At 42.9% G+C, this 144,179-nt stretch overlaps 3 protein-coding genes and 1 non-coding gene across 6 annotated transcripts; 2 read left to right on the top strand and 2 right to left on the bottom strand.

Annotated features, from left to right (window-relative positions):
- Nucleotides 1–22,610: 22,610 nt before the first annotated feature.
- Nucleotides 22,611–53,655, bottom strand: ZNF182 (zinc finger protein 182). 2 transcript variants are annotated; one of them, XM_007991555.3, is made up of 5 exons: nucleotides 53,617–53,655; nucleotides 52,680–52,742; nucleotides 31,031–31,157; nucleotides 30,693–30,782; nucleotides 22,611–25,564 (listed from the first exon to the last, which is right to left on the bottom strand). In XM_007991555.3, the coding sequence occupies exons 2-5, from the start codon at nucleotides 52,728–52,730 to the stop codon at nucleotides 23,934–23,936; spliced, it is 1,899 nt and encodes a 632-aa protein (XP_007989746.3). In that variant the 5' UTR covers nucleotides 52,731–52,742; nucleotides 53,617–53,655; the 3' UTR covers nucleotides 22,611–23,933. The 2 variants fall into 2 exon arrangements, with proteins under 2 accessions (XP_007989746.3, XP_037848875.2); XM_037992947.2 differs by lacking the exons at nucleotides 52,680–52,742; nucleotides 53,617–53,655 and adding an exon at nucleotides 36,337–36,475.
- A 636-nt stretch (nucleotides 53,656–54,291) lies between these two features.
- SPACA5 (sperm acrosome associated 5) lies at nucleotides 54,292–70,623 on the top strand. 2 transcript variants are annotated; one of them, XR_012092033.1, is made up of 5 exons: nucleotides 54,292–57,916; nucleotides 58,325–58,483; nucleotides 59,283–59,361; nucleotides 59,466–70,077; nucleotides 70,528–70,623. XR_012092033.1 is itself a non-coding variant. In XM_007991551.3 (4 exons), exons 1-4 carry the CDS (start codon nucleotides 57,772–57,774, stop codon nucleotides 59,560–59,562), a joined length of 480 nt encoding a protein of 159 aa, XP_007989742.1. In that variant the 5' UTR covers nucleotides 54,292–57,771; the 3' UTR covers nucleotides 59,563–70,623. The 2 variants fall into 2 exon arrangements, 1 of the variants encoding a protein (XP_007989742.1); XM_007991551.3 differs by having other exon boundaries at nucleotides 59,466–70,623.
- Nucleotides 70,624–103,000: 32,377 nt separating this feature from the next.
- Nucleotides 103,001–118,278, bottom strand: ZNF630 (zinc finger protein 630). Its single transcript, XM_007991565.3, has 5 exons — nucleotides 118,171–118,278; nucleotides 112,238–112,364; nucleotides 111,869–111,964; nucleotides 108,727–111,642; nucleotides 103,001–103,339 (listed from the first exon to the last, which is right to left on the bottom strand). Exons 1-4 carry the CDS (start codon nucleotides 118,183–118,185, stop codon nucleotides 109,919–109,921), a joined length of 1,962 nt encoding a protein of 653 aa, XP_007989756.3. The 5' UTR covers nucleotides 118,186–118,278; the 3' UTR covers nucleotides 103,001–103,339; nucleotides 108,727–109,918.
- Nucleotides 118,279–131,135: 12,857 nt separating this feature from the next.
- On the top strand, nucleotides 131,136–131,239 carry LOC119622055 (small nucleolar RNA U13). Its single transcript, XR_005238649.1, has one exon. It is a non-coding gene; the product is annotated as a small nucleolar RNA U13 (small nucleolar RNA).
- Nucleotides 131,240–144,179: the final 12,940 nt, after the last annotated feature.

The raw sequence follows: 144,179 nt of genomic DNA, 5'->3' as shown, positions 1-144,179 counted from the left end.
AGCAGGAATGGTGATACTTATATCAGAAAAAGTAGATTTTATGTCTAAAACTGTCTATAACACATGAAATGTCATTAAATAATGACAAAGGGGTGAGTTCAACAGGAAGATTTAGCAATTATAAATATATACACACCCACCTAAATATAATGCTATGGTTTGAATGCTTTTGTCTCCTCAAAAACCCATGTTGGGCAGGACACGGTGGCTCATGCCTGTAATTCCAGCATTTTGGGAGGCCAAGGCAGGTGGATCACTTGAAGTCAGGAGTTCAAGACCAGCCTGGGCAACATAGTGAAATCCTATCTCTACAGCAAATACAAAAATTAGCTGGGCATAGTGGCACACACCCATAGTCCCAGCTACTATGGAGGCTGAGATGGGAGGCTCACTTGAGCCTGGGAGGTTGAGCCATGATCATGCCACTGCACCCCAGCCTGGGTGACAGAGTGAGACCCTGTCTTAAAAAAAAAAGAAAAAGAAAAAGAAAAGAAAAATGTTGAAACTTAATCCCCAATGCAAATAGCATTGGGAGGTGGGGCCTACTGGGAGGTGTTTAGGTCATGAGGATTCCACCCTGATGAGCGAATTAATTCTGCTATAAAAAGGGCTTTTAGGAGTGAGTTTACCCTCTCTTCTGCTATTCTGCCATTTCTGTAATGTGAGGATGCAGCAAGAAGGCCCTCACCAGACACTAAATGCCAGTGCCTTGATCTTGGAATTTCCAGCCTTTAGAGCTGTGAGAAATAAATTTCTGCTATTTATAAATTACCCAGTCTCAGGTATTCTGTTGTAGCAGCACAAAATGGACTAAGACACATGTAAAGCAAATATTGACCGATCTGAAGACAGATATTGGCAACAATACAGTAAGAGTAGAGGGCTTCAATACCCCAATTACAATAATAGATAAAACATTCAGACAGAATATCAATAAAAAACAACGGACTTGAATGACACTACAGACCAAACATACCTAAGTGACATACATAAAACTTTCTGCCCAACAGCAGAAGAATACACATTCTTCTCAAATGCACACAGAACATTCTCAAGGATAGATCACATGTTAGGTCACAAAACAAGTCTTAACAAATTTACGATCAAAATAATTTCAAGTATCTTTTCTGACCACAATGGAATGAGACTAGAAATCAATAATAGCAAGAAAACCAGAAAATTAATTAGAAAAAAACAGACAATTCACAAATATGTAGAAACTAAACTACACGCTTTTGAACAACCATTTGGTCAAACAGAAAATCAAAAGAAATTTTTAAAGTATCTCGAGACAAAAATGAAAACAAACATACCAAAAACATATGGGATACAGCAAAAGCAGTACTAGCAGGGATAAATGTCTACATTAAGAAAGAAGAAAGATCTCAAATAAACAAACTAATTTTACATCTCAAAAAACTAGGAAAAGAACAACAAACTAGGCCCAAAGTTAGCAGAAGGAAGGAAATTATAAAGATTAGAGGAGAAATAGAGAATTAGAAAACAGAAAAAATTAACAAAACTAAGAGTTGATTTCTTGAAAAGATAAAATAAACCAACCTTTAGCTAGAATAACTAAGAAAAAAGAGAGAAGGTACAAATAAATAAAATCAGAAATGAAAAGGAGATATTACAGCAGAAATGTCAGACATTGCCTGAGAAACAAAAAGGATCACAAAGGACTATTATGAATAATTATATGGCAACAAAGTGGGTAGCTTAGAAGAAATGGATAACTTTCTAGAAACATATAGCCTAGCAAAACTGAACCAAAAAGAAATAGGAAGCCTGAACAGACCAATTACAAATAAGGACTTTGAATCGATAATCAAAAACCTCCCAACAAAGAAAAGCCCAGGACTAGGTGCCTTCATGGGTAAATTCTACCAAACATTCAAAAAAGAATTAATACTAATCCTTCTTAAATGAAGAAGAAGAAGAAGAAGAAGAAGAAGAAGAAGAAGAAGAAGAAGAAGAAGAAGAAGAAGAAGAAGAAGGAGGAGGAGGAGGAGGAGGAGGAGGAGGAGGAGGAGGAGGAGGGGAGGAGGAGGAGGAGGAGGAGGGGAGGAGGAGGAGGAGGAGGAGGAGGAGGAGGAAGGGGAAGGGGAAGGGAAAGGGGAAAGGGAAGAGGAAGGCAAAGGGGAAAGGGAAGGGAAAGGGGAAGGGGAAGGAGAAAAGGAGGAGAAGGACAATGAGAAGGAGAAGAGGAGGAGGAGAAGGAGAAGAAGGCACACCTCCAAATTCATTCTATGAGGCCAGCATCACATTGATACCAAAACCAGACAAAAACACTACAAGAAAATAAAACTATAGGCCAATATCCCTGATGAACACAGATGCAAAAATCATTAATAAAATACTAAAAAACTGAATTCAAATGATCATATACCATGACCATGTGGGATTTATCCTGGGATGGAAGGGTGATTCAACAACCTTCTAAATTAAATCAATGTGACACAATACATTAACAACATGAAAGAAAAAATAATCATCTCAATAGACACAAAAGCATTTGACAAAGTTCAATATCTATTCATAATTAATAGAACAAAATTCTCAACAAGAATTTTGAGAGGGAACTTACCTCAAACAATAAAGACCATATATAAAAACCACACAGTTAATGCCATAATCAATGGGGAAAACTGAAAACTTTCCCTCTAAGATCAGGTAGAAGTCAAAGATGCCAAAGCCACTTCTTTTCCACATTGTTTTGGAAGTCCTAGCCAGAGCAATTAGACAAGAAAAAGAAGTAAAAGACATCCAAATTGTAAAAGAAGTTAAATCATCTCTGTTTTTGGATACCATGATCTTATGAATAGGAGAAACCCTTAAAAAGCCACCCAAAATTGGTAGAACAAATACACGAATTCAGTACAGTTGCAAGATACAAAACCAACCCACACAAATCAGCTGTGTTTCTATCCACTAACAACAAACTAGCAGGAAAATAAATTAAGAAATAAACTCATTTACAATAGTGTCAAAAAGAATAAAATCGTAGGAATAAGTTTGACCAAGGAGGGAAAGGTCTGTATGCTGAAAACTATAAAATGCTGATGAAAAAAAAAATGAATAAGACACAAATAAATGGGAAGATATCCTGTGCTTATGGATTGGAAGAATTAATATTGTTAAAATGTCCATACTACCCCCAAGTGATCTACAGATTCACTGCAATCTCTATCAAAACTATAATAACATTTTCCACAGAGATTGAAAAAACAATCCTAAACTTTGTATGGAACCACAAAGGATGGTGAATAGCCAAAGTAATCTTGAGAAAGAAAGACAAAGCTGGAGCATCACACATCTTTTTCTTTCTTTCTTTCTTTTTTGGAGATGGAGATCTTGCCATGTTGCCCAGGCTGGTCTCAAACTCCTGGGCTCTAGCAATCCTCCCACCTTAGCCTCTGGAGTAGCTGGGATTACATGCAGAAGAATGAAATTACACCCATATCCTACACCATACACAAAATATAACTCAAAGTGAATTAAAGACTTAATGTAATGCCTGAAACCATAAAACTCCTGGAAGAAAATATAAGGGTTTGCTCCTTGACATGGTTTTGGCAATGATTTTTTTTTGCTATGACACCAAAAGCACATGTAACAAAGCAAAAATAAACAAGTGGTACTACATCAAACTGAAACCTTTCTGCATAAAATATATACAAACTATATATCTAATATATTTAAGGAACTCATACAACTCAATAGCAAAAATCAACCTGATTTTAAAATGGGCAAAAGGCCCAAATAGACTTTTTTTTCCCAAAGACATACAAATAGCCAACAGATATACGAAAAGGTGCTCAACATCACTAATCATTAGGAAAGTGCAAATCAAAACCACAATAAGGTGTTATCTCACACCTGTTAGAATAGCTATTATCAAGAGGACAAGAGATAGCAAGTGTTGGTGAGGATGTGGAGAAAAGGGAACCCTTGCATACTATTGGTGGGAATGTAAATTGGTATGGCCATTATAAAAAACAGTATGGGTGTTTGTCAAAAATTAAAAATGGAACAATCTTGTGATCCAGCAATCCCACTTCTGGGTATATATTCCAAAGGAAATGAAATCCATACCTCAAAGAAATATCTGCACCCCCATGTTTATTGCAGCATTATTCACAATAGGATAGCCAATACATGGAAACCCCTGTCGGGTTTTTCTCAACTTACTTTCAGTGACACCTTACTTCCATTTAAACCAATTCCTTGTAATAGATCTTTGTAATAAATCAACCACTCTTTGTAATAAATCAACCAACTTGTAAGGTAACTGGACTCAATCTCTGAGAGACTTTTTAGATGTCAAACACAATAGGCCAGAAGAACAAAAAGCTAAATTCCTTATCATATCATTCCTAAAGATGGAGATTGCTCTCTCCACTGAAACAATACTTGGGAATATTTTGTGAATTTTGAGTTTTAGAACTGAACTTTTACCAAAATGGAATTGAGAAAGTTTTGAGGAAGAGATGGTATATATTCAGAGGCTACCTCACTTTTGTACAACTTACCAAAAAGGCATATTATACAGACTCAACCCAAAGTTCTTTAGGTTTAGATCTACCTGAGGGTATCTATTACTAAAAATGTCAATGCTTGGCACCAGACCACTCTTGCTAAATGGTTCAACACATTATGATACTATTTGACACCCTATAGGGGTTATTTTATTTTGGTCAAAGATTGATCACTGGAAGACCCCTGATGACCAGTATTCAGGCTGGGTGCAGTGGCTCACACCTGTAATCCCAGCACTTTGGGAGGCTGAGAGAGGTGGATCACCTGAGGTCAGGAGTTCGAGACCAGCCTGGCCAACATGGTGAAACCCCATCTCTACTAAAAATACAAAAATTAACCGGGCGTGCTGGCAGGTGCCTGTAATCCCAGCTACTCGGGAGGCTGAGGCAGGAGAATTGCTTGAACCCAGGAGGCAGAGGTTGCAGTGACCCAAGATTATGCCATTGCACTCCAGCCTTGGTGACAAGAGCAAAACTCCGTCTCAAAAAAAAAAAAAAATACCTTAGTCAGCAGTAGGGTGTAGATATCAGGGTAGGGTGATCCATCAGTGGATGTGTACTTGATACTGGCGAGGGTACAAGCTTCTCAGGTAAGAAAAGGGCACAGCAACAGAGTAAGGGTTAAAGTCACAGGTCATCTGTGGCCAGGAATAGGGATCAGATTGTCCTTTGGGTATCGCTCAAGTGGTATTAGTGGTTCAGAGGTGATGAGTGCATGTCCTGCGTGTGGGGAACAGGTCCAGGTGTGTCCCACGGTACCTTTGGTGGAGGACGTGGGTGACAGATGAGGGCGTCTCTCTCTGCAGATGGTGGCAGGTGGTCTGCTGCTCCACAGGGTGAGGAGACACAGGCTGAGGATGGTCCTGGTGGGTGGTCCTCGCAGATCCTCATCAAGATTGAAGGGAAGTGGCTCGGCTCTGCACTCTCCAGGAGGCAGAAGGTAAAGATGAAAGTACAAGCTGAAAGTTCCTTTGCTGTGGGAACTACGTCAAGGCTCCTGAGTCTTGTGAAAGCTGGAAAGGGGACAGCCTTGTTTAAGGCTCCGTAGTCTGGAGTTAGCCTCACACCTTAGTAGTGGCTTTCAGCACAGCTCGTACTGAGGAGCTGGAAGGTGAGAAGGTGAGATGGTAGAGTTCGTTCTCCTTCCCTAACCAAGTGAGCACAACAGGACTTGCTTCCGCTACTATGGGGGCTACTATGGGGCGTGTGGACCCCCACACCGGCAGGGGAAGGGGCTTGGTTAACCGACTCCCACCTGGCAGTGGCAGCAATAGTGCAGGGCCCTTAGGCGGTTCTCCGAGGTCACCCGCTGACTGAGAGGGCCCATTCCAGAGATGGGAAAAGGGGCGGATTGGGGGCAACAACCAGGACAGAAACGTCTTTTAGGAACCCTGGGCCAACCTGAATAGGGAACAGGGTGATGATGCTTTCCTGGTTCCTCCTCCCAAGTGGGCCACCTCCTGGGGAGGGCCCTTTAAAGCTGGAAGGTTACCTGAGATGAGGGAGATTCCAGCACTCCTGTTGAGAGCCAGCCTATGGCATTGATTTGCTGGAATACTCCTGTAGGCGCTGACTTGCTGGAGGGCAAACCACAGTTGATGTGGTAAAGGCTGATTGTCTGCCAGAGGGACCTGCTTCCGTGACCACGGGATCCGTGTGGGGCGGGTCCCTGTCTCTGGCAGAGATCAAGGCAGGTGCTGAAGGTGAGGCTGCCTCGGAAGTGGAGGCCTGCCACGGATGTCCTCCCACCCTGGCTCGTATTGTGTTGTTCCACTGATTTATCAGAGCACGTCCGATTTGGGATCCTCTTGTCCCTTAGGGCTCCATACCACCCGTGATGGTGAACTGTACGTGTCAACTTGCCTAGGCCACAGGGGTGCCCAGACATTGGGTCAAACTGTTCTGGGTGTGGCTGTGAGTGTGTGTCTGGGTGAGATTAACCTTTCCCTGGAAAACTGAGTGAAGCTGACCTCCCTCCCCAATATGGGGGGCCCCACCCAGCCAGTTCAAAGCCTGAGGCGAACAAGACTGCTGACCCTCCGTGAGTCAGAGGGGACTCCTCCTGCCTGAGTGCTGGGGCTGGGACATCAGTTTTTTCCCACCTTGGAGCATGAACTAAAACGTCAGCTCTTCCTCGGCCTCAAGCCTGCTGGCTGTCACATTGGACCTGCACCACCCACTCTCCTGGGTCCCCAGCTTGCCAACTACAGGTCTTGGGACTTGTGGGCCTCTGGATCCATGTGGGCCAATTCCTTATAATAAATCCTGCATATCTCCACATAGACATAGACGTATCGCCTCCTATTGGTTCTGTTGCTCTGCAGAACCCTGACTGATAGATGACCTCTTCCGTGCATCTCAGGGCTCCCGCTCAGCTGGGGGCCTGGCTGGTGGTGGTTTATTTGCACTACGAGGGGGCGGCCTCGCCGGTGATGTTCCTTGTGATTTAGGCCAGGTGGGGCATTGTCTTCATAACTGCAGGCAACACTGGGCTGTGAGTTTGTCCTCCATGAATTTCTGTTCCATCCAGGGCAGCCATGGCCTGGTAGATTGTTTAGCCTTAGCCATCACTGACAGAAAGCAAGACTTGTACTTGTCAGGCGCCCCCTGAGAAACTACTGTGTGGACTCAGCATTCCATTCAGCCTCCTCAGACTACAGAGTCCTCATGCCGCACCATCTGTCACCAGATAATCCCACTGGAAGGTGCAGAGCTGATGGAGGACATCTTTGGCTTCAGCTAACGTTTTCCATCGCCAGTCTGCCCAGGGGGTTGTGAGGCCTCATGTAGTGTGGGCAGCTTTCCAAGCCACCACAATTCACAAAAATGCAAAATCCGTACTGACCAGGTGTACATGGACTGTGGTGCAAAACCTCCTGGGTGTCCCTCCCAGCTTTTGGGCTAACTGGGCAGAATCCTTTAGTAGGGAAGCCACTTTTCCATCCCGTCCTGGGGCAGCCAAGTGCTTCACTTCAGCCCCTGTCAGGTGGAGCTTACTTTCCAGGTTCCTCCTCCCAAGCGGGCCACCTACTAGGGAGGGCCCTTTAAAGCTTGAATGTTGCCTGGGATGAGGGAGATTCCAGCACCTGTGTTGGCCACTGGTGTTGATTTGCTGGAGGGCAAACCACAGTTATTGTGGTAATGGCTGATTGTCTGCCAGAGGGGCCTGTTTCCTCTTTGGAATACATTCTCTGTAGCCAGGCAGTCGCTTTTTCATTTGGTTCCTGGGCTAGGTTCTTAAGGACAGGCAGGGCCTCCGGGTGAGACAGAGGGTGTCTCCTCCTCCAGATAAGAAATGGCCTCTCCTTCTTGACCCTCCCCTGTTGTCTCTTCTGTTCTTTTGACTTTGCAGGTGATCACTGGCAAAGGAGAGGGTCAAGTTCCTCACTCTCTCATGGTGGTATCGTGCCGCCTTATCCTCTAGAGGGCGCAAATCCTCTTCTCCAGGGTCCTCTCCTCCTGGTGGTCCGTGGAGGTTGGGCTCCCACCTCCTCTCTGTGAGGTGTCCTGGTGAGCAGTTGTGAGCAAGCCCAACACGCGGCCCCTGGTTTGGATTCAATAGGACAGCCACCTTTTTTGGAGGGCCTGGAGGCTCTGGGACTTAAACTTCCTTGCCTTTGGTCACTTTAAGCAATGCTTTATCTGGCTTAGCCCAAGGGTTGGGTTATCGATATTCCTCTGCAAAGGGGCTACAAAGATGACATCCACAAGAGAATAACGGAACGTCACAACAGCTGTGGCATGCTAACTGCTTGTAAAGGCATCTCCCCCAGCTGTGCATATGGGAGTGGCCTCGGCCTGGCATCTCTGCCTGATTAGCTCATGTACCTGCCATAGTGGTCCTCAACAATAAGCATGTCCTCTTGTCTCAGAGTACCCCAAATCACTGGCCTGGCCACAGGGAACTCCTCCCACTCTAGCCTATCCTGGGGTGAGGGTAGGCCACCTTCAGTCCAGAGATGTGTACTCCTCCCCTTTATGTGTGCCGGTCTACAGGCCTTACAGTGTTCAGCGCCTGCCTAGTGGGGCCTCAGGTGGGCAAGCTGACCTTCTTCCCCAGGCAGTACCACACCTCTGACCCCAAAAATCAGTTCTAATGAGATGAATTCACTCAAATACTGGCATGACCAGGTTAATGAAGCACAGGAAGAGACCACAAAAAAATAGTGTAACACAGGCCGCGTGCAGTGGCTCATGCCTATAATCCCAACATTTTGGGAGGCCAAGGCAGGAGGATTGCTAGAGCCCAGGACTTTGAGACCAGCCAGGGCAACATAGTGAGACCCTGTCTCTACTAAAAATAAAAATAAATAGCCAGGCATAATGGCGCCCGCCTGTAGTCCCAGCTACTCAGGATGCTGAGGCAGGAGGATTACATGAGGCTAGGATTTTGAGGCTGCAGTGAGCTTTGAGTGCACTGCACTTCGAGTGCAGTGATCATGTTACTGCACTCCAGCCTGGGCAACAAAGCTAGACTCTGTCTCATAAATATAAAACTAAATAAATAAATAAATAGAGGCAGGAGAATAGACACAGTCAGTCCAAGACCCGCCTAGAGAGACTTAAGAGATTATCTCTAAAATTATCACAACATTCTTAGAGAATATAACACAGCACAGAGCAATGTCATGCCAAACTGATATGGAGGCATTCCAGAATTGAGCCCCAACTACTTGAAGCCATCCAGTATCGATCTGCCAAGTGATGATCCTACTGACCAATTCCTTGATCACTGCCAAAATCCCATCCTTATCACCCCATGTAGCAAGTTTGAAGATTTCAGGGCTGATCTAAGAAAAGACATAATCATGAGATGTTAGTATTACAAAACAAGCTGTCATTTGGGTGGCACCAGGACACATTGCACAAGAGGGGAAGTTCCCTACAGCAGGAGACCTCCTGAGACAGTGGCATGGGGCCACTGCTCAAAAAGGGAAGACGGCAATGGAACTCTCGGTGGAGAAGGGAATTGGAGAAAGGGTTATGTGTCCAGGTGATGTGGCTCAGCAGCAAGATGGGGAGTCTGTGTCAGAGAACTCTGAGGGTCAGCAGAAGCTTGGTGTCTTTTCTAGCCCCAGAATTTGTTTTATCTATGGCTGGCAGAGGCTAAGTACAGTTTGGCAGGGTATGCAAAGCAGGGAGGTTCTGAATGGCTTAAAAATATTACTTGGGCTATATTTAAAGCAACTGATGTGTAAGAATTTGAATTTGGCACCAGCCTGCTGTGAGGAAGTGAACAACAAAGAGTCAATATACAGGGACCATCTTTGGCTTGTTTATGTAACAATCTTTAATTCCCGCAGTATGAGGTAGAGATCAAGACTATTTTTTCCAAGGCTATTCAGTTGCTCCGGCACCAAAAGAGTATCTGTTCCCCATTGAATTTTACTGTGGCCTTTATTGTTGTTCAGCCAATAATCTATGTGTAGATCTATTTCTAGATTGTTTACTCTGATCCATTTATCTATTTGTCTATCCTCGTCCCAGTACTTGACTGTCTTATTTAGGTCTTTACATTCTTTCAATAATATTTTGTAATTTTCTCTACAGTGGGTTTTGTACATATTTTGTTAAATTTTTCCTAGTTTTTTTTGTACATTTCTTGATGTTCTAGTAAGTAGCCTTAAAGTTTCATTTTCTTATTATTGTTCCTGATACGTAGAAATATAGTTGTATGTATACAGTTTTATATGTTGACATTTTATTCAATGATCCTGATAAGTTCACTTATAAATTGTACTAGGTCATCTGAAGATACTTTTAGGCTTTTTTACATTCACAAAAATGTAATCTGCATATTATGGCAGTTTTATTTCCTCCTTCCTATCCTTTACATTTTTAGTTTCTTTTTCTTGATGATTGCATTGGCTAGGACCTTTAATACAATGCTGAGCAGAAATGGTGATGGTAATAACAGATATTCTTTCCTGGCTCTTAATCTGTGGAGAAACTGTCACTCATTCACCATTAACTATGATGTTTGCTGTAGGTTTTATGTAGATACTCTTTATCAGATTAGGGGAGTTCTTATCGATTTCTAGTTTACTAAGTTTTTTAAACATGAATGAAAATGCCTCTCCCAATCCCTTCATTCTGGTGGGTTTATAAATTTAAAAAAATACATATTATTTTAAGGGCAGTATATTTGTGTCTAGGGAGAGAGAAGACTAAATGTTTGTAGCCAATTCCCCTTTTTAATTGGAAGACTTAGATTGTTTCTTTTTTATTTTTAATCTCCTTGTATGTGTAATAATGTTCCCTTTCTCGTTCCTAATGTTTATCTTTTTTCTTAATCAGATGTCATTGACCTATTACTTTTAAAATCTACCCTAGTGATTTTGTTAATGAAACTTAATATTTTGTTCTGTGTGTTAATGTCTCATTTTATCCTTAATTCCTACTTTTTACATTATTTGGACTAATTTTGCTGTTTTTATATTAAATGTTTGGTTCATTTTTTTCTAGATTCCACTTATAACCTATGCAATGTGCACATTTTCAATTCAGTTTTTGCCACATTCTACATTTTTATATTTATATTATTTTATATTTAATGTGTACTCATTGTTCATTTCTAATGTTCATACTTTTATTTTTGATTTTTTCTTTAATAAAATAATAATTTTATTAAAGAAAGAGACTTTTTCCATTTCTAATTTTTTCACATTGTGCTTAAACAAAGTGTCCCTACGATTTGTTGGGATTCTCTTTGTGATCTTCTACTGAGTCATCTATGTTTGTAAATGTTTCCTGTGTATTCCTCATTGGATTTAAATATGTGTATGTATACCCATATCCATGTGTCATGCATAGATCAAACTTAATAATTGTGCTATTCAAATGAGTCATTAGTTTCTGTCTAAGACATGTGTGATAATTTCTGTCTCTGTAATTGAGGGTTCATCACTGACTTTAAATCTATGCTGTTAGGTACATAAACATGCATTACCACTATGTCTTTTGATGAATGTTACCTTTTATTATTATTAAAATATCCTTCTTTGTCCCACTTAATGTTTTTGCTATCAAATTTTATGTCCATTTTTCACTGTTAGCATTTTCCTAATTTTTTTTTGAGACAGGATCTTTTCTTTTGAGACAGCCCTGTCACCCAGGCTGGAGTGCAGTGACACAATCTCAGCTCACTGAAGCCTCAACTTCCTGGGCTCAAGCAATCCTCCCACCTCAGCCTTCTGAGTAGCTGGGACCACAGGCATGCAACATCCTGCCTGGCTGACTTTTACATTTTTTTGTAGAGATGGGGTTTCGCTATGTTGCCCAGGCTGCTCTCGAACATCTGAGCTCAAGTGATCTACCTGCCTCAGCCTCCTAAAGTGCTGAGATTATAGGTGTGCCTGGCCTTTTTATTTTTAAAGTTATTTTTTAAAAATTATGAAATATTTCAAACAACCCAAAAAGTATAGAGAAAAGTAGTTGGGTAATGTGCAGATCACATGTTTGTGTCCCCTTCCCCTGTCCAATTCATATGTCAAAACCCTTAACGTTAACCTTAATGGGATGGTATTAGGAAGTGGGGCCTTTGAGAAGTAATTAGGATTAGATGAGGTCACAAGAGTGGAATCCCCGTGATGAAGTTAGTGTCTGATATGGTTTAGGTGTCTATCCCCTTCAAATCTCATGTTGAAATGTGATCCTTGATGTTGGAGGTAGGGCCTGGTGGGAGGTGTTTGCGTCATGGGGGCACATCCCTCATGAATGGCTTGGTACCATCCTTGTGGTAATGACTGAGGTCTCACTCTATAAGTTCATGTGAGATCTGACTGTTTAAAAGAGCGTGGCATACAGAGTGATATAATAGACTTTAGAGACTCAGAAGGGGGAGAGGGAAGGGGGGCCAAGGATTAAAAAAAAAACTATACATTAGGTAAAATATTCGCTACTTGGGTGATGGGTGCACTAAAATCTCAGAATTCACCACTATAAAATTCATTCATGTAACCAAAAAAACACTTGTACCCCAAAAGCTATTGAAATAAAAAAATAAAAGAGCCTGGTACCTCTCCCCTCCCCCTCTCTTGCTCCCTCTCTCACCATGTGACATGCTGGCTCCCCTTTACCTTCCATTATGATTGTAAGCTTCCCCAGACCCTCACCAGGAGCAGATGCTGGCACTATTCTTCATGTACAGCCTGCAGAACCACAAACCAAATAAACCTCTTTTCTTTATAAATTACTTGAGTCTCAGGTATTCCTTTATAGCAATGCAAAAATCGACTAACAGAAAATTGGTACTGAGAAGTGGGGCATTGCTATAAAGATACTTGACAATGTGGAAGCAGCTTTGGAACTGGGTAATGCACAGAAGTTGGAAGAGTTTGGAGGGCTCAGAAGAAGACAGGAAGATGAGGGAAAATTTGGAACTTTAACATTAGAGACTGGTTAAATGATTGTGACCAAAATGCTGATAGATTGTGTTGAGTCTTGACAATGAAAAAAATGCTGATAGAAACATGGACAGTGAAGGCCAGGCTGATGAAGTCTCAGATGGAAATTAGGAATTTATTGGGAGCTGGAGCAAAGGTCACCCCTGTTATGCTGTATGTAGCAAAGAATTTGGCTGCATTGTGTCCATGCCCTAGGGATTTATGGAAGGTTGAACTTAAGACTGATGACCTAGAGTATATCCAGCAGAAGAAATTTTTTTTTTTTTTCTGAATGTGATTTTTTATTGTCAAGAGAGTAAAGAAGACATATTATGATTTGTGGATATGAACAAGTAATATGATCGAAGGAGATGACAAATATTTTCTCAGTCATATGTGATCTTTAGTTAATGTTTGTGTGTTTGAGACGGAGTCTCACTCTGTTGCCCAGGCTGGAGTGCAGTGGCACCATCTTGGCTCAGTGCAACCTCCGCCTCCTCCAGCAGAAGAAATTTCTAAGCAGCAAAGCATTCAAAAAGAGGCATATGGATAGATATGGGAGCAAAGAAATGACTTTAAAGTTGGAACTTATATCTAAAAAGGAAGCAGAGCATAAAAACTTGGAAAATGTGACCAGGCATGGTGGCTCATGCCTGTAATCCCAGCACTTTGGGAGGCGGAGGCGGGCAGATCACCTGAGGTCAGGAGTTCGAGACCAGCCTGGCCAACATGGCGAAACCCCGTCTCTACTAAAAATACAAAAATTAGCCGGGTGCCTGTAATCCCAGCTACTTGGGAGGCTGAGGCAGGAGAATCACTTGAACCTGGGAGGCAGAGGTTGCAGTGAGCCGAGATCACACCATTACACTCCAGCCTGGGTGACAAAGTGAGACTCCGTCTCAAAAACAAACAAACAAACAACAACAAAAATAAACTTGGAAAATTTGCATCCTGGCCATGTGGTAGAGAAGGAAAGTGCATTTTCAGGAGAGGAATACAAGTGGGCTTTGGAGCACCCGCTTGCTGGAGAGATTAGCATGACTGAAAAGGAGCCAAGTGCCAACAGCCAAGACAGTGGGGGAAAGGCCTCAAAAGCATTTCAGAAACCTTCGGGACAGTCCCTATCATCACAAGCCCAGAGGGCTAGGAGGAAAGAATTGTTTCATGGGCCAGGGCCGGGGCACCACTGCCCTGCACCACCCCAGGAGGCTGCTCCTCACATCCGCGCTGCTCCAGCTCTAGCCTTGGCTCAAAGGGCCCCAGACACTGCTCTTGCCACCATTCTAGAAGGCAAAAGCCATAGCCTTGGTGGCTTCTCTGTAGTGTTAAGCCTGTAGGTGCACAAAATCCAAGAATGAAGGAGGCTTGGCAGCTTCCAGTCAGATTTCAGAGGATATATTGGAAAGCCTGTAGGGCCAGGCAGAAGCCTTCCACAAAGGTAGAACTCCTGCAGAGACTCTACTAGGGCAGTGCCAAGGGGAAATATGGGGTTGGAGCCCCCATAAAGAGCCCCCACTGGGACACTACCTAGTGGAGCTGTATGAATGAGGCCACTGCCCCCCAGACCCAAGAGTGGTAGAGCTATCAGTGGCTTGCACCCTGAGCCTGAAGGCACTTAACTCCAACCTGTGAGAGCAGCCAAGCCACAGATGCAGAGTTGCCCAAGGCCTTGGGAGCCCACCCATTGTACAAATGTGCCCTGGATGCAGGACATGGAGTCAAAGAAGGTTATTTTGGAGCTTTAAGGTTTAATGTCTGTCTTGCTGGGTTTTGGACTTGTGTGGAGCCGGTTGCCCCCATTTTTTGGCTGCTTTCTCCCTTTTGAAATGGAAATGTTTACCCTGTGCCTGTACCACCACTGTATCTTAGAAGTAAATAACTTGTTTTTTATTTTTACAGGCTCATAGGTGGAAGGACTTACCTCACATCTCAAATGAAACTTTGGACTTCTGAGTTAATGCTGGAATGAGTTAAGACTTTGGGGGCTATTGGGAAGAAGAGTTGCAATGTGAGAACTCATTGCACATTTTGCAATGTGAAAAAGACATGAGATCTGGGAGGCCAGGTGGGCAGAATGATATGGTTAGGATGTTTGTCCCCTCCAAATCTCATATTTAAGTGTAATCCCCAGTGTTGGATATGAGGTCTGGTGGGAGGTGTTTGGATCATGGAAGTGGATCCCTCATGGATGGCTTGGTGCCATTCTTGCAATAATGAGTGAGTTCTTGCTCTATGAGTTCATGCAAGATCTGATTGTTGAAAAGGGCCTGATACCTCCTCCTGTCTCCCTTGTGGCATGCTGGCTTCCCTTTACCTTCCACCATGAGGCCCTCACCAGAAACAGGTGTGAGCACCATGCTTCATGTACAGACTACAGAACCATGAGCCAAACGTCTTTTCTTTATAAACTACCCGAGTTGCAGGTATTCCTTTATAACAATGCAAAAACAGACTAATACAGTGTGCTTATAAGAGAAAGAGATTAGAGCTGTTTCTCTTAGCCATGTGAGAACACACGAGATGATGCCATCTGCAAACCAGGAAGGTGGCCCTCAACAGATTTCAGATCAGCTGGTGCCTTGATCTTGGAATTCCCAGTCCCCAGAACTATGAGCAATGTCTGTTGTTTAAGCCACCCAATCTACAGTATTCTGTTATGGCAGCATAAGCTAAGACAGGTTCTCTCTGCCCAGTGTTGATAGATCTTTATATATTTTTTGCCACATTTGCTTCAGATATATACACACACATATATATGTACATACATACATATACAGATATACACACACCACTATAGATAAATGCAGTTGAAGCTCCCTGTATACACCTTCCTTCTTTCACCTCATTCTCTCCATAGAGTTCATGGCTATCCTGAATTTGGAGGTTCATTTCTCCATGTCTGATATTGGTATAAACATACCTACTTTCTTAGGTTAGTCTTTGCATAGCATATCTTTCTCCATCTTTGCTCTCTACTTTTTTGTGTACTCATAATAAAGGCACCCTGCTGTCCTCAGATGCTGGAGACCAAGGCAGCACTACAGTCATAACATTAACAGATGAGCCAATACATGAGCCCACACATGTATCTCAAGCCCAAGGATTGGTGGCAGATCCTTTATAAGCCCAGAACATATCCTGTGCTCAATGTGAGCCTCACCCCAACTTGGCATGAGCACCATTCTAGTGGCTTCATCTCACAAAATCCTATGAAAGAAATATGGGACATGCAGCAAAAGCAATCTTCTTGCAGTACTAGAACCAGGTCCAGTGACCTATCCAGATGCAAGGGCCCAAGCTTGTCTTAGGCATTGGAGAGAGACTTAGAAAACTTAGAGGCAGGCCCTTGCACAGGGACTGGAGTCCCGACTTGTGGGTAGCACTGAAGAAAGCTATGACTCTTAAGGGTAGCACATGCTGTAGTCGGGCTTAGTCTTCATTTGCTCTGACAACCTTGGTCTTTAAAAAATTCTCTGGCTTCTTGGCCCCTCAAATCTCAGGTGCCTCAGCAGCTTTCTGATGACTCCAAATAGTTTTTGTCTTTTATCCAGTTGCTCTCAATAGGAACATTGGTATGCCAAGAGCTTGACTGTCATCACCAAAAGAAGTTTCTCTAATAAGATTTTTGTTTCTCCTCCAACGTGTAACAAAACCCAGATTGAGTGCAAGCATCCTTTGTGTAAACAGAGAAGAATAAAGATCCCATATATCTTTTTCTTATCACCCAGGGATACAGCTATCATGTGTTGTTGCAGGATTAGTGGCATTGGAGGATGAGGAATGAAGGTAGCTTTTAAAACCTCAGTCTGCAGTGGGCCGTCACGTGTTGATGCAGGGACCAGTGACATTGGAGGATGAGACTGAGGACTTCACCTGGCAGCAGTGGCACCTGGACCCTGCTCAGAAGACTCTGTGTGGAGACCTGATACTACAGAATTAGTCAGCTGGTGTCTGGGGAGGGAAGACTTTCCAGGGTAATTTGGTATTTATGATTATTGTGTCTAGGTTGATCCCTTTGGCATACCATTGACATACCGTGTCTTTCCTAAAGGAGGTGGGTCTCTGGTGGTTACAGGACATGGATACAAGCTCCTCAGATGAAAGGACACCTCCACGTCTTCCCCCATTCTTTGCCTAGCTTTGAGAAAGAACCCTGCTTCTCTTCCTTGTCCTCAGGATCTGATCCCTGCCTCCTTCAGCTGGAGCAAGTCTTTCTAGGTCATCCTTCCTTTCCCTAACCCTTTTCACTTTCCCTCCAGCCACTTGTCATCAACTCCATTCCTTATGCACTCAGACATTTATAGATCTGTTGTTTTTCAAATTTGTGACTTGTACTTCTACTTCCTTTTCTCATTCTTGTGAAAGGCTCAGGTGTTTTCTACTTGTGTTATACAACCAGATTCCACCACACCCCTTAACTCCTCCTTTCAAGGATCTCCATTAGGTGGCCCTATCAGTTGTTTCTGTTCTCCCAAACTGAAGTTATGTTATTGTATTAGTCTACTCTCTCACTGCTATAAAGAACTAACTAAGACTGGGTAATTTATAAAGAAAAGAGGTTTAGGCTGGGCGCGGTGGCTCACGCCTGTAATCTCAGCACTTTGGGAGGCCGAGACGGGTGGATCACGAGGTCAAGAGATCGAGACCATCCTGACTAACACGGTGAAACCCCGTCTCTACTAAAAAATACAAAAAACTAGCTGGGCGAGGTGGCGGGTGTCTGCAGTCCCAGCTACTTGGGAGGCTGAGGCAGGAGAATGGCGTGAACCCGGGAGGCAGAGCTTGCGGTGAGCCGAGATCGTGCCACTGCACCCCAGCCCGGGCGACAGAGCGAGACTCCGTCTCAAAAAAAAAAAAAAAAAAAAAAAGAAAAGAGGTTTAATTGACTCACAGTTCCACAGGCTGTACAAGAAGCATGGCTGGGGAAGCCTCAGGAAACTTACAATCATGGCAGAGGGTGAAGAGGAAAGAGGCACATCTGATATGGCTGGAGCAAGAGGAATAGAGAACAGGCAGAGGTGCTACACACTTTTAAACAACCAGATCTCACGAGACTTCACTCACTATCACAAGAACAGCAAGGGGGAAATCCACTCCCATGATCCAATCAGCTCCCACCAGGTCCCTCCTCCAACACTGGGGATCACAATTCGACATGAGATTTGGGTGGGGACATAAATCCAAACCATATCGGGTGTCTTTGTTTTCTAGTTGTTTGTTGCTGATGCAAAGAAAAACAATTTCTATAGTTTGAGCTTATATTTAGCAACTTTGCTAAATTCACTTATTAATTCTAACAATTTATCTATAGATACTTTGGATTTTTCTATGTACACATCATCTGCAGAAATTGAAAGTCTTATTTATTCACTTCCAGTCATTACTCCTTTTCTTTTTCTTGCGTTAATGCACTGCCTCCGACCTCCAGTACAATGTTGATTAGAAGTGAGCATACCAGGTGTCCTTGTCTCATTCCCAATCTCAGGAGGAAATATTTTCCATGTTACCATTAAGTTTTGCCATGCTTCTTTTAAACACACCCTTCTCATCAGGCTAAGGAAGTTCTCTTCTATTTCTAGTTTGCTAAGAATTTATACTGTGTTGAATTTTCTCAAATCCCTTTCTCTTTAGAGAAATTAGTAATAGATCATATAATTTATTATGAATATATGAATTCATATATTCATATACATTCAACACAGTATCATCAAAATAATAGGTTATATGATCTCTAAGAAAGATCATATAACCTATTATTAATTACATTGACTTTTTAAATTTATTGGCATATTTTCCATAATTCCCTGTCCTTTTAATGTTTGTAGAATCTGTAGTGATGGATATTTATCATGGACATTTGAAAATTTGTATTTTATTTGTTGATCAGTCTAGTTTCTTGCATATATTAATCTTTTCAGAGAACTAGCTTTGATTTTTGCTATTGTTTATCCTCTAGAGGTCATGAAAACAAATGTGAAGGAGGAAATTCACAAGAAGTGCCAAGCATATATAGTAAGCTAGACACTCATGAGACATGAAGAAAATGCATAGGATGTGTAAAGTATAGGTAAGTAAACAAGTAGCTTTTAGACAGGCAAAATTCATAAGATGTGTTATAGTTACCAAGCAAGCAACTTGTAAGACGTACTAAAGATAAATGGAATACATAGAATATGATAGAACAAATGAGTATATTATTTATAGATAGAAAGGGACAGGAACACCAACTCATAAGGTATCCTACCACCTTGGTTATATTATACTTAAATTAACCACCAACTGGTGACACTCAGTACTGTTCCATTGAACACAGATAAAACCCATCACTGTTCAGGCTAATTGGTAAGCTATAAGCTGAGGTAAGCAAGGTATGTCATTGACCTTGAGCACCTTCAGTCTGATTGGGGCCCTTTTTCAAACCTCAACTCTGGTCCTCGTAACCAATAAGGCTGATGGAACAGAGACAGACAGAGACAGAGGCAGGGTCTATGAACATTCCATAACACAGGACTCAGGAGATGTAATCCTTCACCCTGTTTGTACCCTAAGTCTGTTAACTTACTCCACCTCTTCGCTTCTTCATGTGTATATATATACACATATCTGTCCTATACGTATATATACACATATATATGTATACATGTCCACATATATGTATACATATATGTGGATATGTATATATATATGGATATTTATATATGTATACATATTTGCATTTTTCAAAAAATTGATTTAATAAGCCATGTGACTCAACAATTTTATTTTTTTTTTTAGGCAGTCTGTGTCACCCAGGCTGGGGGCAATCTCGGCTCACTGCAACCTCCACCTCCTGGGTTCAAGCAATTCTCCTGCCTCAGCCTCCCAAGTAGCTGGGACTACAGGCGTGTGCCACCACGCCTAGCTAACTTTCGTATTTTTAGTAGAGACAGGGTTTCACCATGTTGGCCAGGCTGGTCTTGAACTCCTGACTTCAAGCAATCCACCTGCCTTGGCCTCCCAAAGTGCCAGGATTACAGGCGTGAGCCACCATGCCCGGCCTGACTCAAGCATTTTAATTTGGTCTGTGAGCCTTTCTATTCTGAGACTTCTAGGGTAGCTTGCCTGGTCACATATTGAACACTATCACTGTATCAAGGGAATTTCTCACATTAACAGAGCCCAAAGGATAAAGTGGGAAGGGATCATAATTCACAGTTTGGAGTTTACCTAAAGAAATAGGACAATAATATGAAATAATTGGCTAAAATATTGGGGGCCCAGTATTGATCTGGATGGTTATAGGGCCAATCAAGGGTCACAGGGCTGATCTTAGGAAACCAGGATAGTTTCAGGAGCCCTAAGAATAAGGTGAAGAAGGACCATAATTAATTTTATTTTAGACATTTTATCTAAAGCAGTAAGACAAATTAAGTAACCGGCATAAATAACGTGGGGGTGGGGCTTAGGGCTGGCCAAGGGGGTACAACAGAGCTGGTATGGGGGAGGTATCAGGCACACCTCTTGCAGTGGGTCCTCTCCCCCTCTGAGTATATATAAGTAACAATGGCAAGGAAATTGTATTAGTCTGTTCTCACACTGCTAAAATACCTGAGACTGGGTAATTTATAAAGAAAAAAGGTTAAGTTGGCTTACTGTTCTGCAGGCTGTACAGGAAGCATGGAAGCATCTGCCTCCAGGGAGGCCCGAGGGAGCTTTTACTCATGGCAGAAGGCAAAGAGGGAGCAGGCATCTTACATGGCAGGAGCAGGAGGAAGAAAGGAAGAAGGTGCTATACACGTTTACACAATCAGATCTCATCAGAAGTCACTAACTATATGGTACTAAGGTGGGATGGTGCTAAGCCATACATGAGAACTCTACCCCCAACATCCAATCACCTTCCATCAGACCCCTCCTCCAACATGGGATTACAATTCGACATGAGATTTGGATGGGGACACAGATCCAAACGACATCAGGGATGAAACAGAAGTGACATTCATTGAGCACTGTGTCCAGAACACAGGCTGATCCCATCCCATACACCTGTGGTCACTGCAGGGTCTTCAGCACAGCTCCTCGTTGTGCAGAAACCCCAGGGATCACCTCCCACCTCCACCCAACTCCCCATCGCCAACAATACAAGGTCATGCATCACTAAGACCCCAAGACCCTATAACCTTTGACACCATAGATCCCCATCACTCACCCCAGAGTGCCTCCCATTCCAGCACAGTCTTCCCACCTTGACTGCCCGGGGTTCTTCCCCTCTTCACTCATTAGTGTCATGCCATGCTTTGCCACTTTCCTGCACTGCTCTTCACCCAACACCATTAACCACTGTCATTTACACTATGCCTCATATCACTCCCAATTTCCTCCACTCTCCACTCACTCACTGCCACTCTACTCCCTCCTTCTCTCCTCAACACTACTCATGTTTACTTACACTCAACTGTTTCTTCTCCAGTAACTCACACCACTGGATATTTCCCCCATTTCACCCTACTCTTCCCTGTTCACCACCCTTCTGCCCCTCTTTACTCCATTCACTTCCCACTTTGCCCTTCGTTACCCTCCTCTCTCTTCCTCCAATCCCAATCCTTTTATTCACATGCTGATGTTCATCTCCATCCATCCCCCTGTCTTTGCTTCACTCACCTCCATTCACCCACATGTGGCCCATCAGCTTGCCATTTGTGTTCCAGGAAGCAGGAGTCCAAGATCTACCTGAAATGGTGAGATCTGACCCTCACTCCCACCCCACTACAGGATGACCTTCAATGGACCTGAAACCCTAGGAAGATTCTCTATAAGTAGAAAGGCAAAATAGCTTTATTTCCAGTGCCTTTGGGCATCTTTCAAGGAGACTGTACCAGGAGCAAGCCAGTCTGCCCCACAATTCCTCTCCCTGGAAAGGCACTGAATGTGACATGTTTACCTTACATAGTTCATAAAGTGAGCCCACGGCTTGTTTCCTTGCAGTATTACTTAGGGAAAAAAGAAGGCCTGGAAGGGCACAGGCAGGGTCTCAGGTCTAACTCACCCACCCGTTTTGATAAATCCAAACATTGCCCATCCCTAGTTTTTCATAGCTTAAGTTGTCCAGTTCCAGCAAAGAGATGGCCCCAGTGAAAAGCCACAGAACCATGAGGGCCACAAATACAGTAATTCACAAGCAGGACCGCTTGTTCTGAAGCAAACGTCCTGTTATGTGGTCTTTGGCTATGTCCATTCAGACCATCACTCTCAATCTGTCTCTCACCTTAGAAAATATGTATCACCAGCACTAGTGCGACCTTAGAGGAGCAAGTTATTCAACCTCTCTATGGATTAGTGTTTTGCAGCACTTGTAAAAACCGTTTGTATGAATGATGTAATAAAAATCATTTCGTTAAGATATGGAAAGTCCTCGGTGGGCTTTAGTACAGGATCTTTTCACAGATGTCACTGTGCATACTAAATATGTTCCAGTCTCAATTATTTTAGTTACCTAATGTGGTCCCAGCTGACCTGAGAATCACTTGGTTTGGCAATCTCATGAAAATAATGCCTATGTGCCTCTGGAATTGATTGAATAACTGTTGTTCTATCTGCTTGGTTATTCAATTGATTCACTAAAAAATAAACTCTACATTGAGCATATCTATATTAAATATTATAAAATCCTGTACCTAGACTGTGACTTTACTATGACAGTAGAACAAAATAGCTTTTAAAATGTTTTATTTTTGAAAAGGTAGTACATCCACATAGTACATAGTACATCCACATTTTCAAAAGCTATGAAAGGATACAGTTGTCTCCCTCTCATTTCCATCCCCACAGCCACCACTGCTCCTTCCCCTTCCAACGTAATCAGGGTTACCAGGTTCTCGTGTCTCTTTCCAGAGATAACTTATGAATTCACAATTATGTACTTACCATTTTTCTCCTTTTTATATACAAATGGCAGCATATTATACTCACTGTCCTTAACCTTGTTTTTCCTACCTAATAACATAAACTGAAGGTTATCCCACATCACTACATAAATGGTATCCTAGTTCTCCTTATTTATTCATTGTTGTCTACCCAGGAGTAGGCTGTATGAATATACCACAATTTAGGGAACCAGAACCCTGATACGGTATCATTTAGACAGCTTCCAATCTTTTGTTTTCACAAACAGTGCATTAATGAATACTTCTGTATATTCATCATTTTGTACATGTGTGAGTATGTACATTCCTAGAAGTGGAATTGCTGGCCCCAAAACCAAATGCATTTGTAGTTTTGATTACTTTTGAATCATTCCTCTTTGAATGAGAAGAGTTTTTCCTGGACTTGCTATTTGCTGGAGGTTCATGTGGGAAAAGAAACCAGGGCCACATTCTAAGCAGATCAGTTTTTTTTTGACAACTGAGATTTTTTTCCTCCCACATGTTAGTTCTTTCTGACTTTACTTCTCCCAAGTCAGTAAACAGGGGCAGTTGTGGGGCTCTTCACAAGGAAAAGTCCCTTCTCTTTCCCCAGCACTCCCATAACTGTTTCTCCCATCAGTAGACTACTTTCTACAAATATGGCTTGTCTGAGTGACTCCTTCTCGAGGCCCCAGCCTGTTTCTCCTCGGACCCCAAATGGTCTAGGAAACATCCTACCTCCTACCTGCCCACGCACTGTTACCACTGTTATATTTATGGTTCCACGCCTCGGTGTATATCCCGAACCTCAGCTAAGAGTCCTTACCAGTGCTGTCTCGCATCTGCAGCCTTGAGCACGCTCGCTCTGAAATCTCCTGCACCAGTGCTTCATTTTCTCTGCCTGTGGCAGCCCTCTTATCAGGGTTGCAGCTGTCTTCTAATTTTGTCAGATACAGAGATTACACTTCCGCTTTTTCTCCCGTAGCTTTTGGGTTATGACCGAGATGAAAAGAAGAAAGGCTGAGTTTACTCCCATATTTAAACCAGAAGTCAGAATATACTTTTCAAATGTGAATTAAATTGACACAAGTTTCCTTCAGTGTCCATAATATATACTGTTGATTAGCTCTCTAATGTGCCATGAACTTTGACTTCCGAGTGTGGCCTCTTCCATGGGCTTTCTTTCCTGTATGGGTTCGTTGATGTACAATAAGGTTTGATTTTTGGGTAAAGGCTTTCCCACATTCCGTACATTTATAGGGTTTCTCTCCAGTATGAGTTCTTTGATGTACAGTGAATGTTGACTTTTCTCGGAAGGCTTTGCCACACTCAGCGCATGCATAGGGTTTCTCTCCTGTGTGCGTTCTCTGATGTATTATGAGCTGTGACTTCTGGCTAAAAGCTTTCCAACACACAGGACATTCATAGGGTTTCTCTCCTGTATGGATTCTCTGATGTATAATGAGCTTTGACTTTTCTCTGAAGGCTTTGCCACATTCATTACATTTATAGGGTTTTTCTTCTGTATGAGTTCTTTGATGTATAATGAGATATGATTTCTGTGAAAATGCTTTTTCACATTCATTGCACTCATAAGGTTTCTCTCCTGTATGACCTCTCTGATGTAGCATGAGGTAGGACTTCTGAGAGAAGGCTTTCTCACATTCATTACATTCAAAGGGTTTCTCTCCTGAATGAGTTCTCTGATGTACACCAAGGTTTGACTTTTGCGTGAAGGTTTTCCCACACACATCACATTCATAGGGTTTCTCTCCTGTATGAGTTCTTTGATGCACAATGAGGGTTGACTTCTCATTGAAAGACTTCCCACATTCAGTACATTTATGAGGTTTCTCTCCCGTATGAGTTCTCTGGTGTATAATGAGAGTTGACTTATCACTGAAAGTTTTCTTACACTCATTACATTCATGGGGTTTCTTTCCTGTATGGGTACTATGATGTATAATTAGATCAAGCTTCTGTATGAAAGATTCTCCACATTTAGTGCATTCATAGGTTTTCTCTCCAGTGTGGGTTTTCTGATGGACAATGAGATTGGACTTCTGAGTGAAGGCTTTTCCACATTCATTACATTCATAAGGTTTCTCTCCTGTGTGAGTCCTGTAATGTATGATGACAGTTGACTTTTCTCTGAAGGCTTTTCCACATTCAGGACACTCAAAGGGTCTCTCTCCTGTATGAGTTCGCAAGTGTATAATGAGCTGAGATTTTTGGCTAAAGGCTTTTCCACATTCGGTACATCCAAAAGGTTTCTCTCCTGTATGAGTTCTCCAATGTACAATGAGGTGTGACTTCTTGCTGAAGGTTTTCCTACATGCAGTACATTCAAAGGGTTTCTCTCCATTTTTAATTCTCTGATGTAGACTAAGGCCTTTCTTTCGCCTAAGACCTTTCCCACACTCTTTATAGCCATAGGGCTTCACTCCAGGATTTGTTTTCTCATACTCAGTATGGAAGAATAATTTCACACATCCATTATCATATTTATTTTCTGCAGAACGTCTACTAAATAAGTCTAAATTATCTACCATATTATTTCCAAATGATTCGTGTTTATCGGGTCTTTGTATTGAAGCAACAAGGTTTGTACTCAAATGAAGTATGTTTCCAAACTCATGACAGTCACGATCACTCTTGGTAGTAATTGTTTTCTTGTCAGAAAATCCAACTTGCATCAGCAGACATTTATCTTGGTCATCCTGATGTTGCCTCTCAATCTGTTCATCAACTTGACAGACTTCTAGAAAGAAGTACAATAAACCACCTTTATGCTTTGACATTATGGAATGGACCTTCTTTAGAATTATTCTGCCATGAGAAAGCTGATACTATCATCTCATTTTATCAGAGTTCCTGGAGAGAGAGTTTTTACTAAACTCCCACCTGCTGGTCTTTTTGTTACCAAGAACAATCTTACCCTGACACCTCAGTCTTTCTTACCTGTATTTATACATCACACCTGACTTCCATTAACTCTGGGAAACTTATACCCTTAATCTTCAGTTATCATATAAACTTTTTTTTTTTTTTAAAGACAGGATCTCAGGTCTGTTGCCAGGCTGGAGTTTAGGGGCAAAATCACAGCTCACTGCAGCCTTGACCACCTGAGCTCAAGCAGTCCTCCCACCTCAGCCTCCTGAGTAGCTGGGACTGCAAGCACGAGCCACCACATCTGGCTAACTTTTGTATTTTTTGTAGAGACAAGGTCTCACTATGTTGCCCAGGCTGGTCTCAAACTCCTGGTCTCAAGCAATCCTCCCGCCTCAGCCTCCCAAAGTGCTGGGATTACAGGCACGAGCCACCACACCTGGCCAGTATTATATGAAGTCTTAACTGTACCTGACTTACAGAATTTCTGTCTAGGTGGAAATGCAACAGCATGATTCTCAGACTCATGTCTTACAATAGTAACACCAAATCCACATTCTCAATGAATGAAAGAAAAATATAGAATGATTAGCTTGACAAAAACAAAAAGGTAAAAATATTTGCACAATCTGGGTTCACCTGTGTATCCATCAAAGCTTCCATTCACAGTTCTTCAACACCACCTTCTCTGCTCCTATCTATACTATTTCCACTAAAACCTCTGCCTATTCTGTACTCCAAACCCTTCTTTATGTTCCATCACCCACATAGCCCTGTGTTCTGTATTTTGCTATATTCAGAATCTAGATAACTTTCAAGAGGCAGGTCAGTCTTTTCTAAAAAGCTTACTCTGATCTTCCTATATAACTTAAATTTTTATTAACTTCTAAAGTAGTCAGTCATCTGTATCACTCATTTAAACAGTTAAAATTGCAAAGCCTTGCCCTTAATTTCATTTCATCAATTGCAAGCAGCACATTATTTCACATTTTAACATCTCTGAATTCAGATGCACCTTACAATCAACGTCATAGGTTAATTGGTGGCAATTTTTCTTTCTTAGTGGTATGTCTTTAAATCTATGGCAAGTACTTTTTGTACATATGGTGAGTTTTTAATCTTTTTTTACCGTTTACTTTTCTTCTTACTTTTCCCCAAATTTTTATATGAAAATTTTCAAGCATAGAAAAAGTTGAAAGAGTACAATAACTACTCATATTACCACTTAGATTCAATAGTGTTAACGTTTTGCTACAGTGATACTGAATTTTAACATGGATTGTGCAGCTGTGATTTTTCTTCCTGTGACTTCCTTTCTTTGGCTAGCTAAGCATTAGTTCTTAGCCAGAGATGAACACAAAATCATATGAAGAACTTTTTACAAAATGCTCTCCATGGGACCCAAGCTCCACCAAAGATCTGCTGAATCTGAACCTTCTTAGGTGGTAAGAAGCAGTATGGCCCATGTGGTTAGGGTCCTGGGCTCTCTAGCCCAGGAGAAAATCCTGGCTCAACCTTTCACTTGGTCTGTGACCTCAGGCAAGTGATCTAAACTATTTGTATCTTACTTCCCCACCCATAAAGGAATTATAACAGTGCCCACCCAAATGGATGTTGAGAGAATTAAATTACTTACAACAGGGCTTGCAGGGTACACAGGAAGTGCTTTAAATTGTTTACCACCACTGTTACTATTACAACTACTACTATTATGATTTTTAAGAATCACTACATTACTGTAAAGAGTATCTTTATATATTTAACATGTTATAGAATATTAAGTGAAAAATGGTGAATAAAACTGTGCATACACTGTTACCTGAGGCAGGAAACAAAGGGAAAAACTGGGTGATGCTGGAGGTTATTTTGAGCCATAGGAGAGGGAAGCTGAAGGGTTTTTAAAGTGTGGTGTGTGGTGTATGTGTGTGTGTGTGTTTGTGTGTTATGATATAGTATTAGTTTCATCATTTTGCTTCTTTTACAGCAAGGAATGAGATGAGATCATTTGCTAAAAGAGGGAAAAACAACTTGGAGTGGAGGTTTGAAGGAAGCAAGAAAGGTGTTAGAAGACATGGAATCAAACCTAAGTGTCCATCAAGGAATATCAACGGATAAAGAAAATGTCATCTGTTTACACAATGGAATACTGTTCAGCCATAAGAAGGAATTAAATATTGTTATTTGCAGCTACATGGATAAGCCTGGAGGACATTATGTTAAGTGAAATAAGCGAGGCACAGAAAGACAAACACTGCATGATCTCACTCATATATGGGAGCTAAAGGAGTTGATCTTATAGAAGTAGAGAGCAGAATAGTGACCAGACACTGGGAGGTGAAGAGGGGAAGAGAGGATAGGGAAAGGTTGGTAAATGGGTGCAAAGATATAGTTAGATAGGAGGAATAAGTTTCAATGTTACATTGCACAGCAGGGTGTCTATAGTTAACAATAATATAGTGTATCTTTCAAAATAGCTAAAAGAAAAGATTTTGAATGTTCTCACCACAAAGAAACAAATGTTTGATGTCATGAATATACTAACTACCCAAATTTGATCATGACACACTGTATATATGTATCAAAACATCACACCATACTCCATAAATATGTACAATTATGTGTCAACTAAAAGTAAAACTTTTAAAAATGTTTAAAACACTGTGCATAGTAGGAAATGAATAAATATATATTCCTACAGGTTTATGTTGTAAAAAATGATGGAAGAATAAACCTTTAAATTTTAATAAAGATTACCTATGAGGAAGGAAGGAAGGGAATAGAATGGAAAGGGAAAGAAGCTGGACTTTTCTGAATATACCTTGTTTTCTGTATTGATTTTGGAACCAAGTAAATCTTTTGTAACTATTTTATATAATCATAAAGCAAAACTGAACATAAAAGATTCCTTAATAATAGTAAATATTCTTTCTGCTGCATTTGCTAATGACCATGCTGAAAAGTCTTGATTCTCAATGGCACCGAAATGATTACCTCAATTCATTCAACTCGCTATACACAAGCAACAGTCTCAAGAAGAATACTAACAATACTACTGTCAGATGTAAGATTAATAAATTAAAAACATTTAAGCCCAAAATTTGATTTGGAAATATTAATTTGAACACATGAGATATTTTTTCTGTAAAACATTTATACATAATAGTTCCTAGCTCTGTCAATGAAAAGGCCTCGAAACAATTCTCTAACCTCTAAATCATGGGCTTAAAACATTATTTTCCACTAAAAAGAGCCAGGGTCCCTTGGAGAAATCACCAATTCTAGGTCAGAGGCAGGAAATATACAAATGGAGCCTGGGACATGTTGTAACACCAGAAAGCAAGGAAGCTATCAAAGACTCAGGAGCCAACTTGAAGGAGATTCCACCGGCCAAAGATGGGACAGTGTAATGTGTAATACGGAAAATAAGACAATGGATTAAAACATAGAAATGTATACACCCATAAGTCCATAAATGATTCACAAAAAAGATATAACTTATTGGTCACCTTTGGATGATGCTACAAAATCAATTCATTATTTTGAAAACTAGTAAATAAATGGAAAAGCTCAATCACTGAGCCTGTCTTTTCTGTATGATATGTAACTCATGGTAGCCAAATAATAGATGAGAAGCAATTTCTCTTTATAGAATTATTCCAGTGGGGCCAGGTGCAGTGGCTCACGCCTGTAATCCCAGCACTTTGGGAGGCCAAGGCAGGCGGATCACAACATCAGGAGATCGAGACCATCCTGGCTAACACAGTGAAACCCCATCTCTACTAAAAATACAAAAATTTAGCTTGGCGTGGTGACACACACCTGTAGTCCCAGCTACTCGGGAGGCTGATGCAGGAGAATTGCTTGAACCTGGGAGGCGGAGGCTGCAGTGAGCCAAGATTGCACCACTACACTGCAGCCTGGGTGACAGAGCAAGACTCCGTCTCTAAAAAAAAAAAAAAAAGTTAAACATACAGTTCCTTTTATACCACCATATGGTATAATTCCAATCCTATGTATCTACCCAAAAGAAAGAAAAACATGTATCACCACAAAAATGTGTACATCAACGTACACAGCACCATCATCCATAATAACCAAAAAGTAGAAACAAGCAAAATGTCCATCAACTGATGAATGGACAAACAAAATGTGTTCTATCCTAACAATGGAATTTTATTCCTCCATAAAAAGGAATGAAGTACTGATACATGGTACAATGTGGATGAACCTTGAAAACACGCCAAGTGAAAGAAACCAGACATAAAAGGCCACATTTTGTCTGACTCCATTTAAATAAAATGTCCAGAATAGGCAAAACCATAGAGACAAAATAGATCAGTGGTTGCCAGGGAGTGAGGGGAAGAGGGAAGAGAGAGTGACTGCTAGGGAGTAGGGGCTTCTTTTCAGTGTGATGAACATGTTCTAGAATTAGGTAGTGGTGATGGTTGCACAACTCTGTGAATACACTAAAAACTACTGAATTGTATACTTTAAAAGGGTGAATTTTATGGTATGTGAATTTTATCTCAATAAAGCTACTTTTAAAAAATAGATAACCAAGATGTTTTAGCAGAGCAAATCTGACAAATATCTAAACTGAACGAGAAGACTGGACTCAGGTTGTTCAATCTGAAATTAGCACATTAGAGTCCAGGCCTGTGACTAATGTGGGCCTGGCTTCAGATAAGTCAGTGACAGGTGACAGTCATGGAAGTGGCAGGGCCAGGAGGTTGTGGCATTTAAAAGACACTTCCATATGGGACAAAAGGAACTGTGCAGAAACTTGCAGGTAAGCACCAACTTAGGGAGAGTGGCCTGATGTATGGGGACAGCGGGAGTGTCAGTTTTGTGTCTGAGGTGTTCATGTTCCTGTCCTCCAACAGTGCCAAGGGCCAGAATCTTTTCCTAAGATATTCCTGAAAGCCCTGTCAGAGGGCCTCACCTCTGACTAACAGGGTGGAACTTCATGTCCCCAGAGCCTGGGTCAAAATTCCACTTACCTGGAAAGTTCCAAAATGGGATTTTTCCTTCTGCCGGGCATTCTTCTACCTCCAACTTGAGGATGAGGTTTGGTTTGGTAACCTGCTGCCCTGTTGATGAGAAATGACAGTGATACCTCCTTGGCTTTAAGAGCCTCTGAGACAGAAGAAGTTACATATTAGGGGCAGCACAAGGAATCTATTGCTTGACATAATGGTAAAGTCAAACCATTTAACCTGCATTTTGAGCTTACAAACACTTTTTCAGGAGAGAAAAGGGGGAAAACTGAGAAAGGAAATGCCTTCCATTGGATGCAATAATCATAAATAGCAAAATTACCTAAGGAAGCCATTCTTACCCACAAAGACCAAGTTGCTGTAGGTCTCCAGCATCACGTCTCTGTACAGGGTCCTCTGTGGCAGGTTCAGGTACTGCCACTCCTCCTGGGTGAAATCCACAGCCACATCTTCAAATGTCACTAGCCCCTGTAATGGTACATTCCTTTTATTTTAAAATGCTGACCACTAGGTGATGAGGATAAAATGCAGGGGAACTTCTGATTGGGTTCCTGGTTCATCATGACGACCCAATACTGGATGTCTATTTCATATCAAGTTAGTGATCTACTTTGTGGGAGAATCACAAATCATGGTTAAAAAAAAAAAAAAAAAGTAAGTAAGAGAATATTTGAGACAATGCCATATCAGCACAAGGATAGACAAACAGTCCAGTGGAACTAAAAAGGGAATCCAAACATGTATAGACACCTGATTTATGACAAAGTTGGCACAGTAAAGCAGTAGGGAGAAGATGACCTTTTCAATAGATGTGAATGGGTTATTAGATATCTATATGGAGAAAACGAAATTTAACCCCTCTAGCCATACATAAAAATCAGCTACAGGTAAATTGTAAATCTAATGTGAGAGGAAAGTGTCTATAAAATAATATGGGAAAATGTTTTCATAAGCTTTGGAGTAGGGAAATAATTCTATAACAAAACATGAAAAGCACCCCTCATAAAGGAAAAGACAAGTGTTACAGATCAAAAGTACTACAATGAAAAGGCAAGCCACAGATAGGGAAATTACTGGCAATCTTCATGAGGGAGAAAGGTATCGTATCTAGAATATATAAAATAGCCCCTTCAAATCAATAAGAAAATCACACACAAAAGAATGGATGAGAAGTGAATAGGTACTTCAAATCACACACAAAAGAATGGATAAGAGAAGTGAACAGGTACTTCACTAAAAAGCAAAACCAAATGATCTATGAACATAAGATAATGTACTCAACCCCATTAGCAATCAGGTAAGTGAAAAATTAAGCCACATTGAGACAGCACTATACACCCACAAGAAAGGTTATAATTAAACAGACTAAAATCACATAATATTGTGTTGAAATGAGAACTCTTACACACTATTAGCAGGAATATAAACTGGTATAATCGCGTTGGTAACAGTTTGGCATTATTTACAAAGGTTAATGGTTTGCATACACCATGACCCAGCAATTCTACTCCTAGGTACACATCTTAGAGAAAATCAGGCACATGTGCTCTAGAAAATAAATATAGGGATGTTCATAGCAGCACTATTTCTAATACTAGATCACAGATAAAGTCCAAATGTCCATCAACAGTAGAATGGGTAAATTGTGGCACAATCATTCAATGGAATGCTGTGTAGTAATGAAAATGAATGAACTGCATGCTGTGAAGCAGGTTCACTGTGCACTCAAAAAAGAAGAAATTCTTTTTAACCTTGGGTTGGACAAGTATTTCTTAGATGTGACACCAAAATTCAAAAGACACTTGTTAAGAGATTAAAAAGACACAGAATGGAAGAAAATATCTGCAAATCAAATATCTGGCAAATAACTTGTATTGACAATATATATTGAAAAAAACTTTCAAAATTAAAACAACTGGGCAAAAGAGATACTTCACCATGGAAGATAAACAGATGGCAAATAAGCACATAAAAAGATGCTCAACATCATTAGGCATGAGGGAACTGTAAATTAAAACCACAATGAGATACTATTACACACCTATTAGAATGGGGAAAAAACTGACAATACTAAGTGTTGGTGAGGATGTAGAGCAACTGCACCTCTCCTATCATAGGCAGGAATGCAAAATGGCACACGGCTACTATGGAAAATGATTTTCCAGTTGTTTATGAAGTTAAGCATATATTACCATACAACCCTGTAATCCCACTCCCATGTTTATTTACCTCAGTGAAATGCAAACTTAGGTAAACCCAAAACCCTGTACATGAACATTTATATAGTAGCTACATTATTAATTATCAAAACCTAGAAACATATCAAAGGCTTTCCAACCAGTGAATGGATAAACAACCTGGAATCCTCCATACAATATAATACCACATGGCAATAAAAATGAGAGAACTAATGATTTATGCAACAACATGGATGAACCTCAAATGTATTATGCTAAGTGAAAGAAGCCAGACTCAAAAGGCTGCATACTGCATGATTACATTTATATATTACATTTATGGGAAATAAAAACTACAAAGACTGAAAATACATCTATATTTTCCTTGTCAACAATACTACTTCCCTGGTCAGCAATACTGTGCATACTGTCACATCTCAATGTGTTGGGAGGGTGACATGAAGGTGAACAACAGAAGCTTCATGGCTGGGACCCTCTGAGACCTCACCCTATGCATCTCTCCCTTTGTTCTACTTGTATCCTTTTGCTATAATAAAACTGTAATCATAAGTATTTACTTTCCTGAGTTCTATGAGTCATTCTACCAAATTATTAAACCTGAGTGTATACTGAGAACCCTTAAGTTGAATCAAGGTGTGGAAGTGGAAGTGGCACCATTCACCATCACCCCTAGTGACCCACTAGCAAAAGTTTTGCTTCCTGTTCCTGCAACATTATGTTCTGCCGGCCTAGAGATCTTAGTCCCAGAGGGAGGAATGCTGCCACCAGGAGACACAACAATGATTCCATTAAACTGGAAGTTAAGATTGCCACCTGGCCACTTTGGGCTCCTCCTACCTGTAAGTCAACAGGCTACAAAGGGTGTTGGTTGGGGTGACTGACCCACACCATCAAGATGAAATCAGTCTAATACTCCACAATGGAGGTAAAGAAGAGTATGTGTGGAATACAGGAGATCCCTTAGGGCATCTCTTAGTATTACCATGCCCTGTGATTAAGGTCAATGGGAAACTACACCAACCCATTCCAGGCAGGACTACAAATGGCCCAGACTCTTCAGGAAAGAAGGTTTGGGTCATTCTACTGGGTAAAACACCACAACCCACTGAGGTGTTTGCTGAAGGCAAGGGGAATACAGAATGGATAGAAGAAGGCAGTTATCAATATCAGCTATGACCATATGAGCAGCTGCAGAAAGGAGGACTGTAATTGTCACGAGGATTTCCTCCTTATTTTGTTAAAAATATGTCTGTGTATGTTTACACCTGTATTAAGAAAATATCTTCATTTTATTTCCTTTTTTCTTTATCATGTGACATAAGATTTATTGACTTCATATCAGCACTTAATTGTTGTTAACTTTATGTAACAGCATTTAGGCTAAGAATTAGTGTGCTTCCAGTTGTGACAGGGATAGCTGTATCGTGTTAGAAGTAATTATGACCTTATTATTGTCTTTACTTGAAGATTTATGTGTGATTTCAGGAGATGTGTACAGTTTTAAGTTGCCAAGGGGTAGACTTATAATGGTTAATATTGAATGTCAACTTGATCAGATTGAAGGATGCAAAGTATTGTTCCTGGGTGTGTCTGTGAGGGTGTTGCCAGAGGAGATTAACATTTGAATCAATGGAATGGGAAAGGCAGACCCACCCTCAGTCTGGGTCGGCACCAGGGCAGCTAGAATAAAGGGCAAAAGAAGGTGGGAGGAGCTGGCTTGCTGAGTCTTTCGGCCTTCATCTTTCTCCCATGCTAGATGCTTCCTGCCCTCAAACATCAGACTCCAAGTTCTTCAGCTTTTGGACTCTTAGACTTACACCAGTAGTTTGCCAGGGTCTTTGGCCACAGACTGAAGGCTGCACTGTCGGCTTCCCTATTTTTGAGGTTTTGGGACTCAGACTGGCTCCTTGCTCCTCAGCTTGCAGAAAACCTACTGTGGGACTTCATCTTGTGATCGTGTGAGTCAATACTCCTTAATAAACCCCCCCTCATATATTCATCTATCCTATTAGTTCTGTCCCTCGAGAGAACCTTGACTAATACAGAAGTCATTGCAACATAATATACATAATGATTATAAAATAAAACAAGATGTCAGTTTAGACCAAACATACCAGCCAAATCAATCAATGTGATTAGGCCTTAAGAAGGCTTATTAAAAAAAGATCTCCAGATTGACTCACAAGCAAGATCCAGCTGTATGTTGTATACAAGAAATACAACTAAAACAAAGTGATTCAAGAAGGCTAAAAGTAAAGGGATAGGCAATGGTCAACCAGACAAATAAATGGAAACAATAAGAAAGCAGAGGTTGAGATCCTGACATTATCCTTAGTCTAAAGATAAAAGGCATACAAACAAATTGTGTATTATATTCAGCAGGTTGGTTTTCCACAGTGATGTGGGTGCAGCAATTCTGACTCTACTTTATGTATACTGTAGACTGAACAAATGAGTGAATTATTGATGCTAGGAACCAGTGCTCTCACTGTTAAAGAAGGGAGATGCAAATATACAATGAGGGATGACTAAGATTCCCAGGATGCTATATGAACTCAAAATATGTATGTGTGTGTGTGTGGTGTATGTGTGTACACATACAGATGTAGACATATAGCTGTAGATATATATGTCCATACACACATCTCTGTTCACTGAAAGGGCCTAGAAGTAACGATGCCCCAGCAGTAATGAGCACAGCTAGCACCCAGATTTTGGTTTCTAAATATAATTATCCATTAACAGGAACCAGAGCTCCTTGGAGAAATGGCTGATTCCAGGGCTAGGGCAAGTAAAGTTAAAGATGAAGGCTGGAACATCTTGTGCCAGAAAATAAGAAAACGCTCAGAGCTCAGAAATGGACCAAACCTACCAAAGTCTTAAAATTCCACTTTTAGGACTGATATAGTTTGGCTATCTATCCCTCCAAATCTTATGTTAAAATGTGATCTTGGTTGGATGTGGTGACTCATGCCTGTAATCTCAGCACTTTGGGAGGCCAAGGTGGGTGGATGATTTGAGGTCAGGAGTTTGAGACCAGCCTGGCCAACATGGTGAAACCTCATCTCTACTAAAAATACAAAAATTAGCTGGCAGTGGTGGTGTATACCTGTAATCCCAGCTACTCGGGAGGCTGAGGCATGAGAATTGCTTGAACTCAGGAAGTGGAGGTTGCAGTGAGAGCTGAGATCACGCCACTGCACTCCAGCCTGGGCAACAGAGTGAGAGACTATCTCAAAAAAAAAAGAAAAAATGTGATCCCCAGTGTTAAAGGGAGGGCACGGTGGGAGGTGCTTGGATAATGGGGATGGATCCCTCATGCATGGCTTGGTGCCATTCCTTTGGTGATGAGTGACTTTTCACTCTATTTGTTCAGACAAGATCCGGTTGTTAAAGAGTCTGGTGCCTCCCTCCCTGACTCGTGCTCCCACTCTTGCCATGTGACATACCTGTTCCCTCTTTGCCTTCTGCCATGAGTAGAAGCTTCCTGAGGCCTCACCAGATGCAGATGCTGGTATCATGCTTCTTGTACAGCTTGCAGGACTGTGACCCAAATAAACCTCTTTTCTTTATAATTTTTTTTTCTAAAGAAAATGTTCAGAAAATTATAGGGATGTGTCAAAAGGACACAAAAGCCAGCTTAAAGGGACTCTCAAGGCCAACTCAGGGACTACTGACCATAGAAATAATGACAGTAATATTCATTGAATAAAATAAAAACCCATAAAAATAAAAGTTTTCTATTCCTGATTATAAATAAAGGAGATAAAGAAGGTTTGCCTCATAGTAAAATAACAATAAATACAGAAGAAATAATAAGAGTTAGAAAATTGTCATTTGGTACCCATCACAATAACTGATTCAGGCAAGATTCATCAATGGATATTAATACTAATAGGTGAAAAGTTTGATGAAAAATGGGACAATTATGTAGCCTCAAAGTATCATCCACACATTAGTTATTAATTACAAAGGAAAAATAGTAATGTTACAGCACAGAAACGTGGCTAGTGACAGAAACAAGTGATCAAAGTTAATATCATCAAAAATGAGACAAATTGGGCTGGGTGTGGTGGCCTCACACCTGTAATCCCAGCACTTTGGGAGACCGAGATGGGCAGATCACTTGAGGCCAGGAGTTCAAGACCAGCCTGGCCAACATAGTGAAACCCCACCTCTACTAAAATTACAAAAATTAGCCAGGCGCAGTGGCGCACACCTGTAATCCCAGTTACTTGAGAGGCTAAGGCGCAAGAATCTCTTGAACCCGGGAGGCGGAGGTCACAGTGAGCCGAGATAGCGCCACTGCACTGTAGCCTAGGCAACAGAGTGAGACTCCGTCTCAAAAAAAAAAAAAAAAGAAGACAAATTGACATCATTTGCCCCTGATGTGATACAACAAGGACACATCACTTACACTGTTTTCCTGCCAGAAATGCACGAACTCAATCAAACCATGAGGAAACATCAGACAAATCCAAAGTGAGGGACGTTCTGCAATATGGATGGCCTATGTGCTTTAAAAATGTCACAGACATAAAACACGAAGAAATGCTGAGGAAGTCTTCCAGATTAAAATATAAAGAATATATACTGCATAATAGTATTATATCAATGTTAACTTTCTGAGTGTGTTCAGTGTAATTTAATGATATAGGAGAATGTCCTTGCTCTTAGGAAATTGAGGAGTCCAGCTCCTGGCTAAAACTCTATGTGTGAAAAAGGCCTGACCAATGACAATTACAAAGACTTCAGCTGTCAGGCTTTGTAGGAGAAATCTGCCCCCACATCAGACTTGGAATATATAGCCAAGACATTATAGTCTCTAAAGAGACTTACAGTCCAGGACTCAGGCCCCTCTGGCCAGCCCCACTCTTACAAATATCTGTATTCCTAGGCCAGGCACCTTCATTGGAGAATGATGATCATTAATTCAAATTTCTAGGTTTGTTCATGCTACTCCTGCTGATTATTGAGCCAGAGTAGCGTTCATCAGGAGGTCAGGTCAATTAGTCCACAACAAAATCTGAATCATAGCTGACAAATTCTCAGGCATTAACAAAAAACAGCTACTGACAAAATAATAAAAATTAATCACCAACGTCTACAAATATATTTTTGTTGATATCTACAATATCCATAAAAATGCAAATCAGGTACCCTTCCCTAAATAATCTGGGCAACAGCCTTCCTCCAAAAATCTGGGTCTGGTTACTCAATAACAGGGTCTCAAAATAAGAGACTGATGGGCTTCTCACTAAAAAATTAATGGACAGGTACTAGGTTGTACAGGGCTCAACATACAGCCCCACTAGGGTCTGCACAGTGATGACTAACATAAAGACTATCTGAAGTGGCTAGCAGGAGTAAGCTGTCATTATGCTATTGCGTCTGCCATTAACTATCAAACTGTCACCCCCAAAATAAATGCATACATATGTGTGTATGCAGACACACACATACGCATATGTATACAGAAATAAAGTAAAAATAAATGTGGCAAAAGGTCAAAAACTGGTGAATCCAGATAAAAGCTATACAATTATTCATTGAACTATTCTCGCAACTTCTCTACAGGAAATGGCTAGCACATGTGGAAATTTGGTCAAGCTCATTAATAAATACATGAAAGTGAGCAATCATCCATCAATTATATGATTGGCAAGGTATAAAAACACTGATAATACATGCTTGTGGGGAAAATATTCAGAAACAAGCATTCTGTTGCACTCTTAGTGACAGCATGACCTTGTTAGGCCTTTTTAGAAGATAATTTGGCAAGTCCTCTTAAAAATTAAAACAATTTCTTTATTTCAGAAATTCCAGTTATAGGAATCTATCCTACAGAAATGTCTCCACAAGAATACAGACATACACATTCATTCCCTTCCTAACTCTCTTTGTTAAAACAAAAATGGAAGCAACCCAAAATTCTATCAATAAGGGAACAAAAGAAAAATGATGGTTTATGCTTGAATTATAATTGTTATGGGTTGAATTATGTCCCCCCAAAATCTGTATGTTGAAATCCTAACCCCCAATGTGACTATATGTAGAGGGAGAGCCTTTAAGGAGGTAATTAAGGTTAAATAAGGCCATAAGGGTAGGTTCCTCATCCAAGAGGACTGGTGTCCTTATAAGAAGAGAAAAAGACACCAGAGCTCCCTCTCTCTCTCCCTGCACCCAAAGAAGAAAGGCCATATGAGGCCACAGCGAGAAGACAGCCCTCAGCAAGTCAGGAAGAGCAGCCTCACCAGAAGCCAACCCTACTGGTGCCTTGATCCTGGACTTCCAGCCTCCACAGCTGTAAGAACACAGATTTCTGTTGTTTAAACCACCCAATCTCTGGTATTTCATAATTGCAGCCTGAAATGACTAATACAATAATCTTGTGCAACTGTTAAGAAGGAAAAGGTGACAACACTTTGGTTATTCATTTGATGAGTATTTGTTAAATTACCACACTGAGTGAAAACCACAAGGTGGCAAACTGTATACTTACAAGCCTTCCTTGTTTCAAAGAAATGGATATTAGATAGAAATGGTAGACTTCTAGTCCTGACATGATGGCAGAGACTCCTCTTTCCCTGCTCTTCCCCATGAAGTACAACTATAAACTCTGAAAGTAATGCAAGAGACAACCATAAGAGGACTCTGAAAGGAGGAAAGAGGAAAGCACACATGTTAGAGACCTAAGGACTTAAACAGTGGCAGGACATCTTATGATCCCCTCACCCCAACAACGGAAGGCAACCCAGGCCTGTGTCTCTAAACCCCCAACCTAGCAACAGAACGCAGCCTAGGTAGTCTCTGTCTTCTCCCAAATCAGCAGGAGTCCTTCCAACAACACCAGACAAGCCTGTGACACCAGCAAAGGAGATTAATCTGGAGCCTTGCTGACAATAAGCAGCCACCGGAAGTGCTCTTCTTCTCCACTGAGCCTGAGACTTCCTTCCCCTATCTAGACACTCCCTCTCCACTTCAAGTCACCTGGCGGTCAGGGAGGATGGCAGGGGGATCCCCACACAACAAGCACCCAGCCAGGAAATGCTCTTCATCCCTGCTGGCCAAAGAATTGGCTCTCTCACCCAGAGAACAGATACCATGCAGATGCAGCAGGAGAAAATCTGGACACAACAGGCACCCAACCAAGGAAGCACTGTTTGTCCCCTGTGTAGTGAGTTCCTGGAATTTTATGTTGCTTTAGCATCCACTATGAATATAAGTTGGACTTTCTTGTACAAGAAGCAGGACTCAGTCACCCTTGACACAGTCTCCAGTTCTCTACCTCCTCCCTGTTCCTCAATGTGGTTGACTCAGATATCAACCTTATACAACCATCTACTGGTGACCATCTCCCTAGGGGACAGCTAGACACAACCTACTTGACTCGCCCCTCTGATCCCCACACCCCGCGTGGACTGAGCAGATATGCCGCAGTGACCACCTCCCAGTCACAGCGTGACTCCATGGAACTTGCGCCTGCTTGCTCTAAACCCATCAGTTAAAACTCTCCATGAAAAGACTTCACCCCACAGCTCCGTCCCCCCATGCCTCTCTCTGTCCCCACTCACTGACTGAGCATGTATGTCGTGGACAGCTCTCTGCATCCCATTATCCCTGCGAGGTGTGCTGCCCTCTTCCATCTGGACCTGTAAGGAATGTGCTGCCTCTGTGACTTCCTGTGTTCTGTTGAGTTGCCTCCTCTGCATCTCACTTGCCCCACACACCCAAACCTAACTTCTCTCCCAGTCAGGGCTCTCCTAGAGAGTGGCTATCTTGGTAGGAACAAGCTGTACCCAGGTCAGACAAGAGCCACAAGGGTGTCTGCCAGAATAAACAGGTTTCCTGGGAGAGGAACACCTGGTCATGGGTCAGACACAGGCACTAAGCCGCTCACCAGGATAAAGAAGAATTCTCTGAAAGGCACATGTGTCAACACGCACAACCACATTCCCTGGAGCCCCACCAGGATGGGGTTAGAATTTAAAGCCAAGCATATTATTAGAAGGTTAGAACTTTCAGGCCAACCCCCAGATCTCTAGGGAGGGGACAGGGGCTACAGACTGAGTTAATCACCAATGCCCAATGATTTAATCAATCATGCCCATATTATGGAACTGCCATAGAAACCCCTCAATGGCAGGGTTAGGGAGCTTCTGGTTTAGCGAACACACTGTGTTGGGAGGGCGGCACACCCAGAGAGGGCATGGAAGGAAACTCTGTACTCTTCCATCCCTTGCTCTATAGAACTCTTCCATTTGATTGTTCCTGAGTTGTATCCATCATAATAAACTAATAATCATAAGTGCTTTCCTGAGTTCTGTGAGTTGTTCTAACAAATAACTGAACCTGAAGGGTACATGAGAATCTCTGAATTTGTAGTCAACCAGGCAGAAACGCAGGTAGCCTGGGCACCCCACTCATGGCTGGCATCTGAAGTGGAGGTAGTCTTGCGGGAATAAGCCCTTAACTTGGACGTTCTGCACTAATTCTGGTACTTATGTAGGAATTTGAGGAGGACACAATTCAGCCCAGTAACAATTTACAAAGATTTGTAGCAGCCAACACAAAAATGCTCCCATGATTACAAGTTCTTCTGACACAAAATCTCAGCAAAGAAACAGAAGTTATGAAACAGAGAACAAAATGGAGATTATAGAACCAAAAAATACAAGCAAATAAAAACTCACTGAATGAGATCAATAGTTTAGTGGTGATGACAAAGGACAGAATCAGTGAACCTGAGAAAAGATCAATAGAATTTACTCAATCTGAAAAACAAGTGAAAAAAAAACTGAAAAAAAAAAAAAGAAAAGAATCTCAGGGACACATGGGACTATAACAGAAGATCAAAATTCATATCATTGCCATTCCAGAAGGAGATGAGGAGAAACAGAAGGCGGTTACAAGAGTATTTGAAGAAATAATACCTGAAAACTTCCCAAATTTGGCAAAAGACATAAACCTGCAGATTCAAGAAGCTGACCAAATCCATAATTCATGCCAAGACATGACAAAATTAAGCTTCTGAAAACTACAGAAACAGAAAAAATTTTGAAAGCAACCAGAGAAAAACAATGCATTACTTATAGGTAAAAAATCAAAACAAAAAATAACAACCAAAAAAACATTTGAATGACAGCAGATTTCTCATCAGAAACCATGGAGGCTAGAAAAAAGTGGCATAATATTTTTCAAGTGCTAACAAAAAGGGACTGTCTACCACCAATTCTATATCTGGCAAAGTTATCCTTCAGGAATGAAGGGGAAATTAAGACATTCTCAGGTGAAGGAAAACTAAAAGAATTTGTCTCTGGCAGACCTACTCTTAAGAAAATGCCTAAAGGAAGTTCTTCTAACACAAGGGAAGTGATAAAAGAATGAATCTCAAAGCATCAAGAAAGAACCAGGAACAACAGAGCAGAAAAATGACCAACTCTATATAAAAACATAGGGAGGAGAAAGGGAATCAGAGGAAGGGGTGGAAAGAATGAGAGACAAACTTCCCTAGGGACTTTTAGCAAACTGTGAAGATGAGTCCCCTCCTCTCCAGAGGGTGATTTAACCAATCATACTTTTTTATGTGTGTAAGATGGAGTCTTGCTCTGTTGCCCAGGCTGGAATGCAGTGGTGCGATCTCTGCACACTGCAACCTCCGCCTCCCGGGTTCAAGCAATTCTCCTGCCTCAGCCTTCTGAGTAGCTGGGATTACAGGCACCCGCCATCACACCTAGCTAATTTTTGTATTCTTAGTAGAGACAAGGTTTCGCCATGTTGGCCAGGCTGGTCTTGAACTCCTGACCTCAGGTGATCCACCTGCCTCGGCCTCCCAAAGTGCTGGGATTATAGGCGTGAGCCACCGTGCCTGGCCAATTGTGCCTTTTTATATTCACATCTTTTTTAGATTCCTGAGTAGTTTTTGTGCAACCGTTCCATCTGCAATGAGAGAGTTCCATTTCTTTTGTAAGACCAGCAGAAGAGGCTGGGCGCAGTGGCTCACACCTGTAATCCTGGCACTTTGGGAGGCTGAGGCGGGCGGATCATGAGGTCAAGAGATCAAGACCATCCTGGCCAACATGGTGAAACCCCTTCTCTACTAAAAGTAAAAAAAAAATTAGCTGGGTGCGGTGGCACGCACCTGTAGTCCCAGCTACTCGGGAGGCTGAGGAAGAACTGCCTGAACCCGGGAGGTGGAGGTTGCAGTGAGCCAAGATCATGCCACTGCACTCCAGCCCGGCAACAGAGCAAGACTCCATCTCAAAAAAAAAAAAAAAAAAAAAAAAAAAAAAAGACCAGTAGAGGAGAAAAAAATCCCACAATGAAACAACAATAAAAAGATATGTGAGTGCACAGCCAACCTTCCCATTGCTTGCAGAATCTGCCTGGCAGTTCAGCAGTATGGCAACTATGGTTTGCCAAAGGCCCACAGTGATGGTGGTAAAATGCAGCTAAGATGGCAGACAGGTTTGGTGCAGTGCCTTCTGGCTGGTGCGAGGCAACAGGAGCACACAAGTACATACCCAAGATCTTGGTCCTGTGGGCAGTGTGGTATGGCACAAGCAAGATGGAAGAAGCACATTCTACCCTGTCTTTCCCAATGAATACAAGTATAGAACTTGGACAAAGGCCAGGCATGGTGGCTCATGCCTGTATTCCCAGCACTTTGGATGGCCGAGGTGGGCAGCTCACCTGAGGTCAGGAGTTGGAGACCAGCCTGCCCAACATGGTGAAACCCTGTCTCTACTGAAAATACAAAAATTAGCCAGGTGTGGTGGCGGGCGCCTGTAATCCCAGCTAACTGGGAGGCTGAGGTAGGAGAATCACTTGAACCTGGGAGGCTGAGGTTGCAGTGAGCCGAGACTGTGCCACTGCACTCCAGCCTGGGCGACAGAGCAAGACTCCGTCTCAAAACAAAACAAAACAGAACAAAAACTTGGACAGAACACATGAACTAGCAGTTTCATGACTCTGAAAATTTAAAAAAAAAAAAAAAAAAAAGGAGCAAGTAGATTATGGGAAAACATCAGAATTTAAAGTACCACTAAATGGACTGTGAGTTTGCCATTTATTCTCTGGTATCTCCCGGCCCAGGATCAAGGCATTATCAAACCAAGAAGAGAGCACTGAGATGCAGAGAGAGAGAGAACTCAAGAAGCAGCCCTCTGGATCTGGCTTGAAGAGTGGTAAAAAGAACCAGGCACAGTTGGGGGAAGTGTGTAGCATAGCACAGTAAGTAGAGTCTCAGTTTTCTGTCAGGAAGATGGACAAGGAGGGCCACAGGGAACCAAAAAGTACACAGGAAATCATGGAGAGGAGGAGTTCACCCCATACAATCATTTATCCACTCCCGGGCTCACCCTCAAGCTGTGCATGGATGGATCTAATCTTAAACAGAAAAGCGAACACTTTGAGAACTGAACTAAGGGACAAACCACTGCCCGCCTCTGTCCCAGAATGGCCACAGGGTCACACACAGACAGGACAGGTCTGAATGGCACTGCATAGGTTTGAAAACTGAACTGACACTGAAACCACAAACCACAGAAGGCTGATTAGAACTTGCAGCCTGAACTCAATCAGGCTGACTGACTATCACAAACAAAAACATCAACTTTCTCCTCAGGATTTAAACACAACCCCAACTTGTAACAGCATCTTCAAAATGTCCAGGACACGATACAAAATTACATGGTACACAAAGAACCAATCAAATCTCAACTTGTATGACAGAAAACAATCAACAGACACCATCACTGAGATTACACAGATGTTGGAATTATTTGAGAAAGTATTTAAAATAGCTATTATAAAAACACCCCAAGAAGTAAGGGCAAACACTCCAGGAACCAACAAAAAAAATAGAAAGTTTCACCAAAGAAACAGAAGATATAAAGAAGAACCAGTCGGGTGCGGTGGTTCACACCTGCAATCCCAGCACTTTGGGAGGCTGAAGTGGGAGGATCACGAGGTCAGGAGTTCAAGACCAGCCTGGGCAATATGGTGAAACCCCATCTCTACTAAAAATACAAAAATTAGCCAGGCACGGTGGCAGGCGCCTGTAGTCTCAGCTACTTGGGAGGCTGAGGCAGAAGAATCGCTTGGACCCAGGAGGCAGAGGTTGCAGTGAGCCGAGATCGTACCACTGCACTCCAGCCTGGGCAACAGAGCGAGACTCTGTCTCAAAAATAAAATAAAAAAAAGAACCAAATGAAAATTTTGAAACTGAAAAAGATAATAACTGAAATAAACTCTCAATTGATGGACTCAACACAACAGAGAACAGAGAAAAGAGCAAGTAAGCTTCAAGGTAAACCAACAAAGATTACCTAATCCCAAAAATAGAAAAAACACTGCAGAAACATGAACAGATTCTGAGACCTGTGGGACAATACCAAAAGGTCCAAAATTCACACCATCAGAGTTCCAAAAGGAGAGGAGAAAGAGGATAGTACAGAAAAATATCTTGAAGAAATAATTCCTGAACACTTTCCCAAATTTGGCAAAAGACAAAAATCTGTATGTTCAAGAGGCTCAGCAAGTTCAAAACAGGATAACCCCAAGAAATCCACACTCAGACACATCATCACCAAACTGCTGAAAACTAAGGACAAGTGAAAAACAACATATCATTTACAGGAGAACAACTATTTAAATGACTGTGGATTTCTCATGAGAAACCAGGGCATGCAGAAGAAGTGGAACAGCATTGTGAAAGTTCCAAAAGAAAACAACAGTCCACTGAAAAATCTACAGGCAGTAAACATTTCCTTCAGAAATGAAGGTGAAATGAAGACATTCTCAAGGAAGGAAAACCAAGACTATGTTACCAGCAGACTTGCTCTGAAAAAACTGCCAAAGGCAGTTCTTCATAACAGGCAATTGATATCAGAAGGAAACTTAGGTTATGAACAATGAAGGAAGAACATCAAAGTGGTAAAAATCTGGGTAAATACAATAGATTATCCTTGAGTTCTTTAAAATACATTTGACAGTTGGAAGAGAAATAACATTTTATGGTAGAATTTTCAGTATATATGAAAGTAATATTAATACATAAGACAACAAAAACATAAAGGGGAGAGGGAAAAGGGGTTTATAAGATGGTAAGGTTCACACACTCCACTTCAAGAGGTAAAATATTGATTCTAAGCATGTTGTGTAAACTTAAATATACACAGTAATTTGCAAGGCAACCACCAAAAAAAAAAAAAAATGTAACTCTGTAAACAGATATAGTAAAAAACACAATAGACAAATAAAAATGCAATCTAAGAAAATGTTCAAATAACCCAAAAGAAGGCAGAAAATGAGAAACAGAGGAACAAAAAAGGGAGAAAAACCAGAAAACAAGTAATAAAGTGGTAAATACCTAAATCCAAGAGTATCAATAATTACATTAAATGTCAATGGACTGAATGTACCAATTAAAAGGAAGAAATTTTCAAAATGGATTAAAAAAATATTACCCAACTGTTATGGACTGAATTGTACTTCCACCCACAAATTCATACATTGAAGCCCCAACCTGCAATGTAACTGTATTTAGAGACTGGGCCTTTATAAAGGCAATGAAGGTTAAATGAGGTCATAAGGGTGGGGCCCAAACCCAGCAGAACTGGTATACATATAAGAGAAATGGACATCAGAGCTTGCTGTGTGTGTGTGAGCAGAGGAAAGGCCATATGAGGACACAGCAACAAGGTGGCCAGCTGCAAGTCAGAAAGAGTGCCTGAGGCTAAAACCAAATCAGTTAGTACCTTAATCTGGGACTTCCCAGCTTCTGGAACTGTGAGAAAATTGACTTCTGTTGTTTAACCCACCCAATCTGTGGTACTCTGTTATGGCAGCCTGAGCAGACTAATATACCTAGCTACATGCTGTCTAAAAGAATATCCTGGTGGGGTGCAGTGGGTCACGCCTGTAATCCCAGCACTTTAGGAGGTCGAGGTAGGCAGATCACCTGAGCTCAGGAGTTCGAGACCAGCCTGGGAGACATGGCAAAACCTCATCTCTACAAAAAATTAGCCAATTGTGGTGGTGTGTGCCTGTGGTCCCAGCTATTTGGGAGGTTGAGGTGGGAGGATCACTTAAGCCCGGGAGGTCAAGGCTGCAGTGAGCCGAGATCATGCCACTGCATTCCAGCCTGGATGAGAGGGAGACCCTGCTAAAACACACACACACACACACACACACACACAACATACTTCAAATATAATAATACAGGTAGGATAAAAGAAAGAATGGAAAAAAGTATACCACTGAAATACTACCAAAGGAAAACTGGAGTGACCATATTTAATAACAGCCAAAGTAGACTTCAGAGCCAAAACTCATCCAGGATAATGAATGACATAAGGATAAAAAAACTCACCAGCCAAGCACAGTGGCTCACACCTGTAATCCCAGCACTTTGGGAGGCTGAGGCGGGTGGATCACCTGAGGTCAGGTGTTCAAGACCAGCCTGGCCAACATGGCAAAACCCCGTCTCTACTAAAATACAAAAATTAACTGGGCGTGGTGGCGGGCACATGTAATCCCAGCTACTTAGGAGGCTGAGGCAGGAGAATCACTTGAAACCAGGAAGGGGAAGTTGCCATGAGTCAAGATCGCACCACTGCACTCCAGCCTGGGTGACAGAGCAAGACTCCATCTCAAAAAAAAAAAAAAAAAAAAAAAAAAATTAATTAATTCACTAAAAAGACATAACACTCCTAAAAGTGTATGCATCTAACAACAGAGCTTCAAAATATATGAAGGGATACTGATACAACTGACAGGAGAAACAGGCAAATCTGCAATAATAACTGTATACTCAATACTTTTTTCTCAGTAACTGATAGAACCAGTAGACAGAAAATCAGCAAGAATATAGAACTAAACACCATCAACCAACTGTATGCAATTGAGATCTACAAAACACTCCTGTAAAACAACAGAATATACATTCTTTTCTTTTTCTTTTTTTTTTTTTTGAGACGGAGTCTCGCTCTGTCGCCCAGGCTGGAGTGCAGTCGCGTGATCTTGGCTCACTGCAACCTCTGCCTCCCGCGTTCAAGGGATTCTCCTGCCTCAGGCTCCCAAGTAGCTGGGACTACAGGCACGTGCCACCACGCCTGGCTAATTTTGTATATACATTCTTTTCAAGTGCACATGGAACATTCACCAAGAAAGACCATGAGTCAGAAAACCAAATTTAACAAGTGTAAAAGACCTGAAATCATACAAAGTATAATATGTTCTCAGACCATAATGAATTTTTTATAGTAATAGATAACAGGAAAATCTCTAGGTACTTGAAAATTAAACATCATTCTTCTAAATAATATATTGGTCAAAGAGGAAGTCTCAAAGAAAATTAGAAAATACTTCAAACTGAATAAAAATGAAAATACAACATATGAAAATTTGTGGGATGCAGCTAAAGAAGTGCTTAGAGGAGGCCGGGTGTGGTGGCTTACACCTGTGATCCCAGCACTTTGGGAAGCCGAGGCAGGTGGATCACCTGAGATCAGGAGTTTGGGACCAGCCTGCCCAACATGGCGAAATCCTGTCTCCACTAAAAATACAAAAAAATTAGCTGGGCGTGGTGGTGGGCGCCTGTAGTCCCAACTACTCAGGAGGCTGAGGCAGGAGAATCTCTTGAACCCCGGAGGCAGAGGTTGCAGTGAGCCGAGATCGCACCACTACACTCCTGCCTAAGTGACAGAGCAAGACTCCATCTCAAAAAAAAAAAAAAAAAAAAAATCACCATATGATCCAGTAATGTCACTCCTGGGTATATATCCAAAGGACCTGAAATTAGTATGTCAAGGAGATATCTACAATCCCATGTTTATTGCAGCATTATTCGCAACAGCCAAGTTATGGAATCAACCTCAGTTTCCATCAGTGGATGAATGGATAAAGAAAATGTGGCATATATACACAACGGAATATCATTCAGCCTTTAAAAAGAAGGAAATTCAGGCCGGGAGCAGTGGCTCACGCCTGTAGTCCCAGCACATAGGGAGGCCAAGGCAGGCAGATCACCTGAGGTCAGGAGTTCAAGACCAGTCTGGCCAACATGGTGAAACCCCATCTCTACTAAAAATAGAAAAATTAACCGGGCATGGTGGCAGGTGCCTGTAATCCCAGCTACTCAGGAGGCTGGGGCAGGAGAATCACTTGAACCTGGGAGGCGGAAGTTGCAGTGAGCCAAGCAGCCTGGGCGACAAAGCAAGACTCCATCTCAAAAAAAGAAAAAAAGAAAAAAGAAGGAAATTCTGCCATTTGCAACAATGGATGAACCTGGGGAACATTATCCTAAGTAAAATAAGCCAGGCACAGAAAGATAAATACTGCATGTGCTCACTCATATGTAGAAGCTTAAAAAGTTCTCACAGAAGTAGAGTTGTTCTCATAAAAGAACAGTGGTTACTAGAGGCAGGGAAGGGTTGGGGGGTGGGTAGCCAAAGGTTGGTTAACAGATACATAAGTAGAGCTGGATAGGAGGAATAAGTTCTAGCATTCTACAGCACTGTAGGGTGACCATAATTAACAACAATTTAGTGTATATTTTCAAATAGCCAGAAGAGAGGCTTTTCAATGTTCTCAATATTAAGAAATAAATGTTTGAGATGGATATGCTAATTATCTTGATTTGATCATTACACATTGTAGACATTTACCAAAACATCCCAGTATACCCCATAAATACGTATAATTATTATGTGTCAATTTAAAATAATAAGGCCGGGCACAGTGACTCACGCCTGTAATCCCAGCACTTTGGGAGGCCGAGGCAGGCGATCACCTGAGGTCAGCGGTTTGAGACCAGCCTGCCCAACATGGTGAAACCCCATCTCTACTAAAAATACAAAAATTAGCCAGACATGGTGGTGCATGCCTGTAGTCCCAGCTACTCAGGAGGAAGGCAGGGGAATTGCTTGAACCTGGGAGCCGGAGGTTGCAGTGAGCTGAGATCACACCACTGCACTCCAGCCTGGGCGACAGAGCGAGACTCCATCTCAAAAAAAAATTTAAGGCCGGGAGCAGTGGCTCATGCCTGTAATCCCAGCACTTTGGGAGGCCGAGGCGGGTGGATCACGAGGTCAGGAGATCGAGACCATCCGGGCTAACACGGTGAAACCCCGTCTCTACTAAAAATACAAAAAATGAGCCGGGCGTGGTGGTGGGCGCCTGTAGTCCCAGCTACTCGGGAGGCTGAGGCAGGAGAATGGTGTGAACCCAGGAGGCGGAGCTTGCAGCGAGCTGAGATCGCACCACTGCACTCCAGCCTGGGTAACAGAGCGAGACTCCGTCTCAAAAAAATAAAATAAAATAAAATAAAAATTAAATAATAAAATAATAAAAGCAAAAAAAAATTATTAACAATTGGGGTTAGAACAATTAGAAATCCATATGCAAAATGAACCCTGACCTAATCCTCACACCTTACACAAAAATTAATGCAAAAGGGCCAGGCGCAGTGGCTCATGCCTGTAATCCCACCACTTTGGGAGGCCAAGGCGGGTGGATCACCTGAGGTCAGGAGTTCGAGACCAGCCTGGCCAACATGGTGAAACCCCGACTCTACTAAGAATATAAAAATTAGCCAGGTGTGGTGGTGCATGCCTGTAGTCCCAGCTACTCGGGAGGCTGAGGCAAGTGATTCTTATCACTTGAACCCAGGAGGTGGAGGTTGCAGTGAGCCGAGATGGCGCTGCTGCACTCTAGCCTGGGCAATACAGTGAGACTCCATCTCAAAAAAAAAAAAAATTAATGCAAAAGGAATCATCTATCTGAATGTAAAATCTAAAACTATAAAATTATAGAATAGGAGAAAATCTTCATGACCTAGTGTTAGGCAAAGTTCTTAGACATGACACCAAGGGCATGATCCATAAATAAATGATTCATAAATTGGAAATTTTCCAAATTAAAAAGTTTTGCTCTGCAAACAACAACGTATGAGAAGAAAAGGACAAGCAATACACTTGGAGAAAGCATTTGCGAACCGTGTATCTGACAAAGGACCTGTATAAAGGATATATAAAGAACTCTCAAAACTCAACAGCAAGAAAACCCAGTTGAAAAATGGGCACAAACTTTTGAACAGACATTCATCAAGAGGATAGACCAAAAGTAAATAAGCATATATAAAGATGCTTAACATCTTTAACCATTAAGGAAATGCAAATTAAAATCATTATGAGATAAACGACTACATAAAAAATACTGACAATACCAAGTACTGACAAAAATATGAAACAATTGGAACTCATACATTGCTGGGAGAAATGAAAAATGGTTCAACCGCTCTAGAAAATAATTTGGCAGATTCCTAAAAAGTTAAACATACACTTACCATATGACCCAGTAATCCAATATTTACTTCGCAGAAATGAAAACCTATGTTCACACAAAGCCCTGTGCAAGATTGTTTAAAGTAGCTCTACTCATAATTGCCAAAAACTGGAAATAACCCAAATGTCTTTCAACAGGAGAATGGATAAATACACTGGGGAACATTTATACCATGGACTACTATTCAGCAGTAACAAAGAAACAACTACTGACACACACAACTTTGATGAATCTCCAGGGAATTGTGCTGAGTGGAAACAAACAAACAAACACAAAAAAATCCCAAAAGGTCACATACCATACGATCCATTTCTATTACATTCTTGAAATGACAAAATTCCCAAAACGGAAAACAGATTTGTAGCTGCCAAGAGTTTAGGAATGGGTATGGTGGAGGAAGGGTAGTGGCTATGGCCGTAAGGGACAACTTGAGGGATCCTTGTGATGATGGGGCTTGACCATATCAGTGTCAACATCCTGACTTTGATATTGTACTATGGTTTTTGCAGGATGTTATCATTGGGGGAATCTAGGAAAAAAGTACACAGGATTTCTCTGTATTATTCTTTCAATTGCATGTAAATCAATCATCTCAGAAAGAAAAGGTTACATAATACATGATACCCCACTTATATGACATTCTTGAAAAGACAAAACTATAGTGACACAGAACAGACCTGCCACTTCCTGAGGTTACAGGTTGGGGAAGATATGACTATTAACAGAGTAGCATGAAGGAGTTTTTTGGGGTGATGAAACTATTATCTGTCCTATAGATTAGTTACACCAATCTAACAGAAAAATCAATTTCACTGTATGTTAATTTAAAAAATAAAAATGTTTAAAGTGAAAGAAAAAATACGGTGGGTTGCAGGTATCTGAAAAATTTTTGTCTCTTGGACAAAAGATAATTCAAAGTCCAACTAAGAAAACTGCTTCAGGAAAATCATTGGAAAGACAAGCAGGTTCCCTAAGAGATTTCATTCCCAAGTTACATTTTGATGTGATATCTCCAGCTCACTGAGGAAAGCTATAGGACATTATCTGCAGGAAAGCATTTGTCACCAGGCTGTGGATGAGGGCAACTGCACTATCCACATGAAGACCCAGCAAAGAAATACCTTTAAACACAATTCCAGGCAACCTTGACTTCCCATGAAGGCTGTGTGCTCTCTCCTGATGAGTAAGGTGAGCCAAGGTACTGCTTATGTTTCCTTTGGCTACCAGAAGGCTCAAAGAGGAACTGACAGCCCAACATCAATATCTGTTAATACCCTGAGTCCTGCACACCTCTACATTCTAACTTGGCCTTGATCTGTTGTCTCTTATTTTGTCTAATCCTAATCCTTATTTACAAATACTTTCCTATTTTATGGCAGGGATCTCCACGTATTTCGCTACATCCACAGTAAAACAGGAATGAAGAAACAGACAACATACTTACCTGGGGTTTGGCCATTTCCTGCTCTTCTTGGGAAAAAGCAGATATGTGCATGTAACGGCTGAGCTGGAACAAATGGAGAAGAGTAGAGCAGATGAGGAGACCCCATCAGACTTTCAGTGCCCAGAATTAGCTGCCTAGCAATCCCCTCACATCAGCTGGCCATCAGACTGCTCTCTGGAAGAGTCTGGGCAACCATGTGATTTTAACAATCTATGTATTATTCACTCTTCATGCGAACATTGAACACAAAAGGTTTTATATACACATATCTTAAATTGTGTACTGACCTATAAAGTGTATTTCTAGGTATTTTCCTTAAGGAAATAATTTATCATAATGTATCATAATTTCTCTGTTCGTACCCACGTCTCAGCATTGCTTTTAATAATGCCAAACTTAAACGATCCTCTATGACACATAAGGGATTAATAATGACAAAATATAAAAGATAAAATGCTACACAGCTGTTAAAAGCGTTATATGGAATTGTACAGTATCTATGCACTTTGTGGTACATATATCTCAACTAAACGTTTCTTAAAGGTGTACAAAAAAATCTTAAGCTGAATTACATTAAACTTTTATATGAAAACAAAGTAGGTTTTAAAACTGTGGGAATCCATTTTAAAGCTATATGTTAAATGTTTAAAAGTCATACCCCTATACACACCAAAAAGGTCTAAAAACGGACATTTAAATGTGTGGGGGAAGAATTAGCTCCTTTTGATTTTCTTTTCCTCTATTTCTGAATTAATCTATACTTCAAATGTTATTTATTAAATGCCAAAAAAACCACACTCTAAAACTATTGTCCCAATTACATTTTACCCCCATCTCCCTCAGACCCCGCACCTACCCCTCCTCCCAGGTCCCCAACTCTGGGCGAGGCCCGGGGTCAGGTGAGACCTCGCAGGTGCCTCTCCTTCCTTCTGCTCACCTCACCGGGGCCGCCTTGCCCAGGAGCCGGAAAGAGGCCTTCGGGTGCGGGGGTGCAGGTTCACTTCGGCCGGAGCATTCACACCAGGTCCCCACCTCGGAGCTTGGGCAAGGGGATAGAGCAGAGAGAGGAGCGGGGCGCGTCTAAAGAGGGGCCTGAGGGATGGGCATGAACCCTTAGGGGCAGGTCACTGTGCTGGAAAATGTGTAAAAGTCAAAGTTTAATAAGCCCCATTCAATCCTGCTTAGCCCCCATAACTTTGTTCACCAGCGAGCCCCTAGAACCTCGTCCACTGACCTCTCGGTCCCCCATCACTCAACCCCCAACTCCCTCTTTACTCATCCCGCAGAACTCCCCATCACTCGGCCCACGACCCCTAGCACTTGCCCCCTCAACCTCACTCTCTGGATAACAGATTTTCTGCTCGCTGCTCAGGAGACCGTTACAAAGCCCGGCCCCAACAAGCACTTCCGCTTCGGGACCGACTCTTTGGCACCGCAGCCTAAAGGGCTGCAGTGGTCGGTTCTGCGCACGCTCAGTGGCGCCTTTGAGACCCCGTCCGCCAATAGTCAACATGGGGCCGCAGCGCAGGCGCAGAGGGAAGGTAGTCTTGCCGGTGACGTCACTCCTCCAGGCTAGAGGGCCGCACTCACCGTGTCTTTTTGCTTCTGGGGCTGCGTCGCAGAGCGGGTGTTTACTTAGTTCTGCAGAGGCCGGTACTCCTAAGACTTCAGACACCAATTTTCTTACGGCAAGGCGGGGAGGGGAAGTGCCCGACTAAGGAAAAGATTCTAGCAGGCGGCAATTTCGCACTTTGAACTTTGAGGGCAGCAACAGGGTTGCAGGTGTAAAAGAACGGGACGGCGGGGTCTGTGGCTAAATTGCTCTGCGTGCACAAAGAGTTTACGTTGTAGCATTTGAAGGACGGTAGGTCGGTATGCAGACAAGCTGAAAAGTAAACGGCGATATGGGACACACACACCAGGGGTGAAGGGGTGTATTAAGTGGTGGCTAACAGGTTGCTTTTTCTGGATGAGTAGACAGTGTCAGTGTGTTGGGAGTGTAGGAGGTGTAGGCTGGGGCCAGGTGCTGTAGGGCCTCCTTGGCCAGGGAGCTCATATTTCATTCTGGACATATAGGAAACCATAAAAAAGATCCGATTTGTAAAGACCAGTCTGAAGCAATCTAACATTATATAGTAACGTTAAAAATACACATATATTGGGCTGGGTGAGGTGGCACGTGCCTGTAATCTCAGCACTTTGGGAGGCCGAGGTAGGCGGATCACCTGAGGTCAGGAGTTCAAGACCAGCCTGGCCAACATGGTGAAACCCCGTCTCTACTAAAAATACCAAAAATTAGCCGGGCTTGGTAGCGCGCCTGTGATCCTATCTACTCAGGAGGCTGAGGCAGGAGAATCACTTGAACTCGGGAAGAAGAGGTTGCAGTGAGCCATGATCACACCACAGCACTCCAGCCTGGGCAACACAGTGAGACTCCATCTCAAAAACAAAAAAACAACAACAAAAAGGAATGGAGCTTCCCAGCAGACAAGACAAAGAAAGAAAGTAAAAAAGGAACTCACATCTCTTGCTCCCTGACACAGCAGCACCTCCTGGGTATACAAGTTATCCACTCTCTCAATGCATTAGGAGGTAGAAAATAGAAAGGACTGGTCCTTTAGGGCTCATCACAGTGTCACCCCTTCTAGCACCTAAACGTCATCTCCAACCACCTTGTACACACACACCTGCACAAAGGAGGAAATCCTTTAGGGTTGGTGGGAGTTGGGGGGCAGAGGAGCCAGTGATACAGCCCCTCAGAAACTATCCCAGGGCCCACGGTGTGCATGCACAAGCTATGTGAGGCTAACTTTGCTGCTGCAGAGTAAGGACCCCCACTGTCTGTCCTGGGTAACCTCTACCATCAGTCCCTACAGGTATGACCTCCTCATACAGTAACCTAAGCAGCAGGTAGCTAGGTGAAGGAGAGTGAGAAGCTGACAGGTGGCTGGTCCCACCACAGAGTCTGCATGATATGACATTCCCATTGAAAGACAATGAGAGAAGCCCCCACGTGGCTGGCGAGTTATCATTACAATTGCTCTTAAGATACATTTTATCAAGACCACAAAAGCCTTGCCAATTGTGAGCAGTCATTTTGGACCAGAGGCAGCAGGTGAGGTTGACAGAGCAACAGCACAAAAGGAGCCAGGTCTCTGGTGACCTTGGAGCCACCACACTAGCCCTGGATTACCTGCCTCCAAAAGAGGAGTCTGCTTCCCTCCTCTTGAAGCCACTGGTGTTTGTGGTGGGATTGGTGCGTGCAGCCAAATCAAATCCTGTGCAATCCATCAGACTTTTCTGTGTTGGCCAATGTGAGTGTCAGCGAACAGGAGACACATGGGACTGGTGGGTGAGGAGCATGAATAATGGTGACTGAAGGGCAAACTGGGAGTAAATGAGAGCAAGGAGAGGCAAAGGGCAATGGAATGGAGGTGAATGAACACCAGAGTGGAGTGGATGTGGGCCAAAGTGAGGGAATGACTATGCATGCATCAATTATGAATGAATATGAGATTATGATGAGATTAAGTAAATGCTGGGAAATAAGGCACAGTCTCAGCGGAAAAAAAGTGAAAGTGGGAACAGACTCTGAATGGGGCAACTGAAGGGGGTGAATGTGAGTGGAGTTTATATGAGTACTAAGGATTAGAGTGTGAATGAATGGTGGTTTTATGAGGCACAAGATGAATGAAGAGAGGGGAATTTAGGGAGACAGTAGGAGTGAATGTGGGTAATGTGGGATGGAAAGGGAAGAATGGGGTGCGGGAAGGACAGAATAAAAGAGTGGAGATGGAGACATGGTAGAATGTGAAGCAGGCCGAGTTTGAGTGCGGGTGCTATGAGGGAGAAGGGTGACTAGAGATGACTGGGATTAGATGGGCGTAATACAGGGTAGTAGCCCAGGAACGTGGGTGTACAGGGATCCCAGTGGGAATCGGCAAATATGAATGAGCTGAAGAGCGCGCATGAATGGAGGTGATGTTGGGCAGAGTGAGAGGGAATGAAAGTGAAGAGCAGAGGATGGGTGAAGGTGGGTATTGCGAGGCAGAGAGTGGAACTCACCTTTACTTGGGTGAGTAAAGCAAGGAAACATGGGGAGCCCGATGTGAGCAAAAGTAACGAATTTGAGGCACAGTGTGACAGAATGTGGGTACTGGGAGGCAGAATATGAGCAAGAAGAGGGTGATAGGGGTTACAATGGGAATAGATTTAAATGAATGAGGCAGTGAGAGGCAGAGTGAGAGTAAATGGAGGCAATGAAGAGAAAACTGAGAAAGAACAGTGACCAAGCGTAGGCTAAGTATATGTGGGTAACTTCACCTAGTGTTTGGGAGTAATAGGGACAGAGCTCCAGGAAATGGGGGTGTTCCTGGGACAGCATCTGAGAGAATAGAGGTGAAGGAGGGGCAGAAAGGGAATGAATGGGGGAAATAATGAGGCCCCGGGTCAATGAAAGAAGCTGAAGGCTGGGCCACGTGCGAGTAAGCCAGAGTCATTTGATGCAGGGGTGGGAAATAGAGATAAATATAGGAAAGGAAATGAGTCTGAGCGAGAGTGAGTGGGGTGAAGAAGGAATATGACATGAGAGAATTTGGGTAATGCTAAGTAGACTGTGGGGAATTGTGATAATATGAGGCCCAGTATGGGTGAATATAAGTGGCTGAAAGGCAGTGTAAGTGAATGGAGGAACAAAAGGCAGAATGAGAATGAAGTTGAAAAAGCAGGCATAAGAATGTATATGTAATATGCCATTTGTAATATGAAACGTGGGGCACATTCCAGTAAATTAGGATGGAACAGCACTTTAAGTGCAGAGAGGTGAACCAAGGATGAGTGCTATGGTTTGAATATGTCCCTTCCAAAATTCAGATGTCAGAAACTTAATCCCCAATGCAACAGTGTTGGGAGGTAGGGCCTTTAATCCCCAATGCAACAGTGTTGGGAGGTGTTTAGGCTTCTGTGCTCTGTGTTCCAGAATCTACCACTTAGACCTTTGCTCATAGAGCCCAGAGTTCCAGAATGCCCCTAATTCCGAACACCGCAGGGTGAGTCTGGAGCAAGTCACCTGGGAGGGCTTACAGGTGCCATAATGCAGGCCTGGGGCACTGTGGTAGTGACCTTGGCCACACTGATGGTTGTCACTGTGGATGCCAAGATCTATGAACGCTGTGAGCTGGCGGCAAGACTGGAGAGAGCAGGGCTGAACGGCTACAAGGGCTACGGCATTGGAGACTGTGAGAATCCCAGTTGCCCCTGAGCCACCCACCACATTCAGACCCAGACCCCCCTTGTCCTTTATCACCTCTCCAGGCCAGGGCATGAGCCCTTGAGTCACTCCCTGACTGACTATGCTGAGTAGTTTAACTAACTCTAACACCACCACCATTATGGCCTTCACAACCATCACCTCCATCTCTGCCATCAACACTATCACTACAATCAATATCACTGCTGTTACCATCATGAATACCATCGCTACCACCATCACTGACGTCTCACCAGAATCACCAACATCACCACCACTAAACCAAGATCACCACCCTCACAAATGAGATGACAACCATCCCTGTCCTCCCCCCATCCTATCCTTCCCTATTCCCAGGCTCTATACCTACTCCTTGCCTCCCTTCTCCCTGCCCCAGGGCTGTGCATGGCTCATTATGAGAGTGGCTTTGACACCGCCTTCGTGGACCACAATCCTGATGGCAGCAGTGAATATGGCATTTTCCAACTGAATTCTGCCTGGTGGTGTGACAATGGCATTACACCCACCAAGAACCTCTGCCACATGGATTGTCATGGTAAGTCAGCACTGGGGACACACTGAAGCCCTGCTGGGCCCTACTCTCCCACACTTGGAGGGCAAGGTTGTTTAAACCATAATCTCCTGAAACAAGAGAAAAGTGATGGGAAAAGGAGAAAAGTTGCCTGAGCAACTTTTGGTTGTTTAGGACAGAAGAGCTCAGAGCTCAGAGCTCCCAATCCTCACCCAGAAAGGACACTGCAGTTTTCTTAGACTCAGGAAACAGGAATCTTACCTCCATGTGGAATAGAGATAGAGACTGTCCTGATTTGGGGATGAAGTTACCCAGGCCCCGAGGAAAGAAGCAAATGTCTGATTCTAGAAACAGAAACAGATAACCTCCATGCAGAAATGACAGAACTTTCCAGATAAGACTGGTGTTGTTGAGGACAAAATAGAATAGCAGTTAAAGTTGTTCAGTGTTGGCCAAAATGGTGGTTGAGGTTGTCCAAGACAGGAAAAAATGGAGACTGAGGTTATTTGGGGCCAGCCCAAATGGAAATTGAGGTTGTCCAGGACCAGATAGTATGGGGGTTGGGATTATTCATAACTAGCCAACATGATCATCCAGATAATCCAGGATCAGTCAACATGAGTTAAGGTTGTACAGAACCAGCTAACATGGTGATTAAGATCATTTATAACCAACTGACAAGAGAATCAAGGTCATCCAGAATCAGCCAACATAGTGGTTGAGGTTCTTCAGGCCCCAAAGACCCCAAAACCCCTGGGCCCTCCATTCACTGTTACCCTATCCCCAATGCACTAGATCAGCATGTCCCTCTCTTCCCCCTCAGACCTGCTCAATCGCCATATTCTGGATGACATCATGTGTGCCAAGCAGATTGTGTCCTCACAGAATGGGCTGTCTGCCTGGTAAGTTCATGGGGATGACCCGGACTGTGGGCAGCCAGGGATAGTGTCACTGCCACCCCATCAACCTGTCCACTTCATGCTCTCTCTTTTCCTTCATTTCCCAGGACTTCTTGGAGGCGGCACTGTTCTGGCCATGATTTATCTGAATGGCTCAAGGGGTGTGATATGAACGTGAAAATTGATCCGAAAATTCATCCATGACTCAGATTCGAAGAGACAGATTTTATTTTCCTTTCATTTCTTTCTCTTGTGCATTTAATAAAGGATGGTATTGATAAACAATGCAAAAAATGCTGTGATGTCTGACTCTCTTCATTTATTCAATGCCCGGAAGTACCCTTCCGTCACAGTATTCTGTCACTTCCTCCATATATTCAAAGCTCTAATTAAGAAATACCAGACCACTCAGGGTGGGGAAGGAAGGGAGGATAGTGTTGTGAATCAAGAGCATGTGTTCTCCTGGGTTCAAAAACCATCTCTACCACCTACTAGCCTTGGAAGAGGTACTTAATTTCTCTGTGCCTCAGTTTCCTCATCTGTTAAATAAGGATGATAATAATAGTAACTACTTGATGGGGTTATTGGGAGGATTAAATGAATTAATATTTGTAAAACGCATAAAGTGCTTGGTACATAAGACAGTTATAGGTTTGGAGATGGAGTGGGATGGGAGAGATGAAAATTGGCTTCCCTTAAAAAGAATCAGTCTCAGCAGGGTGCGGTGGCTCACGCCTGTAATCCCAGTACTTTGGGAGGCCAAGCCAGGCAGATCATGAGGTCAGGAGTTCGAGACCAGCCTGGCAAATATGGTGAAACCCCATCTCTACTAAAAATACAAAAAAAATTTAGCCGGGTGTGGTGACACGGACCTGTAGTCCCAGCTACTCAGGAGGCTGAGGCAGAAGAATTGCTTGAACCCAGGAGGTGGAGGTTGCAGTGAGCCGAGATCGTGCCACTGCACTCCAACCAGGGTAACAGAGCGAGACTCTGTCTCAAAAAAAAAATAAATAAATAAAATAAAATAAAAAAAATTCACTCTCAGTTCAGGTCACTACAGGGTCTTTATTTAAGGCAGATACAATCTCTTCAGGGGAGAATGAATCCAAAAGGATTGTGCTTACACAGGAAGCTCAGTGGGAATTAGGAGTTAAAGGTATATTTTCCCGCATCCTCCCACACAACACCATTTTTCCAGCCCCCCAGGCCCTCTTTCATGATCAAAGCCTGAAGTTTCAAATGACAGAGCGGGAATGTAGGCAAAACATTCAATGGACATGCATGGTAATAATTTCTTCTTACAGAATGCCTGAGTTTCACTTTGTGTCTTGAGCAGAGAATTTAGGAATTTCAATTTGCCATTCTTTGCAACGGCCAGCACCTTTGGAAGCAGCCACTCCCATAAGGAAGCAGTCCCTCATGTTCTTTGTACTCTTTGGTTGGGGTGGATACTCAAGTACCTGAGGCTTTGAAGTGTTCACTTCAACCAAGATAATCACGGATGATCATGAAAACAGCTAGCTGTCACTGCATGCCAAGGAATGCCAGAGCCCCCTTCCTTAATGCCAACTGGATTTCCCCTGCTTTGTGCCCCAACGAGCTTAGGTAATCAAATCTCACATCTCCCTGTGGGTCCATAAAGGGTGCCAACGCTTTGGATACTGATTTCTTGTTTTTTTCTTCTTTTCTTTCTTTTTCTTTTCTTTCTTTTTTTCTTTTTCTTTTTTCTTTTTTTTTGAAATGGAATCTTGCTCTGTTACCCAGGCTGGAGTGCAGTGGCTCATTGCAATCTCCACCTCCCGGGTTTAAGCGATTCTCCTGCCTCAGCTTCCTGAGTAGCTGGGATTACAGGCACCCACTACCACACCCAGGTAATTTTTGTATTTTTAGTAGAGACAGGGTTTCACCATGTTGACCAGGCTGGTCTTGAACTTCTGACCTCAGGTGATCCACCCGCCTCAGCCTCTCAAAGTGCTGGGATTACAGGTGTGAGCCACCGCACACGGCCTAAAATATATTTTTAATTGCTGTTCTTTAGTGGCTATCTTTAAATCTGTAGCTACCTATCATTTGATAAACCCTTTTGTTCTTGTATCGCACTTATTCTCCATTATGACAAAACAGCGATTCTTAATAATAGTAGATTTTATTAATTTTTCTGTGAGAGTTTGGTATTAAATCTGGAGACATTTTTCCTGAGTATCATTTCCAAGGACTATGCTTATGTAATTAATTAAATTGGGTTTCCCTTAATACCCGCGGCTAGATTTATGGTGAGGTTTGGCTTCCAACTGACAGCCCTCATATCTTCAAGGCCTCAAGATGTGCCTCTCTAGCTGGTCATCAGCTTGCCAGGCTTCTAGAAAGAATAATAATAAATCCATACTCTAGCCTATGAATACAACTTTGTCAGAAGCAGGTCTCTGGTGGGACTGACTTTTCTTTCAAGCCTATGTACCAGTCAGAAAGAAATTCCAAGTACATTTCTTTCCTACACTCTGAGCTTGAGAAAAAACAAACAAACAAACAAAACCCAAGTTGCTATAAAAGAAATTGGAATGGGAAAGCGATGATAAATATAAGCGAATTTTATTATTTAAGAAAAATACTTTAAAACTGGGGAGAGGCTAGGCACAGTGGCTCATGCCTCTAAGCACTTTGGGAGGCCAAGGCGGGTGAATCACTTGAAGTCAGGAGTTCGAGACCAGCCTGGCCAACATGACAAAAACCCGTCTCTACTAATAACACAAACACACACACACGTGCGCACGCGCGCACACACACACACACACAAATAGTCATGTGTGGTGGCATGCACCTGTAATTCCAGGTACACAGGAGGCTGAGGCATGAGAATCACTTTAACCCAAGAGGCGGAGGTTGCAGTGATCTGAGATTATGCCACTACACTCCAGCCTGGGTGACAGAGTGAAATTGTGCTTCAAAATTACATAAATAAATAAAACTAAAATAAAGGAGAGAAGGCAAAAATAGGTTTAGGGAGCCATGAGCAGGAGAAAGGGAGATTAGAAGTGTACCATATCCAGGATTTGTGGGGAGAAGGACTCAAACAGAACGCAAAGAGCCTTTTAGGAAAGCTGGAAGCAATTGAGGTGAACAAGAGAATAAGCAGAAGGACGAGGCCAGATTGTGGTGAGGCTAGCTCTTCACCATCTCACTCCAACATTACTGTGAGACAATAGCTCACAAAACTAACAATTTGCAGTTAGCAATATCCTTTAAGAAGATATTTCTGAGCTTTCAAAGATGTCCAGCCCTCACTGACCCACTGCAGTATCCTTCTCATCACTTCCCTTCTTTCTTTCTTTTCTCTCTTTCTTTCTTTCTCTCTCTCTCTCTCTCTCTCTTTCTTTCTTCTTTCTTTCTTTCTTTCTTTCTTTCTTTCTTTCTTTCTTTCTTTCTTTCTTTCTTTCTTTCTTTCTTTCTTTCTCTCTCTCTCTCTCTCTCTTTTTCTTTCTTTCTTTCTGACAAAGTTTCATTCTGTCACTTAGGCTGGAGTGCAGAGGTGCGATCTCAGCTCACTGCAACCTCCGCCTCCTGGGTTCAAGCGATTCTTGTGCCTCACCCTCCCAGGAAGCTGGGACTACAGGTGTGGCCACCACACCCAGCTAATTTTTGCATTTTTAGTAGAGAAGGGGTTTCACCATGTTGGCCTAGCTGGTCTCAAACTCCTGACCTCAAGTGATTCGCCTGCCTCAGCTTTCCGAAGTGCTAGGATTATAGGCGTGAGCCACTGTGCCTGGCCTGCTCATTTCTTTCTTATCTGTACAACTCAAACTTGGGACTTCTCTGTCTGTGATCCAAAGTCCTCCCTCCTCCAAAGAGGCAATCACATCTGGTTTGGTCACAGGATACCCTGTAACAGAAAATGATACAAGACTTGGGCACGTCTGTGTGGGCTTTGGGATCTCAAAAAGTTAGAAAGGTACATATTCACGAGGGTAAATTTCACATGGGAGATGAAAATAGAAACACATTGTTCAGTCTAGGTGGGATTAAGAATCTTTAATCCCTAGAACCTGAGGTCAAAATATTGAAGCACTTCAGAGATGGAAAGTTATTCTACTAGATATACCATGAATTACTCAGGGAAGCCATCCTCACCCACAGAGACCAGATGGCTAAAGTTCCATAGTATCACATCTCTATATCTCTCTATAGTTCTCTAGCATCACAGGGTCCTCTGAGGAGGACCAGTCAATTCCACTGCTCCTGGGTGAAATCCACAGCCACATCATCAAATGACATGATCCCTGTAATTGAATGCTTCTATTCAATAGGTTGGATAAAAATCAAAATGATAATACTTTCAAAAATAAAGAACATATTCTTCAGAGAGAATATTTCATTTCAAAAAGGACTTTTTCATTTGAAATGAAATATTTCATTTCAACAATGGCTTTGCTGAGATATTTGCAATACCTATCTATAGCAAAGGACTTTTATACTATAGAAACTATAAAGAACTCCTACAAACAATAAGATAAATATAGATAGATAATCCAATAGAAAAACCAGAAAAAAAGATTTAACAGGTAATTCACAAAAGAGAATATCCAAATGGCCAATACATATATAAAAAGGTGCTCACCATCACTAGTCATCAGAGAAAGGCAAACTTAAACCACAATGAGATACCACTATATGCCAACAGAAAGCTAAAATTAGGACCAACAATCTTCAGCTTTCCTGAAAGGCTTTTTGAATTCTTTTTCTTTCTTTCTTTCTTTCTCTCTCTCTCTTTCTTTCTTTTTTTTTTTTTTTTTTTTGACGGAGTTTTGCTCCCATCATGCAGGCTAGAGTACAGTGGCATGATCTCGGCTCACTGCAACCTCCGCCTTCTGGTTTCAAGCGATTCTCCTGCCTCAGCCTCCAAAGTAGCTGGGATTACAGGCACCTGACACCATGCCTGGCTAATTTTTGTATTTTTAGTAGAGACGGTGTTTCACCATGTTGGTCAGGCTGGTCTCAAACTCCTGACCTCGTGATCTGCCCGCTTCGGCCTCCCCAAGTACTGGGATTACAGGCATGAGCCACCCCACCAGGCCCGGCTATCTGCATTCTACTTGAGTCTTTCTCCCCCTAAATCCTGGATCTGTTCAACCCTTCCAATTTCCCTCCAAATGTTGGCTGGATGTAGAGCAACTGAAGCTCTCATACATTGTCGGTGGAAGTAAATAGGCACTTAACAGATTGGTAGAATCTAATAAAGCTGAACATCTAAATTAACATCTAAGTTAGTTTATCTAACTTATCTGCAAGAGGTAGATGATGCACCTAACCTAGGATTCAGCAACTCCACTCTTAGGTATATATCCAGTGGAAATGCACACGTATGTTCACCAAGGCATGCACAAGAATACTCACAGAAGCATTATTTGTAATAGCTAAAATGGAATATCCACCAGCAGGGGAATGGATTAACAATTGTGATATGTTTATACAAAAGGAATAGTGAATAGTATGGAAAAAGAACAAACTACTGACAGATAAAGTAACAAGGATGGATCTCAAAAACATTGTGGTAAGTAAAAGAAGCCAGATCCAAAAGAACAATAATGTATGATTCCATTTATATGACATTCAAGAACTGGGAAAAATAATCTATGGTGGTAGAAATCAGAAAGTCGTTAGTGAATCAAGAGATAGTGATTGGAAGTGGCATGATGAAGGCTTCTGGGTGGCTTGTCATTTCCTGCTTTTTGATCCAAGTATGGGTTACAAAGGTGTTTTCACTTGGCAGAAGTTCATTAAACTGTATACTTTATACGCTTTTTTCTGTATGTTCTGCTTCAATAAAAGGTCTGACCCAAAACATTTTCATTTAAGTTAGTTTTCCCTAAAAGGTTTTAAAAAACAGTAAGAGGGTCGGGCACAGTGACTCACACCTGTAATCCCAGCACTTTGGGAGGCTGAGGCAGGTGGATCACATGAGGCCAGGAGTTCGAAACCAGACTGGCCAACATGGTGAAAACCTGTCTCTACTAAAATTAGCAGGGCATGATGGCACGTGCCTATAATCCCAGCTACTCAGGAGTCTGAGGCAGGAGAATGGCTTGAACCCGGAGGCAAAGGTTGCAGTGAGCCAAGATTGCGCCACTGCACTCCAGCCTGGGCAACAGAATGAGACTCTGCCTGAAAAAAAAAAAAAGAAAAAAAAAAGAAAAGAAAAGAAAAGAAAAGAAAAGAAAAAGGCCGGGCATGGTGGCTCATGCTTATAATCTCAGCACTTCGGGAGGCCAAGGGAGGTGGATCACCCGAGGTCAGAAGTTCGAGACCAGCTTGGCCAATGTGGTGAAACCCCATCTCTACTAAAAATCCAAAAAATATTAGCTGGGTGTGGTGGCGCATGCCTGTAATCCCAGCTACTTCGTAGGCTGAGGCAGGAGAATCACTTGAACCTGGGAGGGGGAGGTTGTAGTGAGCTGAGATCGCGCCATTGCACTCCAGCCTGAGCAACAAGAGCTATCCGTCTCAAAAAAAAAAAAAAAAAAGTAAGAGAAAGATTTAAAACTCCCACAGAAAAAAAAGTAGCATTTGTGAATGATTCACAAAAGAAATATAAAAGGAAAAAAATATGAAAAGATACTCAACTTCATTGACAAACACACACAAAAGAAATGAGATATTTTCAACTATCAAATGGCAAGGATTAAAACCATGACAAAAAGATTAGAAAGGGTATTTTCATTCATTATTAGTGGGGGGTGTCAACTTGAACTAACTTTTCAAAAGGCAATTTGGCAATGTCTATGAAAGTTCAAAACGTGCCCACCTTTTGAACCAGACATTCTAGAAATGCTCACCACTGTGTACAAAGATAGATGACAAGATAAAAAAATAACAGATACTGCTGAGGTTGTAGAGAAAAGGGAATGCTTATACACTGTTGGTGGGAATGTAAATTAACTCAACCACTGTGAAAAGCAGCGTGGCAATTCTTCAAAGAGCTAAAGAGAGAATTACCATTCAACCCAGCAATCTCATTACTGGGTATATAGCCAAAGGAATATAAATTGTTCTACCACAAAGACGCATGCATGCATATGTTCATTGCAGCACTATTCACAATAGCAAAGACATGGAATCAGCCTAAATGCCCATCGATGGTAGACTGGACAAAGAAAACGTGGTGCTTATACACTGTGGAATACTATGCAGCCATCAAAAAGAATGAGATCAGGCCAGGCGCACTGGCTCATGCCTGTAATCCCAGCACTTTAAGAGGCCAAGGTGGGAGGATCATGTGAGCCCAGGAGTTCAAGATCAGCCTGGACGACATAGCAAGACCTCATCTCTAGACTTCGTCTCTACAAAAAATAATAATAACAATTTTGAAAAGAACAAGATCATGTCCTTTGCAGCAACATGAATAGAGCTGGAGGCCATTATCCTTGACAAACTAACACAGGAACAGAAAACTAAATAATGGCATGTTCTCACTTACAAGTGGGAGCTAAATGATGAGAACTGATGGACACAAAGAGGGGAACAACAGACACTGGGGCCTACTTGAAGGTGGAGGGTGGGAGGAGGGAGAGGATTAAAAAAATAACCATTGGGTTTAGTACCTTGGCAATGAAATAACCTGTACAACAAATCCCCGTGACATGAGTTTACCTATATAACAAACTCGCACATGTACTCCTGAAGCTAAAATAAAAGTTAAAGAAAAACACAAGAGAGATCACTGCCACACTGTAGCAGAAATTACATAGAAGTCCTTCAATATGGGGCTGATTAATAAATCATGATACATGCATACAAGAAAAAAAAAGCATCTCTTAAAAATATCACTATGTCCTGATACTGAAATACCTTCCATCAACAAGTGTTCGTTAAGTCAGGGCTATTCCAGCTCTAAGTTCCAGTGAGCAGCTGTGCAAGCCCATGCCATCTGCTTATCCACTCTGGTACTCAGCTTCCTTATCTGTAAGAGGTAGATAACAATGGTACCTACTTCCTAAGGTCATTATGAGAACTAAAAGTGATCATGCATATATAATGCTTAGTAAGGTGTCAGGTGCAGCGTGAGTTCACTACATGTCGGCTCCTGTTGTGTCACTTCTATTATCATTATCATTTGTATTATCATTATCATTACTACTGTGAACATCATTAATATTATTCTGGAAAGGGCAAATGCAATGACAAAACAGTTCTACCTAATGAGCAGATTTTAGCAAAAGGAAGACATTTATATCCATATATATTTATATGTGTATGTAAATACAAAGAGAAACAACAAGGGGGAGAGAGAGGTGTATAGGTGGAAATGAACCAAATTCATCAGAAATTGATTATTTGGAATGAGTGATGATACGGGATTATAAGTGAATTTCCCCTTTTAGATTGCATATTCCTCAAGAGTTTGGATTTTTGGTGTGCCACTTCTAAATCACTTCTGTAGCAAGAGAAAAAAATGACAAAATAATATAGACTTTCTTAAAAAGGGCAGAAGGGAAAGTACTGAACATGCTTAGGGACATCATGAATTCTGAGGCTAAAAAGGAAAAGGGCAGACCTTCGGGTTGCTCAGGCTGTACTGAAACCCCAGATGTGGAAAAACTACACATAGATTAGAAAAGAATTTGAAGGGCATAGGGTTTACTGATTCTTTCTGATGATCAAGGTTTTATCCATATATTGAGCCAGAACATAAGAGCTATTTATGCAGACATGACTTTGATTTCCTGAAGAGTCACATCTTTTTAGTTCTGCTTTAGCAGGACACCTTTGGTTGACATGAAGACATATTTTAAGTCACAGCAGAGCAATCCTATCCCTGTATTTATCACAAGATTGCTGATAAGGGACTTGGCTGATGTATCAGAGAACTGTCTTATCAAGGAAATCTTTGCTTCTGAGGAAGTGGCTTACTTTCTCTGTATGGGTGAGATAAAGAAAGCAAATGAGCTTTTTCTCCCTCTACGTTGTGGCTTCTATGAAGCTCAGAAAAATAACTGTAGCTCAACATAATTATGTAGAATCCTATGATATATATATATATAGACACTTCAGCCTGGCCCTGGTTTTGCTCTACTTCCGTATTCCTTTTTATGTGTTTATATGTATCCATTTTATGGTATTAATAATAATATAATAATATTAAACTCATGTATGTGCTAGGCATTGTTGTAAACACTTACATTGACTCAATTGATATACACAACAACCATACAAGGCAGGTATTACTATTATTATCATTAACATCATCATCCCCATTTTACAGTTAGGGAAACTAAGGCACAAAGAGGTTAAATGACGACTCTGCCCGCAGACCACCAGCCCTCTCACTTCCGTTCTATGTGAACTCTGCCCTGCCTCATACCCTGCTCTGATGTTAAGATCTGAATTCCTATTCGGGCAAGGTCCCCTTGTGTTTCCAAAATCAGTCACAACTTCCTCTGACAGCCACCTTTTTCCGACCTTTACCCTGCATTAGGTACTGCCAGTCACTATACTTGCTCATGTGCAGTACCGTTCCCAAAGCCATTGGCACTAGCAGCCAAAGTTGTTTTGTGGTTTTCTTTAAGGATTAAATTTATAAAAATTGTACATATTTGTGGGGTGCAGAGTGGTTATTTCAATACACGCATACAATGTGTAATGATCAAATCAGGGTAATTAGCATGTGCATCACCTCAAATATTTATCATTTCTTTGCGTTGGGAATATTCAAAATCTTCTCTTCTAGGTATTTTAAAATGTACAATAAATTATTGCTAACTATAGTTATCGAACAGTGCTATAGAACACCAAAACTTTTTTGTTCCTTAACTGCAATGATTGTACGTCTTTGGCTGGTAAGAAAAATGGCCGTGCCAGTAAACCAGCTTGTCAAGGGAGCAGGCATCTTTAGAGCCCTTACCTTTCCGTACAGGAGAGTAATATGCCTCTTAAGGTTTGGAAAAGACAGAACTCCGAGAGGACTTTGAAGACTTGGCGATAAAAGGGGGGCCCTTTGTGCAAAGTTAGTGACGGGCAAATTGTGGGCGTGTATGGGGAGGTTAAAAGAGAACGGGTGTGTAAAAATACAGAGTTCAGGACCACAGACCCCTCCGCTGGGAGATACCACTGAGGAGATGGGGGAGGCCTGAAATGGTACGGACCTCCCTGGTACCTATCGCCGGGGAGAAAGGATGCAGAGTCGGTGAAAATACATTCCTCCCTCCACAGGTCAGTATCACTGGGCAGACAGGGAGAACGTGTGGAGCTGGTAGTTCTTTCAAGAAAATAACAGTAGGGAGATAAATACCATTAACCTAGCGGTGGCGAAGGCTCAGGTTGGTACAGTCCGTTGTGGAAGATACCACTGGTGCAAATAGGGAGGTGTGGTACAATCTGTCCTCGGAGAAAGAAACGTGAAGAAAGTGACATTGGTAAACATAGGCGCAGGGAGAGTTGGAGACAGAAGCCTAGGGATAAAGGGGCCCGGGTGAGGTGGAATCTTAGTCGGAGACTAGGTGAGAAGACAGATCTGATTGTGACCCCGCCAGGCCTACATTCCATCCTCCTCCGGGTAACCTGTTGCAGAGAGATTTGAGAGGGCGGAGATTCCAGAGTCCCAGTCCTATGGGGCCTCCCTGAGGCCTAGGGGAATAACCGGGAGACAGACAGTGATCAGGTTCCGGACCTCAAACACTCTGCCCTATTAATCACATTCTACCAATTGATCACCTGAAAGAAAATGTACAGGTGAGCCCTTTCAGGCTATTGCAATAGGGAAAACTTTCCTTAATGAGGAACATCCCAAAGACAAGGAAGGAGACCTCGGGTTGTATAGAGGCAGGTAAGCAAAGGAGTCCATCCTTGAGTCATCAGGACAGATAGAAATAGGTCTTATCTCAGAATATGCAGATACGTTAGGGACTACTATAGACTGAATTGCGCCCCTCCCCCACCCCCCAAATTCGTATGTTGAAGCCCAAACTCTCAATGTGATGGTATTTGAGGATGGGGCCTTTGGGAGGTAATTAAGGCTATATGAGGTCATGAGGGTGGGGCCTTGGTGTAATGGGATTAGTGCTCTTTTAAAAACAGACGTCCAAGAATTTGCTCACTCTCTCTCCATTTGCACAAAAAAGAGGTGATGTGAGAACAGAGTAAGAAGGCAGTTGTCTGCAAGCCTTATGGCTTTCTTTTTAGAGAACCCTCACCAGGAACCAAATCAGCTGGCTTCTTCATCTTGGACTTCTCCCAGCCTCCAGCACTATGCCAAATAAACTTCTGGTTTAACCCATCCAGTCTGTGGCATTTTATTATGGTAGCCCGAGCAGGTAATCCAGAGACTTTTAAAGTTAGCCCTTTGCTGGAACCCCAAAGGGAGCTGGGAGCTGGGAGAATTTTGTAACCATGACTGCTTTCCAGGAGCACAGGACCCATTCAGATATAAAGTAACACCGTCACTCCCCTTCCAGCTCACTCTGCCCTCATGGCTCCTACTCCTTCCCACTCTACCAATCATTCACATCTATTCTCTCCCACGGTGCCCCCAATTTCCCCCCATTCAGTCACACTGCCATTTGCTTTCATTCATTCTGCTTCATGGCCACCGTTCACACATCTTGTACCTCATATAAACACCTTTTTTTTTTTTATTGTGGTAAAATACACATAACGTGAAACTTAGCTATTTTAACTATTTTACATTGTACAATTCAGTGCCATTTAAGACATTCACAGTATTGTGCAACCATTACCACTATTTAATTCCAGACCGTCTTCACCACCCCAAAAGGAAACCCCATCCCCATTAAACAATCATTCTCTATTCCCCTTTCCCTCCCAGTTCCTGGCTACAACTTAATCTGCTTTCTGGTGCTATAGATTTGCCTATTATGGCTATTTCATATAAGTAGAATCATACACTATGTGGTCTTTTGTGTCTGGCTTCTTTCACGTAGCATAACGTCTTCAAGGTTAATCAGTAACAGTACTTCATTCCTTTCTGTGGCTGAATAATATTCCATTGTATGGATATACTATACCCTATTTGGTTTACCCACTCATCAGTTGATAGATATTTGAGCTGTTCTACCTTTTGGCTATTATGAATAGTGCTGCTATGAACATTGGTGGATAAGTTTTTGTTTGAATACCTACCTGTTTCCCATTTTATTACATATATAACTAGGAGTGGAATTGCTGGATCATATAGTATTTCTATGTTTAACTTTTTGAGGAAACACCAAACTGTTTCCTACAGTGGCTGTACCATTTTACTTTCCAACCAACAGTGTATTAGGGTTCCAATTTCTCCACATCCTCTCTAACACTTGTTGTTTTGTTGGTTTTTATTGTAGCCATCCTAGCAGATGTAAAGTGGTATCTAATTGTGGTTTTGATTTGAATTTCCCTGATGACTAATAACAAATCTTTTCATGAGCTTATTGGCCATGTGTATATCATGTATATCTTATTTGGAAAAATATATATTCAAGTCCTTTGCCCAGTGTTAACTGGGGATTTTTTGGTTATTAGATTGTAAGAGTTCTTTATATATTCTGGATACCCTTATCAGATTATAATTTTCTCATTCTCTGGGTTGTCTTTTCATTCTCCTGATAATGTCATTTGATACACAAAAGTTTTCATTTTTATTAAGTCAAATTATTCATTTTTTAATTTTGTTCCTTATGCTTTTGGTATCATATCTAAGAAACAATTGCCAAGTCCAAAGTCATGAAGATTTATTCCTTCATTTTCTTCTAGTTATTTTACAGTTTTAGTTCTTATATTTAGGTCTTTGATCCATTTTGAGTTAACTTTTATATATGGTATGGGGTTATGGTACAACTTCATTCTTTTACATGTGGATATCTATTTTTTCCAGTGCCATCTGTTGAAGGGACTATTCTTTCCCCATTAAATGATCTTGGCACCCTAATCAAAAATCATTTGAGCTGCACGGGTTTTTTTCTGGACTTTCAATTCTATTCCGTTGATCTATATGTTTATCCTGGTGCCAGCACCACACTGTTTTGATTACTGTACCTTTGCAGTAAGTTTTGAAATAGGGAAGTGTGAGTCTTCCAACTTTGTTCTTCTTTTTCAAGATTGTTTTGGCTATCCAGGGACTCTTGCAGCTCCATATAAATTTTAGGATTAACTTTCCCCTTTATGCACAAAAGGGATTTGGGATTTTGCTAGCGATTACATTGAATATGTAGGTTGCTTTGGGGAGTATTGCCATCTTAACAATGTTAAGTTTTCCTTAACTATCCATGAACACTTTCCTTTTATTTAGTTTTATTTTTTATTTAGTTTTTCCTTTTATTTAGTTTTCCTTACTTTTTTTTTTTTTTTTTTTTGAAGTCTCGCTCTGTCACCCAGGCTGAGTACAATGGTGTGATCTTGGCTTACTGTAACCTCCACCTCCCAGGTTCAAGCAATTCCCCTGCCTTAGAACCTCCTGAGTAGCTGGGATTACAGGCGCCCACCACTACACCTGGATAATTTTTTTTTTGTATTTTTAGTAGAGACAGAGTTTCATCATGTTGGCCAGGATGGTCTTGAACTCCTGACCTCAGGTCTTGAACACCTGCCTCGGCCTTACAAAGTGCTGGGATTACAGGCGTGAGCCACTGCACCTGGCCTTCTTTACTTTCTTTCAGCAATGTTTTGTACAGGTCTTGCATCTGCTTGGATAACTTTATTTCTCAGTATTTTATTCTTTTTATCCTATCGTAAACAAAATTGTTATCTTAATTTCCGTTTTGGCTTTTTCATTGATAGTGTATAGAAAAGCAATTGATAGTTGTGTGTTGATCTTGTATTCTGCCATTTTGCAAGATTTGTTTATGAGTTCTAATAGTTTTTTTTGTGGATTCTTTAGGATTTTCTATATATATAAAAATCATATCATCTGGGAATATAAATAGTTTTACTTTCTTTCTAATTTGGGCACCTTTTCTTTCTTTCTTTTGCCTGAAAATTTATCTGGCTAGAACTTTGAGTACAATCTTTAATAGAAGTGACGAAAGCAGGCATCCTTATCTTGTTCCTATAACTCTCTACCCTTAAACTTTTATACCAGAATTTCTAAGGACCTTAGGATGAATTACACCTTCACTGTTATATAAATGAGCCAAACATGGTCTCTACGTATTGACCCCCAGGTTGTTTATTTCTTCACTGCAGGCTGAGACCCCTTAACTCAAAAGTTTGCTGGCACCAAACAAATTTTTACACACCCAATTATTTCATAATTAGCCCAAACAAATAGACTTTTATCCATTGAGAGCCTGTTGAGAGCCTTCCTGCTTTACATACCCCAGAAAACCTGGCACTACATCTTTCATCTTTGGGGAATAGATAAGTTAGGCCCTAGGCCATAAAATACCCAAAGCTGCTGCTGCCGCCCTTCAGAGTTCTCTGACCCAGAGACTTTTCCCTTTGCTGCTGAGTGACATCACCTAGACAAATAAAACCCCATCTTGATGCCCAAGCAGTTCCCTTGTTGTTCTGCCCTTCCGAATAGCTGACCAGTGGCCATAACCTCTGTACAGACTCCTGCTGTGAGGGACTTCATGCAAACCTGTCACAGAATCACCCCATAACCCTTATTATGCTATGCCACCTTGTGGTCATATATTTCCTTCATCAATGCCCTAAATCGTTCAAAATCCCTGTAAGTGACAAGGAGGAAAAGGGAAGGATTTCTGGTAATCATGAAATAGATAGGAGACAGTAGGGCAATTAATTAGTAAAACAATCCTGGATGGTCTCAAGCGGTGGAACTCAAAACTTGGAATGCCATTACATCAGTTTGGCATGGGATTGCTCTGTGCTGTGTCCCATACTCTACATTTGTGGGTTTTCTCTGTGCCTCACTAGCCTGGCTAAGCAGTAACACCAGTATTTGAATGAATCCACTTCATTAGAACTGACTTTTGGGATCAGGTGTGGAACTGCCTGGGGAAGGAGGTCACCCTACCAGCCTGGGGCCCCACTAGGCAGGGAACTGCTGGGGCACCCACAGGACACTATAAGGCCTGTGGGTCTGAACACAAAAGATGGGGGGAGTACACATCTCTGGACTGAGGGTGGGCTATCCTGACCCCATGACTGGCTAGAGTGGGAGGAGCCCCGTGAGTTGGCCCTGTGATTTGGGGTACTCTGAGACGCATATGACACGTGAACAAGGCTCTAAGGCAGCAACGTCGGGCTGACGTGGATTCCCTAAGCACAGCTGGGGGAGGCGCTTTTGTAAACAGCTAGCATGCCTCTGCTCTTGTCGCATTTGAATTTGCTATTACAGACGACGTCACTTCTGTTCCTTTCCGGAGCAATATCAAGACCCCAGATTTGTTGAGGTGGGGCAAAACTGTTACTTCAGGTGACTAAAGACAAGATGTTTATATTGTTGTCTCAACCAGGACTCCAAAGGAGGGGGCTGTCCTCTTGAATCCAAACCAGGGGACCCATGTTGGGCTTGCTCGCTTCTCGCCAGCACACGGCCCAGAGGGTAGGTCTCTCATTCATACTAGCCACATCAAGCCTGGCTGTCTATTCTGTGATTGGGGCATAGAATAATAATAACCCTTATTGTGCTACGCCACCTTGTGGTCATATATTCTTTCATCAAAGGCGACCAGAAGGCGGAGAAGACCCCGGAGAAGAGAACCGGCGCCCTCTAGAGGATGACGCAGCACAATACCACCATGAGAGAGTGAGGAACTTGACCCTTTCCCTTGCCAGCGACCACCAGCAAAGTCAAAAAGACTTTGAATCCACTTCAAAGCCCCCATCTTGATGCCACAACAGTTCCCTTGTCGTTCTGCCCTTCCGAATAGCTGACCAGTGGCCATGACCTCTGTACAGACTCCTGCTGTGAGGGACAACAGGGAAGGGTCAAGAAGGAGAGGCCATTTATCATTTGGAGGAGGAGACACCCTCTGTCTCACCCTGCCTGTCCTTAAGGACCTAGCCAGGGAACCAAATGAAAAAGCTACAGACAGCTGGGCGCGGTAGCTCACACCTGTAATCCCAGCACTTTGGGAGGCTGAGGCAGGCAGATCATGAGGTCAGGAGATAGAGACCATCCTGGCTAACACAGTGAAATCCTGTCTCTACTAAAAATACAAAAAAATTAGCCGGGCATGGTAGCGGGCTCCAGTAGTCCCAGCTACTCGAGAGGCTGAGGCAGGAGAATGGCGTGAACCCGGGAGGCGGAGCTTGCAGTGAGCCGAGATCGTGCCACTGCACTTCAGCCTGGGTGACAGAGTGAGACTCCATCTCAAAAAAAAATAAAATAAAAAATAAAAAATTAAAAAGCTACAGACACAGCAAGCTCCACCTGACAGGGGCTGAAGTGAAGCACTTGGCTGCCCCAGGACGGGATGGAAAAGTGGCTTCCCTACTAAAGGATTCTGCACAATTAATGCAGAAGCTGGGCATGACCCCCAGGAGGCTTTGCCCCACAGTCCACAGACACCTGGTTGATGTGGATTTTGCATTTTTGTGAATTGTGGTGGCTTGGAAAGCTGCCCACACTACATGAGGCCTCACAACCCCCTGGGCAGACTGGCGATGGAAAACGTTAGTTGAGGCCAAAGATGTCCTCCATCAGCTCTGCACCTTCCAGTGGGATTATCTGGTGACAGATGGTGCGGCATGAGGACTCTGTAGTCTGAGGAGGCTGAATGGAATGCTGAGTCCACACAGTAGTTTCTCAGGGGGCACCTGACAAGTACAAGTCCTGCTTTCTGTCAGTGACGGCTAAGGCTAAACAATCCACCAGGCCATGGCTGCCCTGGATGGAACAGAAATTCATGGAGGACAAACTGACAGCCCAGTGTTGCCCGCAGTTATGAAGACAATGCCCCACCTGGCCTAAATCACAAGGAACATCACCGGCGAGGCCGCCCCCTCGTAGTGCAAATAAACCACCACCAGCCAGGCCCCCAGCTGAGCGGGAGCCCTGAGATGCACGGAAGAGGTCATCTATCAGTCAGGGTTCTGCAGAGCAACAGAACCAATAGGAGGCGATACGTCTATGTCTATGTGGAGATATGCAGGATTTATTATAAGGAATTGGCCCACATGGATCCAGAGGCCCACAAGTCCCAAGACCTGTAGTTGGCAAGCTGGGGACCCAGGAGAGTGGGTGGTGCAGGTCCAATGTGACAGCCAGCAGGCTTGAGGCCGAGGAAGAGCTGACGTTTTAGTTCATGCTCCAAGGTGGGAAAAAACTGATGTCCCAGCCCCAGCACTCAGGCAGGAGGAGTCCCCTCTGACTCACGGAGGGTCAGCAGTCTTGTTCGCCTCAGGCTTTGAACTGGCTGGGTGGGGCCCCCCATATTGGGGAGGGAGGTCAGCTTCACTCAGTTTTCCAGGGAAAGGTTAATCTCACCCAGACACACACTCACAGCCACACCCAGAACAGTTTGACCCAATGTCTGGGCACCCCTGTGGCCTAGGCAAGTTGACACGTACAGTTCACCATCACGGGTGGTATGGAGCCCTAAGGGACAAGAGGATCCCAAATCGGACGTGCTCTGATAAATCAGTGGAACAACACAATACGAGCCAGGGTGGGAGGACATCCGTGGCAGGCCTCCACTTCCGAGGCAGCCTCACCTTCAGCACCTGCCTTGATCTCTGCCAGGGACAGGGACCCGCCCCACACGGATCCCGTGGTCACGGAAGCAGGTCCCTCTGGCAGACAATCAGCCTTTACCACATCAACTGTGGTTTGCCCTCCAGCAAATCAACGCCTACAGGAGTACTCCAGCAAATCAATGCCATAGGCTGGCTCTCAACAGGAGTGCTAGAATCTCCCTCATCTCAGGTAACCTTCCAGCTTTAAAGGGCCCTCCCCAGGAGGTGGCCCACTTGGGAGGAGGAACCAGGAAAGCATCATCACCCTGTTCCCTATTCAGGTTGGCCCAGGGTTCCTAAAAGATGTTTCTGTCCTGGTTGTTGTCCCCAATCCGCCCCTTTCCCCATCTCTGGAATGGGCCCTCTCAGTCAGCGGGTGACCTCGGAGAACCGCCTAAGGGTCTTGCACTATTGCTGCCACTGCCAGGTGGGAGTCGGTTAACCAAGCCCCTTCCCCTGCCGGTGTGGGGGTCCACACGTCCCATAGTAGCCCCCATAGTAACGGAGGCAAGTCCTGCCGTGCTCACTTGGTTAGGGAAGGAGAACGAACTCTACCATCTCACCTTCTCACCTTCCAGCTCCTCAGTACGAGCTGTGCTGAAAGCCACTACTAAGGTGTGAGGCTAACTCCAGACTACGGAGCCTTAAACAAGGCTGTCCCCTTGCTTAGAGCGCTTCTACTGGACATCTTTGCCTTAGGACAACATTCAAAACAACCTGGCTAAATAGTTTGGAGTTGAAGAGTCTGCTGATATGTTCTGTTCTGTGAAAATGTCCCAGGAGACTCACCACAATCGTCTTCCACTTTGGGGGCCAACAGGACACCTTATACTGGTCACCTCTGTGGTTGTTCAGTACCCCGGCCCCCAGTTGCACACAGGCTTTGCACACAGGACCTGAGTGCTGCCTGCACACCCAGCAGAGCTCGGCTTTGCCATCACATCCGCAACATCCTCCTCAGTGAAAGGAACCAAGATGCTGTCCCACAGGCAGTTGCAGTCCTGAGTGTGTACCTCACTGCAAGGGGATGGGCAACTGCCCCTCCAAAAGGTCCACGGCCCCTCCCGGTCTGTTGAATTCGGGAGCTATGTGTAGAACTCAGAAGGGCAAACTGTCCCCGATCCTGTAAAAGACAAGTTCTCAGAGCTGCAGCCTCCCACACTGGCAAGGACGCCCAACTGTGGCAGGCGTGTTTGGATTCTGGCACCACCACATCCCCCACTTCCAATATTTGCTGGGCGCTATCTGTGGAGTCTCCCTTACCTCTTCCACTCTGCAGCAGGGACCTGAGCAACAGACACCACATAAACGCATGGAGGCTGTTATGTCAGCTCCCCGACCTTCCCTGAGGGCAGGACTCACAAAGTGAGAAGGTCCAGCCGCCTCCAAATTTACTTCCCAGAGTGTCTGTCCCAAATGCACAGGCAAGCACCTACCCATGGGCTTCTGCTGTAGGCGGCTCCCAGCCTCAGCCCCAAGGTATTTTCCACAAGAGAGGCATCACCTGGCAGCACCCTGGGTACTTCTGGAAATGGAAGCCCTTCCTGGGACACAGTCCATCACCCTGTATGCTGAGATTCCTAGTATGCCCTGCACAGTGGGAGAAGCTCCCCCTAAAACCGAATCTGCAACAGAGGACCCCAGATCAAAATAGAAACGGGCTCCACGGGCTCCATGGGCTCCATGGGCTCCACAGGCTCTGGCTAAACTCAACCCTCCTGGAGTGCCACAAGCCCATGAGCAAATTGCCACATGCCCTGCTGGTGAGGTAAACTTGCCAAACCCTAGAAATGCTTCCACCCCTTGCTCGGGGAGGACCAGAGGCAGGAAAGCCACAGCACTCTCAAAACAAGAAAAGCGACACTCTTTCTTTACGGATGGAGCGAACACAGGAAATAGGAGAGTCAGGCAATGACACCCGCAGCCCCGCACCCCAGGCCACCAGTCCACTTTCCATGTGGGGGAGGGGCCCCAGTGCCAGCAGGCTGAGCTGCGCACAATACTCCTAGCAACAGACCGTGCTCTTGGCAAATATTTTCCCAAGATATTTCACTGGCACCAGGTCAGAGGCTAATGGGCTGACTACATAGTTGGGGCGTTAGCAGAATCAAGGCTGAAAATACAAGGCCCAGACATTTGGGATAAAGAGATGGGGCGGGGGGCGGGGTGGGAATTGCCAGATTCACCCTGCTGTGCCCATGGTTGTGTACCATACCTCTGCTCACATCAAACAAGACACGGAGGAGGCGCGACACCATGCCAAACATGAGCTAACCCAACCAGCCAAGCAGGCAGGGTTGCGAAGGAGGGCGAGTCCTCAGACCCTGGAGACAAGCCACCTGACCCCTTCTACCAATGGGCACATGAGGTCAAGGCACTTGGGCACCACAAGGTTGTGAAAATATGTTTTTAAGAGAAGAGTTGACCCAGCGGAGGGACATATAAACAAAGTCACTAGGGACCGTACCAGGTGCCAGCAATCCAGACATCGGGACCACCAGTGGGAGGAAACATTTAGAGAGAAGAAGGGCTACATCAAAACTGGCAAATCGATTCCATTGGGCATCTCCCTGCAGCAGCTGGAATCGTGAAATATGCCGGAAGAGCGGTGGATACCTACACAGGCATCTATCGGCTTACCCATGCAAGGTAGCAGCCTCTATTTATGTTATTTCGGGATTAGCACATCAGCTTTTACAGCATTTGGATTTGCCACAAGGTGTATGATTAGATCAAGGCTCCTATTTCACCACAAACAAATGCAGCAGTGGATGTTACAAAATCACATTGCTTGGGTTTTCCACCTACCCCATTACCCTACAGAGGCAGGTATCATAGAGAGACATGACGGGATTTTTCATTTTTTTCTTTTTAGGATTGGAGGCTGGGCACAGTGGCTCACGCCTGTAATCCCAGCCCTTTGGGAGGCCGATGCAGGTGGATCACCTGAGGTCAGGAGTTTACAACCAGCCTGGCCAACATGGTGAAACCCCATCTCTACTAAAAATCCAAAAATTAGCGGGGTGTGGTGGCGCATGCCTGTAGTCTCAGCTACTCGGGAGGCTGAGGCAGGAGAATTGCTTGATCCCGGGAGACAGAGGTTGCAGTGAGCCAAGATCACACCACTGTACTCTAGCCTGGGGGACAGGGCAAGACTCCGTCTCAAAAAAAAAAAAAAAAAAAAAAAAAAAAGAATTGGAGATGAGGTCTCGCTATGTTGCCCAGGCTGGTCTTGACCTCCTAGGCTCAAGTGATCCTCCCACTTCAGCCTTCCAAAGTTCTGGGATTACAAGCACGAGTCAACGTGCCCTGCCCACAGTGGGCTTTTAAAACAAGGACTATTGAGAGAACCTGTAGGAATATGGCCCCCCAAGTGGCAAAAAATAAAATACTGCCCATAGGCCTGATCATTATTTCACATGCTTATGCTGTAACTACACCATATGGAAATTCACAATAAATGAGGAGACCACCGACAGGACACTGCCACCCCTGCTGGTGTACACGCCCACATCAGAGAGAGTTACCGGCTTTCACAAGACTTGGGAGTGCTGACGTAGTTCCCACAGCAAAGAAACTTTCAGCTGGTACTTTCATCTTTACCTCCTCCCTCCTGGAGAGTGCAGGGCCGAGCCACTTCCCTTCAATCCCGATGAGGATCTGTGAGGACCACCCACCAAGACCATCCTCAGCCTGTGTCTCCTCACCCCATGGAGCAGCAAACCACCTGCCACCATCTGCAGAGAGAGACGCCCTCATCTGCCGCACACGTCCTCCACTGAAGGTACCGTGGGACACACCTGGACCTGTTCCCCACACCCAGGATGTGCACTCATCACCTCTGAACCACTAATACCACTTGAGCGATACCCAAAGGACAACCTGATCCTTATTCCTGGCCACAGATGACCTCTGACTTTAGCCCCTATTCTGTTGCTGTGCCCTTTTCTTACCTGAGAAGCTCGTACCCTCGCCAGTGTCAAGTACATATCCACTGAGGAATCACCCTACCCTGATATCTACACCCTACTGCGGACCAAAGTATGTCTGGAAATACTATTTCACATGCACCCCATGGGGTAACACATGACATGGGGCATCTGGGGATGATGGGAATCACACTGTTGGCTATTTGAGCTGATCATTCTTACTAACACAACCAGACATTAACCCTGAGGCTAGCATGCCGCCTCCTCTCTCTGCTACTGCAACCAGCACCCATTCCAACTAAGCCAGACTCAGATACCACTTGCAAAGTATGGGTGCCTTGTAAGTCTTACAGTGCAACTTTGCTTCAAATCCAATAAAACCATTATTAACAACTGCCATCAAACAGGGCAATAGGCCATACCTATGGAGTCTCATTGAAGGCGTGCCCGGAGATACTATGGATCTGACACTGCAACCGGGATGCTTATGACTGGTGCAATCGAAGTAAAAATGCTAAATCCAGCCAATACCAGCAAACCCTAAGGATTACAAAGATCAAATTCTAGCTCTTACAAATCACTGGGATGATGATAAGTGTAAACCCTGCCACCAGTGTACACCCTTACAACTCCTGGCCTCTTTTTCTACTTCTCATAATGATCTCTGTACCCTTCCAGTAAAAGCCCCACTTGCTGAGAAAGAAATTGCACTAACCAAGTGGCCAAGGACATCATTCCATGAAGCCTCTCCCTGGCCTCTTCAATATATACAAAAAAGTGATGCATGTTACACCATGTTATCTGCACCAAGGCATGTCTACAATACTAGGGATTACAACCAGTTTAGGAACTTTTTCTTAACCTAACCTCACAATCCCAACAGCAAGTTTTACATCACACTCAGTGGAAACGGGCTCTATGCTCTGCAACAATTGCAACACTGGCTGCCCACAGTGAGCCATCAATGTTCTTGGGTGTTACAGCAAAGACAGTTCTTACCAAAACATATTTGGGCTGGGCAAGGTGGCACATGCCTGTAATCCCAGCACTTTGAGAGGCCAGGCTGAGGATTGCTTGAGCCCAGAAGTTTGAGACCAGCCTGGGCAACAAAGTGAGACCCAACTTTTTTTTTTTTAATTAGTGGGTCATGGCGGCACCACCTATGCCTAGCTACTCAGGAGGCTGAGGTGGGAGGATTGCTTGAGTCCAGGAGTTCGAGGCTGCAATGAGCTGTAATCACATCACTGCGCTCCTGCCTGGGCAAGAGTGAGATCCTGTCTCTAAAAAAGAAAAGAAAAAAAAAGCCACATTTGATCCCATGGGGAAATCTAACTGCTTTCTACATGGGACTTTCTCCACTCAAATTGGCAACTAATTGTTTACACCACTTGCTCCCAAGGGGCCAACCCGGAGGCTATTAAAGCTATACAAATGGCCAGGCGCGCTGGCTCATGCTTGTAATCCCAGCACGTAGGGAGGCTGAAGCAGGCAGATCACTTGAGGTCAGGAGTTGGAGACCTGGCCAACATGGTGAAACCCCATGTCTACTAAAGATACAAAAATTAACTGGCTGTGGTGGTAGGTGCCTGTAATCCCAGCTACTCTGGAGGCTGAAGCAGGACAATCGCTTGAACACAAGAGGTGGAGATTGCAGAGAGCTGAGATGGCGCCACTGCACTCCAGCCTGGGCGATACAGTGAGACTCCATCTAAAAATAAATAAATAAATAAAAATAAAAAGCTGCACAAATGGCTGCCCTAGAACAGTTTATCCCCAAGGATGAAAGGGATGGAGCAACTGTCCCCCACAATTGGGAATTCCCAATCTCTTAAACACAGAACAGATATGGCTCAAACATAGAATACAATTGATGTCTGTGTTTGAAATAACTTGGATGCCCCTGTGAAGATCCCATATGTGAGTGCCCCATAGTATAGAATCTACTTTGGTATGGGGCTAAATTAACAACTTTTTAAAAAATGCTCAGAACACCTGCAAAGTTTATCCCATACACATGGAAGTACAAAGATGCTATTTAATATGGGCAATTGGCAAGAAACTTGAATACCAATGCACACCAATCAGAACAAAGAGGAACATAATAATTGCCCACCAAACCTAGCGTGCGTATATATAGCCTTAGCCACAGTCATCCACAAATGGCAAATGTAACTGCATGCTTGCTTCTGCCAACCTGATTTTAATCCACATAGTGTAATTCCTCTCTCCCAGCCAAGCTCCCCAACAAACCTCTTATCAAGATGAGCCTAATCCCCTGGCTATAGACATCCAACAGCAATACCCAGAGGTATCTCGTGCAAATATGTGGACAATGGTGGGCTGAGCCCATAACCAATTGAGTTGACCCAGGTACTGAATATGCGGTGGATAACATGCACATTTGTTTCCCTATAACATTACAAGCTCCTATTAACATCACCTGGATTTGCCCTAAGCCACACAAACTTCCCTTCATAGGAACATAGAGAATACAGGCAGCAGAAGGACCCTGGTGGGTCTGTAAGGGAATCAAAGGGCTTATCACAAGCTTCCCCTTATGTGACACTGTAAAATATTTCCCGCATTTGGATTTGGCTCAAAATTTCAGTAGATTTTTACTCAGCAATGGAATTCTCCGAGGACTTGCCTCTATAAACCATGCTGACTACAATTCTCTGATGCCACAAACGAGCTTTCCAAATACCTCCCCTGGAACTAACCACCTTAGAATCACTAATTTTAGGAGCAGTAGGAACAGCATATGTGCAGGACACCACAATTTAAAAAGAAATGCAGATAGCTATGTCCAAGGAGTTATCTACATGAATTAGACAATGGCCCAAGAACCAGAGCTCTTGGTCAAATCCTGTTGTACTGTCCAACTATGGGGGCCGTGGTGTTAGATAACTGCATATTCCTAGATTACCCACTGGCTGCTGAAGGGGAGGTCTGTGCACTTATTAATACATCTTGCTGTATGTGAGTTGTCAAAGAAAAACAAATCAGGGCTTATTAAGGAGAAACTTTTGTTCAAAAAGATTATTGTGGGGGAAGGAGAAGAGACTATTGCAACAGGGAGAGGGGGATGATTGCAATAGGGAGAATGCTGTGACCATAAGGTCTCCAAGGCAATAAAAACCAGGGAGAAAAAAAGGCTTTTCTTGTAGAGGGTAAGGAGGCAGGCAGAGATAAGCAGAATCTGTGGAGAGGAAGCTGCACAGACAAGGGGGAATGCCCAGTGGGGCCTGCCAGGAAAGTGTCCCACCGTGATTGGCCCATTCCCGGGAAAGGCAGAGAAGCAGGGACACACTCCTCCTTTTCGTGTGTTTGCACAAGTTTAGGGGCAGGCAGAGTTTGGGGGCCTGTAGGAGAGAGAGAAGCCTGGCTCAAGTTTGGTCGAGACTAAGTAGACGGTAAGCAATGCATGACTGTGAACCCTTGATCTGTTTCCCCTGTTGTTTTAAGTATTTTTCTTTGACAACTCACATACAGCAAGATGTATTAATAAGTGCAAAGTCTATCCTGAAATTCTATTAAGGATGGAATAAGAGGCATTGTGAGGTTGAATTTTCTCCAAATAGTGTCCATGAGTGTGTTAGCCTTCACATTCTTGTTACTGAAGGACGACTGTATTATCTGTTGAGTATGCTATCAGACTGACAGCTGTCAGAAGGACTTTGAAACTAGGCGCTCAGTGAGAGGTATACATAGGAATAAAATAAAAATAATAGTTTTTAAAAGTTGAATAAGGCTGAGCGTGGTGGTTCATGCCTGTAATCCCAACACTTTGGGAGGCCGAGGCAGGCAGATTGCTTGAACCTACGAGTTCGAGACCAGCCTGGGCAACATGGTGAGGCCTCACGTCTACAAAACAAAATACAAAAAAAAGGCCAGGCACGGTGACTCACACCTGTAATCCCAGCACTTTGGGAGGCCAAGGTGGGCAGATCGCTTGAGGCCAGGAGTTCAAGACCAACCTGGCTAACATGGCAAAACCCCGGTCTCTACTAAAAATACAAAAATTAGCTGGGCATGGTGGCGCATGCCTGTAATTCCAGCTACTTGGGAGGCTGAGGTACGAAAATCACTTGAACCCGGGAGGTGGAGGTTGCAGTGAGTTGAGATCGTGCCACTGCACTCCAGCCTAGGCAACAGTGAGAGACTCTGTCTCAAAAAAAAAAAAAAAAGGTAGAATAAAGGAGTAAAACCAAAATTTGAGATTTGAGGTTTGGAGGAAGCCAGTCAAGAAGATTCCTAGCCCTTGGTCTAAAGTGTATTCATAGAGTGGAATGAGGATGACAGTAGCAATCTGACGAATTTCCAAGTTTGCAGCCTGTTTTTGGTGATGGCAGAGACATCAAAGAGGCTTCTGGGAACACATGTACAGGAGTTGCTTCTGATCATTTCACAGGTGCCCCCTTGAGAAGCCAAGATCATATCCTATGCCAGTTGATTATGAAGGATCACTCTGCTTGCAGAAGTACTTATCATCCTCTGGCAATGATGGTGGTGGTTTTGGTAAGATTGTCCATAGTTATGGTTATTTCATCTAGCAGAACATGGAACATGCAGGAATTCCAGTGAACTGAGTGGCCCACACAGCAGCGGCTCTATGCATAAAAGTTGCCCATATATGATGTTGCAGCAATCAAGATTTTTTTGGTTTATTCCCAATCTCTTAGCCTCTTGTTCTAAGGCTTCTTGAAAACCTGATGAGAAAGGAAGGTCACAGCCTCCCTCTGGGGCTGGGATTCTTTCTGCCTAAACTTGTAACAGGTTTTCATGGACCCTTTGGCTCATCTAGTGTCTCGAAAACTTTAGATGTAACAGAGTAGTTGAGGTGAAAGAATAAGCCAGTCGGTCTGGTTAAGCATAGATTGTCCTTTTCGAAAAGTTTTGAAGTTGAAAAAAGCTTCCTTTCGAAGACTTGGAAACAACCAGATGCCCATCAGTGATAGACTGGATAAAGAAAATGTGGCACATATACACCATGGAATACTATGCAGCCATAACAAAGAATGAGTTCATGTCCTTTGCAGGGACATGGATGAAGCTGGAAACCATCATTCTCAGCAAACTAACACAGGAACAGAAAACCAAACACTGCATGTTCTCACTCATAAGTAGGAGTTGAACAATGAGAACACGTGGATGCAGGGAAGGGAACATCACACACCAGGGCCTATCCGGGGGTGAGAGGCAAGGGAAGGGAGAGCATTAGGCCAAATACCTAACGCATGCAGGCCTTAAAACCTAGATGACGGGTTGATAGGTGCAGCAAACCACCATGGCACACGTATACCTATGTAACAAACCTGCACGTTCTGCACATGTATCCCAGAACTTTAAGTAAAATAAAAAAAAATTTTTAAAAGGTGCTGTGGAGAAAAGCTAAAGGAACTTGACTGATAGCAAAAGGATGCCTTTAAATCTGAGACAGGTATAGGAACTTAGGGAAAACTGCAGGCTGCCAAAGGGAAGGAAACACACAGCAAGCAATGAAAAGCAGGGTTGTGAGACTGAGATTGAGATGAGTTGAATGAATGAATGTCTTAGATTCTGGGGTCTTTGCAGAGATGGTGGAATTGTTAAGAGGGAGAATAACTTGGGTGAAGGGGAAGAGGGTATAATACAAAGCAACCCTCATCACAGAAAACTGCAAGTCACAATGGAGGAAGTTATGCAGAGAGTGAAGGTGATGCTGGAGGGGACGGAGAAAAAAGAGGGCATAGCAAAGGACAGTAAAAAGGGTAAGAATAGGGCGTTGGCAAAGGAATCCTGCAGGGTAATGTTCCAGCATCTTGGGTGGAAACTGACCACCTCGTGATGTCACCTACTTGGTCTGAAGTTCTTGGGAGAGCTGTCTACTTCGAGATACTGTTTCTTGGGACTCTTGAGACAGTCTCAGTTTAAAGTCTCTGGTTGGGGCAGATTTCCACTTAGAGTAGCTTTTAATATATTTTCAGTTGAGAACCATCAATCCAGGGTTAGACCTCCCAGGTTTTGGCAGCAGTGTTAGTGATGTACAGAGGACAATGCAGACGCCCTTTTAACCGGATTTAAGATTAGTTTCCTGGTGATGTTGACTTTAGAGAATGAGATCTCCAATTTCTAGGTTGTGCAATGGTTTGGATAGGAAAATTGGAGGAAAATCAGCCTCAACGTATTGAAGGTAAGTTTGAGTATAATTGATAAATATTTTGAAGTGATTTAGAATGTCTGAATTGACCAGGTAAGGATATTTGAAAGCCTAAATAGAATAGGGAATTCTCAAGGGGCTTGCCAGTTATTATTGTATATGGGTATAGTTGGTGTGATCTGGCAGGAGAGGATCAGAAGGCAATCAGGGCTAAGGGTAAAACTTTAGGCCATTGCATATTGAGTCTTTCCATCAGTTTAGTAAGCTTTATTGTTTGTTTTGTTTTGGTTTGGTTTGGTTTTTTACAGATAGGATCTCACTATATTGCTCAGGCTGGTCTCAAATTCCTGGGCTCAAGCAATCCTCCCACCTCAGCCTCCCAAGTAGCTGGGACCATAGGCATGTGCCACCACACCCAGCTATTTTTAAATTTTTTTTTGTAGAGATGGGATCTTGCTTTGTTGCCCAGGCTGGTCTTGAACTCCTGGCCTCAAGTGATCCTCCTGCCTTGGCCTCCCAAAGTGCTGGGATTACAGGCGTGAGCCACCCTACCCACTTTAGCAAGTTTTAATTTTAATAGTCTATTAGGTCTGTCTATCATTACAGGAGAGATAGATGACAAAGGATGAGCTGGAGAGATAACAAGGACAACATATTTTTGTGATACAGGAAGAACGACTTGGATTTCTTAGATTACTTTACTGGTGAAATGGGTCCCTCAGTCACTTAAAAAGAGCTGATGGAATTGTCCATGTGCAAAACACTTGCCCTGTTAATCCAGGGAAGGCTAAGTGTTTGTTTTTTTTTTTTTTTACAACACTTCCTATATACTTTATATAATATTAACTAAATCTAATTATTTTAGTACCTCCTTTTAAAAAGTGAAAGAACAAATCCTTTTGTGATTTCCTTGGGACCCTCTGGAAAATCTCAAAGGCAGGTTTAGGTATAAAACATACCATTTAATATTAGATTTGGAGCTGGGTGCAGTGGCTCATGCCTATAACCCCAGCACTTTGGGAGGCCGAAGCTAGCGGACCACTTGAGGTCAGGAGTTTGAGACCAGACTGGCCAACATGGTGAAAACCCGTCTCTACTTAAAACATACAAAAATTAGCCAGGAGTGGTGACACACGCCTATAATCCCAGCTACTCGGGAGGCTGAGGCATGAGAATCACTTGAACCCGGGAGGCAGAGGTTGCAGTGACCCGAGATGGAACCACTGCACTCCAGCCTGGGTGACAGATCGAGACTCCGTCTCAAAAAAAAAAAAAAAAAGAGAAAATAAAAAAGATTAGATTTGGGGAAGGCAAACTGTCAAAAATCGTCAGGATACTTGAAAACGTGGTTAAATAGGATCATGGGTCACTGATAAACAATACTGGGCTACCATTTAACTAAAGTGATTTTAAAGTAAATATAGGACGTAACATGGCTGTCAAAAAAAATCTTAGCTCTTTAAAAAGTGGAAAAACTTGATTCTCTTAAATAACTAAGGATATGAAAAAGTCAACGTAAAGCACAGGTATGAAGAGTTGGGTGTCCTCTAATTCAATTCACTACTGACTACCTACGTGGAGATAGAGTGAACTCCCACAAGTTGAGGACTCAGTCTCACAAGACTGTCTCCCACTTGAGATGCCAGTCACAAGCACATATTGAGACCTATACTTCTGACTAACTGGCTATAAGTCGGGATTCCCACAATCCCTTGAGGTTCAATTAATTTGCTAGAGCAGCTCACAGAACCCAGGCAAGCACTTTACTTATGTTTACTGGCTTATTAATAAGGGATATAATGAAGGATGAAGATGAACAGCCAGATGGCAAAGATGCATAGAGCAAGGCATGAGGGAAGGGGCATGGAGTTCCCATGCCGCCTCCAGGGCACCACCCTCCAAGAACTGACACATTTTCAGCTATCTGGAAGCTCCCTAAACCCTGTCCTTTTGGGTTTTTATAGAGGTTTCATTACCTAGATGTGATTGATTACATCATTAGCCATTGATGATCAATTCAACCTTCAGCCCCAGAGTTGAGGGATGGGGCTGGAGGTCCCAACCTTCTAATCACATGGTTGATTCCCCTGGCAACCAGCTCCCATCCTGAGGCTATCCAGGAGGCCACTAAGAGGTCACCTCATTAGAGCAAAAGATGCTTCTTCACCCAGGAAATTCCAAGGGATTTAGAAGCTCTGTGTCAGCCACTCCTGTCACACAAGAAACTACAATGGTCTTAAGAGCCTTGTATCAGAAACTGGGGTCAAAGACCAAATATTAGAACAGAATATTCTTATCATCTATCTCCCCTGTAATGATAGACAGACCTAATGGACCATTAAAATTAAAGCTTGCTAAACTGGGCATAGTGGCTTATGTCTGTAATCCCAGCACTTTGGGAGGTCAAAGGGCCAGGAGTTCAAGACCAGCTTGAGCAACATAGTGAGACCCCATCTGTAAAAGACAAAACGAAACCTAAAACAAACAAACAATAAAGCTTAAACTGATGGAAAAACTCAATCTCCAATGACCTAAAGTTTTACCCTCTCTGGGACTCTCCTTCACTATCTGTAAAATGAGGCCAGGGCTCATTTACATGAGATTCCCATGAGGATCAAGTAAAACTGTGTTGGAAGACTTTAGCACAACACATTCCTGTCTGGCAGCAGAAGGGGATCAGCCTTGAAGTACAAAATCCTGGGTTGCAATCAGTGGTGTGCTGATAACAGCTGGCACCAGTGACTGGCACAAGCCAGCTCAGCATGGCTCAATTTATGTGAAGTTTCTAGAAGAGGCTAAACTAATCTATGGTGAGAAAAGTCAGGACAATGCTTGCCTCTGGAGGGGGTGGCAGCAGGGATTGATAAGGAAAGGGCATGAAGGAACTGTCTGGGGTGATGGTCATGTTTAATGTTTTGATAGGGGTTTACATTTGTCAAAATTCTTTGAATGATACACTTGAGATTTGTACATTTTACTGTATAAAATTTTACTTAAAACTGTAAATACTGAACTCCAGTTAATGATATATATGCTGAATTATCTAGAAGCAAAGTGCACTGAAATCTTCAACTTACTTTGAATTGCACCAAAAAATAACATGGACTGATGGACAGATAGAAACATGGATAGATGAAAAAAGATGAGATAAAGCGAGGTTAACAACATGTCACAGTCTAGGTGTAGGGTATATGGGTGCTTACTGAACAATTCTTTGTATCTTCTGTGTGCTTGAAGATTTAATTGTAAAAAATGTTGAGGACACATACTTAGCATATCTTACATACAAAGTTGTTTATCTTTGCCCCATTGCTTCTAGTAGTTTCACTTACATATATTGATTATAATTTTAACCACTAATGACTTTTGCTTTGCAGAGAAAACTAGGAAGTAGATAACTGTGAACAATCTATCATAGAGCAGGCTAGCAAAGCTTATGAATATATATCTCATAATCTAGTAGATACAATATTGGCTTATTTGACTAGTAAACCTGTATACATTTAGGAAGAACATACCAAGTAGAATAAAAGTGTATACTTCTGTTATACTTAATGGTAATAACTCATAAAACATAGCTATTTTTATTAAACCAACAATATTAAGCTAATTTTGTTTGCCAAAGATTTACCTAAATTATGTAACTTGAATTTTGTTGTTGTTGTTTTTTTTTCTTTGAGATGAACTTCATTCTTATTGCCCAGGCTGGAGTGCAATGGTGTGCTCTTGGCTCACCACCACTTCTGCCTCCTGGGTTCAAGCGATTCTCCTGCCTCAGCCTCCAGAGTAGCTGGGATTATAGGCATGCACCACCACGCCTGGCTAATTTTGTATTTTTAGTAAAGACAGAGTTTCACCATGTTGACCAGGCTGGTCTTGAACGCCTGACCTCAGGTGATCCGCCCGCCTCAGCCTCCCAAAGTGCTGGGATTGCAGGTGTGAGCCACCAAGCCCGGCCGTAACTTGAATTTTTAAAACATTTATGTTAGGTTTTAGAGAATACTTTTTCCCCCACACTGGAAGTATTAGACGTTCAGATTTTTTTTTTTTCTGAGAGTTTTAGGGTTTTTAAGGAATTCTATAAATTAATTAATTTGATAGTATCATCCAGAGGTAGAAAAATATCACATATGCATAAAATAAATACATAAACATACAGACAGATGCAAACAAAGATCTTACAGTTTTCATTCTAAAATTTTAGCCACGATTCAGGCATAAACACAGAAATACAAAACTCACTAGTCAATACAACACAGTTGGCTTTTGTCTTTGCCCCACTTTGTATTTTTATCAGAATTCTGTTTCTGGCAGATGGGACAAGTTGAGGTTTACCTATTCAATATGAGGGCTAAAGCTTCCCATCAATATTTGTGGAGGAGACTTTTTGATTTTTTGAGACGGAGTCTCGCTCTGTCACCCAGGCTGGAGTGCTGGAGTGCAGTGGCGCGATCTGGGCTCACTGCAAGCTCTGCCTCCCGGGTTCACGCCATTCTCTTGCCTCAGTCTCCGGAGTAGCTGGGGCTACAGGCACCCGCCACTACGCCTGGCTAATTTTTTGTATTTTTTGGTAGAGACGGGGTTTCACTGTGTTAGCCAGGATGGTCTCAATCTTCTGACCTCATGATCTGCCCGCCTCGGCCTCCCAGAGTGCTGGGATTACAGGTGTGAGACACCGCGCCCAGCCTGGAGGAGACTTTTAAGATTTTCTTTGCACTGGTGTGTAATCTGATGGATGTTGTGGAGCAAATGTTTGGTGAGGGACTGAACAGACACCCGGCAGCCATTGGGTATCTCCAAAGACCATCTGAGTAGCTAAAATATCCAGTATGTTTCCAGTTAGCTTTTTCAGTCTTTGATGCTTGCTTTTGGAGTCCCTGAGTCCCTCAAGAGTCCCCCAGTGGTGGCAGAAGGACTAAAGCTCTAATGACTATAGGGAGTTGAGGTACTGGTTTGAGAAGGGAAAGATCTGGCAGGGGTAGACAGAGAGATGGAGGAGGTAGGTGTATGAATGGGGACACATCAAAGGATCCAAGGAAACTGAAGGGAAGATCAAAGGTGTTAAGGGAAGGAAGGAGGAGTAGAGGCCATGGAAAGGGAAAGGTCTTAGATGGGTTAATTTGGGGAGATCTCAAGTTCCCTAAATAGGCTACTGAAGTTCCAAATTCCCTCTGGTAATTTTTTGGCCATTTATGAATACATTAGACTGAATCAGTGCCCCAGCGGCAAGGCATGTAGTAAACAGGAAAGAAGAGGAGGGAAGGCATCTGAGAGAATGAGTTCCCCATGGGATTAACAGATAGTTAAGCCAAGATTGAAGAGCCAAGGGAACACTTCATATAATTTCCATGGCAGAAAGCCCGGAGAACTCCCACGGACAATTTCTGGGGTGGAGTCAAGTGGACCCCCTGCCCCATGCAATCACCAGTGATTGAGGAGATGAGGAAATTCCCACACACAATCCCCATGTTTGAGATGCCAAGAAAATTCTTATACATAATCCCCCAGTTTAGAAAGCCAATAAAAAAAACAGAAGAGGCTTCACAGAAAGGGATAAAGAAGTCACTTTGCCAGGAAGAATAAACGTAACTCCTGACTACCACATTACAACAGATAAACGTCCAAAGCACTGGATTAGATTAGGAAGTATGACTCACCACCATGGATTCCTACTTTTCCAGGCAGAAAAAGACACAAAGGGTCTAGGAAGCCAGCATGAATACCTGGGTGAAGACACAGGTTCCGAGGGACAGCCAGCACTCCGTCTGAGTCACGGCACCATTAGTATTCAAAGAAACACAAATCAGGATTTAGTAAGGAGAGACTTTTATTTAAAAGGGTTATTACAAGGGAGGGAAAAAGACTATTGAAATAGGGAGAGGAGGATGATTGCAGTAGGGAGAATGCTGTACCTATAAGGTCTGCAAGATTCTCAAAGCCAAACAGAAAAAGGTTTTTCTTTTATAGAGGAAGGAGGAGGCAAGCAGAGATAAACAATCTTTGGAATGGAAGCTGGACAAGCAAGGGGGCATGCTCTGGTTCTTTGTGTTCGGGTTTAAGGACAAGCAGAGGGTAAGCAATAGACAACTGTGAACCCTTGATCAGGGTAGATGACACTCTCCAAGGCTTACAGCTAGCCACGTGCACCAAAGGGACAAACAAATCACAGTCTTCTCCCTTTCTGATCTTTTCTCCTGGCTTTCCCCAACTGAAAGGGCAGACTGGCTGCAAACGGGCTTTGAAATCTTAGTTTGTGGACTGTAAGACCAAGAATCTTATATGAGTCTCATAGGTTGCTTTATCACTGACATGAAAATCAGGTATTATGAAATAACATACCACTAAGATTATAATGCCATCTGGGTCCAGGGCATGGATTTTTATTTTTATGTATTTAGTTATTTATTGAGACATGGTCTCTCTGTCACCCAGGCTGGAGTGCAGTGGCACAATCGTAGTTCACTGCACCTATGTCACCGAAGCTGGTCTCAAATTCCTGGCCTCAAGCAATGCTCTCAAAGTGCTGGGATTACAGGTATGAGCCACCGGCCCGGCCCAGGATGGTTTTCTCATATATAAATGAGCCAAACATGGCCTCTATGTGTTGGACAAAGGGCTAAGGTGCCTGTACAAACAGATACACAATGGCCAGTTTATGCAGGCAACCCACAAGCCCTTTTCCCAACATCTATATATTAACGCCCAGGTTATTTCTTCCCTGCAGGCTGAGATCCATTAGTTCAAAGGCCCACCAGTGCCAAACTTAAATATTTGCACATCCAATTATTTTTATTTTATTGTTTTTTCTTTGAGACAGAGTCTTGCTCTGTCACCAGGCTGGAGTGCAGTAGCTTGATCTCGGCTTACTGCAACCTCTGCCTCCCGGGTTCAAGCGACTCTCCTGCTTCAGCCTCCCGAGTAGCTGGGACTGCAGGCACTCACCACCATGCCCAGCTAATTTTTATATTTTTAGTAGAGATGAGGTTTCACCATGTTGGCCGGGATGGTCTCGATCTCTTGACCTCGTGATCTGCTCTCCTCAGCCTCCCAAAGTGCTGGGATTACAGGTGTGAGCCGCTGCGCCCAGCCTCAATTATTTTTTAAACTAGACCAAAGAGGCAGATTTTTAAGCAATTTACATCCTGCCTGTTTTGCATACTCCACAAAATCTCACCCCACATCTGTTGACAATAGGTAAGCCCTGGGCCATAAAGACCCCAAGCCTCTGCTGCCCTTCTGAGCTCTCTGACCCAATAACTCCACATTGCGGGCTGAGCAACATCATCTAGACACGTAAATCCCCTCTCTGACCCCCATCTCCCCTAAGAATGCCTTGCCTTCCTTCCCTTCTGAGTAACCTCTGTACCTACTCCTGCTGTGAGGGACTTCTGCCACATACAAGCCTGTTGATGCACCACCCACTAAGGCTGTGTATGCTACCGCCACCTCATGATAATATCATTCCTCCATCGGCCCCCAAATCCCTCAAATCTCCTACATCTCTGGCAAAATTGGAGTTGACAGTGAATACGGCTGTATTACCTAGTGGCAAAATATTAATAGCTCAGTAGTTCTGTACCTATGTAACCCTACCCCCATATGAATGGGAATGGACTGAGGGGGAGGCACTTGCTAGACTGGCATTACTGACAGAAATCCGAGTCAGTACAGTGACTGAACCTAACATCCCTTCCAAAGGCAAAAAAGTTTGGATATAAATAATTGACAAATGGAGAGAAGAAGAAATGGTAGTTGAGAGGAAATGAATGAATAAATAGTTTATGCAATGGGGGAAATCCAGTATTACATTGGTGCCTCAAGAGAGGCTCAGATCAAGAGAATGATATTGTCTCCTAGCACGATTATGCCAGATCCCTGAAAGGTGAGGCCATATGTCTGCTGAAACTACCTCTCCTTTTGGAACCTGACAAGGTTGAATGGAAGCCTGCAAACCTGAGTAACATCATTCTGAGAGACATTTTGGGTACATCATTTGATGATGAACTGGACCAATTGTTGATGACTGAGTGAAACTCTACATGACATGATCTTTAGACTCTTGTCAAAAGTATATCATTTGGGGCCAGGCACGGTGGCTCACGCCTGTAGTCCCAGCACTTTGGGAGGCTGACAGGGGTGGATCACCTGAAGTCAGGAGTTCAAGACCAGCCTGGCTAACATGGAGAAACCCTGTCTCTACTAAAAATACAAAAATTAGCCTGGCATCTGGCAGGTGCCTGTAATCCCGGCTACTCAGGAGTGCTGAGGCAGGAGAATCACTTGAACCCGGGAGGTGGAGGTTGCAGTGAGCTGAGATTACCACCACTGCACTCCAGCCTGGGCAACAGAGCGAGATTCTGTCTCAAAAAAAAAAAAAAAAAAAAAAAAAAAGAGATATCATTTGGGAAGTAGTTTCTAAGAGCTACACCCTGCCAGGCCATCAGACTGTGTGGTGTAAAATTCCCAGTGGACTGATTACTGTGTAACTACAGACCTTAATGATAGAGTGCTTAGAAAGGTCCCTGGTTTTAAGAGGCAAAATATAGCAGCAGCATGTCTGACATGCTACAGTTAGCCATGCACAAATGTATATCACCCTTGTTTTGTGGACAGAAAGTTATCAGGTTGATGCAAAAGTAATTGCAGTTTTACATTACATTAAAAGTAATGGTAAAAACCGCAGTTACTTTTGCACCAACCTAATATTAACCAGAATAGAAAAAACAATGGGTTTCAGATGGGATTAAAGCAGTAAACATCAGGTGGTAGGCTCAGATTCCCTAGGGAAATGCCCCACCCTGAGATGAGGAAGGTTATGTGAGACTTTATGTCATACTCAGACTAAATTACCTCTAGATTTACCACTCATCTAACCCTGTTATGGGGGGTCCCAACATTTTGGGATACACAACATGTGTCCTAGCTGCACTCAGGTCAGCAGTGCACAATGGCAACAACATGCATAGTGGATTAAACAACATTGACCATGGAACAGAAAAGGGCTTTAGGGGAGATAGGTGCTGGTCTAGGCATCGTGGGACAAGTTGAATTTGCTTTTAAGGAAAAGCAGCATTCAGAGGAAAAGATGTATTAACTAGAATAAGTAGACTAGAGAGATTCTCTTCCAGGCGAAAGACAAAGGATGGGTGTCAGCCTGGAAAGATAACAAGGCCTTAGTGAAGTGGGGCAGGCAGACTCAACAAACAATGCTGGGTAATGCTAGGATCCAGTATTGGGAAAGGGTTTGTACCCAGACCCAGCAAGGCCTCTTGACTGTTTTAATACAGATGGAGGCTGAAATGGCCATAAGGACACCTGTGTCCTCCCCATAGAAGGGAGATGGGCCCTAATTTATAACAGCACATAATGGAAATCAGTCTCAGTACAAGCCTGTGGATTGAGATAGATGATAGGTTTTGTCCTCAATTGTCTTAGAACCCAGAAATAACCCATAATCGAGTTATAGTTAATTGTAATAATACTTGTCGGGAATAATATCTGGTATATGCACAAGTGCTGATTCTGTTAGGAGGGCAGCAAATACCTCTATAATTCTTACTGACTTGAAATGAACCATACTCTGACCATACTGTGATAAGGTGTAACACTGACATTGTTAGCAAGATTAAATTGCCTTATATAAATAACTCATGTGATAATACAGATATTAATAATCAAATTTATTGGAAGATTGAGTTAAAGCTTATTAAGAATGCGATACTGATGGGGGATCACTAGTCTGAGGAAGAATTAGATGTACCTAGCCATTAGCTAATGTTTATCCTAAATAGTTCTGTACTAATTTATCATAAGGTACAAATAGCAGTAGATCAAGAGGGTAAATGAATAATCAAATTTGGCCGGGCACAGTGGCTCACGCCTGTAACCCCAGCACTTTGGGAGGCTGAGGCGGGTGGATCACTTGAGCCCAGGACGCAGAGGTTGCAGTGAACCAAGATCGTGCCACTGCACTCCAGTTTGGGTAATAGAGCAAGACTGTGTCTCAAAATAAATAAATAAATAATCAAATTAGTATGAAATGTAATGGTTTTGTAAGGTGGATTGGTTGTTTCTTTAAATCTACCCCTACCCTACACTGATTTTTTCAAATATTAGGAATATGCAAACTGATATTACCGCTGTGCCTGGTATATGCTGTGTTAAATACTATACTAAATGTAGATGCTCAAACAAATTTTATAATTTTGCTGTAAGGAAGCCTAGGCCAAGGGCCAGAAGAGTGGACTATGCAGTAAAGTGTTAACTCAGCAGGCCTGGGCTGCCCAAACCCTACACATTCCAAATGTCCTTAGAATTGACCCTGGATCAACTTCTAAGAAATAATCTCTGAGCCCTTGGAATATCTTGCCTGATTAGAGTGTCTTTGTATACCTGAAGCCTTGGGGCAAGACAAATAGTTTATGCTAACAGTGTGATCTGTGTGAATGCCTATTTTTGTATGCTTGAACTTTGGGTCACACTGTATCAGTCTGACCTCTGGTGAGCTGGGGTTTAAATGGCTAAGGTCAAGTCATATGCATTCCATGCCTACAGAACTGGTTCTCAATAGAAAACCCTAGACATCAAGACTCAGGTGAGTTTCCCTGGTTGGCTATACTTTATATGTGTTGTCACATATCATTGCTGGGAAAATTAAGTGCTATTCACGTGACTCTACTCAGAAAGGATAACCTGAAGCTTCTACCTGGTTTCTCCTGAACTCTGCTCTATGCACATTTTTTCTTTACTGGTTTAACCTGTATCTTTATCTATAATAAACCATAACCATGAATAGAACCATTCTTCTGAGTTCTGTGAGTTCTTCTAGTGAAATATCAAGTCTGAGAGTGGTTTAGGGGACCCCCAATATAGTAGTCCCCACTAGGTTTTCCACACAACAGACAAAATAGAAAAAGAAAAATAATTGAATAACCGGCATCAGAGAAATTTAGAGAGAATAGAGATTAGTAAGTTCGAGACCAGCCCAGCCAACAAGTTCAAGACCAGCCTGGCCAACATGGTGAAACCCTGTGTCTACTAAAAATATAAAAATTAGCTGAGCATGGTAGTAGGCACCTATAAACCCAGCTACTCAGGAGGCTGAGACAGGACAATTGCTTGAACTTGGGAGGTGGAAGTTGCAGTGAGCTGAGATTACACCACTGCACTCCAGTCTGGGTGACAGAGTGAGACTTTGTCTCAAAAAAAAAAGAGAAGAAAAAAGAAAAAAGAAAAAAAAAACAGAGAAATTCATAGCTCATATGACCTTACTTCTGTATAAACTGCACATTTGTCTGTGAAAAGCACATCATCAGCTACATGATTTCATTCTCCATAAAGAAAAAATAGACCAACTTCCTAGGAAGTAAAAATTTCCAGGCCGAGTGTGGTGACTCACACCTGTAATCCCAGCACTTTGGGAGACCGAGGCAGGCAGATCACCTGAGGTCAGGTCACCAGCCTGGCCTACATGGTGAAACCCCATCTCTATTAAAAATACAAAATATTAGCCGGGTGTGGTGGCGTGCGCTTGTAATACCAGCTACTCAGGAGGCTGAGGTAGGAGAATCGCTTGAACCTGGAAGGTGAAGGTTGCAGTGAGCAAGGTTGAGTCACTGCACTCCAGCCTGGGCAACAGAGTGAGGCTCCATGTCAAAAAACAAACAAACAAAAAAAACAGGCACTTAGGCCTAAGAAATGTTATTGTTGGTTCTTTCTAAAGGTCAGTAGTGATTTTTGGCTCAGGATTCTCCCGATGAAACTGTTTTTAAATTTTTCTGGTAGATGCTTACAGAGCAGAGAGTGGGATTTCCTGGTTTTCTATGGCTTCTTTGCTGTTGTCTCTGTTTGTGAGTTTATGCCCAACTCAAGGCAAATTCCTTCTCCTATACTCTTCCACTAGAAAAGTCTTTATTGTTTTTTCTCCCTACAAATATGATCTACATGTGGAGCAAAATATGTAAACAGCATAAATATGTAAACATCAGGAAAGGAAAAGCCTCTATAAATGGACAAGGAAAATCTTCCATAATCTAACTTTTGACTCCCAACTCAACCTGACCACGATTATCTGGTTTGAAATAGACCCTAACAGGCTTTATTTACTAAACATATAATCCCGTCTATCTGTGAGTCATTTTGTGTAAAATGAGCGTGCTGTTCATTATATTCTGTATTTTCCTTGACAAAAAAAAAAAAAAATCTGCTATATATTGTGTCCTGCAATTTGCTTTGTTCATGGTAGATTTCAGCATAATTTGAAAAAAAAGTTTATAAAGCAAAACCTACCAATCTTCTCTCTTACGAAACCTAGATTTTCTGTAATGCTTTAAAAGGGCTTTCCCACAAAGAATTTATAAGCAAAAAATTATCTTGTTTATCTTGTGTTTCTCTTATTACTTTTACAATTTCAATATGTTAGGTTTAAATTTTTGTCATGTGGAACTTTGTATGTAAGGTTTCTTCTTTTACTAAGGAAAGAGACCATCACTTCTCCTACTGCCTTCCTCTCCCCTTGTCTTGCCTAGTTTATAAGACAAAAGGAAAGGGAGAAAACAAGAAGTTGGAAAGAAACAGAAGATAAATGGCCAGACAACCTTGGCACCACCACCTGGCCTTGCTGGTTAAAAAAAATAATAATCACGTTCTCCACGCTTGCCTGATCTATCACGACCCTTTCACATGGACCCTTTAGAGTTACAAGCCCTTAAAAGGGCCAATAATTTCTTTTTTGAGGAGCTTGGCTCTTAAGACGTAAGTCTGCTGAAGCTCCCAGCCAAATAAAATCTCCTTACTTCTTTAACCCGGTGTATGAGGAGTTTTGTCTGTGGTTCGTCCTGCTACATTTCTTGGTTCCCTGACCGGGAATCGAGGTGATTAATGGATGGTCGAGGCAACCAACTTAGGCCTGCCCTGTGGAGCATCCCTGTGGGGGACTCTGGCCAGCACGAGTGAGGCGGATCCTGAGAGCACTCCTGGGTAGGCATTTGCCCCAGTGGAACGCCTCATTACAGCAGTGCACGGCAGGCCCCCCGCGGAAGATCAACGCAGTGGTTGAACACCAGGAAAGAACTGGCGCTTGAAGTTCAGACATCTGGAATATGGTAAGACCGGTCCTAGGAACTTGCCCACTCCATAGAGTAGAAGCCTGGCCTGATCACCCACAGCGTGCCTTTATTGGCACTTTAGTTTTCGTTTTGATTTTGACTTGACTTGAATTGCTTGACGAACAGTCGTGCCTTTAACGACACTTTAGCTTTAGTTTTAATTTTAATTCAGTGTAAATTAGACAAGTAAGTGACCTTTTACCCTCTCCTTCTTGTAGTGTAAATGTTGTTTTGTCTCAAGGGAAAATGGGTCAGACACAAAGTAAGCCCACTCCGCTAAGGACTATGCTAAAAATTTTCAAGAAAAGATTTGACAAAGACTATAAAGTTACTATGACACCAAAAAAACTTAGAACTTTGTGTAAGATAAATTGGCCAGCATTAGGAGCAGGTTAGCAGTCAGAAAGAAGCCTAGATGTGTCTCTTGTTTCAAAGGCATGGCACAAAGTAACTAGAAAGCCAGGACACATAGACCAGTTCCGGTATATAGACACTTAGTTACAGTTAGTACTAGACCCCCCACAGTGGCTAAGAAGGCAGGCAGCAGCAGTGCTAGTAGTATAGAGACAGATAGCCAAGGAAAGATCCGACTCCACCTGACGAAAGAAATCAATTCCTAAAGTTCTGTCTGACCCAATACCAGAAGACCCATGGCAGGAGATGGCACCAGTGATCTCGGTGGTGCCTTCTCCTTGCCAGAGAGCGAGCCTCCCCACTCCTGAGACCACAGCATTTGCATCTCTGCAAGATGCACACACCTCTAGGCCACCCAAGGTAGACAAGAGAGGATGTGAAGCCTCAGAAGAAACCCCTCCCTCGGCAGCTCATTTATGACCCTAATAATGATAATAATAATAATAATAATAATAATAATAATAATAATATCAACCTCTAACCTAAACTACTTGTGTCATCTGCAAATTCCAGACATTGTATAAGAAAGCACTGGAAAACTTTCTGTTCTGTTAGCTGATGCATGTAGCCTCCAGTCATGTTCTCCATGCTTGCCTGATCTATCATGACCCTTTCACGTGGACCCTTTAGAGTTGTAAACCCTTAAAAGGGCCAGTAACTTCTTTTTTGAGGAGCTCGGCTCTTCAGACATAAGTCTGCCAAAGCTTCTGGCCAATAAAGCCTCCTTACTTCTTTAACCCGATGTCTGAAGAGTTTTGTCTGCGGTTCGTCCTGCTACATTACAACTTCTGTAGTTTCTGGATTTTTTAAATGTTTACATTTTTGTTACATCTGGAATTTATTTCATGTATGGTATGAAATAGGTAGAAGGTCCAGTGGATAAGGGTCCAACCATATATTTTTTTCTGATGACTACTCAGTATTGAATAATCTATCTTTCTTCCAGGTACATGAAATGTCACTGTATTAGTCCGTTCTCACACTGCTATGAAGGAATACCCAAGATTGGGTCATTTATAAAGGAAAGAGGTTCAATTGACTCTGCAGTGCTGGGAAGGCCTCAGGAAACTTACAATCATGGCAGAAGGGAAAGCAAACACATCCTTCTTCGCATGGCAGCAGCAAGGAGGAGTGCAGCGTGAAGCGGGGGAAAGCCCCTTATAAAACCATCAGATCTCATGAGAACTCACTATCATGAGAACAGCATGGAGGTAACTGGCCCCATGATTCAATTACCTCCCACCAGGTCCCTCCCACGACACATGGGGATTATGTGAACTACACTTAAAGATGAGATTTGGGTGGGAACACAGCCAAATCATATCGTCACTTATGTTAGTAAATTCTCACTTGTGTTTGGTTCTCTTTCTGGTCTCTATTCTCTTTCAATGACTACTCTGCTAGTGGCAGAGTGGTCATTCCCTAAAAGCCTCAGAAAAAGCTAACCCTTCCAACACCTTGATTTAGGACTTCTGGCTTCCAGAACTGTGAGATAATACATTTCTATCTTTTAAACAACTCAGTGTATGGTACTTTATTATGGCAGCCCTAGCAAACAAGCACACCTTCTTTTGTTACTTTAAATGTGTAATTTTTTTTTGAGACATGGTCTCACTCTGTCACCCAGGCTGGAGTGCAATGGTGCAACCATGACTCACTGCAGCCTTAACTTCCCAGGTTCAAGAAATCCTCCCACCTCAGCCTCCTGAGTAGCTAGGACTACAGGTGCATACCACCAGGCCTGGCTAACTTTTCTATTTTTCATAGAGATGGGGTCTCATTATGTTATCCAATCTGGTCTTGAACTCCTGGCCTCCCACCTTGGCTTCCCAAATTGCTGGGATTACAGGTGTGAGCCACCACACCCAGCCTATACTAAACAATCTATGTCTAATAACTTCAGTATCTGAAGTTGTATAGGTTTGACTGTTGTTTCTTATGAGTCTTGCTAATAGTGTTTTGTGTCTTGTTTTCTTGTGTGCGCTATGATTTTTTCCACTGTGGGTTCCTATATTTTGAAATTTTATCTGTGGGTTGAAAGGTGGCTTACACCAAAGTAGATTTATGTTTACTTCTCTCAGGCATCTTGGGTCACTACAACCTGGGACCATTTCAAGTAAATCCTTGAGGTGTTTTGCTGATACACTGGAGATGTGACTTCAGGCTGCGAAGAAGCATGACAGCGGCTATTCCTCTGGCTCAGGGCTTTTGTACTTGCTATTCCCTCTGCCTGGCATGCCCTACTTCAAATCCTCCCTCACTTCCTTCGGATCTCTGCTCAAATGGCACCCTATCATTGAGACCTTCCCTACCCACCCCATATCCACAAGTGATTCCTTGTTCTCCTATCTTGATTTACTTTCATCCATACCATCATCAGAGGATGAATACTTATACACACAGACACACACACGCACACAACAAAAACGTATAGCTATCTATATATCACCTTTTTATTACCCATGTCCCCACAAAGCAGGAGCTATTTTTTCTACTTTGTTCACTGTAGAATACTCAAAATAGGCTGGGCGCGGTGGCCCATGTCTGTTAATCCCAGCACTTTGGGAGGCAGAGGTGGGCGGATCATGAGGTCAGGAGATCGAGACCATCCTGGCCAACATGATGAAACCCCCGTCTCTACTAAAATACAAAAAAATTTACCAGGCATGGTGGCGTGCATCTGTAGTCCCAGCTACGCCAGAGGCTGAGGCAGGAGAATCGCTTGAACCCGGAAGGCAGAAGTTGTGATGAGCCGAGATCATTCCAGCCTGGGAACAAAACACAAACAAACTTCAAAATAGTGTCTGCCATGCAGTACATGCTCAACAAAGGTTTGGTGAACATGAAAAAACAACGTCTGGCTGGGTGCAGTGGCTCACGCCTGTAATCCCAACACTTTGGGAGGCTGAGGCGGGTGGATCACGAGGTCAGGAGATCGAGACCATTCTGACTAACATGGTGAAATCCCGTCTCTACTAAAAATACAAAAAGAAATTAGCCAGGTGTGGTGGCGGGCGCCTGTAGTCTCAGTTACTCAGGAGGCTGAGGCAGAAGTATGGCATGAACCCAAGACGCAGACCTTGCAGTGAGCCAAGATCGTGCCACTGCACTCCAGCCTGGGCGACAGAGCGAGACTCCATCTCAAAAACAAAAAAACAAACAAAAAAACAGTGCCCATCCACACCATGGGAGATTTTTAGGAAAATCTTCACTGTTCCTGTGGTTTGCTGCAAAGCACTTGACTTCACAGGAAATCAGACAGCAGAAGCTCAGCCACAGCAACCTCAACAAAACAGACACTCCACTGTCTGAGTCTACTCAGGCTGCTATAACAAAGATACCATAAACTGGGCAACTTATAAACAACAGAAATTTCTTTATTACAACTCTAGAGGCTGACAAGTCCAATATCAAAGTGCCAGCAGATTTGGTGTCTGGTGAGGGCCCATTTATCATTGATGGCATCTCCTTGCTGTATCCTCACATGGTGGAAGAGGCAAACGAGCTCCGTCAGGCTTCTATTATTAGGTCACTAATCTCATTCATGAGGGCAGAACCCATGAGATCAAATCACCTCCCAAAGGCCCCACCTTCTAATATCATCACTTTGGTAATTAGGTTTCAAAATATGAATTTGGGGAGTACATAAACGCATCCACTATTGCTACCCCTTCACTTGGAGAGTATCTGCCACACCAAGATTACTGAAGTTGCAATTCTCAAGAACATGGCCTGCTCAAAGTGAGTAAAGACTGTTGACATAAATCTGGAAACAAAAATGGCTTCAATTTCAGTGAAAGAATGAGCTTGAAATAAAACCACCTCTGCCCGACCTAATAGACATCTACAGAACTCTCCACCCCAAATCAACAGAATATACATTCTTTTCAGCGCCACATAGCACTTATTCCAAAATTGACCACATAGTTGGAAGTAAAGCACTCCTCAGCAAATGTAAAAGAACAGAAATTATAACAAACTGTCTCTCAGACCACAGTGCAATCAAACTAGAACTCAGGTCTAAGAAACTCACTCAAAACCACTCAACTACATGGAAACTGAACAACCTGCTCCTGAATGACTACTGGGTACATAACAAAATGAAGGCAGAAATAAAGATGTTCTTTGAATCCAATGAGAACAAAGATACAACATACCAGAATCTCTGGGACACATTTAAAGCAGTGTGTAGAGGGAAATTTATAGCACTAAATGCCCACAAGAGAAAGCAAGAAAGATCTAAAATTGACACCCTAACATCACAGTTAAAAGAACAAGAGAAGCAAGAGCAAACACATTCAAAAGCTAGCAGAAGGCAAGAAATAGTTAACTAAGATCAGAGCAGAACTGAAGGAGATAGGGACGCAAAAAAAAAACCTTCGAAAAATCAATGAATCCAGGACCTGGTTTTTTGAAAAGATCAATAAAATTGATAGACTGCAAGACTGACAAAGAAGAAAAGAGAGAAGAATCAAATAGACACAATAAAAAATGATAAAGGGGATATCACCACCAACTCCACAGAAATACAAACTACCATCAGAGAATACTATAAACACCTCCATGCAAATAAACCAGAAAATCTAGAAGAAATGGATAAATTCCTGGACACATACACTCTCCCAAGACTAAACCAGGAAGAAGTTGAATCCCTGAATAGACCAATAACAGGCTCTGAAATTGAGGCAATAATTAATAGCTTAGCAACCAAAAAAAGTCCAGGACCAGACGGATTCACAGCTGAATTCTACCAGAGGTATAAGGAGGAGCTGGTACCATTCCTTCTGAAACTATTCCAATCAATAGAAAAACAGGGAATCCTCCCTAACTCATTTTATGAGGCCAACATCATCCTGATACCAAAGCCCGGCAGAGATACAACAAAAAAAGAGAATTTTAGACCAATATCCCTGATGAACATTGATGCAAAAATCCTCAGTAAAATACTGGCAAACCGAATCCAGCAGCACATCAAAAAGCTTATCCACCATGGTCAAGTGAGCTTCATCCCTGGGATACAAGGCTGGTTCAACATATGCAAATCAATAAACGTAATCCATCATATAAACAGAACCAAAGACAAAAACCACGTGATTATCTCCACAGATGCAGAAAAGGCCTTTGACAAAATTCAACAGCCCTTCATGCTAAAAACTCTCAATAAATTCGGTACTGATGGAACTTATCTCAAAATAATAAGAGCTATTTATGACAAACCTACAGCCAATATCATACTGAATGGGCAAAACGTGGAAGCATTCCCTTTGAAAACTGGCACAAAACAGGGATGCTCTCTTTCGTCATTACTATTCAACATAGTGTTGGAAGTTCTGGCTAGGGCAATCAGGCAGGAGAAAGAAATAAAGGACATTCAATTAGGAAAAGAAGAAGTCAAATTGTCCCTGTTTGCAGATGACATGATTGTATATTTAGAAAACCCCATCATCTCAGCCCAAAATCTCCTTAAGCTGATAAGCAACTTCAGCAAAGTCTCAGGATACAAAATCAATGTGCAAAAATTACAAGCATGTTTATACACCAATAACTGACAAATGGCCAAATCATGAGTGAACTCCCACTCACAATTGCTTCAGAGAGAATAAAATACCTAGGAATCCAGCTTACAAGGGATGTGAAGGACCTCTTCAAGGAGAACTACAAACCACTGCTCAGTGAAATGAAAGAGGACACACAAATGGAAGAACATTCCATGCTCATGTTTAGGAAGAATCAATATCGTGAAAATGGCCATACTGCCTAAGGTAATTTATAGATTCAATGCCATCTCCATTAAGCTACCAATGACTTTCTTCACAGAATTGGAAAAAACTACTTTAAAGTTCATATGGAACCAAAAAAGAGCCCGCATTGCCATGACAATCCTAAGCCAAAAGAACAAAGCTGGAGGCATCACACTACCTGACTTCAAACTATACTACAAGGCTACTGTAACCAAAACAGCATGGTACTGGTACCAAAGCAGAGATGCAGACCAATGGAACAGAATAGAGCCCTCAGAAATAATACCACGCATGTACAACCATCTGATCTTTGACAAACCTGACAAAAACAAGAAATGGGGAAAGGATTCCCTATTTAATAAATGGTGCTGGGAAAATTGGCCATATGTAGAAAGCTGAAACTGGATCCCTTCCTTACACCTTATACGAAAATTAATTCAAGATGGATTAAAGACTTAAATGTTAGACCTAAAACCATAAAAACCCTAGAAAAAAACCTAGGCAATACCATTCAGGACATAGGCATGGGCAAGGACTTCTTGTCTAAAACACCAAAAGCAATGGCAACAAAAGCCAAAATTGACAAATGGGATCTAATTAAACTAATTAGATTAATTAATTAAATTAATTAAACTAATCTAATTAAACTAATTAGATTAGAGCTTCTGCACAGCAAAATAAACTACCATCAGAGTGAACAGGCAACCTACAGAATGGGAGAAAATTTTTGCAATCTACTCATCTGACAAAGGGCTAATATCCAGAATCTACAAAGAACTCAAACAAATTTACAAGAAAAAAACAACCCCATCAAAAAGTGGGTGAAGGATATGAACAGACACTTCTTAAAAGAAGACATTTATGCAGCCAACAGACACATGCAAAAATGCTCATCATCACTGGCCATCAGAGAAATGCCACAATGAGATACCATCTCACACCAGTTAGAATGGTGATCATTAAAAAGTCAGGAAACAACAGGTGCTGGAGAGGATGTGGAGAAATAGGAACACTTTTACACTGTTGGTGGGATTGTAAACTAGTTCAACTATTGTTGAAGACAGTGGGGCAATTCCTCAAGGATCTAGAACTAGAAATACCATTTGACTCAGCCATCCCATTACTGGGTGTATACCCAAAGGATTATAAATCATGCTGCTATAAAGACACATGCATACATATGTTTATTGCAGCACTATTCACAACAGCAAAGACTTGGAACCAACCCCAATGTCCATCAATGATAGACTGGATTAAGAAAATGTGGCACATACACACCATGGAATACTATGCAGCCATAAAAAAGGATGAGTTAGTTCATGTCCTTTGTAGGGACATGGATGCAGCTGGAAACCATCATTCTCAGCAAACTATTGCAAGAACAGAAAACCAAACACCACATGTTCTCATTCATAGGTGAGAATTGAACGATGAGAACACTTGGACACAGGAAGGGGCACACCACACACCGGGGCCTGTTGTGGGATGGGGGGAGGGGGGAGGGGGGAGGGATAGCATTAGGAGATATACCTAATGTAAATGACGAGTTAATGGGTGCAGCACACCAACATGGCACATGTATACATATGTAACAAACCTACACATTGTGCACATGTACCCTAGAACTTAAAGTATATATAAAAAAAAAACCCACCTCTGCCCAAGGGACTGTGCTATGGTTTGAATGTGTCCCTTCCAAAATTCAGATGTTGCCAATGTGCTAGTATTAAGATGTGGGGTCTTTAAGAGGTGATTGGGTCACAAGGGCTGCTTCCTCATTAATGGATTAATGCCCTTTTAAAAGAAGATTCAGGAAGTGTTCAGTTAGCTCATTAGCTTATTAGCTTGCCCTTCTGCCTTCTGCCATGTGAGGACATGGCAAGAAGGCCCTCACCATTCCAAATACTAGTGTCTTGATCTTGGACTTCCTAGCCTCCAGAATAGTAAGAAATAAACTTCTATGCTTCATAAGTTACCAGTCTCAGGTATTCTGTTGTAGAGGTACAAAGTGAACTGAGATAAACGATAAGGGAATCATCCATCTAAAATCTTGGCACTAAGTGGAAAGGTAAAAATGTCCTCTGAACATTTATAGCCAGTGGCCTGCCATCATGCTTCTTTGCAGCTTAAACTCTCACCTTCCAGGTATTATGGATTATCAAGATTAAGAATATCTGGATTATCCTTAGCTTCCTGAAAACCCTTTGGGAGACTCCCTCCCTTTGTTACACCCTGGAACAAAAGTAACACATCTAAAATGGTACAAATGAAATCAGGACCACATGATGAAGGGTCAAAAGACAATAAAGCAACGAAAACAGGATGCACAACAGGAAATATGCTGGGAGTCCTGAGACCAAATAGATTTGTTATACCAACAAACAAAATTGGGCTGAACAATAGGATTTACCTACTGAAAAACAGAGTGCTCTCAGATTGGACCACAATGTCTAAAGTAGTTCTCAGATTAAGATACATAATCCAAATATACCTATAATAAATCAGAAAGGGTGAGATTAATTGAATTACACATTAAAGAAGTTAGAAAAAGAAAAAAAATTTAAAAGCAGATGGAAGGATTTTAGTGAAATAAAAGCATAAATGAATAATTAGAAAATAGAAAAATGGCAAAATGCATGAACTGCAATACAGGTAAGGAAGAGTAAAATAAATAAAATATTAGCATTTATTTACCTAATTGAGGGAAAAATCACAAATACACTCTATGAGAACTATGTTGGAGAAATAACCCCAGATATAAAGGAAATTAATCATGAGACTACTTTACCCAAAATTATACAAATATATTAAGAACCTTGAGGAAATACATGATTTTTAAAAATTACAAAGAGTCCATATTTCTACATCTATATATTGATATATCAGTATCTCAATCTAAATGCATATATAGGCCGGGTGCTGTGGCTCATGCCTGTAATCCCAGCACTTTGGAAAGCCGAGGTGGGCAGATCACCTGAGGTCAGTAGTTGGAGACCAGCCTTGCCAACATGGTGAAACCCCATCTTTACTAAAAATACAAAAATTAGCCAGGCCTGGTGTTGCATGCCAATAATTCCAGCTACTCAAGAAGGTGAGGCAGGACAATCGCTCGAACCTAGGAGGTGGAGGTTGCAGTGAGCCAAGATCGCACCACTGCACTCCAACCTGGGTAAGAGTGAGACTCCATCTCAAAATAAATAAATACATAAATGCATAAATAATCTAAACAGAAAAATATGATGGAAGAAATAGAGAAAGATGACAAAGAGATATCCTTCAAATAATGCGCCATGCCCAAATAAATTCACAAGAGAATTCTATAAACCATTTTAGGACCAGACAACACTAAAGTAGTGCTAATTCTTCCAGATACATTTATCCTGTGAAGGGGGCCAAGATAGTTTTGAGGGTGAGCAAATCGATTCCATATTTGTGGTGTTGAAAATATTCTGAGGGCCTAACCAGATCATTCTGTGGAAGGGTAATCATATATACTGGGGAACATATGAGTCTATTCTACAGCTGAGATGTTGTCACTATTTCTGTTCAATGTGAGTTTTCCCATGCACAGTGAGGACTGACTTCTGGGAATAGACCTTCCCACAATCAGCACATATACAAGGTGTCTTTACTATATGGATTCTGATGCCCAGTGAAGTATACATGCTGGCAGAAGGCCTTCCCACAGTCACTGCATCTGGAGGGTTTCTCCCCAGTGTGTCTTCTCTGATATGTAATCATCTGTGATTTCCGGAAAAACGTCATCCTAGACTCAGCACATTCAGGGGGTTTCTCCCTAGGATGGGTTTTCTGATGTATAATGAGTGGAGACTTCCCACAGAAGGCCTTTCCACATTCACTACATTCATAGGGTTTCTCTCCAGTATGACCTCTCTGATGTAGAATGAGATGTGACTTCAGGGAAAAGGCCCTCCCACACTCGGTACACTCATAGGGTTTCTCCCCTGTGTGAACTCGCTGATGAATAATGAGGGGCGATTTCTGGGAGAAGGTTTTGCCACATTCACCACACTCATAAGGTTTCTCCCCTGTATGAATTCTCTGGTGTATGATAAGAGGTGATTTCTGAGAGAAGGATTTTCCACATTCAGTACACATGTAAGGTTTCTCTCCAGTATGAAGTCTTTGATGACCAGTGAGGTGTGACTTCTGGGAAAAGGCCTTCCCACAGTCAGTACACACATAAGGTTTTTCTCCTGTATGAATTCTTTGATGTCCTATGAGGTGGGACTGTTGGCAGAAAGTTTTCCCACATTCATTACACTTATAGGGCTTCTCTCCAGTATGCGTTCTCTGATGTATAATGAGCTGTGTTTTCCGAGGGAAGGTCTTCCCACATTCGGTACATTCATAGGGCTTCTCCCCAGTATGAGTTATCCGGTGTATATAAAGATGAGACATTGCACAGAAGGCTTTCCCACATTCACTGCATTCAAAGGACTTCTCTCTGGTATGAACTCTCTGATGTATAATTAGATGTGACTTCTGGGAGAAAGCTTTTGGACACTCAAAACATTCATAGGGTTTCTCTCCAGTATGGACTCTCTGATGAACAATGAAAGGTGACTTCTGGGAGAATGCTCTTCCACACTCAGTACATTCATAGGGTTTCTCCCCAGTGTGAATTCTCTGATGCACAATGAGGTGTGATTTCTCACTGAAGGCTTTCCTACAATCTCCACATATATATGGTTTCTCTCCCGTATGAATTCTTTGATGTATAATGAGCTGTGACTTCTTGATAAAACCTTTCCCACACATACTACAAACATTGGGTTTCTCTCTGGCTTGAACTTTCTTATACTGAACATGGGCTTGCTTATGACTGAGAACTTTTTCACTTTGACTGTCTCCATAGGGCTCCATTCCAGTATGAATGAAGCCTTCCTTCTCAGGCACAGAACAGGAAGCATTATACCTAGGTGGTCTCCCACATCCAAATCTCTCAATGGGATTCTTTCTTGCATAGCTCCTGTTATAATTTAGTAAGTCTGAATTGGACTTCAAGCTATTTTCACATGAATCAAGCTTATGGAATTTTTGACTTGAAGGAGCAAGGTCTGTGCACTGATTGAACATTTTCCCAAATGCACTATACTTGGAACCCGTCTCATCAGTCAATGTTTCATGACTGATGACTGTGACTTGCCTCAAAACTCTGTCTTGATTTCCTTGATATCTATCTATCTGCCAGATTTTTAAAACAGAGTACAATGAATTATCCTTTGGGGCTCTTTCTAGTATCTCCCTTTGAAATAAAAGTTCTCCAGAAGTGAACTGCTGGGAAGATTCAAGGCCTTTCACTCTGTCTGAAGAAAGAAGAAAGAGGCAAAATCAAATAGACACACACACACACACACACACACACACACACAACATTTGGCAATGAACAGAGGTACTAGGAAGGTGGCTGTTGTAGAATGAATGTTATAAAGGAGGCCTGATAAATTTTAAGGAAGAAAAAAGGTAACAGATGTCAGAGATGTCAAGGAAGAAGAAGATGCCCTCTTGACCATCTACCCACTTCTCACTTACCTGAGTAGATCCACCTTGACAACTCACTCTCTATGATCCATGGGTCCTTTCCATGTTCCAACTTAAATATTACGTCTGGTTTTATACCTGAACACCCTGTTAAGAGAAAATTGTAGTGGCTTTGGACTTGGCAGCTCAGAAATTCATGAAGAGAAGCACTTGCAGGGGCCTCCCAGCAAAGTTGAATCCTTAACTCACACCATAACATAAAAATAAATTCTAGATATAACAAAAGTATAAACATGAAAAATCAAAACTATAAAAGAACACACTCTATTAAAGGAATATCATAAAGGTCATGGTATTGACAGCTCTAAAAGAAGGATGAGGAGGATTTGATTCATTGGTACACAGGGAATCTGCCCTTACCCACGGAGACCAGGTGACTATAGGTCTCCAGCATCACATCCCTATGTAGGGTCTTCTGAGCAGGATTCAACTGCTGCCACTCTTCCTTGGTGAAGTCCACAGCCACATCCTCAAATGTCACTGGTTCCTATAACAGTACATTCTTGTACAATCTGCTCATTCTGGTCATTTTTACCATAGCAATACATGTAGGATGCCTACTTTGCACTTTGCCCAGCATACTTTATGAGAGAAACAATGTAAAACCCTGCCATTAGCAAGCATAGTTAATGGAACAGAACAGACAGTCTAGAAATAGATACAAATAAAAATGTGAAATTTAATATATAATAAAGGTAGCATTTTAAACAGGTATGGAAAAACAGATTATTCAAAACTGGAGAGCTATCAGAAAAAAAATGTAACTGAATCCCCTACCTCACACTACATACAAAAATAAATTCAGGACAAAAATTTAAATGAAAAAGAGAAACTATAAAATAAAGACAGGACAGGTTTTAAAAAATAATCTTTGAGTGGAGAAGACTCTTCTAAGCATGCCCCAAAGCCCAGATGCCACAAATGAAAACACTGATAAATGTGACTACTTTATGTATTACGTGGCAAAATATATCAAACAAACCCAAAGGATATGACTAACTAGGGAAAAAATATACACAAAACAGATAGGATGGACAAGGAGTTAATTTATTCCATGTATAGAGAGAACTCCTGCAAAGCAAGAAGAAAACGACCAACAACTTTTTAAAAAATGGTTGATATGGTTTGGCTCTGTGTCCCCACCCAAATCTCATCTTGAATTGCAATCCCCACTTGTCAAGTGAAGGAGGTGATTGAATCATGGAGGCACTTTCCCCCATGCTGTTCTTGTAATAGTGAGTGAGTTCTCACAGGATCTAATGGTTTTATAAGTGTCTGGCATTTCCCTTGCTGGCATTTCTCTCTCCTGCCACCATATGAAGAAGGTCCTTGCTTCCTTGCTTCCCCTTCCACCATGATTGTAAGTTTCCTGAGGCTTCCCCAGCCCTGTGGAACTGTGAGTCAATTAAACTTCTTTCCTTTATAAATTACCCAGTCTTGGGTATTTCCTTATAGTGGCATGAGAACAGACTAATACAGTGGTCAAGGGACATGGGCATCATTTCACAGAAAGGAAAATGCAAATGTTTTTTAAACACGTAAAAAGATGCTCAACTTCACTCACATGAAGATAAATGCAAGCTAAAACAAGACACAATTTTTCCCTTACATATTATCAAAGATGGGCATTTGATTAGTCACTGGTCAAATGCTATGACTGGGGATAAGTCACAGTGACTTAGTGTAAGTTAGTAAAGATGTCAAAAAACAGGCATACTCAAATTGTCTGTGGTGTATGGTATATTTTGAAGGCAATTAATTTGGCAATATCTTTCAAAATTTGTAATGTACACATCCTCTGACTTGCAATTTGGTTTCTAGAAGTTATTCTACATAAACATAAACATTCACATATGTGAGCAAATGACATGTGTTAAGACACTGCTTTATAGTACTATTTATAACAGCAAAAGAATGGAAACCATCTCATGGGAGATTGGATGAATAAATTATGCTACGATCTCCATAAGGGAATACTATATGCAATTATAAATAGTAACAAGGAAGGGGCCAGATGTGGTGGCTCACACCTGTAATCCCAGCCCTTTGGGAGGCAGGGGCAGGTGGATCACTTGAGGTCAGGAGTTCGAGACCAGCCTGGCCAAAATGGCAAAATCCCGTCTCTACTAAAAATACAAAAATTAGCCGGGCATGGTGGTGCATGCCTGTAGTCCCAGCTACTCAGGCGGCTGAGGCAGGAGAATTGCTTGAACCCGGGAGGCAGAGGATGCAGTGAGTCGAGACTGTGCCACTGCACTCAAGCCTGGGTGACAGACTGAGACTCTGTCTCAAACAAAACAAAACAAAACAAAACAAAACAAAACAAAACAACAAACAAACAAAAAACCAGCCTGGGCAACATGGCAAAACCCTGTCTCTACAAAAAATACAAAAATTAGCCAGGTGTGGTGGCACACACCTATAGGCCCAGCTACTAGGGAGGCTGAGGTGAGAGGATCACCTGAGCCTGGGAGGTCAAGGCTGCAGTGAGCCAAGATAGTGCCACTGCAGTTTAGCCTGGGCAACTGAAGTGAAACCCTGAAAAAAAAAAAAAAAAAAAAAAAGGAAAGCAAACAAGCAAGCAAGCAACAAGGAAGCTCTACATTAATTGATATGCCACAATATCTAAGATATACTGTTAAGTGAAAATAAGCATTCATTCACTCAGCAAGCAGTTATTGAGTACCTAGTGAATACCAAGCACTATTCTAGGAACTGGGGATACAGCAGGAAAAAAAACCTGGCAAAAATACCTTCCCTGAAGGAGTTTATATTCTAGTGAGGGGGGACAGACAAAAAGATTGAGAGAAAAATCACTACCTGGCAAAAAAAAAAAAAAAAAAAAAGTTTGCAATGTGCACTTCAAAATCACTCATATACAAAAAGCTTCTGGGAAACCATAAGCAAAGACAGAGAAAGAGGGATTCACAGAGAAATACAAAATGGAAAATAAATATGTGAAAAGATGCTGAAGCTTATTTAATCCCTACAGAAAAGCAAATGAAAATGAAATATAATGCTTACTCATAAAAACAACAAGAATGAAAAATACAGATGATGGCTAATGGTGGCAGGAGGGAAGGGGAACCTTGGGAAACAGGTGGACTTTCTTGTAAACAATTTGTGGCCACATGTGTCAGCTGATTACACAGGATCGAAATACAATTTGGACCAGGCAGGGTGGCTCACGCCTGTAATCCCAGCACTTTGGGAGGCTGAGGTGGGCAGATCACCTGAGGTCAGGAGTTCGAGACCAGCTTGCCCAACATGGTGAAACCCAGTATCTGCTAAAAATGCAAAAATGAGCCGGGTGTGGCGGCAGGCACCTGTAATCCCAGCTACTCGGGAGACTGAGGCAGGAGAATCGCTTGAACCTGGGAGGTGGAGGTTGCAGTGAGCTGAGATCATGCCACTGCACTCCAACCTGGGGGACAGAGTGAGACTCTGTCTCAAAAAATATATATGTACGATTTGAAAAATATTCTTTAAATTTTAAGCATGTGTGCCTCTGACCTAGCACACTCATGTCTAAGAATGTGGCCTACACAAATACTTCACAAATATAAAAAGATGTCTTTATAAAGTTGTTTTATTTGTGACTTCACCGCTTGAGAGGTCTGGTTAGGTCATGTACTAGCTGTGTGATCTCTGTGCCTCGTTTTCTTCATCTGAAAAATGGGACTAACAATGGTACCTAGCACAGAGGGTTCCTGGGTAAATTAAATGAGTTAATTCCATGGTATTTTATAATAGCAGTGCCTGGCACATGATAAGCACTGGGTAAACAGTAGCTATGATTATTCTTATTACTATTGTATATAAAAGAAAAACTAGAAATAACTTTTTTACAGCCCATCAACAAGGTTCTGGTATCCTGCAAACATTAAATGGACATTTAATGGACATTAATTTGACAATGTAGATCAGTGGACAATGTAGATCAGGACATAGCAAACTATGGCCTGCAGGCCAAATTTAGCCCATAATGTGTTTTTCAATGGTCCACAAGCTGAAGTGGTTTTACACGTTTTCTTTTGAGACAGTCTTGCTCTACCACCCAAGCTGGAGTACAGTGAAACAATCTTGACTCACTGCAACCTCCTCCTCCCAGGCTCAAGTGATTCTCCTACATCAGCCTCCTGGGTAGCTGGCACCACAGGTGCATGCCACCATGCCTGGCTAATTTTTGTATGTTTTTGTAGAGATGGGGTTTCGCCATGTTGCCCAGGCTAGCCTAGAACTCCTGAGCTCAAGCAATCCGCCCACCTTGGCCTCCCAAAGTGCTGGGATTATAGGCGTAAACAGCTGCACCTGGCCTGGTTTTTACATTTTTAATGATTGAAAAAAAAGTCAAAAGAAGAATAACATTTTGTGACACATGAAAATTATATGAAATTCAACCTTCAGCGTCCATAAATAAACTGTTATTGAATCATGGCCAGACTCATTGGTTTAGATATTGTCGATAGCTGCTTTCTACCTAAAACAGCAGATTTGAATAGTTGCAACAGGGACCGTATGGCCCACAAAGCCTCAGATATTTCGATCTGTACCTCTACAGAAAAAAATTTGCTGAGCCTTGACTTAGAGGAACTGAACAAATTGAAAATTACAATTTACCAAATCGGACATAAAAAGAAATAGAAAATTTGAATGGTAGTATATCTTTTAAATAAATTGAATATATAATTTAAAACCTTCCCACAAAGAAAACTCCATACCCTGATGGCTTCACTGGGGAGCTCCTCCAAACATTTAAGAAGGAAATAGGCCGGGCGCGGTGGCTCATGCCTGTAATCCCAACACTTTGGGAGGCCGAGGTGGGTGGATCACCTGAGGCCAGGAATTTGAGACCAGCCTGCCCAACATGGTGAAACTCCATCTGTACTAAAAACACAAAAGTTAGCTAGGCGTGGTGGTGGGCACTTGTAATCTCAGGTACTTGGGAGACTGAGGCAGGAGAATCGCTTGAACCTGGGAGGCAGAGGTTGCAATGAGCCGAGATCGTGCCACTGCACTCTAGCTTGGGCGACAAGAGTGAAACTCCAACTCAAAAAAAAAAAAAAAAAAAAAAAAAATTAAGGAGGAAATAATACCAATATTACCCCAATTTTCCCAGAGAATATAAAGAGAATACTTTCCAACATGAGGCCAACGTAACATGATGCCAAAATGTGGCAGAAACAATACCAGAAAGTAAAATTACAGGCCCTTATGTCTTATGAACATAGTAGTATAAACCCTAAACAAAATATTAACAAGGGATTGGCTAGATCATGATGATGATAATAGGAGTAGGTGGGGATAAAAGATAGATAAAACAAGCTTGGCTATCAGTTGATAATATTTGCAGATGGATAATTACAAAAGGGTTCACTAAAATCTCTACTTTCGTATATGTTCAAAATTAAAATTTTCCAAATAAAAGGTATTAAAACTACATTTATTGAGTATATTTTATATTAGGCAAGAAAAGAAAGTAGCAGAATAGAACAGAAACAGTGTGTGTATTTTTTTGTGTGTGGTAAAAAAAAATACGTGACAATAATGAGATCATTTTCACACATTTACACATCCATCTACACATATAGATGGAGTTATAAATGCATGAAGAAAAGAGATACTCCTCAAACCAGATAATCCTAGTTATGTCAGGGAAGGAGGAAGAAGTGAGATTGGAGATATTTCACTTCTTTTTTTTTTTAAACTATATTGTTTATATTCTTTGCCCCACGTATAGATTACCTTTTCAGGGAGGGAGAAAAAAAAACAGACTAAAATTGGAAGAGCAGAGAAGGAACTGGTCTTGAGTTGGGTTGAGACCCCACAAACTCTGAGATGACAGCAAAGGAGCCATGGAAAACAAGGAAACTATCCCACTCTCCAAGCCCCTGCCCGAGAACTTTAACTAAAAACATTCTCTTTAGAACAACTACTGACAATACCACCCTGAACTGAAAACCACTGGCCTTCAGGAAAACTCAGTAATAAAATTCCTTAGGTTAAAGTCCCAGAAATCTTGACTTGCTAAGGAGCTGGACTGATTTCTTTTTGTGGAGAATGCAAATCACATAATTGATCATGCTATGTTACCCTTTTCACTGGAGCTGCCAGGAGGCTCATAGTCAAAATGTTTAGTTAAGTTTCTATGAAGGCCAGATGATCTGTGTGTCTTCACAGCAATTTTGCCTATTGATCATCTATTCTTTCTAAATTTCTCTAATCCTTATTTTCAACGAATTGCCCTTTCCCATTTTGTTGTGGGAAAACCAAGTGGCAAACAAATAACTTACCTGGGACTCAATCATTTTCTGTTTCTCTTTGGAAAGCAATTGGGGACGGGGTGGGGTGCAGAAGAGTCTAGGAGATCAAGCTGAATTAATCACTCTTCAATAGCTGGATGTGACAATGTGTTGCTTGTTAATTCATTGATGACTTGTGTTTCTCGTCTGACTCGGTAATTCCATTTCCAGAACTTTGTCCTAAGGTAATAATCATGGATACGTGCAGATATTTAACCACAGAAACCTTCAACACAGTTTTGTCTTTAACACCATATTATTGAAAATAATATAAATGCACAGCACTAAAGACTGGGAAAATAAATTATAGAACCTCCAAAGGCTTGAAAGGCAGGCAGCCCTTAAAAGCAACACTCTAGATGATTAAAAGAGGCTCAGGAAACACCGCCAGCAAATGTAAAATATGGTCTTGTCTGGGTCTTTACTTGAATAGACAAAAGAAATTTTTGAGATAATCGTGAAAGTTTGAACCCTGACTAGATATTTGATAACATTAAGGAATTTAACCATTGATTATCTGAAGGTATTATTGTTAATTATTTTACCTTAAGGTAACAGCATCAACCTTTAAGGCCTTATCTTTTACATACTGAAGCGTGTATGGATGAAAAGATATGTCTGGGATTTGTTTCAAAATAATAAAGACTACACGTGTAAAAAGTCATTGAATTATATACAGGCTGGGTGCGGTGGGCCAGCACTTTGGGAGGCCAAGGCGGGTGGATTGCCTGAGCTCAGGAATTGGAGACCAGCCTGGGCAACATGGCGAAAACCCGTCTCTACTAAAAAATACAAAAATCAGCCAGGCATGGTGGTGCGTGCTTGTAATCCCAGCATGATGGGAGGTGGAGGAGGGCAAATTACTTGAGACCAGGCGTTCGAGACCAGCCTGGGTAACATAGGGAGACCCATCTCTACAAAAAATTAGCCTGGCATGGTGGCGCACACCTGTAATCCCAGCACTTTGGGAGGCTGAAGTGGGCAGATGGCTTGAGTCCAGGAGTTCGAGACCAACCTGGCCAACATGGCAAAATTCTCCTAAAAATTAGCCAGGCATAGTGGTGGGTGCCTATAACCTCAGCTACTAGGGAGACTGAGACATGAGAATCACTTGAACTCAGGAGGTGGAGTTTGCAGTGAGCCGAGATTGAGCCACTGCACTTCAGCCTGGACTATGAGTGAGTGAGGAAAGAGGAAAGAAAGGCAAGAAAGGCAGGAAGGAAGGCAGGAGGAAAGGCAGGAAGGAAGGCAGGAGGAAAGGCAGGAAGGAAGGCAGGAAGGCAGGGAGGGAGTGAGAGAGGAAGAAAGAAGGAAGGAAGGGCATTCTGGGAGGAAGAAGTGAGAGGGTGGCCTAGATGAGGACTTGGCGAACTTTTTCTGTAAAAGGGTCATATGGTAAATGTTTTCGATTTTGTGGGGTCTGTGGTCTCTGCTGTAACTACTCAGTCCTACCATTGCAGGTTGAAAATAGCCCTAGACAATACATAAACTAAGGGTGCTCACTGACTGTGTTCCAATTAAACATCATTTTTGGGCATGGATATTTGAGTTTTGTATCATTTTCATGGGTCACAAAATATTCTCCATTTGATTTTTTTCCAAGGATAAAAAGTGTGAAAAAACCATTCTTAATTCCTGGCTGTATTTTTTTTTAAAAAGCAGCATGTCAGATTTGGCCCACAGCCCAGTTTTCTAGCCCCTGGTCTAGATAAAACAAGATTGGCCATGAGTTGATGACTGATGAGACTGGGTGGTGGGCATAATGGGGGTCCATTATACAATTCCCTCTATTTTTGTGGATGCTTGAAAATTTCCATAAGAAAGGTTTATATTTAAGTATTACCATAGAAATAATCTAAGTAGTACTATGGAAATTAAGTTAATGGCATGGAAACATCACTGTAAAATGAAGAAGAGGCAGAACACAAGAATGTGTTCCTAATTGTTTAATAACAGAATAACAGGCCAGGGTGGTGGCTCACACCTGTCATCCCAGTACTTTGGGAGGCCAAGGCAGGAGGACTGCTTGAGTCCAGAAGTTCGAGGTCAGCCTGAGCAACATAATGAGACCTCATTTCTACAAAAAATAAACAAAATTAGCCGGGCGTGGTGGTGCACACCTGTAGTCCCGACTACTTGGCAGGCTGAGGCAAGAGAGTCACTTGAACCCGAGAGGCGGAGGTTGCAGTGAGCTGAGATCACACCACTGTACTCCAGCCTGGGCAACAGAGCGAGACTCTGTCAAAGAAAAAAAAAAAAAAAAAAAGGAAAAGAAAAACAACCATGTAGATCACACATTCTCATTGGGGGTGATACTGCCCCCAAGGGGGCAAAAATTAGTTCTTGGTGGTCAAAAAAAAGAAAGAAAAATTCTTAGATATTACAATGGTTTGTGACCCTCCAAAGCAACCCTAGCTGACAAAATCTTATTCCTTGGTATTTAATTTCCTTCACCAGATTTTGGTATTACATGAGCAGCAGTAACCTTGAGTTCAAGGAAGATCCATGAAATATATACAAAATCAGTGCTGCAAAACTACCGTGAATAGGTAACATTCAGGTATTAACTCACTTCTCATCCCAAGCCTCACAGGGTAGGCCCTGCTATTATCCTCATTTCGCAGTGGGGAAACTGAGGCCTGGAGAGGTTTCATGAGTTGTCTAAGATCACACTGCCAGTGATTTAGAACGAGGTGATAGAAGAACAAAAAGTAAAGAACTCCTCCCAAGCTGTCCTGGCACTAAGATTTTCAGAGATTCAACACCATTTGCTTCTGGATGCCCTAAAAAATTAGTTATCCTCCTAAATTCCACAGGACATTGTCTGTTTTTTAACTGAGAATGTTCTTTACAGTTCGAAATTAGCTTAAAATCTTCATATTTAAAGCCATAAAATGAAAAGAGAAGCCAAAAATTGGAAGATTTGCAAAACACATACCACTACTAAAGGAGTGGTATCAGAATATATAAAAACAATTCCTGGCTGGGCATGGTAGCTCACGCCTGTAATCCCAGCACTTTGGGAGGGCGAGGTGGGTGTATCACCTGAGGTCAAGAGTTCGGGACCAGCTTGGCCAACATGGTGAAACCCCGTCTCTACTACAAATACAAAAAAAATTAGCCAGGCGTGGTGGCGGGCACCTGTAATTCCAGCTACTCGGGAGGCTGAGGTAGGATAATTGCTAGAACCCGGGAGGCAGAGGTTGCAGGGAACCATGATTGCTCCATGCACTCCAGCCTGGGCGACAGAGTGAGACTTCGTCTCAAAAAAAAAAAAAAAAAAAAAAAAAATTCCTACAAATCATTAAGAAAAAGGCAGAGAGTCTAACAGAAAAATGAACAAAAGACAGGCCTCTCACAAAAGAAGATCTCCAAGTGATCAATCCTTATAAGAAAATGTGCTCAAACTTATTGGTCACGAGGGAAATACGAATCAAACCACCGAGTCGGACTCTTCCATGGGAATGTGGACACCACAAGGGCAGAGATTTTTGTTTATTCATGGACATATTATTGATCTGAAAGAGTCACCCATCATAGACCCCACAAAACGTCAACACTGACCCCACACACTCCCATTCTTGTCCCCATAGACCCTCATCCCTCACCCCAGATCCCCCTATCCATTCACCCCACGGACCAGCATCCCTCACCCTACAGACCAACCATCACTCACCCCAGACTCCCTTCACCCATCCCATAGAAGCCCCATCACTCACCCTTACAGACATCATCAAGCACCGCACAGATCTCCCGTCACCCCACAAACTCCCATTCGCGTAACCCACATACTGTTACCCCTGGTCCCACAGACTCCCCTATCACTGTTATCCACGTCACTCAATCCCCTCCTTAGGCCCTCCACTTGTCCCCATCCGTCACTGATCACATAGACCCGCAGCGCTCAGCCAGGCCCCTCACCCCCGGCTCTGCTTTCAAGCTGGGCTTGGCTTCCCGCCTGCCCAAATGCGTTCAACATCCCCCGAAAGGCCATTTCCCCTTCCAGTCCTCCCCGGGAGATGTCAGGGTGACGCGGGAGCTTATCTTTCGCTGGCTCCGAAACAGCCGCGAAGCCGAGCTCTACCAGTAATAAAAATGGCGTCATTCCGCCAGCGCCAGGACCTCTGGCACTGGCCGTGGTCTCGCACTGCTTCTGGAGGCTCCCATTCCAGCCAGAGGAGAGGTGCGTTTGGGGGCCCGGGGGAGTCCTCGTGATATATCCGAGTTTGGATATTCGAAATTGATCCTACGAAAGCAGTATGAGGCTTGGAAGGGCCGCGACTGTCCCGGGCGGGTGAGTGGGCGTTCCCGGCCACCAGAAGAGGCACGGCATGAGCATAGGCGTGGCGATATGGCAGGATGGGAAGGGGGGAAAGTGGGAAGGCCGGACAGAGCACCTCCCGGGAGATTCGTATGCAGAAGCGGATTCCTAAAACGTCTGGAGAAAGGGAAGAGACCTTTGACATCATACATTTCATTAAGGGGGCTCACACATACTCGCCCACCTCTCCCCACCTGGCCTCGGCGCCCTCCCGCCTTCCTATTGTTTCTCCTAGGCGTCAGGACCCGTCCCCGTCTGTCACTCACTGCCCACCGGTCCTCCATTGGCTCCTTTGAACACGGAAGGGCCTGCCTTCACCTGTCATTTACAGCCTGGACTTCTGCCCACCTTAGTTCGTAGGCTTATATGGCCTTTTGCAGCCCATATCAAAACTAAAAGAGTTCATAGAGTCAGAGGTTCGAGGTAAAACCTAAGAGACATTGGTTTTAGAACAGTTTAACAAATGGCTGGATTGGAAGTCAGCCTGGAACAGGATTGCAGAGTTAACAAAGTTTCATGTTCTATACAAAACAGGAACTCTGATGGTTGCAATAGTTAAGAAAGTCCTAAGATTCAATACCTCTATCAGAGTGTATGGATGGAGAAAACATGAACAATACCCTGCCTAAAGATCAAATCAGAGGGGCACTGGTGGTGGAATAGTAACCCAATTCCGAAGTTATTTCAGAGAGGCCTTGAATGGAAGGTTAACTTAGACTCAAGTCTGAGCCACAGACCAGAGACCCATTAAAGGTGATGTGATTAACAGAGGCCCAGAATTCACAGCCTATACCAAAGGGGTAATGATGGTGGAAGAATTAATCAAGGTCTGACTTCAAAGTCAAACCAAATGACATTCATGATAAAAATGTTAACTGAGGGCCGGGCACAGTGGCTCACACCTGTAATCCCAGCACTTTGGCAGGCTGAGGCCGGAGGATCATGTGAGCCCAGGAGATCAAGATCAGCCTGGGCAACATAGTGAGACTCCATCTCTATAAAAATAAATGTTAACTGAGGACTGGGGTTGGTGGATACAGGAGAAGGGGCACAAGTAGCTAAAAAGTTAGTACAGCTTTGATTTTCTGTACATACCAAAAAAATCATAGATGGAGAGGACTTAACTGAAGTCCGCAGTCAGTATAAAGATCTGAGGGATGCAGAGTGTAGTGGCTCACTCCTGTAATCCGAGCACTTTGGGAGGTCGAGGCGGGCAGATCACTTGACGCCAGGACTTCGATGCCAGCATGGCCAACATAGTGAAACCCTGTCTCTACTAAAAATACGAAAATTACCCAGACGCGGTGGCACGTGCCTGTAATCCCAGCTGCTTGGGTGGCAGAGCCATGAGATGAGAATCACTAGAACCTGGGAGGCGGAGGTTGCAGTGAGCAAGACCTGAGGCACAGTAATGGGGAAGGAGTTAACAGACATGCAAAACGATTCACATGTAAATTGCCCTGGTAATGGAAAAGTGAACAGACCCTCAAGCTTAATACACAGACCCGGGATTATTAATTTTCCACCCTCAAAGCCCTGAATTCTGTCTCTAGATCCAAACCCAGTAATAGTGGAATGGATAACAGATTCCCAGTTCAAGGTAAAATCAAGGGTTGATTTAGATTGGAAGAATTAATAGAAGCCCAGGTTGGAGAGCACAGATAAGAGACTTTGATGGTGGAATTGCTAACAATGGCTGGGGTTTGAGGTGAGGTCAGAGGGATAGGGATGGTGGAAGAGTTAAGAAGGCCTTGGTTTGAGTATAGACAAGATGGGCATCAATGGTGGAATATTTCAAAGATGCCTGTATTCATTTCCTATTGCTGCACTAGCAACAGACTTAGTTGATCAAAACAACACAAATTTATTATCTTACAGTCCTACAGGTCAGAAATATGATATGTGTTTCACTGGGCACTCCCTGTATTCCTTGACTCGTGGTCCTTTCCTCCATCTTCAAAGCTGACAGTGTAGCATCTTCACATCGCTCTCTGACAGTAACCTTCTGCTTCCATCATCACATCATCACATCTCCTTCTCTCTCCTTCTCTAACTCAAACCCTTCTCCTTCCCTGTTTTTTTTTCTTTTTTAAATAGTAGAGACAGGATCTTGCTCTGTCACCCAGGCTGGAGTGCTGTGGTGTGATCAGAGTTTACTGTAACCTTTAACTTCGGGGCTCAAGTGATCCTCTCACCTTCACCTCTGGAGTAGCTAGGACTACAGGCAGACACCACCATGCCCAGCTAATTTTTTAACTTTTTTTTTTTTTTTGATGGAGTCTCGCTCTGTCACCCAGGCTGGAGTGCAGTGGTGCGATCTCGGCTCACTGCAAGCTCCGCCTCCTGGGTTCACGCCATTCTCCTGCCTCAGCCTCCCGAGTAGCTGGGACTACAGGCATCCACCTGAATGCCCGGCTAATTTTTTGTATTTTTAGTAGAGACGGGGTTTCACCATGTTAGCCAGAATGGTCTCAATCTCCTGACCTCTTGATCGGCCCACCTCAGCCTCCCAGAATGCTGGGATTACAGGCGTGAGCCACTGCGCCCAGTCGTTTTTTAACCTTTTGTAGAGACAGGGTCTTGCTAGGTTGCCCAGGCTGGATTCCATCTGCTGGCCTCAAGCAATCCTCCCAACTCAGCCTCCCAAAGTGCTCCCTCCCTCTTGTAAGGACCCTTGATTACACTGGGCTCATCTAGGTAATCCAGGAAAATCTCATCTTAAAATTCTTAATCACATCTGCAAAGTTCCTTTTGCCATGTAAGGCAACATATTTACAGGTTCTAGGGGTTGGGAGAGGGACATCTTTTGGGGACTATTAATCTGTCTACCACAATGCTCAATATTTAAGTCAAACCAGAGGGCCAATGGGGGTGGAAGATTTGATTAAAGCATGGGGTATTAACAAGAGAAAGCTATCAATGGTTCGAATCAGATTTAAATTCACATAAGATGGGCATAGATGAGGGGTCCAGGCTGTTATGTCAGAATTGCATCACGGGCCTGAGTTCAAAGTTAAAACAAAGGAAATTGATGGAATCTCAACAGAGAACCTGAACCCTGGATCAAAGCCCCAGGAGCACTGGTGGTTTTAAAAAAAATGTTAACAGAGACCCACGTTTAAGATCTAGAATATAGACACATTGATGGTGGAATAATTAACAGGTTTGAGGTTAAAACTGAGGGTCGGTTGGGTGTGGTGGCTCATGCCTGTAATCCCAACACTTTGGAAGGCCAAGGTGGGTGGAACACAAGGTCAAGAGATCAAGACCATCCTGGCCAACATGCTGAAATCCTGTCTCTACTAAAAATACAAAAATTAGCTGGGCATGGTGGTGCATGTCTGTAGTCCCAGCTACTCAGGAGGCTGAGGCAGGAGAATTGGGAGCAGAGGTTGCAGTGAGCCGAGATCGTGCCACTGCACTCCTGCCTGGTGACAGAGCGAGACTCCATCTCAAAAATGAAACAAAACAAAACAAAAAATCTGAGGGTCATTGATGATTAAAGACTTAACAGGGCTGGGTGCAGTGGCTCACACCTATAATCCCAGCACTTTGGGAGGCTGAAGCAGGAGGATCACTTGAGCCCAGGAGTTCAAGACCAACCTGGGCAACACAGCAAGAACCCATCTCTACAAATAAAAAAAAAATAATTAGCTGGGTGTGGTGGTACATGCCTGTAGTCTCAGCTACTCCAGAAGCTGAGGCAGAAGGATCGCTTGAACCCAGGAGTTCGAGGCTGCAGTGGGCTATGATTGTGCTGCTGCACTTCAGCCTGGGTGACAGAGCAAGACCCCTAAAAAAAGAAATTTAACAGCCAGCCAGATTCAATGTCAAAAAATTGGAACATTAATGCTTAAATCTATAACTGAGCTCTAGGTTTAATGTATCAATCAGAGTGGGAAAACTAATGGTGTTAAGAAACCTGGATTTAATTCACAGTTCAGAAGAGGCATTGATGGAGGAAAAAATAAAAAGAAGTCAGGTTTGGTTTTCATGATAGAAATGAGTTGATGATGAAATAGTTAACAAAGACCTCAGTTAGATGCCCCAACAAGTAGGGCATTAGGGCCGGAAGCATTAACAGAAGTAGGCATAAAGAGAAAACTGAACAGGCTGGGCACAGTGGCTCAAGCCTGTAATCCCAGCACTTTGGGAGGCCGAGACAGGTCACTTGAGGTCAGGAGTTCGAGACCAGCTTGGCCAACATGATGAAACCCCATCTCTATTAAAAATACAAAAATTAGCTAGGCGTGGTGGCACATGCCTGTAATGCTAGGTACTCAGGAGGCTGAGGCATAAGAATCACTTGTACCCTGGAGGGGGAGGTTGCAGTGAGCTGAGATCACACCACTGCACTCCAGCCTGGGTGACAGAGTGAAATTCCATCTCAAAAAAAAAAAAAAAGAGAGAGAGAAAGAGAGAGAGAGAGAGAAAACTGAACAGAGAACCAGGTGCTGAGTGGCAGTGAAGGTGGAAGAGTTAACAGAGGACCAAGACCAAGGCTCAGATCTGAAGGCCATAGATGGCAGAAATGTGACCCAAGGCCCAGATTCAGTGTGGAGAAGAGAGGACACATAATCTGCTGTGTAGTCCTAACTAAAGCCACAATCATGTCTAGACTTAATTAGTGTTATACAGTAGCTGCTGTGGACTGAATTGTGTTCCCTCAAAATTTGTATGTTGAAGTCCTAACACCCTACATGACTGCATGGGAGATACGGCCTATAATGAGATGATTAAGGTTAACGATGTCAGAAGGTGGAACCCTGATGGGAGACAAGTGTAAGAGACACAAGAGATTTTCTCTCTGCCATGTGACTACACAGCATGAAGGCAGCCATCGGCAAGCCAGAAAGAGAGGCTTCACCAGAAACCAAACCTTTCTGGAACCTTGATCTTGGACTTTCCAGCCTCCAGAACTGTGAGAAAATAAATTTCTATTGTTTAAGCCATCTAGTCTACGGCATTTTGTTATGGCAACCTGAGCAGACTAATACAGTAGCTATGTACATCTTTAAGATTTCTCTCAAATATGTGGGAAACCATGTATGACAGGACCCCTGGAAGTTAAGAATTTTCATGATGATCAAAGCCCTTCTCAATAATTTTTTGATGCTTCTCTCTAGACACGTCCACAGGAATTTTTTAAAATAAAATGTTTAGGCAGAGCACAGTGGCTCAGGCCCATAATTCCAACACTTTGAGATCCCAAGGCAGGAGGATAGCGTGAGCCCAGGAATTGGAGACCAGCCTGGGCAACACAGCGAGGTCCCATCTCTACAAAAAATGTAAAAAAAAAAAATAAAAAATAAAATAATCTTTACAAAAATGTTTGATGCAGTAAGTAATGCCCTTCATGCATACTCCTGGACTCTAGACCCAGAGCTTCTGATCCAATAAGTCAAGGATGAGGTCCAATAATCTGCATTTATTTTAATGCTCTATTTGGAAATAATTTCGAACTTACAGAAAAAGTTGCAAAAATAGTACCAAGAACTCTCATGTACCCTTCATCCAGATTCTCCAAATGTGATTATTTTATCCCATTTTCTTTACATATATATAACATATATGTACATATATATGTGTGTATATTATATGTGTGTGTGTGTATATATATATATACACACACACATACATAATTTGTTTCTGAATCATTTAAATATAAAAGTCAGCCTGGCAAGGTGGCTTAGGCCTATAATTGCAGCACTTTGGGAGGTCAGGGTGGGATGATCACTTAAACTAAGGAGTTCGAGACCAGCCTGGGCAACATGGCAAAATCCCATCTCTATCAAAAATACAAAAAATTAACCAGGTGTGGTGGCACACACCTGTGGTCCCAGCTACTCAGGAGACTGAGGCGGGGAGATTGCTTGAACCTGGGAGGTGGAGGATGCAGTAAGCCGAGATCACGCCTCTGTACTCCAGTCTGGGCAACAGAGTGAGACTCTGTCTCAAAAAACAAACAAACAAACAAACGAAAAAAAAAAACAGTAAATGTCCCTAAATACTAGTGTGTTTTTGCTAAAGAAAAACAGAGAAAACAGGACATTGCCTTATATAACCACAATGTAATAATCAAAATCAAGAAATTAACGTTGGTACAGCACAATTATCTAATCTTTAAACCTTTTCAGGCCGAGTGCAGTGGTTTGTGCCTGTAATCCCAGCACTATGAGAGGCCGAGGCGGGTGGATCACTTGAGGTCGGAGTTCGAGACCAGCCTGGCCAACATGGTGAAATCCCATCTCTACTAAAAATGCAAAAATTAGCTGGGTGTGGTGGTGGGTGCCTGTGATTCCAGCTGCTCGGGAGGCTGAGGCAGGAGAATCGCTTGAACCTGGGAAGCAGAGTGGTTGCAGTGAGCTGAGATCACGCCATTACACTCCAGCCTGGGTGACAAGAGTGAAACTGTTTCAACAAAACAAAATAAAACAAAAACAAAATCAAAACCTTTTCAAAATGTGCCAATAGTCCCAATAATGCTCTTTACAGCAAAAGAAAACTTTTTTTCTGTTCCTGGATCCAGTCCAGATTATGCTTTGCATTTACCTGTCTCATCTCTTCAGTCTCCCTTAATCTGTCCTTTCTTCATCTTTTATGACATTGGCCTTTTTTGAAGGACACAGGCAGGTTGTTTCACAGAATGTACCTTGGGTTCATACTGATATCTCTGATTTCAGTCCAAGGTCTCAGGATTATTCTAGCCCTACCTCCTTTCCAGATTTGTAAGGCCCTTCTCAGACAATGAGAAACATGGCTCTCATTATCTCTATTTTACTCAGTTGCTCAATCCTCATATACACATAAAGTAGTCTCGGAATTCCTAACCATAACCCTGTGTAAAAAAAAAAAAAAATCACTAACTAAATTACAACATTTGCCTGGGCATGGTGGCTCATGCCTGTAATCCGAGCACTTTGGGAGGCCGAGGGGGGAGGATCACTTGAGCCCAGGAGTTCAAGATTAGCCTGGGCAACATAGGGAGACCCCATCTCTATTTAAAAAATAAAAATATTTGTGTACAGTCATTTTTGCTTTTTGTCTTATAGTATCCAGTGAAAATAACTGTTTCCCAAAGTTACTTAGATTAGTTATTTTCTTCCTCATGCCCGTTAGCATGGTTATGTTATTCATTTGTAATATACTTAGGTTCCTTTGTTTCTATTTATGTTCCATTTTGGGTTCCCCCAAGTCTAGTTTATTTTAATGTATTTATTTTGTCACCCACTTCCTCACTTTTCCATATCTATTTTTGGAATATGTGAAACATTACTATGCTTCTGAAAGAGACAAAACTATACCAAAAGAATAAAAGTGTTCCTCCCTGCTCATCCCTACTTCCTGTCCCCTCCTTTCCACCATGTGCCTACCCATTCCCTTTAGGTAACAAATCTCGTTCATTATTGTTTCATGTGCAAGCTCAGGATGAAAGTGTTGGGCCCTGGGAGGTGGATTCCCATGATTCCATGCTCTGATTCCCTTCTGCAGTAAATGTATCCAAAGTCCTGACCGTGCTTCTTAAATTTTCTGGGTGTAATGTATTGAAGAGGGTCGGGGAATTCACCTGAGCGCATGGTTGTGGGATCATCCAGAAATTGAGGAGTTTCACTATTTTATTTAATTTAGCATTTAAAAAGGTAAAGTGTGTTCTATATACCTGTAAGAAAACAGCCAGTTTATGGCAAAAACGGTGCCATCTTGAAGCAAACCCACCATCATGATCAATGTTTGACTCCTGCATACCGAGGTGTTTTGCAGCAAGATTTTTAAACAGTTCCTGTAGTATAGGTAACCTTAATAATAATGCCTATTTAACCTGCCCAGTTTTCTTTCTTTCTTCTCTTCTCTTCTTTCTTTCTTTCTTTCTTTCTTTCTTTCTTTCTTTCTTTCTTTCTTTCTTTCTTTCTTTCTTTCTCTCTTCTCTTCTTTCTTTCTTTCTTTCTTTCTTTCTTTCTTTCTTTCCTTCTTTCTTTCTCTCTCTCTCTCTCTTTCTCTCTCTCTCTCTTTCTCTCTTTCTTTTTCTTTCTTTCTTTCTTTTTTTTTTTCCAGAGTTTCTCTCTGTCACCCAGGCTGGAGTGCAGTGGTATGATCTTGGCTCACTGCAACCTCTGCCTCCCGGGTTCAAGCAATTCTCCTGCCGCAGCCTCCAGAGTAGCTGGGATTACAGGTGCCTGCCATCCACACCTGGCTAATTTTTGCATTTTTAGTAGAGACAGGGTTTCACCATGTTGGCCAGGCTGGTTTCAAACTCTTGACTTCAAGTGATTTGCCCGCCTTGGCCTCCCAAAGTGTTGGGATTACAGGTGTGAGCCACTGTGCCCAGCCTCCCCAGTTTTCCAGAGTTTTGGCAAGAAAGTCTAAGACCAGACTGGCTGAACATGCCTTTACTCTAAAAGCATGCTATAGAAAGAATACTTTCTGATGGGCGGGTGCGGGTTTCCACCCTCTTAGAACTCCCTGAGACATGGCTTCCATTCCTAAGTCCCTATTAAATATTTCTTTCTGAGAAACTGGGCTTGTCAGCCTTGCTCTTCTGCTTTTCAGTTCCCTTGACCTTTAGGGGTGGGTTGCATATACCAGCTACTGTGGAACATTTGCTGAGCCAGGCAGGAGCTGAAGAACCAAAAAATTGATCCTTTTGTAGTTCCTAAGCATGATGATTGGGTGTTCATGTGCTTATGTGAGATGTGCCTTTCTCAAACCTTGTTATGACATCAGCACATTATTCAACTGATATGAAAAAAAAAATGGGTTAGGGGAATGAAGCATCTGTGTGTGAAACTCCAGGGTGGCCAGCAACATCTCTGTGGGGTGGTGTGACACCTCTGCTAGATTCTTGTGGACCTCCGCATGAGTAATGGCACATCCCGAAAACTCAAAAGGAGTTATTAACTGAAAGCCATCTAGTGCACTGCGATAGGGAAGGATGGTGGGTAACCTATCCAGTGGGCTGCCCACTTCTCTGAGCTGTTCATTTGGCTTTGGAGGCCCAGTTAGCAGCAGAGGCGAAAATTAAATGGCTAGGGAAGGAATTGCAATAAGAAAAAGACACGTGACTTTTGACTTCTCTCCTTGCATCCAACATAATGAAGAAAATTGACAACCAAGAGAACAAAAATTGAAACCTTAGCATGTAGACAGATTGGTCCGCCTGGGGGGAATGAAATGGAAATGACCAGAAATCAAAGCTATCATAACTAAGCCCGATTGGGATGTGAAAATTTGGAATACCTGGGAATGTTGTGGAGAGGAATATTTCAATGACATAGAAGTCATAGCTGAAGAGAGGAATGAAGATCATTGGCAAGCTCACCCCTCGTGCACAGGAAAGTGAAAGCTGAACAACTCCAGCAATGTGGGAGTCGATGGATCCAGGAGACTCTCACTATCAGGGTATATCACTTTCACTATCACTATCTCACTGCTACAGAACTCTTAAAGATTGCAAAGACGTTTAAACAACCACCTAAGTAACCACTGACCTCTTAGATCGTCCGACTGTGGGACACAGGGTTTTTCTTTAGCTGGGAATCAAGCAGAGAAAAATGATTAACATCATCACCCATCTGGTCCTGCGGCAATGCCTTCATAACCCAGGAAGAATAGCCTTATGGAATGGATTATTCTAGCTATGAGAGAGGCTTGACCTAATGAAAAAGATTTACCAGAAGGGATAACCTGCTGGTGGTCAATCAAAGAGGCCCAGAGGCTTCTCTGGGAATTAGGAATTAGGCAAGCCATCTGTACCTGGGTTTTCACAGGAACTGATATAGCAGTTTTTACTGCCGGGGTGAAAAATAAATTGCTACAGCATGCACCAAGAAAATGGCATGGCCCTTTTCTATCTTTGTTGAGGCCTGGAGTGGAACAAGATTATACACATGATGTGGGAAAAGCCATCGCAAATTTGGAAAAAACTGAGCAAACTAGGACAGGGTAAGCTTGGGAACCCAATGAGGGTTAGCAAAAGGGAAAAAGAAAATCCCACAGAAAGAAGGAGGAAAAAAAAGGGAAAGGGATAGATAAGAGGCACATGTAAGTAAATGTGGCATGATTTATTGGGAGCAGAAATATCCCAATAAAAAATAGACAAACAACCGAATGCTGTATTAGCGGCCACACAGAGGGAACTACAGCCTGAACAGCAATTTCGTTGCTTCCTTTCTGCCCCTCCCGCAGAAGAGGAAGACTCTACCCCTTCTTGCAACGCCCCAGCCTATCAGGGTGGATCCCACCCCAGCTCCGAAATTAGTAGGGCGGAGGTTAATCCCATATTTGGGCAATAGAGGGTGACCAGAGGCCCCATATTGAGCTCATCACTTACTGGTCCTGAGAAATAAGAAGACTATTGCCTTACTAGGGACGGGATGTACTTTAATCCATGGACACATTCAGAAAGACCCCTTGGTCAGTGGTCTACCATTGATGGTTATGGGGGACAAATGATCCCAGTAAAAAGGACTTTAATACATCTCGGTTTGGGGAAAGTGTCCCCTGCCCCGTATATGGTGCTTATTTCCTCTATTTCATAAAATATTTTAGGCATGAATATTCTATTAGGAAAGACTGTAAACTTCAGTGGAGGAATTCAGATTAAAGGTGATTATAGTACAGATATTCTTAGGAAAGATGGAAACCCGTACAATTCTCTAGCCCTAGGTGGGTTGTCAACGTTAAACAATAGAAATTGCCTGAGGGGCATGCTGTAATAAGTGCAGTTACTGAGGAATTTAAAAGGTGCATATTATCCGACCAACTCAAAGCAAGATTATCAGTTCCATCTGGCCTGCATGTAAACCAGACCGGGCCTGGCTGATGACTGCAGGTTACCAGCAATTGAACAAGGCAACCCTGGCCATGCAAGCTGCAGTTTCTTAAATTACTCAGGTAGTCAACCACATCGTGTCTGTCCTGGGTACACATCATGCTGTCTTAGGTTTGGCTAATACCTTTTTCTGCATTCTACTGTCCAAATAATCACAAAACCAACTTGCTTCTACCTGGCAAGGTTTCCAGTGGACCTTTCAAGTGTTGCCCTTGGGCTATTTCACATTCTTACAATTTGTTACCCAATGATAGCTAGAGATGTGTCTTTGCTCTCACTCCTGACTTCTCTTTTTTGATCTTCTTATATGTATAATATGATGTTAACCTCTGAGATGTTCATGTGTATTATGAAAGTCTCAGGGCATTGTTCAATCATCTTCTGGATCAAGGATGGGAAATCAACCCTTCAGAAGACCCAGGGCCCAGGGCCTGCAGTGAAGTTTTAGCAGTTACATGGTGGGGTAAGATTCCTTTTATATTGGGTACATTAATGGACAAAGTCCAGTAACATTCAACTCTGAAAACAGAAGAGAAATCCAAACATTTGTGGGTCTTTTAGGATATTAGCATTTATCCCACACTTAGCCCAGTGTTTGAGGCCACTATATGGACTTATTAGAGAAAGGACACATTGAAACTGGGACACATCACAGCAGGGAGCTTTGAACAGGCTAAAGTGCTAGTATAGCAGGCACAAGCCTCAGGCACCCCTTTAGAGGGAGTAGCGATGACTTTGGATGTTACTGCTACTCCTGTGGGCAGGAGTTGGGTCTTATGGCAACCACGGTATGGTAAATCAATCCCTTTAAGATTTTGGTCACAATTATGGAAAGGAGCAAAGCCAGATACTGAAACAGGAAATTTTCCCTGATCCCTTCACAGGCCTCATGACAGGGGTGCCTCGCTTACTCAGCCCACAGCTCTCAACCCCCTGTGGGATGGGAAGCATGCAGGTGAGCAGGTGTAAGAGCCAGGGAAAGTGCTTTTGGGCACTGGCAGGAGCAAAACTCTGTGCGTGCCCCAAGGCAGCATCTAAGGGGGATAAAAATCCCATGGCCCCCAAAGCCCCAGAGGGCGTGTGTTGCAGTGAGCTCTTTTAGCTTTGCTGTCCGAGGATGGCTTAAGTAAGTGTTTAACAGCTCAGCGGACCCTCTGCCTTTTCGTGAGAGCAAAGGGTCTGTGTGACAGCCTTTTTGTATTCCGAGTTCTTGTCCAGCATCCAGGAAAAAGCAGATTGCACGAACGAATTGAAGGGTAACAAATGCAGAGGATTTTATTGCCGATGGAAGTGGCTCTCAGCAGGAAAGGGAGACGGAAAGAGGAAGGAGCAGGAGAGTATTCTTCCCCTGAAGTCTGGCCGTATTCAGCCAGACTGTTCTCCAAAGTCCTGCCGTCAAGCCATCCCTCTGAAGTCAAACTGCATCTCTCCAATGTTCAACTGCTTCTTTTCTTCTCCCCTTCTCTGCTCTCTGCCAGCGGATCCTGGGGTTTTTATGGGTACAGGATGGAGAGCATGGTGGGCCAGGGGTGGTGTTGAAAAAGGCAACATTCGAGCAGGAAAACGGGGATGTAAAGTTCTCACTTTGGGCTGTGGTTCCAGGCTTGAAGGTGGGGCCCTCGTCAGGGACTCCACTTTTTCTGCCTGGAATTTCTCTCCCTCCTGTCCCTATCAATACTCTCCCATTGAACAAATGCTAGCAGTGTATGCTTTACAGCAGGTGGAATCATTAGCAAAGACCCTTCCCATGACTGTGAGAACTGGTCTACCAATCAAGGGATGGATAGAAGGATTATTTAAATCACTCACCTCCGTTTAAATCCCAAACACCTACCTTGAATAAATGGCATGCCTATTTGCAACAATGAAGTGTCCTGGTAACCAATCCCTTAAGCCCAGAATTGCATGCTGTGTTAGGCCTTGTTATATGTGAGCAACCAAAAGACATCCCTTTGCCCCTTCCTACTCCAGTGCCTGATACAATAAGCAAAGGAGTGTTATGCATCCCTGACCATGCTTGGTATACAGATGGCTCCAGCAAGGGAAACCCCTGTACTTGGACCGCTGTTGCTATATGACCACAAACTGAAACAATCTGGCTTGATATAAGTACCCATCACAGTAGACAGAGGGCTGAGTTGCAAGCTGCTTGGTTAATAATCACACATAAGCCCTGGCCCCTGGCTCTTTGTGCTGATAGCTGGGCTACATTCAAAGGCCTAATTGTGTGCCTAACCCAGTGGCAACAAGAAAAATGGATGTTTATGCACAAACCCATATAAGGCATGAACATGTGGCAAGACATATAGAGAAGCTGCAACACCCTGCAGCTGATGAAATAGTTGGCATTTCATGTAGTGGTACACAGTAAGACTCAGTTCCAGGAGATATAGAAGCTGACACCCTAAGAACAATTAGAAGCGTTGTGCTCTGTCCCAGGCCAACGAATAGAGACCTGGGTACATAACAAAAGTAGTCATAGAAGTGCAAGAGTAGGCTTGGAGATAGCCAAGAAGGCAGGATTGCCCTTAAAATATAATGACCTCCCAATAGCTGTTAAAAATGTTGATACGGTTTGGCTCTGTGTCCCCACCCAAATCTCATGTTGATTTGCAATTCACACATGTCAGAGGAGGTAGCTGGATCATGGGGGTGGTTCCCCCATGCTGTTCTCATGATAGTGAGTGAGTTCTCAAGAGATCTGATGGTTTAAAGGTGTTTGGCAGTTCCGTCTTTGCTCTCTTTCTCTCCTGCCGCCATGTGAAGAAGGCCCTTGCTTCCCCTTCCCCTTCTGCCATGACTGTAAGTTTGTTGAGGCCTCCCCAGCCACGTGGAGCTGTGAGTCAATTAAGCTTCTTTCCTTTATACATTACGCAGTCTCAGGCAGTTCTTTATAGCAGTGTAGAAATGGACTAATACAAATGTATACCACATTGTTGATTGCATCCACACTATATACCATCTCATGCAGGGCACATTTATACGGCTGTCCACCCTATAATAGATCAGCAAATGAATTATATAGGGCTTCTTTTTGTAAGTCAAGACAAAAAGTATGTATTGGCCTGTGTAGATACTGCTACTGAACTGCTGTAAGTTTGTCTTTGTAAGTGAGCTAATCAAGCCAGTACTATTAAAGGTTTAGAGGTTCTCAGTACTATGTATGGATATCCTTGACACATTGACAGTAACCAAAAGACCCATTTTGCTGGACATGATGTGCAGGACTGGGCCAGGGAACACAACAGATCATGGCACTTTCATCTCCCATGTAACCTCCAAACAGCAGGGTTAACTAAAAGGAAAACTGGTCTTCTGAAAGCACAAATTCAGTTTCCTGGGGAGGCTGGGCATGGTGGCTCATGCTTGTAATCCCAGCACTTTGGGAGGCCAAGGTGGGAGGATCACTTGAGGTCAGGAGTTCGAGACTAGCCTGGCCAACATGGCAGAACCCCGTCTCTATTTAAAAAACTACAAAACTTAGTCAGGCATGGTAGCATGCACCTGTAATCCCAGCTACTCTGGAGGCTGAGGCAGGAGAATTACTTGAACCTGAGAGGTAGAAGTTGCAGTGAGCCAAGAGCATACCACTGTACTCCAGCCTGGGCAACAGAGTGAGACTCTGTCTCAAAAAAATAAAAAAGTTTCCTAGGGAAACCTACAGTATTAATCTGTTCTCACATTGCTATAAAGAAATACCTGAGACTGGGTAACTGGAAAAGAGGATTAACTGGCTCACCGTTCTGCAGGCTATACAGGAAGCATAGCAGCTTCTGATTTGGAGAGGACTCTGGAAGCTTCTGATCATGGTGGAAGGCAAAGGGGAAACAAGCAGCTCACACGGCAGGAGCAGGAGCAAGAGAGAGTGAGGGAGGAAGTGCTACACACTTTTAAACAAACAGATCTCACAAGAACTCACGCACTATTGTGAGGATAGTATGAAGGGGGTGGTGCTAAACCATTCATGAGTAATCCACCCCCTTGATCCAATCACCTCCCACCAGGCCCCACCTCCAACACTGGGGATTACAATTTGACATGAGATTCGGTAGAGATACAGATCCAAACCATATCACCTATCACCTACCTTGCTAGAGTGGATGAATGTACTATCTGCAGGGCTTATTTATTTAACTTCAGCCAAAGCAGGATGCTTGCTCTATATGACGGGTTGGGACCACCGTGCCCCAAACCTACCACTGTTTGCATATGGGTAACTGAGAAGACTGCTGCTTTGCTCCCAGACCTGATTGACAACCAGCATATTTTGTGCATGACAACACTGACAGATACACTCTCAGGGGAGAGGACACTGCACTGGGGCTTAGAATGGCAAATACCCCCAGGCTGGATAGGCTATTTCCTGCCAGAGAGGGGGGAATATCGTCAACAGTTAGAGTGGTTCCCATTGCTCCTATTGAATACTGGACCCATGATCACCCACTATAAATGGTTAGGGGAAGCAGTATCATAAGCAAACTAACACAGGAACAGAAAACCAAATACCGCACGTCCTCACTTGTAAATGGGAGCAAAACATTGAGTACACATGGACACAAAGAAGGGAACAACAGACACCAGGGCCTACTTGAGGGTGGAGGGAGGGAGGATCAAAACACTACCTATAGGATACTAAGCTTATTGCCTGGGTGATGAAAGAATCCGTACGCCAAACCCCTGTGACATGCAATTTACCTATATAAGAAACCTGCACGTGTACCCCTGAACCTAAAATCAAAGTTTTTTTTTTTTTTTTTTAAAAAGAAGCACAAATTCAAACTTTCCTGGAGAAACCTACCTTGCAATGGTGGATGAATATGTGATCTGAAGCCCTTATTTCTTTAACTTCAGCCAAAGAGATGAGGTGCCTGCCCCATATGACAGGTTGGGACCACTATTCCCCAAGCCTACTATTGTTCACATACAGGTAACTGAGAAGACTGCTTTGCTTTCAGACCTAGTTGACACCCACCATATTTTCTGCATGAAGATAGTGGCAGACATTCTACCAGGGGAGGGGACACTGCACTGGGGCTTAGAATGGCAAATACACCCAGGCTGGATAGGCTATTTCCTGCCAGAGAGGGGGGAATATCCTCAACAGTTAGAGTGGTTCCCATTGATTTGATTGAATACTGGTCCCCGATCACTCGTTATAAATGGTCAGGGGCAACACATATACCCCATGGCACGGTGGTGAGCTCTCTAATATGGTGTACTCTCAACCAAATTACTTTGACCACAGCCGCTGACACTTCATCCCTGGGCAACATGGATGGTATATGGCCCCTTTCCCTTTACAAAAGCCAAGAGCTGACTCTATACTAACTACTCTAAATGAAAGGACTGGTGTATTCTAACAGATGGAAAACAACTTTCCTTGCAAATACCCACTAAATTTGTTTCCTTTCATCCTTAGTTGTCATGTTCTGCCAGTACTATCACTAGCTTCCACTGATGAAGCAAACCTTTTCCTACAGTGGGCCAAAGAGTATGCTGCTGGCTTACAGAAAAACATCTGTTGGGGCCAGGCACAGTGGCTCATGCCTGTAATCCCAGCACTTTGGGAGGCTGAGGTGGGTGGATCACTGGAGCTCAGGAGTTCGAGACCAGCCTGGCCAACATGGTGAAACCCTGTCTCTACTAAAAATACAAAAATTAGTTGGGTGTGGTGGTGGGTGCCTGTAATCCCAGCTACTCGGGAGGCTGAGGCAGGAGAATCCCTTGAGCCTGGGAGGTGGAGGTTGCAGTGAGCTGAGATCACGCCACTGCACTCCAGCCTGGGCAACAGAGCAAGACTCGATCTAAAAAAAAAAAAAAAAAAAAAAAAAACATTGGTTGAGTATGCGGCTTCATGCCACGCTCCCATGCTTCTGGTTTGCTGTGGTGGGTATCTCTTTTCCAAGGACAAGATTGGAGAGAATATATAACACAAATGACCAGCTTCTCAGACAACCCCTGCGTTGAATGCCCTAGTTGTTATTGGCTTCATAGCTGGCTTTGGTCCTGGGGCACCTGGTGGCAGAAGCTGCTTCTTCGTTTAGGTGTTGTGCTCCTATGTTGGTTACTGTCCTGGTTTTGCCTTTATTGTTGCTGCAGCATCTTCCTCCAATAAAGCCAATGAGCTGCTGCTATAGCCATACGATATCAAGCACCCTCCCTCTAGACCCAGGGACTGCACCCTCCCTCTAGACCCAGGGACTATCAAGGAACAGGTGGGCGCGTGAGATTTTAAGGACCAGTACTGAGGAATGGAGTGTAGGTACACAGCCTGCTGTGTGGCCAGAGTGATTTCATCTTGAAGGGAAAACATCATGATGACAGATGTTTGACTCCCGCATACCAAGGTATTCGGCAACAAGGTCTTTAAACATTGGCTGTAGCATAGATAATGTCTCATAAAGATGCTTATCTAACCTCTCCAGTGGTCAGGAATTTCCACAAGAAAGTGTGAGGCATGGCCAGGTGCTCATGTTTTAGCGTAAAAATTTGCTACAGAAAGTAAACTTTCTGGAGGACGGGTGTGGGTTCCACCCTCTTGCAGCCACTGGACACATAGCTTCTGTTCAAAGGTCCCCATTAATTGTTTATTTCTGAGAAACTCGGTTTGTCAACCTCTTTCTTTGGCCTCTCAGTGCCCTCGGCCATTGAGGGTAAGTTTATATAGACCTGCTCACCATGGAACAGTACCAATGTGCCCAGTATATTGTCTTTCTTTCTAGAGCAATTACTAGGAAATAAAACAGTAGGAAATAAAAGGTTACAAGGTGTTGTCTTTCTTTCTTTCTTTCCTCCCTTCTTCCTTCCTTCCTTTCTTCCTTCCTTCCTTCTTCCTTTCTTCCTTTCTTTCGAGACAGAGTCTCACTGTATCGCTTAGGCTGGAGTGCAGTGCTGTGATCTTGGCTCACTGCAATCTCCGCCTCCCGGGTTCAAGTCGTTCTCCTGCCTCAGCCTCCCGAGTAGCTGGGATTATAGGTGCCCGCCACCATGCCTGGCCAATTTTTGTATTTTTAGTAGAGACGGCATTTCACCATGTTGGCCAGGGTGGTCAGGAACTCCTGACCTTAGGTGATCCGCCCACCTTGGCCTCCCGAAGTGTTGGGATTACAGGCGTGACCCACCACGTCCGGCCTGCTGATCTCTTTTTGATGCACTCTCTCCATCCCCATCTCTCTAAACCTTCTCTAACAGACTGTCAGACGTTCCTCTCCCTCCTACACTCTCTTCCTTTTGTCTCTCTCTGCTCCTCACCTCTTGACTAAAGATGTTGACTGCTGCATCTCTGGCCAATGTCCAAATCCTGATACAACAACAAGCATGGTCAGTACATCTGCCTTTAAGCACTTGTCACAGAGGTCACCTGTGCATTGTCCACTTCCAGCCTCCAAAGAAACAATTCACTACAAACCACTTCTGGAGACATGGCACCAACTACCAGGGAGGCAGCCAGGGAAAGATGAGGAACTCTCATCATCACATTTCTGCTCGGGACCAAGGTTCCTGAACTGGAAAGGGCTCATCTGCTCAGCCCTCTCCATCACCCCTAATCCCTGCAATGCTGTAGGTTTTCTCTATTGACACCTACAAGCTTCTCACTTTTGGGAAACAAAGATTGTAAAGGTTTTTTTTTTTTTTTTTTTTTTTTCCCAGAATTAACTCAATTTGATTTAGAAGAATTTCTTTTTAACTCATGTATTTTAGTTAGAAAAACACCATCTTGGGCCGGACATGGTGGCTGTAATCCCAGAACTTTGGGAGGCTGAAGCAGGCGGATCACCTGAGGTCAGGAGTTCAAGACTAGGCTGGCCAACATGGTAAAACCCCATCTCTACTAAAAATACAAAATTTAACCAGGTGTGGTGGTACACGTGTGTAATCCCAGCTACTCGGGAGGCTGAGGCAGGAGAATTGCTTGAACCTGGGAGGTGGAATTCAGTGAGCCGAGTGCAGTGAGTCAAGATCACGCCACTGGACTCCAGCCTGGGTGACAGAGTGAGACACTGCCAAAAACAACAAAAAAAAAAAAAAAAGAAGAAGAAAGAGAAAGAGAGAAAGAGAAAGAAAAGAAAGAAAGAAAGAAAGAAAGAAAGAAAGAAAGAAAGAAAGAAAGAAAGAAAGAAAGAAAGGAAGGAAGGAAGGAAGAAAGGAAGGAAGGAAGGAAGGAAGGAAGGAAGGAAGGAAGGAAGGAAGGAGCAGATAAAAGGCAGAGAGAGAGTGGGCCACTTGGTGAGACAGGGATGGAGAGTCGCCTGCCTGAGGCACACCCACCCAACTCACAGGTGAAACTGGAGTGGAATCAATGAGGATCTAAGTCAGGGATCTGGCTACTCTTGCCTCTCTCTAGATGACCCCTTGCCCTGCCATCAGTCCCACTGAGACCCCTCACTGTCCTTCCTCCAGGACAAATTCACATGCCTAATGGAATCCACGGAGAGCCCTCACAAGGCAAAAAGTCAGGAACTGCAGGCTAATGCTTCCCTCCCACTGGACAGGCCTCGGGAAGACTGGGAAGGGGCTAAGGGAAGCAGAGAAACTGCCTTCTCTGCCCAAGAGCAACAGACATATCTGCAGGGCAGGAATGAGGGACCCACATCTGATACACTTGGAACTGGGCTTCAGAAAGTGACCCCTCCCTATGCTGTTTGTGTCTCAGCAGGTGGTTTTGTCCAACCCTCTTCCCCCAGGTACCAGGAGGTACCAGCTGCATTAGCAGGTTCAAAGGCCTCAGGGGACGACCCTGTGTCCCAGATTTCTGAGCAGATGGCCTAAGCTACTTAGCTTTGCTGCTTTATAATAATTATTGAGTCAGATAGTGTTAAGCACTCTAGCTTTGTTTTTCTTTTTTTAAGAGTTGTTTTGTCTATTCTAGATCCTTTCTATTTCCATATGAATTTCAGCATCAGCTTGCCATTTTTTTTTTAACCAAAACTCTTGCTAGAGTTCTGTTTGATATTGTGTTAAACCTATAGATTAAATCTGGGGAGAATTGACATCTAAACAATATTGGCTCTTCCAGTCTATGAACAAGGTATATCTCTTCATTTATTTACGTCTTAGTTTCTCCCAGCAATTCTGTAATTTTCAGTGTACAGATCTTTCACATACTTTGTCAAATTTACCCTTAAATATTTAACATTTTTTATGATATAGTAAATGTTATTTTTTTTTCCGAGATAGGGTCTAGTTCTGTGGCCCAGGCTGGAGTGCAGTGGCGTGATCTCGGCTCACTGCAACTTCCGCCCCCAGGTTCAAGTGATTCTAGTGCCTCAGCCTCTCAAGTAGCTGGGACTACAGGTGAGTGCCACCACGTCTGACTTATTTTTGTATTTTTAGTAGAGACAGCGTTTTACCATGTTGCCCAGGCTGGTCTCAAATTCCTGACTTCAAGTTATCCACCTGTCTTGGCCTCCCAAAGTATTGGGATTGGGATTATAGGCGTGAGCCACTGTGCTGAGCTGGCTACGTTTATTTATTTGTTTGTTTGTTTTGTTTTGTTTTTTGAGGCAGGGTCTCGTTCTGTCACCCAGGCTGGAGGGCAGTGGCACGATCTCGGCTCACTGCAACTTCTGCCTCCTGGGTTCAAGCAATTCTTGTGCCTCAGCCTCCTGAGTAACTGGGACTACATGTGTGTGCTGTCACACTTGGCTAATTTTTTGTATTTTAGTAGAGATGGGGGGGGGTTTTCCCATGTTGCCCAGGCTGGTCTCGAACTCCTGACCTCAGGCGATCCATCCATCTTGGCCTCCCATCTTGGCCTCCCAAAGTTCTAGGATTGTAGGAGTGAGCCACTGCACCTGGCCTCTGCCATTATTTTTAAATTTTAACAATGAGCTTACCATTAATGACAGATTTGTCATTTTAATGTGCCCCTCATTTAATACCTTTTTTCCTAAAAATAGAAGCCATTCCACAAAACCTTTTACTTAGTGTTCACTACCACTATCAATAAATTATTAGAGCAGTGGTTCTCAACCAGAGGTAATTTTGCTTTCCAAGGGACATTTGGAAATGTCTAGGAAATTTTCATTTGTCACAGCTGGTACTGGGGGTACACTGGCATCTAGTGGCTAGAGGTCAGGGTTGCTGCTAAACATCCAACCATGCACAAGACAACCCCCACAACAAAGAATTATCCAGCATAAAATGTCAATAGCATTGAGATTGAGAAACTCTGCGTTAGAAGTAGATACACAGATGTGCTCCTCACAATTAATATACTTGATAGACAACATGACATGGACAGATATGGCAGGGTTTGTGTCATTTCACATAAGTTTCAGCCTTTCCTCAGATCCTATAAAATCTCTATCCTTTCCTTGTTTGGTGAGACATTCTAAAGTCCTTCTGGTGTGCAGCCTCCCTCATTGCAAAGGGTTAATAAACTTGACATTGTCAGATTACAGGTTTGTTCCGGGTGCTCTTAGGTTGATAAATCAGGCTCTCTAGCTGATTTATCAAGCTAGGCTAAATTCATGGTGTAGAATCAGATTCTCCATTTTAAGGGGCGTTTCTGTGAAACTGGGCTAGTCCAGAGACTCTGGAGGAATGGGAATGGAGGAGAATAGCTTCTCAGCTGAGCTTCTCAAGGATAGGCAGGGTGAGCTGAGTGAAGGACCGAATTTACGAGCATCCTTGGCTGAAACACTCTCTACTTGCAGTGATCTTGCTGCTCCTTTCTTTGCCTCAGCAACTTCCTCAGCATCTGGGGGATTAATGTCCAGATGATGGCCCAGCCCTGTGGCCTGAACCTTCTGGCAAAACTGATGTGTTAGTGGGGCTGTGTAATTTGGGTTCCCACGACAGCAGCCCAACCCAGCCGGACCACCAAGCATAGCACCCTTGAAAGGTGGT

The sequence above is a fragment of the Chlorocebus sabaeus genome, chromosome X, assembly GCF_047675955.1.
Source record: "Chlorocebus sabaeus isolate Y175 chromosome X, mChlSab1.0.hap1, whole genome shotgun sequence".
Lineage (NCBI taxonomy): Eukaryota > Metazoa > Chordata > Mammalia > Primates > Cercopithecidae > Chlorocebus > Chlorocebus sabaeus.
Note: the sequence above shows the minus strand (reverse complement) of the source record. Positions and strands in the feature narration are given on the sequence as shown.

Bases quoted from the DNA above. Each gene is read 5' to 3' on its own strand.
- ZNF182 (XM_037992947.2), bottom strand. From the start codon at position 36,408: ATGATACCAGCATCTGCATCTGGTGAGGCCTCAGGAAGCTTCTACTCA. The intron at 30,783-31,030 runs GTAAGAATGGCT...TCTCATCAACAG, and splicing joins CAGCAACTTGGTCTTTGTGG to GGCAGCAGGTTACCAAACCA. The intron at 25,565-30,692 runs GTAAGTGGAATT...ACTTCTTTCTAG, and splicing joins CCCATTTTGGAACTTTCCAG to AAGTCTGTCAAGTTGATGAA.
- SPACA5 (XM_007991551.3), top strand. From the start codon at position 57,772: ATGCAGGCCTGGGGCACTGTGGTAGTGACCTTGGCCACACTGATGGTT. The intron at 58,484-59,282 runs GTAAGTCAGCAC...CTTCCCCCTCAG, and splicing joins CTGCCACATGGATTGTCATG to ACCTGCTCAATCGCCATATT. The intron at 59,362-59,465 runs GTAAGTTCATGG...TTCATTTCCCAG, and splicing joins CAGAATGGGCTGTCTGCCTG to GACTTCTTGGAGGCGGCACT.
- ZNF630 (XM_007991565.3), bottom strand. The intron at 111,965-112,237 runs GTAAGGGCAGAT...TTCTCTTAACAG, and splicing joins TAGTCACCTGGTCTCCGTGG to GGTGTTCAGGTATAAAACCA. The intron at 111,643-111,868 runs GTAAGTGAGAAG...TTCTTTCTTCAG, and splicing joins GTCAAGGTGGATCTACTCAG to ACAGAGTGAAAGGCCTTGAA.